Source organism: Convolutriloba macropyga, chromosome 15 (genome assembly GCF_964194025.1).
Source record: "Convolutriloba macropyga chromosome 15, txConMacr16.3, whole genome shotgun sequence".
Taxonomy (NCBI): Eukaryota; Metazoa; Xenacoelomorpha; order Acoela; family Convolutidae; genus Convolutriloba; species Convolutriloba macropyga.
Window position 1 is genome coordinate 19,765,162 of NC_134482.1, and position 144,179 is coordinate 19,909,340.

A 144,179-nucleotide genomic window follows, 5' to 3' on the forward strand; every position below is an offset into this window, starting at 1 on the left:
AAGAACAAAAACACAAACGTCAGCATTCAATTGAGAGACAAAAAACACATAGTCACGCAATATATTAAATCTTACGTTTTGTGTTGCGATAATTTATCGTTTTCCGATGATAAAAGATAATCCTAGCGAAAATCGTAAATGATAACATTTCTCAACCTTCCCATCTCTTCTTAACTAATTCTACAGCAGAACGCCACTCCTACCGAAACTAACAAAATTTAAGGAAGAAAGTTAGGATTCAAAAAATTTTTGCCTTAAAATTTTTTTCTCTCTGGCCTAATCGGAAAGTTTCATATCAACATAACCGTCGATAATGTGTTTCAAATACTCGTTTCTACAAAAAGAGGTTCAATGGTAATTTCGATGGTTCACTTCAATCACAACAAATGTGAATCACTTGGTGGGCACTAAGAAGCTCATAAAAAACGTCCCGAGCGTTCCAGATTATGATATGAAATAGTTTAACCGATTTTGTTCAGTTAACGAGACTTTTCTGTGAATTCATCCACTTTGACTCATTAATAGGTAGCAATGACCCAAAAAACCGAATGTCAGGGTTCAATTGAGAGAAAAAACACATAGTCCCCGCAATATATTCAATGTTACGTTTTGTGTTGCGATAACGATTTAACGTTTTCCAATGATAAAAGCTGCACCTGGCAAAAATCGTAAATGATCACATTTCTCAACCTTCCAATCCCTTCTCAACTCATTCTATACCAGAACGTTACTCCTAATGAAACTAACACACAGTTTAAGGAAGAAAAATAGGGTTCAAAAAGTTTTTGCCTCAAAGTTATTTTTCTCTCGGGCCTAATCGGAAAGTTTAATATCAACTTTATCGTCGATAATGTGAATGAAATACTCGTTTCCACAAAAAAGGTTCAATGGTAGTTTCAATGGTTCATTCCAATCACAACAAGTTTGAATCGCTTGGTAAGCACTAAAAGAGCTCATAAAAAACATTCCCGAACGTTCCAGCTTATTATAAGAAATAATTTACCGACTTTTTGTTCTGTAAATGAGACTTTTCTGTGAGTTTATTCACTTTGACTTTTTAATGGAAAGCAAAGAACAAAAACACAAACGTCAGCATTCAATTGAGAGACAAAAAACACATAGTCACGCAATATAGTAAATCTTAGGTTTCGTGTTGCGATAATTTATCGTTTTCCGATGATAAAAGATAATCCTAGCGAAAATCGTAAATGATAACATTTCTCAACCTTCCCATCTCTTCTTAACTCATTCTACAGCAGAACGCCACTCCTACCAAAGCTAGCAAAATTTAAGGAAGAAAATTAGGATTCTAAAAATTTTTGCCTTAAAATTTTTTTTCTCTCTGGCCTAATCGGAAAGTTTCATACAACTTTACCGTCGATAATGTGTTTGAAATACTCGTTTCCACAAAAAGGGTTTCAATGGTAATTTAAATGGTTCACTTCAATCACAAAACGTTTGAATCACTTGGTGGGCACTAAAAAGCTCATAAAAAACGTCCCGAGCGTTCCAGATTATGATATGAAATAATTTAACCGATTTTGTTCAGTAAACGAGACTTTTCTGTGAATTCATCCACTTTGACTCATTAATAGGTAGCAATGACCCAAAAAACCGAATGTCAGGGTTCAATTGAGAGAAAAAACACATAGTCCCCGCAATATATTCAATGTTACGTTTTGTGTTGCGATAACGATTTAACGTTTTCCAATGATAAAAGCTGCACCTGGCAAAAATCGTAAATGATCACATTTCTCAACCTTCCAATCCCTTCTCAACTCATTCTATACCAGAACGTTACTCCTAATGAAACTAACACACAGTTTAAGGAAGAAAAATAGGGTTCAAAAAGTTTTCGCCTCGAAGTTATTTTTCTCTCTGGCCTAATCGGAAAGTTTCATATCAACATAACCGTCGATAATGTGTTTCAAATACTCGTTTCCACAAAAAGAGGTTCAATGGTAATTTCGATGGTTCACTTCAATCACAACAAATGTGAATCACTTGGTGGGCACTAAGAAGCTCATAAAAAACGTCCCGAGCGTTCCAGATTATGATATGAAATAGTTTAACCGATTTTGTTCAGTTAACGAGACTTTTCTGTGAATTCATCCACTTTGACTCATTAATAGGTAGCAATGACCCAAAAAACCGAATGTCAGGGTTCAATTGAGAGAAAAAACACATAGTCCCCGCAATATATTCAATGTTACGTTTTGTGTTGCGATAACGATTTAACGTTTTCCAATGATAAAAGCTGCACCTGGCAAAAATCGTAAATGATCACATTTCTCAACCTTCCAATCCCTTCTCAACTCATTCTATACCAGAACGTTACTCCTAATGAAACTAACACACAGTTTAAGGAAGAAAAATAGGGTTCAAAAAGTTTTTGCCTCAAAGTTATTTTTCTCTCGGGCCTAATCGGAAAGTTTAATATCAACTTTATCGTCGATAATGTGAATGAAATACTCGTTTCCACAAAAAAGGTTCAATGGTAGTTTCAATGGTTCATTCCAATCACAACAAGTTTGAATCGCTTGGTAAGCACTAAAAGAGCTCATAAAAAACATTCCCGAACGTTCCAGCTTATTATAAGAAATAATTTACCGACTTTTTGTTCTGTAAATGAGACTTTTCTGTGAGTTTATTCACTTTGACTTTTTAATGGAAAGCAAAGAACAAAAACACAAACGTCAGCATTCAATTGAGAGACAAAAAACACATAGTCACGCAATATAGTAAATCTTAGGTTTCGTGTTGCGATAATTTATCGTTTTCCGATGATAAAAGATAATCCTAGCGAAAATCGTAAATGATAACATTTCTCAACCTTCCCATCTCTTCTTAACTCATTCTACAGCAGAACGCCACTCCTACCAAAGCTAGCAAAATTTAAGGAAGAAAATTAGGATTCTAAAAATTTTTGCCTTAAAATTTTTTTCTCTCTGGCCTAATCGGAAAGTTTCATACAACTTTACCGTCGATAATGTGTTTGAAATACTCGTTTCCACAAAAAGGGTTTCAATGGTAATTTAAATGGTTCACTTCAATCACAAAACGTTTGAATCACTTGGTGGGCACTAAAAAGCTCATAAAAAACGTCCCGAGCGTTCCAGATTATGATATGAAATAATTTAACCGATTTTGTTCAGTAAACGAGACTTTTCTGTGAATTCATCCACTTTGACTCATTAATAGGTAGCAATGACCCAAAAAACCAAATGTCAGGGTTCAATTGAGAGAAAAAACACATAGTCCCGCAATATATTAAATGTTACGTTTTGTGTTGCGATAATGATTTAACGTTTTCCAAAGATAAAAGCTGTACCTGGGGAAAATCGTAAATGATCACATTTCTCAATATTCCAATCCCTTATTAACTCATTCTTTTCGAGAACGTCATTCCTAATGAAACTACCACACAGTTTAAGGAAGAAAAATAGGGTTCAAAAAGTTTTCGCCTCGAAGTTATTTTTCTCTCGGGCCTAATCGGAAAATTTAATATCAACTTTACCGTCGATAATGTGATTGAAACACTCGTTTCCACAAAAACGGTTCAATGGTAATTTCAATAGTTTTTTTCAATCAAAACAAGTGTGAATCACTTGGTAAGCACTAAAAAAGCTCATAAAAAACATTCCCGAAGGTTCCACCTTATGATAAGAAATAATTTAACCGACTTTCTGTTCTGTAAACGAGACTTTTCTTTGAGTTTATTCATTTTAACCTTTCCATAAAAAGCAAGGAACAAAATCACAAACTTCAGTCTTCAATTGAGAGAGAAAAAAACTTATAGTCCCGCAATATATTCAATCTTACGTTTTGTGTTTCGATAATTTAACGTTTTCCAATGATAAAAGATAATCCTAGCGAAAATTGTAAATGATAACTTTTTTCAACCTTGCAATCCTTTCTTAACTCATTCTATAGCAGAACGCCACTCCTACCGAAATTAACACAATTTGAGGAAGAAAATTAGGTTTCAAAAAATTTTTGCTTTAAAATTTTTTTCTCTCTGGCCTAATCGGAAAATTTCATATCAACTTCACGGTCGATAATGTGTTTGAAAAACTCTTTTCCACAAAAAGAGGTTCAATGGTATTTTCAATGGTTCATTTCAATCACAACAGATGTGAATCACTTGGTAGGCTCTAAATAGGTCATAAAAAACGTCCCGAGCGTTCCAGATTATTATATGAAAAAAATTAACCGATTTTGTTCTGTAAACGAGAGTTTTCTGTGAGTTCATTCACTTTGACTCATTAATAGGTACGGTAGGCCCAAAAAAACCCAATATCAGGATTCAATTGAGAGAGAAGGAACACATAGTCCCCGCAATATAATCAATCTTACGTTTTGTGTTTTGATAATTTAACGTTTTCCAATGATAAAAGCTGTAACTTGCGAAAATCGTAAATGATCACATTTCTCAACCTTCCACATCCTTCTTATATACTTCTATAGCACGAAAGCACTCCTACTGAAGCTGACACACTGTTTAAGGGAGAGAATTAGGCTTCACAAAATTTTTGCCTAAAATTATTTTTCTCTCGGGCCTAATCGAAAAGTTTCATATCATCTTTACCGTCGAAAACTTGTTTGAAAAACCCGTTTCCAAAAAAAGAGGTTCAATGGTAATTTCAATGGTTCATTTCAATCAAAACAAGTGTGAATCACTTGGTAAGCACTAAAAAGTTTATAAAAACATTCCCGAACGTTCCAGCTTATGATAAGAAATAATTTAACCGATTTTTTGTTCTGTAAATGGGACTTTTCTGTGAATTAATCCACTTTGACTCATTAATAGGTAGCAATGACCCAAACAACCAAATGTCAGGGTTCAATTGAGAGAAAAAACACATAGCTTATGATAAACACAAGCTTATGATATGAAAAACTTTAACCGACATTTTGTTCTGTAAATGACACTGTTTTGTAAGTTCATTCTTTTTGACTTTTTAATAGGTAACAAAGAACAAAAAAGCAAACGTCAGTATTCATTTTAGAGAGAAAAAAAAACACATAGTCCCGCAATATAGTCAATCTTACGATTTATGTTGCGATAATTTAACGTTTTCCAATGATGAAAGATAATCCTGGCGAAAATCGTAATTGATAACTTTCTCAACCTTCCGATCCCTTCCTAACTCCTTTTATAGCAGAACGCCACTCCTACCAAAGCTAACACACAATATAAGAAAGAAAATTAGTTTTCAAAAAATTTTGCCTCAAAATTTTTTTCTCTCTGGCCTAATCGGAAAGTGTCATATCAACTTCACCGTCGGTAATGTGTTTGAAATACTCATTTCCACAATAAGAGGTTCAATGATAATTTCAAGGGTTCATTTCGAAATACTCGAATCACAACAAATGTGAATCACTTGGTAGGCACTGAAAAGGTCATAAAAACGTCCGGAGCGTTCCAGATTATTATTTGAAATAATTTAACCAATTTTGTTCTGTAAACGAGACTTTTCTGTGAGTTCAATCACTTTGACTCATAAAAAAGTAGCAATGACCCAAACAACCAAATGTCAGGGTTCAATTGGGAGAAAAAAACACATAGTCCCCGAAATATATTCAATGTTACGTTTTGTGTTGCGATAAATATTTAATGTTTTGCAATGATAAAAGCTGTACCTGGCGAAAATCGTAAATGATCAGATTTCTCAACCTTCCAATCCCTTCTTAACTCATTCTATACCAGAATGTCACTCCTCATGAAACTTACACACAGCTTAAGGAAGAAAAAGAGGGTTCAAAAAGTTTTTGCCTCAATTTTTTTTTCTCTCGGGCCTAATCGGAAAGTTTCATATCGTCTTTACCGTCGATAACTTGTTTGAAACACTCGTTTCCACAAAAAGAGATTCAATGGTAATTTCAACGGTTCATATCAGTCAAAACAAGTGTGAATCACTTGGTAAGCACTAAAAAGCTCATGAAAACATTCCCGAACGTTCCAGCTTATGATAAGAAATAATTTAACCGACTTTTTGTTCTGTAAATGAGACTTTGATGTGAGTTTATTCGCGTTGACTTTTTAATAGGTAGCAAAGAACAAAAAAACCAAACGTCAGTATTCAATTGAGAGAGAAAAAACACATAGTCGTGAAATATAGTCAATCTTACGTTTTGTGTTGCGATAATTTAAAGTTTTCCGATGATAAAAGATAATCCTGGCAAAAATAGTAATTGATAACATTTCTCAACCTTCCAATCCCTTCTTAACTCCCTTTATGGCAGAACGCCACTCCTACCGAAGCTAACACACAATTTAAGGAAGAAAATTAGGGTTCAAAAAAATTTTGCCTGGAAATTTTTTTCTCTCCGACCTAATCGGAAAGTTTCATATCATCTTTACCGTCGATAACATGTTTGAAATACTCGTTTCCACAAAAAGAGGTTCAATGGTAATTTCAATGGTTCATATCAATCAAAACAAGTGTAAATCACTTGGTAAGCACTAAAAAGCTCATAAAAACATTCCCGAACGTTCCAGCTTATGATAAGAAATAATTTAACCGACTTTTTGTTCTGTAAATGAGATTTTATGTGAGTTTATTCACTTTGACTTTTTAATAGGTAGCAAAGAACAAGAAAACCAAACGTTAGTATTCAATTGAGTGAGAAAAAACACATAGTCGCGCAATATAGTCAATCTTACATTTTGTGTTGCGATAATTTAACGTTTTCCAATGATAAAAGATAAAACTGGCAAAAATCGTAATTGATAACATTTCTCAACCTTCCAATCCCTTCTTAACTCCCTTTATACCAGAACGTCACTCCCAATGAAACTAACACACAGTTTAAGGAAGAAAAAAAGGGTTCAAAAAGTTTTTGCCTCAAAATTTTTTTTCTCGTGGGCCTAATCGGAAAGTTTCATATTATCTTTACCGTCGATAACATGTTTGAAATACTCGTTTCTACAAAAAAAGGTTCATTGATAATTTAAACGGTTCATATCAATCAAAAGAAGTGTGAATCACTTGGTTAGCACTAAAAAGCTCATGAAAACATTCCCGAACGTTCCAGCTTATGATAGGAAATAATTTAACCGACTTTTTGTTCTGTAAATGAGACTTTTATGTTAGTTTATTCTCTTTGACTTTTTAATAGGTAGCAAAGAACAAGTAAACCAAACGTCAGTATTCAACTGAGAGAGAAAAAACACATAGTCGCGCAATATAGTTAATCTTACGTTTTGTGTTGCGATAATTTAACGTTTTCCAATGATAAAAGATAATCCTGGCAAAAATCGTAATTGATAACATTTCTCAACCTTCCAATACCTTCTTAATTCCCTTTATAGCAGAACTCCACTCCTACCGAAACTAACACACAATTTAAGGAAGAAAATTAGGTTTCAAAAAATTTTTGCCTCGAAATTTTTTTCTCTCCCGCCTAATCAAAAAGTTTCATATCATTTTTACCGTCGATAAAATGTTTGAAATACTCGTTTCCACAAAGAGAGGTTCAATGGTAATCTCAATGTTTCATATCAATCAAAACAAGTGTGAATCACTTGGTAAGCACTAAAAAGCTCATAAAAACATTCCCGAACGTTCCAGCTTATGATATGAAAAACTTTAACCGACTTTTTGTTCTGTAAATGACACTTTTATGTGAGTTTATTCACTTTGACTTTTTAATGGAAAGCAAAGAACAAAAACACAAACGTCAGTATTCAATTGAGAGAGAATAAACACATAGTCCAGCAATATAGTCAATCTTACCTTTTGTGTTGCGATAATTTAACGTTTTCCAATGACAAAAGATAATCCTGGCAAAAATCGTAATTGATAACATTTCTCAACTTTCCGATCCCTTCTTTACTCCCTTTATAGCAGAACGCCACTCCTACCAAAGCTAACACACAATTTGAAGAAGAAAATTAGGGTTCAAAAAATTTTTGCCTCGAAATTTTTTTCTCTCTGGCCTAATCGGAAATTTTCATATCAACTTGGCCGTCGATAATGTGTTTGAAATACTCGTTTCCACAAAAAGAGGTTCAATGGTAATTTCAATGGTTCATTTCAATCAAAAAAAAGTGAATCACTTGGTAGGCACTAAAAAGTCATAAAAACGTCCCGAGCGTTCCAGATTATGATATGAAACATTTTAACCGATTTTGTTCTGTAAACGAGACTTTTCTGTGAGTTCATTCACTTTGACTCAATTAAGGTATCATTGACCCAATAGACGAAATGTCAGAGTTCAATTGAGAGACAAAAAAATTTGTCCCCGCAATATATTCAATGTTGTGTTTTGTGTTGCGACAATTATTTAACGTTCTCCAATGATAAAAGCTATACCTGGCGAAAATCTTAAATGATTACATTTCTCAATATTACAATCCCTTCCAAAATAATTATATGCAAGAACGTGACTCCTAATGAAACTAACACACAGTTTAAGGAAAAAATGAGGTTTCAAAATTTTTTGCCTCAAAATTATTTTCCTCTCGGGCCTAATCGGAAAGTTTCATATCATATTTATCGTCGATAATGTGATTGAAATACTCGTTTCCACAAAAACAGTCCAGTGGTAATTTCAATGGTTCTGTTCAATCACAACGAGTGTGAACAACTTGGTAGGCACTAAAAAAAGTTCATGAAAAACATTACCGAGCGTTCCAGATTATGATATGAAATAATTTAACCAATTTTTGCTCTGTAAACGAGACTTTTCTGTGAGTTCTTTCACTTTGACTCATTAATAGGTAGCAATGACCCAAAAAAACCAAATTTCAGGGTTCAATTGAGAAAAAAAACAAATAGTCCCCGCAATATATTCAATGTTACGTTTTGTGTTGCGATAATGATTTAACGTTTTCCAATGATAAAAGCTGTACCTGGCGAAAATCGTAAATGATCACATTTCTCAACCTTCCAATTCCTTCTTAACTCATTCTATACCAGAAGGTCACTCCTAATGAAACTAACACACAGTTTAAGGAAGAAAAAAATAGGGTTCAAAAAGTTTTTGCCTCAAAATTTTTTTTTTCTCGGGCCTAATCGGAAAGTTTCATATCAACTTTACCGTCGATAATGTGTTTGAAACACTCGTTTCCACAAAAAAGATTCAATGCTGTTTTCAGTGGTTTATTTTAATCACAACAAGTGAGTTCATTCACTTTGACACATGAAAAGGTTTTTCCGTGAGTTTTCTGTGAGTTCATTCACTTTGACACATGAAAAGGTAGCAAGGACCCAAATCACCAAATGTCAGGGTTTAATTGAGAGAGAAAAAACACATAGTCCCAGCATTATAGTCAATCTTACGTTTTGTGTTGCGATAATTTAACCTTTTCCAATGATAAAAGATGTACCTGGCGAAAATCGTAAATGATCACATTTCTCAATCTTCCAATCCCTTCTTGTATACTTCTATAGCAGAAAAGCACTCCTACTGAGGCTGACACACAGTTTAAGGAGAAAATTAGGTTTCAAAAAATTTTTGACTTAAATTATTTTTTTGGGGCCTAATCGGAAAGTTTCATATCATCCTTACCGTAGTAATGTGTATATGGTCGCCTCCGCAGGGTGGAGCCGACTCTATCAATTCTTAAAATTGCAATTTGTGCTTTTATTACACTTAGCTCATTTTCACTAATATTTTCTTTAATTTATAATTTCTTGTTATTTTACTCTAAAAAACAATAATAATAAAAAGAAATTATTGTATATTCTCTCTAAATATTTTAAAAATATAATTCACTGATAGAATCTAAATTTACCATTACTATCTCTAATGCCTTTATCATCAAATGGATCGATGGCTATCTTGTATTGTTCTTGAGTTTCTAAATGAAGCTTATTAATATCAATAGTATAATTAGTTACATACTTAGTTTTATCTTCATATATAGCATTAGTTTAATCTTCCAAAATAATTTGGTTTCTAATGGTAGCTTTAGTTATTCCTTTTAACTTCTTTTCTTCTTTTTTTAACTGTATTAAAACAATATGCTTTTGCATTAAGGAAACAAAATTCTATAATAGGATCATCAGGTATTTCACCTTTCATCTCACCTAACTCATTAATATGTAATATACCACTTATCTTATTCATTTCTTTTTTATATCACTATCTAAAGGAACAATAATATTTATAAATACACAATCAGTATCTGTATATTGATAACTACAATCTAACTCTTTCTCGAAGTTTTCATATGTGGCTTTATACATAAACAGTTTAGCTTTCTCTAATATAACAAAACCAATATAATTAAACTTATCTAACTTAACATTACTTCTAATTTTATGTACAGCCACTAGATCATCACCAAACTCCACGGCATATTTAAAACTAACATTCTTTACGACTTTAATATATCTATCTACATCATTAACTAACTCTACATCTTGTCTATTATATACATTCTTTGTTGCTTTTCCATAGAAGGCATTATTCATTAACTTAAAGAATACATCACCAAATTTATCTCCCTTAGCTTTTGCTTCTTTTCTTTTCTGAATATTAAACTCAATATAAGGCTTTAACCATTCACTTTTACTATACTCCAACTTTTGCTTTATTGTAATATTTTCCAATCTGAAACCATTACTTAAATACCAGTTTAACATCTCTCCATCTATTACATAGTCTTCCTTATCTGTTAATTTTATCATCAACTTCTAATAAGGTTTATATCCTTTATTTTTATTTTCACATTGATAGTCAGTAAATGGACTAATGTCACATTTTTTTCTTTTCAGGAAAGAATGGATATTTCTTTGTTTTCTGTTTCAAGTCATCATTATACTTTGTGTCAATGGTATAGATATATCCTGTGTTAGAGCGAGATCTTGTATATACTATATCTGCGAAGCCAGTTTCTGGATCATTACATAATTTGATTTCTCCAGTAGGTAAAGCTTTGCCATATCAGAAGCATACAATGAGTTGAAGTCTAAATACTTTAAATAATTCTCTTTCCCTGTATACTGAGGATCTATCTGTTTATTCATATATTTTACATGACATTCCCCTGATACTGAAGCTAACCCACCCTTAATACCATGCTGTATTGTATCATAAACATTAACTGTATTTTCTGTACTGTATAATATTTAAGTTCAACACTAGTATATTTCAATCCACATAACTATGTCAAACCAGGAGTAGAATATGAATAACAAGGATCTATTTCATATTATTCTAAGCGCTTATCTCTCAGCTTCTCAAATACATCTACCGATAATATTACATCAGTTTTAAGATATAACATCATGTAGTCTTCAATTGTCCCACATCCAGTATTATTCCAAAAATCTAATGCTTGCTTATATTCCTTATCTGAAATACTACTTTGTTTCAACTTAATTTTACACATTCTTTATCACTGAATGTTTTACTTATAGCATCCAAGCTAAGTGGATGGAAGAACCTAAATATATCTAATGCTTTTGCATGACCAACATGAATACAAATATAAGTCTCATCAGTTTTAGTTAGGACTTTTAGTCTAATCTTCTCTGCTAGCTTAGCTATAAATAGGTGGTTATCATAATTAGTAGAATTAAATGCATATATTGGTACAAAATTAATCTTAGCTTTAAGGCTACACTTATTGTGAGCGTATCCTCTAAATTTACCATTTAGGAGATCATGATCTCTAACAATGTCTCCATCCATATAATCTTTACAATAAAAACACATATTATTAAAAGGAGTAATACTATCTTCTTTCAATGGAATATTTATACAAATATCTCTTTAAATAATTCATTATAATAACTCATCCTACTTATAAACCATTCAACTACACCCCCTCCAGAGTAACTTTCAAACTCATCTTCTAAAATATCAGGATAGAAACTTTTTATTTAAAACCCACAAGCAATAGGCAAGTGTTTCCCATCTTTTATTATACTTTCAAAATCATAATACATAGCAATTGGTGCTCTGTTCTTATAATGGAACTTATCAAAACTTAGATAATCATTATTATTGAATGTTCTTCTTCCAGTATCATTACACACCTCTAAATGTTTATTTATTGCATTTTCAGTCATAAATGGCACACAACACCTAAAACATGGATAGATTTTATGATTAGATCATCTTAATAAGAATGATACTTCTTTACATAGTAGATAATGATTATCCCAATATAATATATTACACCCTTTAGGATCATTATGATTCCTTAATACATGATTAATAGTCTTATTTTTATTTGGATTAAACACAATAAATAATTTTTTATCTTTCTTCATTTCTTGTATTTTCTGTAAATCTTTATATCTATAAGGAGGTGGAATCTTTGGTAATTTTATTTCATTAATATATTCAGGTTTATTATAATCACTAACTATATTGGGATGGTCTTTAGCAGGATGTAGATAAGCAATTAAACGTCACAGTAAACATTTATTATCAGTATTACGTATATTAAGTATATATCTAGATGTGAATGATACCTTAGTATTAACTCCTCCAGTTGAATACAACCTATGTATATACATACTTCTTTTGATAATTCTTTGCGTACTCCATCCAGATTGATTCTTTTCTTGTTCCTGCATTCTAGTCTGCAGTTCACCATTAAACAAATCCAAGTCATAAGATCCATTATATTGTCTAGTCATTACCTTAAATGTGAATTCAATTTCTTCTATCTTATCATCTGTAGGTTTTGTATAACTTACTACATCAAAGGTGTTCAATTTAATATGGGGGTGTATGTTATGCGTTGCTTCCAATGCTTCCAAGAATCCAGGATCTTCATATTCACTACTGTATATTATTATCTGATTATGCTTCATGTTATGATCTAATCCTAACTCATTTTTTCTATCTCTCCACTTTTCATCAACAAATTTTTTCTCTTTAATGTTTTTATTATGTTGTTTTGATTCAATGTGTTTCTTTTTATTATCATATCTAATGTTACATATATCACAATAACCTGAACTGTCTTTAGTTATTTCATCAGTGAAATTGCTTCGCAGATCTTTATTTTTTCCCCCAACTTTATCTAGATGTGTCTTTCTTCTAAAGTGTTTATCCACACTATATTGACTTAGAGTAGTCTTTTATGTTACACAATCATACTTATCTCCATTATTTATTATTTTCGAATTATTTAGTTTTACATTATTTTTGTGTTTTTATGTTTCCACATGTTTACTATAAGCAGTAATATTATCTAGATACATTTCACAACTATCACAATACTTTATTCTTTCTAGTTGAGAATACTGCTTACCTATCTTTGGTTCTATATCTTCATTTATAATTTTTTACCCACTCTCATTAGCACTCTCAAAAATTTTATTTCTGTTATAGTCCCATTCTTTATATGTTTAAGTGACTGAATGTGTCTACCATAATTCTTTTGAGTTAAATCTTCGATACATTCTTCACATCTAATCTTACTTTTAAGAATAGATATATTCATCAGATAAATATGAATCTTTAGATGATTCTGAATCTGAATCTTTATCTTTATCTCGGTCTCTAGATGATTCTCGATCTCTAGATGATTCTCCATCTCTAGACGATTCTCCATCTCTAGATGATTCTCCATCTTCATCTTTTAAGTATTTAGCTTCTGCCTTTAGCAATGAATCACGCATATTATTTTCCCGATGTTGTTTTTTGCTTCCTGTTCATCATATGATTTCCTAATCTCTTCATTTAATTGATTAAAAATTCTGATTGTTTCTAAACCTTTTTCTGCTTCCCTCTTTTGTTCTTCTTTATCTATTGGTTTGTTTTTCACTTCTGTCTTGTTTTCATTTAACAACATTTGGATTGTCTTATCGGACGAACTTGATTGCACTTGAAGATTGAGTTTGCCCACCTCCAAATTGGACTCGCTCACAACATCCAGATTGGAGTTGTTCATTTGCGGAATAATTATTTCGGATTCTATCTTGACCAATCATTTTTATACACCAAATTGGGAAATAATATTAATTATATACCTTTTCGACACTATAAAAATGTATAGCACCGAATGTGATAAATGTAAGAATAAGGCTTTGTGTTTGAGTTGCCATGAGTGTCAAACTAAACCATACATATGTTTCGTATGTAGTGAAACTATAACATATAAAGAAAAACATAATCATATGCGTATTCATTTTAGTGACCCCGATCAATTTTTATTATGTAATTTATGCAAAGTAAATCAAAATATATCTAACTGTAGATATAAACAATTCACTTGTAGGGAATGTGTTTACCTTAGAGTATATAGATTTCGTCATACTAAAGAAAGATTCTTAGAACACGCAAAGAAGTATAATATTGAAGTTAAACCATAAAACTTAAATTTTATCTAAACAAATAGAGAAATGACTAAGCTAGATGAACTTATAAAATTAAACGAACTAGAAAAACTAAACAGAAGAAATAGATTAGAAGTTAAACTAAGGCAACAAGAATTTTATTGCGACGTAGAAGATTTAATTGATCCTTTAACTAAAACTTTAAATACAAAAGCGGAATCGATGCAAGCTCTTCAAAACAAAACTTTAGCCGCATTAGACAGTAATACTAATGCTTTAAAGAGTCTATGGCACCAACAACAAAACAGATTTCTTGATGAACGAGCTGCTCTCATAACACCCACACCCGATGCACCTGTATCATTAAAAGATGATAGAGGCAAACTTTTACTGTAGACAATGATATGATTGATATTTTGTTTGAAATGGGTAAACAAACATAAAACCAAATCCAATTAAAATCAGTTGATGCCAATTCATACAATTTCAAAATAAATGACATAGATGTATCTCTAGTACCAGATGGTATAAAAATGAAAGGTAAAGTCTATGATTTATCTAAGGGCTTTGGTACGTTTATTACTATTAAAGATGTAACCGAAAGTGATATAAAAGCTGACGAAATCAAAATAAAACAATTTCTAACGGCTATTGGTTATAAACAAAGACGAGATACTAAAAGTAAGAGATCAAAACTTATAAGAAGAATGTTTGCTAGTATCAATGAACACACTTCTCAGGTTATATCAATACCAACCTCCAGTGTAAAATATCAACGTGATACTAGTGATTGTGAACGAGGGGCTGTAGTAGAAGAAGAGGAAGAAACTGTTTATGAGAGTGATGAAGAAGTAAAAACTAGTGGTCTTAGCAAAATAGACCCGAGCAGTTCAGTAGAAAGACTAGAATTACTTTTACTAGAAACAAAATGATGAAATATTAAATATATCCAAACAGCTATTATCTATGAATATTATTAATCAAGAACAACTAGACAATTTTGTTTTTATTTATGGTAAATAAAAAATGGTGGAAAAACAACAAGGCACAATTAAAACTAAACAGCAACTCCTAGCTGAAGAAGTATTTAACCCTCAAATAACAAAGTTTAAAAGAGAAAGGAAAATACCATTATATAAAGATGAAACATGGTCAGCTGATTTGATAGACAAATCATCTCTAAGTAAATACAATAATAATTATAAGTTTATATTAACAGTTATAAATATATTTACAAAATATGCATGGGCTATTCCATTAAAGAATAAATCTGGTTTATCTATAACTAATGGCTTAAAAATATTATTAGGTGATGGTCCATGGGGTGGATCTGAAAGCCGAAAACCAGAAGAGTTATGGGTAGATAGAGGTAGTGAGTTTTACAATAAATTATGTAAATCCTTACTTAAGGAATATGAGACAGAACGATATTCTACATACAGCGATTTGAAGGCTGTGTTTATAGAGAGATTTAATAGAACTTCAATACACATAGTTAATAAACCAATGTTCATCAATGGGGATGGTAATTGGGTAAATATACTAGATGATGCCGTTGCAACATATAACAATAAAATTCACTCTACTATTAAAATGACACCTGTTGATGCTTCTAATAATCTTGAAAAAGTTAGATATATTATAGCTACTTCTACTAAGATTAAAACAAAGGGTAAATCTGGCTAGGTCCAACTTAAAGTTGGTGATTATGAAAGGAACGCCGACAAACTTAACATTTTCTCTAAAGGATACACTTCTAACTGCAAAAGAGAATTATTTAAAGTTAAGGAAGTTTTAAAAACACAAACATCAACATACAGAATAGAAGATATTAATGGTGAGATCATAGAAGGTAAATACTATGAACAGGAACTGTGGAAATCCCAGTTTAATTTTGAATCTACTAATAAGGTTTTAAAATCATTAGGTATGTTTCTTAATGTAAACAAATACAAAGATGACAAGAAATAGATTCAATCAGGCTAAACATCAATCTACAGCAACATCAACGAACAACTTAACACTAAGTAATGCTCATGGCTTATTCCCAGAAGATAATGATAATGTTGACAGTATTGTCAATAGTATTTTGCAATAACCTAATATCCTCTAATAATAAAATAGGTATTTTAAGTAAACACATAACTGAACTAAGAAAAGGTAAATTTGAAGAAGTTACAATTGACCAACTAAATGCAAACAATATTGGTTTGCCATCATCTACAACCAATGGAGATACTGTATGGATTGACGGTTTTTACAGTTGAACTAGTTTCTCCTAACTCATCTAATATATCCACATTGGCCAATAAGTTGACTGAAATTGAAACTAATATTGTTCATTTCGGCGAAAAAGTTTCCGCTGATACCATATATAAATACAATGAATAAAAAGTGGAGTTTGATAACAATAAGTTTAATCAGTCAATTACTAATATTCAATTGGGTTATGCATGTGTTGATAGATGGAGAGGTTTAAGAGAAAACCAAACATTAATGATGAAGATAGTTATAAAGTATATAATAGCTATAATACTAGAAATTAAGCTAGTAGACAACAAAGAACAAGCAAGATTAGAGATGCATTATGAAACAAGAAGATATAATGAAGGATATTGAGAGTTATTTTACTACTGAAAATGAGTCAACCATCAGCACCGAGTGAGAGATTATTGTATCCGGATCTATCATCTGTATCAGAAGGATTGGTAAATTAAAACAGTCAAGCCAATTATAAGTTTAATAACAACTTTAACATTATAAAAGATATTAGAAATTATTATGAAACTGAAAATAATCATTATAATAAGTTAAGTAGATATAAGAATTATACTAACATTGCTGAGATAACAGAAATAGTATTGTCTTCTATAGCAACAACTGCAACATCAACATCAGTTGCATTAACAGGTATTGGATTACTTTATTCTATACCAACAACTTTTGCTACAGCAACTGTTTGTGGTTCATTACCGAAAACAATTAATACTAATATAAGAAATAAAATTATAAAGTATTCACAAATGTATATTTTAAGTAAACAGTTTAGTGATAGGTTTAATAATTATATGCTAATCAATGAATGATAATAAATTAGATAATAATGAATATAATGAATTGGTTAATGTATATGAGGAATATAAGAAAAATAAGAAAAATAAATTGGGTAATTTTTAAAACTAAATTTAATAGTGTTTAGTTGTAATAATGTATTTAGTAATAATAATTTTAGTATTAATGTTCACCATTAGATATATATCTAGTCCTAGTCATTGTTGTAGTCATTGTCATAGACTTACACTTATAGTTATAGTCATAGTCATAGTCATAGAGTTACACTTATAGTCATGGCTAAAGTCACACCCATAGTCATTTGCGAATGGACTTCGTCCGTGGCATGCCAAGCAGTTCCTGTTAGACAAAGTTATTATTTAAAATCTAATATTATTAAACTATCTCTCTTTTTTGTACCTAAATATAACCCTCTACCTTTCTGTACAACTCTTATACCTTCACCAGTAGTTGCAAAATTAATTAAATCAGGTGTGGCTGCTAGAGCTGCTTTAGAGTTTCTAAAATATAAAAAATAATGGAAGTTAAAAAGTATAATCCCTTTTTGTTAAGCCTAAGACTAATCCCAAGCCTATGCCTAAGCCATTACCTATGCCCACAACTGAACTTGAAGCTAGAGGTCTAACTCTAGAGAATAAAAAGAAACTAGATACTTTTTATGCTAATGGTTTTGTTACGACTAGTAGGAAATAGTTTGATTCAGATAATGACTAGAGCTAACTGGCTATAAGTATAAGTATAAGTGTATTGATATTACTACTTGTAAGTACAAGTATATAACTATAAATATAGCTATACTATTATTATTACCTATAACAATAACTGTACTAGTAGATATAAATAAACAATAACTAAGAGACTATTTCAACCCTATTATTACCATCAATTTTAACACTAATAACTTTTCTAGTTAACACTATTGCATAATATATAACATCTGCAACTGCAACAATAAATTTAATATTAAGTTGTATTGGTTGCGGACCTATATGATCATTTTGATATCTAGTATCAAATACATATATTCTATAACTACTTTTGAAAGTTCTGTGATTTATATATGGTTTAATATTATGAGGTAAGCCATTTTAATCACTATTAAAATTAACAATCTCTTTAAGAGCCTCCTTATAATGATTAGTACCATAATTAATATTCATTCTATCTTCAGAATAAAATTCACTACCAATCTTACAATAACATTTGGTAACATTCATTATATCAAATGTACTTGCATCATGAGCTTGTTCATTAACATTATTATTTTCAAAACCAATTATTATGTATTGGGGTCTTTCCATACCACTTTCCATACCAAGATCACTTAAGAAGTGAGTAGCATTGGGTTAATTCTTATAAAATGTCTTTCTTTCATAATAACTAAAATCAATATTATTCTTTTCATTTAATCCTTTCTGTACGATAATTCTATTAGCGTTACTAGGATCAATACTAGGTATACACCATGATATATATGTCTATTTTCTATATTACATCATTGGCCACCCGGCCAGGATCAGCATTAACTCTAAATAGAGCTCCATCATTATTATTTCTCTTTAATAATAGTTTATATCCTAACCCATATATAATCTTTTCTAAATCATTCACAAACCCAGAAAGATCACTCATCTTAACCATCATATACATATGACCTCGTTCTGCAGCAGCATGATCACCTTTGGGTTGACTATCTCTATTACCCTGATTTCTAACAAATCCACTCTCATCTTCATCACCAGTTCTAGTTAATAACTTATACATCGATAGATTAGGATGACAATAATCTATATATTCAATTGTCCTACGACCACTTGTTTCAAGCCTAATTGAACTAAATAATGCCATCATACCATAATTAACTAACATGATGTTAGCATTATTAGCAAAGACACCACCAGCATTATCTGTTACAATAAACTCTATCTATAGATATGTATCGTGTATATTTAAATGGTTCTCTTCTCTATTGAGAATTATTTTATTATTAGTATTAACTGTATTCATTGTTGCCAGATTATTTGGTTTATATTTTGCAATCTTATTTTTGTGTATATCATTATTAAATTCATAAGTTTTCAAATCAAAGTCCATTTTTATAAGTCGAGAAATGACTGACAATTTAATCTTATCGGAACTAGAAAAGATACATAAGCTTTAACTAAAACTAAAGAAAAACACACATTTAACTTTAGATTGATAAAGCCAACAAAAGAGTTTAACTTTAGTTCACCTATACTTAATACAACAAAATTAGGTTTAATTAGATTATCTGTTCATAATTCGGTGTTTAAAGTGAATAGAAGGAATAATCAATTTTTGTATGAAGGTAACATCCGCAAAGCGGTATCACCCATTTTAGCTGTTACACCAGGTGCATATGAATTAAATGAAATAGCACAAGTAATAAAAGAAGAAACTAATGGTAATGTTATAATAGAACCCGATAAGAATACAATGAAATTTTTAATGGAAATGAAACAAGGTGCAATTAACGTTGATGTAGAAAACTCAGTAGCCTCATTGCTAGAATTTGGAAAAAAGTATATGAACAAGGTAAACATGCATCTCAAAAGATCATTGATATTATGGGTTTTAGTACTATAAACATTCATTGTAATTTTATATCTGGTGTTAAAGATAATGGCAATAGCACAGACATACTATATACTTTTACTCTAACGGAACCACCAGGCTATCTAATAAAAATTATACCGACTAATATACTATATCAAAATGTAACAAAGCATAGAATAGAATATATTGACTTTCAAATTAAAGATGAGCATTAAAGACCTATAGACTTTAAGGGGGTGTATTGAGTTTTACATTGCATCTAGTGTAACTAGCTGTTCGAAAACCCATCTGATTTAGTTATAGACTTAATCATTGTCTCAGTCCTAGCCTTAGACTTAGACTTAGTCATAGATTTATAATTTAGACTTATAATAAGTCATGTTCAAAGTCATCTGCGAAGCAGTTTCACTGATAGACTTAGACTTAAATTTGAATATAGACTTAAACTTATACTTATACTTAATTATATCAATCTCCAATCCCAATTAATTTTTAGTTTACCACAATCATATCTGTTTTTAGTTTTATCAATGACAATGTAATTATAAGGCCTGGACCACACCTCTTCACATATATTACTAAAATCATTATAACTAAGTTGAGATCCAGTAAAGTGATGATAATATATAGCGGTGATGGCTTTGCCCGTTTGGTCAAAGCAAATGATTAGATTACAGTTTTCTCTAACATTCTGTCTATCTGCTGAGAATATATTTTGCTTAAGATATATCATATCACATTTTTCATGTCTATCTCTACAAAAGTATTCATTAATAATTGGTTCCTTAGCTATAACATCATCAAATATCATGAGTTTCTTTATATCTTTCGTTAGTTTATCGGGGTGGGGTAATTCTTTTGTATCCTTAATAAATACGATATCTTTATACTCTAAATCATTATATTGATTACCAGTAGGACCAATGATATATAATCTATCAAATTGTACGCCAGGTATAAATAGATTCTTTAATAACACAGCCTTACCACACTCACCAGCACCTGTTATTATACATCTGAGGTTTTCTGGGAAGGGAGCATAGACCATTATATTACTATCAGTTAACCATGATTGTAGACTTCCATTAACATTGATAAATAAATTCCCTTTACTATTTACTGGAGCACCAAGCCTTGATGCCTCTGGGGAAGGGGCTCCTCCACATCCACATCCACACCGTGAACAAGACTTATCTCTTTGTTTGGTGGGGGAATCACGAGCCTTCGACCATACTATGTCATCTTCTTCTGATAAGGAGGATTCTTGTTTGTCATCTGCAAAGCAGGTTCCCTGATTGTCATTGTCATTACGATCAGCGAACGAGCTCTGCTCGTGGCAAGCCAAACAGGTTCCCTGATTGTCATGAAAATTAACGTCACCATCTGCGAACGAGCTCTGCTCGTGGCAAGCCAAGCAGGTTCCCTGATTGTCATTTACGTTAACATCACCAACTGCGAACGAACTCTGCTCGTGGCAAGCCAAGCAGGTTCCCTGATTACCTTCAACCTCAGCTTGAAATTTACAACCCAAACACTGACACTTTTTATATCCATCAGGACATTTACCTTGATTAACTAGAATATCCAAAGCACCCTTTATTGTAAATCTTCTATCAATGAGCCCCCACAATAAGATTCATTATATTCTTGTATTCTTTCATTAGAGCTCAGACCAACATATTCTTCTAAGAATAAGGGTGGAGTCTCAACACCAAAATTGTCAAAGTAATAAGCCTTACCAGCTCTCCTTATTATAACTAGAACCCAATCAGTTGGATTTAAATTGACAATAATGTTAAAGTCATTATCATTAATCACTTCTCGTTTCTCATCTCTCATTATTATTTCTAATGGGGTAGATTTATATCTTTACGTTAGATTTATAGGTCTAAGTCTAAGACTAAGTCTAAGTCTAATTATAAATCTAAGTCTAATTATAAGACTATATTCAACATACAAAAATGGAGAACGGTCCCTTAATTTTTATTCTGGTTCTAGTAGCATTTGTTTGTTTTATAATGTATTATGACTTGCCAAGTAAATATACAAAACTAGAAGGGAACTTTGGTGGGTTAACGAATAAAAGTTTAGTTAGATTTGAATTTGAAAAGTCATCATTACATACTATTGTTTATGGTGCCACTGGTACGGGAAAGACTAATTTTGTTAAACAATATTTAAAGTTATGGAGTCAGTGTTGACTTCCAACAAAAAGATTTAGAGACTTTATTTATGTTAATAAATATAAACTAAAATACTCAACCCTGATTGGTTGAAAATATGGAAATACCTTTCCTTTAAATAAAAGTTTATCTGTTTACCCCGTTGGTAACACAACACGCTAACCCTTTAGTCGGTACCAGTCATACCTGATATAATAATAAAGTATTTCTCTCTCTCTCTCTCTCTCTCTCTCTCTTCTTTGCTCTTGTTTTAGTATTGAGATATACGTTAGACTTTAGCATTGCGGCCGGTGCACTGTCTACTGAAGCGCAGATAGAAGAGTAACAGACTAGAGATCTAGAAATTTAGTTAGTCAGGTAAGCCTTAAGATTTGACTATATTCTTGAGACACCATAAGACAGACGTAGAGTAACCTCTCAAGGTAACCCTACCTCAGCACACGTCTTATCTGGTGCGACCAGTGCAGGACTATATTGGAGTAACAAATTTTCATCTTTTATTCTCCATAACGGAAAAATTAACAATTGAACAAAACAATCTCTAGATCTAACAAAACAATAGTAACAATGGCCAGTAGTTATCCACAACAAACAAATACTAACAATTTCTTAACACCGTTTACAATCTCTGATGATTTTCCGCTAGAAAACCGCGAGACAATACACAGAATAATAATAAATTTGAAGAATAACTTCTTCAAAGAATCAAAACATATACAACAAATCAGTATTCATAGAAACCAACTAGCACATTATCTACCAGTAATACTACTGGGTAGAGACCAACTTAACAAACATTATATATTCACATTAACAGATGAAACAAGAAACAAGAAAACGTTTTATAATTTTCAAAATGAAACAAAATTCTCAGATATGTTTGGAACATTCCTAAAAAGACATGAAGAAAAACAAGACAGATTAAAAATAACAGCAATACCAAATACATCATACGAATTACTTCGAAACACAATCGGATATTTGAACGAACAACAAAGACAAATACAGTCAGTAAACGATAGACTCAGAAATGATATATTAAATTATAATAATTGGTTAACAAAAATTATTGAACTAAAAACCGAATTAAAAACAGCTAGATTTCATATAATTCAAATCATCTCAGAACTTACATTCTTATTTTGGTTAGATAATTTTGAACACATTAACGAAAAACTAATAGAGTTTGGAGAAGCATTTCACGAAGAGATTGAAAATCTGAATGAAGAACTTAGACACATCTGGGACGGTGCGTACAATTCACCACACTTCGAAAGTACATTAAAAGTATGTTCAGACAGTATAAATTACATACAAGGACTAGAAGATTGTGTACAAATCACAGATCAAGGACAACTAGGTTCCTCATCGTTTAGCCTGTCAAAAACACTTACATCTACGTCAACACCAAAATACGTTCAAATAAACACAAGTATGCAAGCAAAACAAAAATCAACGATAAAACCAGACAAACCACTAACCTCAAAATTGTTTGGAAACCAACAAAATGTTGTAGACGAAATATATATTTTCGATTCAGAAGAAAAAAAAAATAAAAATTGGTAATTGGATACCACCAACGGTAAATCAGAGAGTTAGGAGGAAAACTCAACAAACGATGAACCAAGACTATATTAGAAACAATACATATATAAGCTCACTAAAACAATGATAATCACGATTTACACTGGGAACAACAAATGTACAACTATAATGATCTAAAAGACCAAATCACAGAAAAAGTAACAAATCATACAAATAAATTATTAGACAATATAGAAAACAAATTTAGACAAATAAACAAAAACATGGAAAGGAAACAAGATAAAGCATTACAATCAATGTTTAACAGATTTGAAAGAACGATAAACGACATTAATATACAATATAATGCACGAACAGAGAATAGAAATGTAGAAGACCACAATTTGAACAAAACATAAGTAGTGGTTCAGTACCAACGACAATAAGACCATTTGATGGCACAGATCCAGCATATACTCTCGAAGAATATCTAAACAGTATAGTGGCAGCAATGATATTTAGCAGTGGCATAGAACCAGTAAACAAACCAGGACACCACCAATGGATAGTAAAAAGAGCAGCCTTAACATTACAAACACTACAAGGTCCAGCTCAAAAATGGTATTCAACTCTTCCGAGCGAAACTAAATTGGATTGGAAAACATTTTGCAAAGAATTCTCAGATATGTTCGACTCAGAAAAATCAAAACAACAGGCAAAAATAGCATTACAACAATTACAAAAACATACAAACGAATCATTACGGTCACTTGCTCTGAGAATAGAAACACTTTTCAAAACAACATATTCACTATTTACAGAGGATTATAGAAATAGTGTAATGGAGAAAAACATTCATAAGATGTTTGGATAACGAACTAAAAACGGCAGCCTTGAAAAAACATGCAAACCATAAACAAACACCAAGAGAACCAGAAATGCCATTCAAAGCACTAGTTGACAAAATAGATCAAATGGACTTAACAAGAACAATAACGAACAATCATAAACGATTATATGAAATTAACCAAACTGCAAATAACATTAATGACGACTTAAAACAAATGAACATAGCTTGTAATAATATAAACGACCTGAATCAAAACGACTTGGAACAATTTGAAAGGAACGATCTGTAACGTTCTAAATGGAAAAAAAACACATACGAAAGAAAAAATTTTAAAGGAAGACCAAAATTCGCACTATTTTGTAGTAACTGTAGTTCACACAGTCACACAAAAGGCCGATGCTTTAAAAGAGCAAGACTAGAAAGCATACCAAGGCCAAACGAAAAACATTTTATGGTCACATGAGAAATAATCAAAATTTACCAAATAGAAGAATCGACTCTAACAATGTCAATGGAAGACAACTACCATCAACATCACCAGTGTATAACAGCTCAAGAAGCAAAACGCCATATAGACCACAGTCAAGAAATAACTACAATAATACGTCAAATTATCAAAGAAACAGTGATTCGAATAACAAATATAACAATAGAAATACAAGTTACAATAGAAACAATTTCAATAGAAGTAGAACAAACAGCTACAACAGAAACAATAATTATAATAGATATAACAATAGTAGATCAAGCTCAAGATACACAAATCGCAGTCAATCAAGATACCAATCACCGTATAATAGAAATAATAATAAAAGTAATAACAATTATAACAGACAAAGATTTGATAGCAGAGATTCAAATAGAACTGATAGATAAAGACAAAGATCAAATAGCAATAGCAGACATTATTCAAACAATAACAATAGAAATGATAGAAGAAATTCGTCACATCGAGAACAAAATAACAGACATCAATCAAAAGACGGAAGAACAGATGGAAACAAATATAACAAAAATAACAGTAAAGGCAGAATAAAAAATATAGAGACAGATAGACAAAACGAAGATCCACCTGGCATTGATGAATACGAATACACATCCGAATCATCAAATGAAGATCGAAAAATACTTGACAAATTTTACAACGTGAACGAAGACACGTGCAATACTATAGTGAATGCACTAGAAAGTAACCCAACATGGATACTACCAATGTATCCGTGTAACAAACTTGAACAAGACTTTACAAAGCAAAAACCAGTATTGGAAATTGATTTTCTACTGGACTCTGGAGCAACATTAATACTCTTAAACGAAGACACCTGGAATGAAATAAAATACAACAACTCTGATATACATCTCGAACGAGCAAACAAAACACTAACAGCAGCAAACAATACAACCATAGAAACATTTGGAACAATAACATTAAATCTAACACCAGATAGAATATCAAACAACAGAAATAAAATACAACACAACTTTAACATTCATTTTTATATTACTCAATGTAATCGCAACATACTTGGAACTCCATTCTTCAAGGAATATATAGAAACAATAAATGTAAATACAAACAAATTAACAATAAAAACTAACACAATTCTAGATAATGACATTACATTCTTCATGAACAGTACAAAAGGATACCCCTACTACTCTAGACTATATCCAATTTTTAACAAAGAATCAATCTATCTCGAAAAAGAACAACATAGATGCATAACATTTCCGATACCCATCTTCAGACAAATGGAAAAGCCAAACGGAAAAGCAATTTATAGTTCAAACTACTATTTCGAACCAATTAAAAAATATCACAATCTATCATTCACGGATATAAAAGATCTTACAACAGAAAAAGAACACTTCATGGACATATTCTTAGTCAATAAAAATCAACACAAATTAACAATTAATGTAGGCTTAATTGCTTTTATGTATCAAAACATTACGTTCAAAGAACAGAACGAAGAAATGTATCAGACTAATTCCATAGATATATTTACAGCATTATATCACCTAACATATGAAAATGAAAATGAAATCAACGAAACACTAAACATACAAGACAATGCAACAATCGAACAAGTAGCAACATTCGAAAGAAAACCAAATTTCAAATGCAAATTTAACATTAATAAATACACAGAATCAGAAAAAGAATTTATTCAAATGTTCGATTTTCATCATTCACACTTAACCCAAAACGAATTTGAAAAAGTAGTAACAATCATATTAGATTACAGACAAGTCTACGCAACGACAAAATTTGACGTTGGAAAAACAAAAGTGAAGCTGAATCTACCTATAAAGAAAGATGCAATTTTCAAGAAACAAAGACTAAGCAAAGTATCAATACACTTAAGAGAACGAATCCAGAAATTACTGGACGTACTAAAAAAGTGCGACATCATTGCTCCAGTGAACAAAGAACAACTATCTACAGGAAATACATTTACAAATCCAGTAATTACATTACGGAAAGGAGAATCATTGAAAATAGTACTAGATGCACGATACTTAAATAGCATGATTGATGAATCATAGTGTAATTGGCCAATCGAACCTGTTGACGTCGCACTTACACGCATAAATGGAACAATATTCACAACAGCTGATCTAAAAAGCGCATACAACCAAATACCACTAGACGAAGAATCAATGAGATACACTCACTTTACATTTGGCAATGAACAATATTGCTTTAAACGTTTATTTTACGGAACATCAATCGGACCCGCAGCATTTGCATAGATACTAACACGTTTTCTTTATCCACTAATTCGTAAAGGAACAGTAATTACATACGTCGACGATATGTTCATTCAAACAAACTCACACGAAAAAATGTACGAAACCCTCATTGAATATCATAAAGTACTCTTAAAAGAGAAACTCAAAGCAGCGCCTGATAAAACATACTTCATGTTGAAAAAAGTCAAATTTATTGGACATATAATTGAAGATAAAAAAGTGAAACCGCTGACATCAAGAATTGACGGTTTTCAGAAACTAGAATCCCCAAAAATTATGAAGGCATTACAAAGATACTTAGGAACAATTAACTTTCTCGCAAAATACGTATATGGCATGCAGCCAATATTACAACCATTCTACAATCTTTTACACAGAGAAACTGACTTCAAATGGACACAAGAACATAAAAAAATTTTTGAACAGATAAAAAAACAATAACCGTCAAGTTAGAACTAACGATGCCAGACACTACAAAACCATTTTACATCATAACAAGTGCATCGAATACATGCATTGGAGCAGCATTGCTACAACAGCACCCAACTGAAAAGAAAATGAAATTAGTGTCAGCAAATTCTAGATTGTTTACACCTATAGAAATGCGACTATCTACATTAATCAGAGAATGCTCTGCAATCATTTTCGCCTTAACAGAGTACGAATTCGTCTTAACAGGCTCAAATCACCCAGTAGTATTATTTACAGACCATAAACCCGTTATCTATCTATTTTCTCAAAAGAACAAACCAAACCATAGAGTTTATAGATTTCAATTAATAATAATGAGATTTCCAAACTTACACATAATTTGGACAGAAGGAAAAAACCTAGCCCTCCCTGACCTTCTCAGCAGAACAATAGACGAAGAACATTTTACTAAAACACGCGACATAACAGTAGAACTACCAGAAATTATAAAATTCTTCTTTGCGAAGACACCATTCGCAAATAACCTAGAATGCAAATATAGCATATGCAATAATACAAACGACGAAAATACACATAGAACACATTACCCCATACTAGCTAACATCCACAACAACTACTTCGAAATTAATATCGACAAAAACGAATATCACCCAATATCATACGAAAAGTATCACAAAGAGACAAAAACAAATCTGATGCCAAAATACAAACCGAAAATAAATATTGGCACTCTCCAACGGTAGAGAAAGATGATCTGGTTATTGTGAAAAATCCAAAAGGACCATACACAACCCATCATGGCGATGGTTATCTTAGATTGATAAATAACATAAAAATACAACAAAAACAAAACTATGAAAATGCAAAAATATCAGACATTTTCTATGACGAAAAAACAAAAGTAACAGAAAAACTAATCAAAGAAACTCAAATATTAGACCCTGTACTTCACAAAGTGAAGATGTGGAAAAAACATAACAGTAAACCACATTCAGTAACAATGGACATACGTGGAAATAAAGGACTATTCGCATACTTCAGGAAATACAAATCAATCATCATTGATAAAAATTCTGAGATAGTCAAAATTGTGATAATTATTCATAAAAAGTCAATACAACGAATCTGTCTACCACTAACATTATTATTATGCACATTTTCCGAGAACCATTGCATAGACCTAGTAGGTCATACGGGACTCGAAAAAACGAAACGAAACATAATGGAAAAATACTATTTTCCAAACCTTACAACTTGGATAAAAAACTAATTGCAGATTGTATACAATGTCAAACAAACAAAGTGTTTACGAACGCAAAATTGAAAAGTAAATAAGAACAACTAGCACCGACAAAAACTTACTTTAACGAAATGATAATGATAGATACAAAAGGACCAATTTACCCTATATCAGAAGGAAATAACTACATCTTTGTCATAGTTGACGCATTTTCATATTATGTTACTATAATGTGTGCACCAAAAAACAACGCACACTATGCGTTTACAGCCTTATTTGAACATTGGTTCTTGAAATTCGGACTACCCGAAGAAATCCGATCTGATAACGGATCTGAGTACATCAATACAGAATTAACACATTTATGCAATTACTTCGAAATAAAGTTTAAACCAAGCACAACATATGCACCTTGAACAAACGGATTAGTGGAAGGGACAAATAGAATAATTGGACAATTCATTAGACCATTACTAAATGAAAAGTACAATAATTGGTCACGAAAGGCAAAATTCTTTCCATACGCGTACAACACACAATATCAAACACGACTAGGCATGTCACCTTATGAAGTAGTTTTCAGTCAAAAACCGAGAAAACCAACGAAAATTAAACTCGGAACAACAACGGATGAAGTGGGTAATTGCAACTCATCGGATCAAAGTGCATGTAACACACAACCTACACATACACACTTGGAAAACCATTTCAGCCATCCTAAAATTGCAAAATTACAGAAAGGAACATTCGCAAAATGGTTCTTAGACAAGGAAAAACATTACAACGATACATATCAAAAAATAACAAAAATTCTACAAAACAGAAAGAAGTTAACCGATGAAATGAACATTCGATTTAGAACAGCAAAACCCCTTGAGAATAATACTTTTGTATTAGTTACTAATCAACAACAAATTGAGGGAGTATCGAAAAAACTATTACCCCTAAAAACAGGACCATACTTGATTATTGATAAACCAACCGAAACAACGTACATCATAAAAGACAACAATAAAAAACATATAACAATACACAGAAATAACATTGTACCATACTATCCAAAGAAAAACACATCAAATTAGAACTACAAAATTATCTTCTAACAAAAGAAATACCAACACTAACACAACCAAACACATCAACTTACATTCAAAAAGATATCCACAACCCGGATACAAAACAGACACATCAACATAACCTTCGGAAAAGGAAGGTCACATTACAATAGTGAAAATTAAAAATAGTAATAAATAATTATATAATATTAATAAATATATAATTCATTAAATATAATTATAATATTAATACTAATAATAGTCATTAAACGGACTACCCTACAAGCTATCATTTATACATTATGTTATATATATATATATATATATAATATATATATATATATATATATATATATATATATATATATATATAGTACTCTACAATCTGTACTATTTATGAATCGTATTTATGTCTAACTATTTCGATAAAGAGCACTACGTATTTCCCCAGCTCTGTAATAGATTAACATGTATCCAAATATACCCAGTATAACTTGCTACCTAAATACATCCAGTATTTCTACTTTAACACACTTCCCTAACCCGAACCTGTGTGTGTACCCTCGAAACAAACAAACCAGGTTATTAAAAAAAGAACATCTATATTAAAACAATAATAATAATAACACACAAGAAGTACAAAACACATCAATCAATCTGGAAAGTGTTAATAACAAATCCACCTAACTCAAACCCTAACCCCTAAAACATACCTTATAACAAACCTCGGAATATGACTTGTTCACCAGATCGATCAAACCAGATCTATTATAACTTTTCAAACTTATAACTTTTCAAACTTATAAATTTTCAAATTACCTAGGCACACACGTATTAACACCTTCAATGGTAACAAACGATAAATGAATAATTATAACAAAATGGTGAATGTTTTCTTCATCATCAACATCTTCTTTCTTCATCATCAAAATCTTCTTGAACACCTCAATTCACAATCTTTTTGAACACCTCAATTCACAATCTTTACTAACTGTCATTCATCATCTTCAATCCACCTCATGACACATCCATCTCCTGTACTACACGTGAACACTAGCCGTCGCCACATAAATCAAATAACAATTAAAACAATATAAGTCAAAATAACAAACACTATTATAACACAAACTGGTTATGATACTAGCCCCTGAACCAACCACTAAAGATTCTGCACGTTATTTTCATATAAACAAAATAGCAAAACACAATAAACCAAATAACAAACAGTATTTTGATGTTCACAGGCTTGGAACTGGAATAGACGTTTTTGAAGTTAATCGAAGTAAATACCATAAACAAATAAACCAAATAACAAAATTCAAAAAACAAATTAATTCAAAATAACAATATCCTCCACGATTGAGGACTCGCGGAATGGAATAGACATTTTGTAGATGTCAATATTAGTAACAAACAATTTAGTATAAAACAACAGATAATATAGGGAACATTAATAATAACACAAAACAGGTAAAACACCATTATTACTATTACTAAACAGGATAACACTAAAACGAATACGAAATAAAAATAATGAGTTCAACATAAACATACACTGAAAAGAACAACTTCCTCCTTTCATTTCCAACATATACACTGTGAAGAATAATTTCTTTTCAAATTGGAATAATTTCCTCTTTTTAAATGAGTAACCCGCATAATGATGAATAAGTGCAGATAACAGTACAGGTCAAAAGCAATAACAAATCTTTGCCAGAACTAACTAACACTGCTGGCAACGTTGTTAGTCTACTAGCAATTATTTAACATTAAGGCATAATTGTCAAACAACAACCAAATAGTGATATAACTATGAAGCAGTGCAACAATCCAGTAAGAATAGTAATTACTACAAGTAACAATCCAGTAGTTGTAATAAACCATTCGTTGTAAACTACTTGTACCAATCCGGACAGTAACAAACCATTGTACAATGACTCATTACCTGAAATATATACAAATACAATTCAGTTCAACTTTCATTATTCATCGGTCAAATGACCTTCGGCTAAAAAGACATTTCGGAGTGACATTTTAACAAATTATACGTCATAGCCTAAATCTACGTCATAAGCAAAAACCGACGTTAAAAAGACGGACGTCATAGTCCTCTTTAGTATACACATACCTCATTAATAAACGAACACATCATTAAAAGAGAAGAAAAGATCAAAACAATCATCTTCATTAGTAAGATGAAGAGACTTGAAGAACAAAGTACCGGGATAAACGGCTCCCAGGCAGACGCAATTAGTAACAAACTAAAAATGTCAACCCAATTATTATCGAGCATACCATCAATAAAAAACGTACTTGAAACAAATTACTACCTTTAGATAACTAATTGGTATCTTACCTACGAGAAAAAGATAACGTCAGTAACCAATCAAACATACCAATTACTTTCCAATATACCAATTACAAGAAAAACACCGTAACAAGAAAGTCGAAGAAAATCCACAAAAGACACTCATAAATCAAAGGATAACAATCCAAAATACTAATTACAACCAGAAAATTAGTAAAATTGGCAACTTCAAGAACCAAGAAAGAAAAACGGAAGATAAGTTAATGTCACCAACATTGTAGAGAGCACCGAATATTTAAGTAAAAATCACAACTCCGATTTTGTCTTGTACAAATTACAACGTCTCTCAAATCAGAAAAATTTCTTCTTTTCAGCTAAGCTGATAACGAAAGTTAGAATTAACCTAAATAATTTCTAACTAAAACACTGTTTCTAACTTAACACAAAATCTTAAAATTAAAATTCCACCTCAACAAAATCTCATCACCGACTCTCAATTGTACAGACAATTCTCGACCCAGTCAGAATTCATAGACAATTTTTTGCCCCATTCTCAACCAGAACAGAATTTCAACCATTTCTTCAAAATCTAATTTTCAGTAATTTCTGAAATCATTCAGAGTAATTTTGTATCAACTGCTTTTAAAATTCTATCACATCCTTATCAACTTTCTACAGAAAATGATTCAACAAACCAGGTAAACTGAATTATCTTCAATTCATTTCAGAAAGACTGATACATAATTATAGTCACCATCGTAATGAAACACCACCTATGTTGTCAGTCTCAGAATTTTTGAATTCATTCAATAAGAACCAACATGTCATAAAAATATCAGTCCAAATAGACGATTTTATTGAATTTGACTACCAATCTGGCAGTCATATACATTTTGATGACGATAGCGTTAAACTAACAAACTGTAAAGTATCAACTCAAAATTATCTCTTTATCATAGAAGGAACAACAAAAACTGGAAAAGAGATAAAACTCTTTTGGGGAGAAAAAACTTTGATTTACTCAAAAATACAGCACCGTGTACTGAAAGAATCACAGAATTTGAAACACTGAAACAACAAATTAACACTAGAGAGTGTGTCAAATTAAACCAGTTACACACAGTTTTCCTTGTAGTTTTAAAAAAGGAAGCTATACACCTCATTGACGACAGAACAAAAAAGTAACAACTGTAATGATACCACTCATTGTTATAGTCATATATCAATAAAGCTTTCACAAAATTTGATAGTGCGGCACCGTTAAGTGTCAGTTACAACAGTAAATATCTTTCACTTTCCAGTGGAGCATTGTATCCAATTTACACTAACAATCACACTAACATCCATGAACAAATTAAAAAAAAGTACTAATACAATAGTTTCAAAAATTGATTTGACAGAAGTATTAATAGCAACATATTTACTATTATCTAAAGTAATATTTTTCTTATTTATCTTTCTAGTACCGTGTATCGTAGTTATTTCGACGTACCTAGCTATAGTAACCATAACTGAAATCGTACGAAATCGTAGAGTTGTCTATGCAAGCCCACCAGTACAGTAAAAACACCTCATGAATGAAATAAATTCTGATATATTCCACATATGCAAATCCAATATAGATATTATAGAACTCGAAATAATTAAATTTATTAAAATCGCACTTATAATTTACTTTTTCATACGTATGTGTTTAAGTCTAATAGAATATTTTCTGTACCCATAAAAATTGATCCTATTCCTGATATTGAAGAATCCATTTACTACACCCTACACTCACAAAAATTCTACTTACAAATAGGATATCCAGAAAATTCTCAATTATACGGTAACGTCATAATATATCAATTAAATCTCAGACTAGATTACAACGGAAATTGGATATCGAACCTAGGAGCACAAACACATCCACCAGGACAAGAATTAACACCACTTATTATTTTAAACCATTCATTAAACTCCCACCCCACGGACCTGGCTCAGGAGCATAACATATAACCCGCAAAAATTGCATCATCAAGCAATAATCAAAGTAACAATCACCCAGAAAGACCACACCATAACGAAATCACAGACTTAACGAATATTCCAACTTCACCAGAAATTGATGATACTTTAAACCCAGATAACGAAAACCCGTATACTGTACGACGGGAACGACCGGAAAGAAGAGAACTTCTAACAGCACGACGTCGATCGTCATTATCATTTCCAACACAAGACTCAAAATTAGTCTCATATGGATCAATAGACATTGAATCTAATATAATAAGACCTCTAGAAACAGGACACTCAGAACCATCAAGTAGAACGGGAACACATACATTGCACAATTTTAGTATCAGTTCACCCAGTCCAGTGAAAACTCAAGTGTTAATACAGATCATACACCAACACCATCCGAACTAAGAGCAAATCCTTTCTGGCCCCCAACATTTTCACAGAGACAAGACTTCAATTTTGTTCAAGAACACTTCCGAGTACAACCATTACAGTCACCTAATAGTTCACTTTGGTCAGCAACATCACCACAATCCGCAAGTACAAGTACACCACCATTGAGAACAAATCAAACATCATCATCAAATACATCAGTAAGCTAACCAAGAGTCGAAATTCCAAACACCTTGCAACCTCCGAGAAAAACAGCATTACCCTCATCATCATTCAAACCCGACATTAGATTACCCTCAAGCCATCCAGGACGAATTCGATCTACCCCCATGCTTAATTGTGATCCCCCAACTCAAAGTAGAACAAATGAACATGCATATCTCTTCCCATTAGACCACGAAACTTGGAACCCACCTCCGCCGTTATACGGACCTACCAATCTTGGTGATACACTTACTAATTGGTCAAGAAATAGACTAATAAACACTTTAAACCTCACACATCGCCAACGCAACGCAGCACTTAACGTTTTAGCAACACCATCTCTCGAACTTAAATTTAACACAACGATAAAATATAACACTATCTCTAATCATCCATTTAACGCTACAACACCATCTATAGTCACGACCACAATCCCAGCACCTTTCATCTGCATTGAATTTATATACAAATTCGATAGATATACAAAACAAACTTTAGGGTTTGCAACATTTTACAATCCACACACCGGTCTATCATACACATGTCGATTCAACTGAAAGCTATCATTCTCATATTATTATTAATAATAATATACATATATATGAAAGTGGAAACAAAAATACAAATGGAACAAAGACTGAAAAATGAAGCTAGACAACGCATTAAAGACGTATAAACGAAAAAATGGAAATACAAATCAAACATTTTAAAAATAAAAACAAAACAAGAAATGACAAAGCCATTAATAATTACCATACATTTCATCAACAAAAATTTGATAACCTTCAGCACTATGTATATCATAAAAATCATACCAACACTTATCCAAAATACTTCAACAATACTAAAATAGAAGAATTAAATAACTTTAAACACAATTCAGACTACGAAGCAATGTGGGAAATAGCCATCGACAAATGGACACGAAACTGGAACTTCTATAGAGAACGATTAACAGATAGTATATTAAACAAATTTGACATGAACAATAAAAGACACAAAAGACAAACACAAATAGACTTTGTAGAATTAACCGGACAAAATATTAACGGCTCCGCAACAGGACCACAATATATATTCATAGAACTCTATGATTGTGATGCAGAAGAAATAACAAGTGTTAAATACTGCGAACTAAACAAAATTAGTACTTGTAAATTCAAACCATTAGATCTTGATATGACAAAAACAGAAGTACAATTATTATCAAAAGCACAAGCAGTAGAAATAAAAGCATACGCAGTTGCAGGAACAATTAAAGAACGCGTAGAATGGTGTTCACAACACACCGATTACATTAGAGCAAATAGACCAAGTTATTACGTTTCAGACGCACAAAGAACAAAAATATTAGACGCGGATGAAGTTCGAAACGAACTCGCTAGAATAAACCTTCTCAAGAACACAAGATATAAACCAACAAGATATATAGTATCTCATTCAACTATATCGCTAATCCACCACTTCAGAAAAAAATTGAAGCAATGCAAGGTCGAATACAATTCGATATGAATACACCTTTGGTGCCGCCATACGGACGGATAGTTTATGATTACACAAATCCAATGTGGATACCAAGCGCAATTAAAAATGCACAATCAAATTGCATGAAAGGACCACGAAAACAGAACAGAATAGATATACTAGACTGGACACTAGAAATACGTGAGATATCACTAATACTAAATCTAGACAACGAAGAAATATCATATATGGGAACAAAACTACCGTGCGATCTACGCAAAGGAGATTGCCTCCCAACACCATTAACAAAAGCAACAATAGTATGGGAACCACAAACACATTGTAAACTATTTGAACTAATTAGATTTGATGCATTCATGGTAAAGTACCAAGATAAATATTGGATAGAAACAAACGCTGGATGGACAACAGTCCAACAACCTGACATAACACAAAAAATAAAATTATACAAAACATACACCATCGCTACTAGATTCGAAGTATTTCCACTCGTCGAACGCGAGTGCGGTTCATTGCAACCATTACACAAAACAGAATATGATGATATATACATCATCTACGAATACGGATTCGATATGCATACTGGACAAAAAAAGTAACAAGAAAGAAAGATAAATTTGACGATGAAAAATTTATCAGAATAAAACCAGAACAAATAAAATCATAACGTACACGATATGAAGACGAAGATAACAAACAAAACTACAATGGTTTTGTAAACGAAAACACACATTTGAACATGAAAATGGACCTTTACATGAGTAACATTTACTCACGAATAAGCCTACAAGCTATAGAATTCTATTCACAAATTTGCGAACAAACTAGAAACCTTCGACAATTTCCATTAACACAAGTACAAAAGAACACTCCGCTATTAGGATATATCCTCACTGGAGACAGATCAATAGTTGTCAAACAAGAATGAGTAAATGTAATGAAAATGTACAAATGCGCGAAAAAATCATCACCCCTATATGTACCACAAACACGCAAATGTTATGATAAAACACCAATTCTATACAAAAACAGAGTACAATACGTACACCAACTAACACGACAAACGTACTTATGGGCGAAGAAAGTCCCGTGTTCACACAGTAACTTTGATCAATTGATATCAATAGACACTGAAGGAACAGCGAGATACAGAGTCACACCATACCCTGTAAAAGTCGAAACAGTACTGAATACTATTTCACCTGAAGAAATAGTACTAGACAACATGTTTAGTAAAGCAGGTTTGATATAAAGTGGTATATACAGTAGAGAACAATTAATTCAAGAACGAAAACGAGATCTACTACACGAATACATGCGAGACCGCGAAAAACCATTACAAAAAGCTACATCATCAAATGCGCAAAAATTGTTAGAACTTGAACAACTCGGATTACTACAAACATACAAAAATTATGAACAATCAATAAAATGGTTAAAAGATCTAAATATTAATGGATATAACTTCAAAATCGACCAACCCAGTGTCAACTGGAAAGAAATTTTTGACGGCGCATGGCTAAAATAACAAATATTATCAATTTTTGGTTGGTCATGGTACATCTTAGAAAAAATGGCAATCATATACGCCATGATTAGTATGATACTATTTTTAACAAATCTTATAATAAAATTCTATAATGCTTTTGCAATTCATAAAGCAATTTGCAAACAAGCTAGCATTACAAAAATACTTCTAACAAGAGTATTTGGAATCTTCTCACAGACATTAACACAACTAGTAGCACATATTCAAGAAGAATAAACTAGTCACGATAGTGATGAAAATTATTCACACTATACCAGACATAATAAACCAAGGAAGAACATTTTTCGCCGACACTCTTCAGATATAACACATATAACAGATCACAACGATAACGATAAACCATCACAAATTTATATTGATACTAATTACAAACACTATAATACAACTTTTCGCAGAACAGATAAGGGAGTACAGTTACGAACAATAGATTCACCACCGAGGAAATAAAAACCACCATTGCCAGAACCAAAGTACACACAAGAACCATCGAAAATTGAACCATTAGAAACAATAACTGAAAAAAACTACCCATACTACCACCACAACTCATCACCCCACCCCCCTGCATATCAAGGTTTAGGGAATAAAGTATCCTTTAATACACCCCAAACAACATGGCTTACTACACCACATATCGCACGCATCCCTAGTGCACCTAACATCCAACAACAATCATCAACATTCCATGGAAGTTCATATGAACCTCCTTTGGGTATTAGTAAAACAACACCATACGAAATCCCACAACCATCATCTACATCGACAAACCAACAAAACCTCATACCATCAGTAAAACAAATGGAAATACAAAACCCCCCACCAATAGATTTCAATCAGTTAAAACTAGCAGCTAATAAAATGCATAACCGCAGCCATAGTTTTGGACATCCTGAAAAATGATGACCAACCACATACGAATGAAATAACATATTTTGACACTCATTCGGCAGATACATTTGAAGCATAAACCTCTACTCAGCTATGAACAACTAACAAGCTTTATACTATTTCACAGACATTTTTACTTGCCAGATATTCCCCAACTTATCCTAATTTAAATTCCAATACACCCACCACCCATATTTCATGTATTTGAAATATAGTGTATTTCAAAAATAGTGTATTTTCCTATATTTATACATAACACATCTGATACATTCGAGAAATACATGTAAACTTCCTATTCCTTGCAATATAACATACATATATAAGTAACTCAATGGTACTAACCAATTCACCACAGAAACAAATTCCTGTACGAATATGAATGGACATTGTATTCATAAATCATAATGCCGACAAATGAATAATAACAATTGTATAACAGACAATAAAAAAGGTACCATTGATAACAAGTGTGTTTGTAACAATCTGAATGAACAACGTTTCATATATAAATCTGTAACAATCAATTGTAATTAATACAAAGTTAAGAATATGTAACAAATTGAATTACCTTTCAGCAAACAAGAAACGATATGGCACACAAAATGGACTATGAGCCCGAGACTCCATACCGAGCAGATTCGCCCTTCAGCTACGACGTTGAGGAAGGAGAACTCAGTTCAGGATCAGGACGTTCAAGTCCAGGAACAATACGCGATAACGCCTCTGATTGCAACATGCAGACAGACGATTGTTTCGATAACCCACAGGACCGGATAACAACTATGAGAGTCGAAGTGGAATGTGCCACTTCCGATCAACACACACAAACAGCATTGAACCAACGAACACCGAAAGAGATCGCACAGGTTATAAAGGAACAAGTTACTAGGAAAAAACGAACAAAAACAAACGTAATCAGGATTCCTTCTATAACAGAACAAATAATAACGTAACAGAACAAGGAACAAGTACTACCGTACATAGTAACCAGAATAACAGAACACGTAACGATGGCATAAATAACACGCCAAAAACAGTATACCAATCGCCACCTTTACCTAACTATCCACCACCAGTACGACCACCTCCACCTAACGATAACGAACACGAATTACCGCAATATCACGTTCAACAACGTTTATCACATAGATACCCATCACATATAAGACCGAACAATCTACGATTCCCGTACGCCGTAACGCCCCGAAGCAACAGTAGGAAATCATTTTTCCACCAATCCACTAACGAACAATCCCCAACAACAACAGTAGTGGAAACAATATGGTTTCAGAACAAAGATCCCCGAACACTAAATAACCCACATAACAGTAACTATAATCCATTATTAAGTTATCGTAATTGGTCTTAAATGCCATTCGATTCACGGGATTATAACTCTGTAATGGCACCGTTACACAACCTAAAAGATCAATAAATACCATCAAACAGCATATATACCATAAATGCATATATACCATAAATGGGACGCGATAAATACCATCAAACAGCATATCCAATTTTAAAACAGTTCTATAGTCTAACAGAACGCTTTTTATACGACTACGACTACGAATTTAAAAAACCTATAACATGTACATTTGATAACGTCGTAGCAAAGGCATCACAAGACCTTTCCGCATACAGCGTTTTTGACCACCAGATTTTTCAACTCAGCTTCAATTTCCTACATCCGACACCAAAGGATGTTCAGAACAATAATTAAAGAGTACATGAAACGAAGCTAGTACACAACTTAATATACTATACGTTTTTACGCGATCAGAACAAGAATACTACAAAGAGTTATATACATATAAACGATCAAATAACTCCACCCTATTTTCTTAACTACGGATACAGACTAAAATGGGAATACACAATTGGAACACTACGTAATTTCGATCCTGTAAAGAATTACTATATCTTCAAACCCAAGCAAGCGCCCGGACGACCGCTCATTTTACCCAAAGAAGCGTTAGAACCGTGTGAGGAATATCACACTTACCATTTGGAAGGCAGCGTAACAAAAAGAGCTGTCCTAAACCGGATACATTTTAACAATGAACGCAAGACCGCGGATATCGAGAAAGAAATACGAAACTCGGTAAAAGCATCAATAATAGAAGTGTCACTAGATGAAATAAATGATTTCGTGGCATATTTTTTTTCAAAGATGATCACTTCATCAAGGAATATCAACAATATAGGGATCGAACAAATCACCCTAAACAGACAGAGAAACTCTAACAAGGAATATTCTGTAACAACTTTTGATGTAGTAACAAGTTTCGTAATACTCAGAACAATATCATTGTAACATTATTATACACCTAACTATAGATGTTCCTCTGCATATTTCCCGTGCAATAAATATTTTATAAATGTTAGTAACAAAACCCTTTTTGCACACAATCTTTAAAAGTGATTGAACACCATTTATACTAGTATGACACTTAATGTGTAATAGAATCTAAAAAACACAATAATTTTTTTTCTTTATCACTTACCCCTATTCTTGGTTACTTGTGTACATGTATATATGCAAAGTTCTCCATAGTTAGATATATGCAATTTTGTAAATGAAAAGAAAACAAAAATAGAACAAGTTATTAGTAATAAGAGGAATGAGTAACGCAGTGTATAATAATACACTATAGTAATGTGTACTAACAAACATGCACAATTATAACATAGATTGCATGTTTGCTAAATAACAACATGAGTCATAACATGACAACCCTGTTAACATAATTATTAGTATCATCATGTAGTACATGTAGAATCTTTCATACAGAACATAACATACCATACAAAAAGTATATGACAGTAGTTACTAATACTTTACAGACAAATACAACAAAAGGTAGAACAGACGAAACATTGAAAATGTTCACAATTTGAAATTTTCACATTCAAAACAAAGCACATGATATTCTAACACATACTATGCAATCATATGCAATACATTAGTAACAACTAACAACTATGTTTGTAACAAATACTCAAATACTTTTCCTTCAAAAGGAAAAGAGGAATTATTTGGAAGATTGAAGACTGTATCGTATCCGGCGAACCTTTCACACAATGATGAAATAACTGTTAATGGGAATAAAGCAATGGGACATTTTTGCGCCTACCCATTATAAAGAAAATAAGCGAGATCTGTAACCTTCAACAAATTTACAGATACGACGAACGCGAAAAATAACATTGAACGATAGTTACCCCACACCAGTAGAAGTATGGAAAAACAATTCGTAGGAACTAACAGCATCAGATAACCCCTGATTTCGGGAGACATCAAAAGTAATAACACATGTTCATCTGCAATAACAAAATATAATATGGCCAAAAAAGTCACATGTCACTAACAATTTCCATGATTGTCAACAGAGACTTCGATTGACAAATAAACTCACTACCCCCGATTTCTTCGTCGAATTACATAATTACAATTTCAAAAAACTCTTCCAACCGGAGGGGAAACTACGTATTAACATAGAACAATTACAAATACATAAACATAGAGAAAAATAGTAAACACTTTAACAGCTAACAAAAATAAATCAGGTAAGTCAAGTAAGTCACCGGACACCAGGAGCACCACACACATCAACACTGGAGCTACCCAAAAAGATCTTCATCCACTGGAAGTGGTACTTGAATAGATACTTTTGTGGTTGTTGATGTTCATTCCTTGCTCTGTAGGCAACCTATGTCTGGGACTATACTCTTTGACGAAAACGATTATCAAACAACACATTCAAAAAGAAAGAAAAAATCCTTCAGAGAGAATAAAGAGAACCTGACTTGTAGTACAGAAGACTTTCAAAAAACTCTAAAACCCGGAAGGATGGAGTCAGTGTTGACATTCAACAAAAAGATTCAGAGACTTTATTTATGTTAATAAATATAAACTAAAATACTCAACCCTGATTGGTTGAAAACATGGAAATACCTTTCCTTTAAATGTTTATCTGTTTACCCGTTGGTAACACAACACGCTACCCCTTTAGTCGGTACCAGTCATACCTGATATATTAATAAAGTAAATTTCTCTCTCTCTCTCTCTACTCCGCTCTTGTTTTAGTATTGAGATATACGTTAGACTTTAGCATTGCGGCCGGTGCACTGTCTACTGAAGCTCAGATAGAAAAGTAACTGACTAGAGATCTAGAACTTTAGTTAGTCAGGTAAGCCTTAAGATTTGACTATATTCTCGAGACACCATAAGACAGAAGTAGAGTAACCTCTCAAGGTAACCCTACCTCAGCACACGTCTTAGTTATACTTAGATCAAGATCAGAATCAAAATCCAGATCAGAATCAAGATCAAAATCAAGATCAAAAATCTATGATGGGACAAGAGCAAGGGCAAAAGCAAATGGTAGAACATGGCCGGAGGTCCATCAGGGAACCTGCTTCGCAGATGGTGGAACATGACCTAAGGTCTATGGCAGAGCATGACCGGAGGTCCATAATCTCAATATGTAAAGATGAAAGGGATTGGATTGATCCTAAGACTGGAAAGCCATATGCCGGATTTGATATGGATGATATAAATATGATTACAATGGATATTATACTCAAATTCCAAAATAGCGTAATTTTTGTTGATGATATGGCTGATAAGTTTAATCAGGATATAGTTTATTATTTTACAGAAGGAAGAAATAAAAATATTCAAATGAATGTAATGTGTCATAAACCAGCTCAGATAGATATTATGGCTAGAATGGATTGTGACACTATTTATATAACAACTTATGATGGGGCCGATCTATTTAAGAATTTCAATACAACATATGAGTATAAGCATGACTTCCATGGTATAAATCAAGAGTTAAATATTAGTTTTTATGATTGTACAGATGGAACAGATGAAGCTCTTCGTTATGGTATGATTAAGTATAATAAGAAAGAGGAATTTTTATTATTGTTGATAGAAATAGAACTAAGATATATGACTCTAGAGTTGGTTTCCTAGGAAACCAACTCTAGAGTCATATATCTTAGTTCTATTTCTATCAACAATAATAAAATTTCCTCTTTCTTATTATACTTAATCATACCATAACCAAGAGCTTCATCTGTCCCATCTGTACAATTATAAAAACTAATATTTAACTCTTGATTTATACCATGGAAGTCATGCTTATACTCATATGTTGTATTGAAATTGTTAAATAGATCGGCCCCATTATAAGTTGTTATATAAATAGTGTCACAATTCATTCTAGCCATAATATCTATCTGAGCTGGTTTATGACACATTACATTCATTTGAATATTTTTATTTCTTCCTTCTGTGAAATAATAAACTATATCCTTATTAAACTTATCACCCATATCTTCAAGAAAAATTACGCTATTTTGGAATTTGAGTATAATATCCATTGTAATCATATTGTATCAAACCTGATACAACACTGAGGACTGCAGCACAAATGACAGCACGTGCAAGTCATGATAAATAGAACCGGTACATTATTTAGCTATGCTTGGGGTGAGGATGAGTTACCACCTTCATTTCAAGAGAATGGAGAAGCACCGGTGAAGCCGTTTCACGGATGGACGAAGTCCTATGAAAAAAATAGAGCTTCTACTTTGTGTTACCAATCACCAAGAAGAGTATATGGATCAGGTAAGCTGCTTGGGGAACCAAGGGCGGAGCCCCTTCGTAGATGAAAATAGTGAAGCTTTAAATGAAAAGGGTAGAGATGATTTTGAAAATCTATAAAAAAACTATCAAAACTTTAGAGACGAAGTTATAAATTTAATTGGAGATAAAACTGGGTTGGGTAATGAAAAGATTTTAGATAAAAGATATAAATATAATACTCTTAATGAGCTAGGTAGGGAAATTTTAGGTATGTTTACCTTCTAGATCAATCTAGAAGTTTAATTGAAATTATAGCTAGTTATAAATAATCGTAAATATAAATAATTTTAAATATAAATATAAGTATACGTATAAATATAAATATATTTATAATTATGAATATAAATAAATATACAGATTTATGATCAGTTATAAATAAAAAAAAATTGATTCCTTGTAAATAATGCATATGAAATGTTTAAATTGTAATTATAGATATGGAACCCCGCACGCTTTGCTTTTTCATTATAAAAAAGAACATAAAGATAAAGTTAGTAAGTGTGCATGTGGAAATCAAACAATAAGTGGCAATTTCGTGGATGAAATTTCTTCAAAGGTAAGGTGTACTGCTTCAAAATGTTCTAGCTCGAGCTCTAGTTCTATCTTTAGCTCTAGCTCCAGCTCTAATCCTAATTCTGATTCTAATCTGAGAAGCAGCTTCACTAATTATAATTCTAATTCTAATTCTGATTCTAATTCTAATTCTAATTCTGATTCTAATTCTAATCTGCGAAGCAGTTTCACTGATTCTAATCTGCAAAGCAATTGGGGTACCACGGGTGAAGCCCCTTTGGAGTGCCACGGACGGAGCCCGTTCACCAATAGTCATATAGAAACAAAATTTCATATGACAAATAAAATTTGTAGAAGATGTAGAGTTATAAAACAAATAACATGTTTTGATAAAAAGAAGTCAATATGTAAAGAATGTAATTCAACTAAAGTCAAGCCCTTCGATTATTAGCTCTAGGGGGTTAAGCAACCATATAAAAAATTCTCATAAAAATATAGATCTGGACAGGGGTATTCATCCTGATGAAGAAATAAAAGAAGAAACAGAGTATTATAAATGTTATCTAATATATTGTAAATTAAAAGCCAAAGGTATAGATATAGATAAATTATTAGAAGAGAAGATTATTAAATTATTTTTTAATCATTAGCTTTATCATTAGCATTATCATTAGCATTATCATTGGCCTTATCTCCAACCTTATCTAAAGCCTTATCTCAAGCCTTATCTCAAAGCCTTATCTAAAGCCTAATTTTCATTAAAATCATAAGCCGGAAATATAATTATAATAAAAATTTTGAAAAAATTAAGATATAAACGCATGCCCACATAATTACGCATTATTCTGAGTAGGAAAATATTCGCAGTCGTGCGCGTGCGCATGGTGCGCGGAAGTATGCGGGTTTCGCTTATTTTTGGCTAATTTTTTATTTTTAAATTATGCTTATAGCTATAGATCCATTTGATGATAAAGGCATTAGAGATAGTACTGGTAAATTTAGATTCTATCAGTGAATTAGATCTTTATAATATTTAGAGAGAATATATACTAATTTAATTTTAATATTATTGTTTTTTAGAGTAAAATAACAAGAAATATTAAACTAAAGAAAATATTAGTAAAAATGAGATAAATGCAATAAAAGCAAAAATTGCAATTTTAAGCATGGATAGGGTCGGCTCCACCGTGCGGAAGCGACCATATACACATTACCTATCGTCGATAATTTGTTTGAAATACTCGTTTCCACAAAAGAGATTCAAAGATAATTTCAATGGTTCAAAAAGGTCATAAAAACATTCCCGAGCGTTCCAGATTATGATATGAAATAATTTAACCGACTTTTGTTCTGTAAACGAGATTTTGTGTGAGTTCATTCACTTTGACTCATTAATAGATAGCAAGGACCCAAGAAATCAAATTTCAGGGTTCAATTGAGATAGAAAAAACACATAGTCCCCGCATTATAGTCAATCTTTTCTTACGTTTTGTGTTGCGATAATTTAACGTTTTCCAATGATAAAAGCTGTACAGGCGAAAGCCGTAAATGATTTCATTTCTCAACCTTCCAATTCCTTCTTATATACTTCTATAGCAGAAAAGCCCTCCTACTGAAGCTGAAACACAGTTTAAGGAAGGAAAATAGGGTTCAAAAATTTTTTGTCTTAAAATTATTTTTCTCTCGGGCCTAATCGGAAAATTTCTTATCAAATTTACCGTCGATAATGTGTTCGAAATTCTCGTTTCCACAAGAGAGGTTCAATGGTAGTTTCAATGGTTCATTTCCATCACAACAAGTGTGAATCACTTGGTAAGCACTAAAAAAAGTCATAAAACACTCCCGAGCGTTGCACATTTCGATATGAAATAATTTAACCGACTTTTGTTCTGTAAACGAGATTTTTCTGCAAATTCATTCATTTTGACTCATTAAAAGGTAGCAAGAACCGAAACACCAAATGTCAGGGTTCAATTGAGAGAAAAAAAACACACAGTCCCCGCATTATAGTCAATCTTACGTTTTGTGTTGCGACAATTCAACGTTTTCCAATGATAAAAGCTGTACATGGTAAAAATCGTAAATGATTACATTTCTCAACCTTCCAATCCGTTCTTATGTTATTCTATAGCAGAACGGCACTCCTACTGAAGCTAACACACAGTTTAACTCAGAAAAATAGGGTCCAAAATTTTTTTGCCTTATATTATTTTTCTCTCGTGCCTAATCGGAAAGTTTCATATCAACATTACCGTCGATAAAATGTTTGAAATACTCGTTTCCACAAAACAGGTTCAATGGTATTTTCAATGGTTCATTTCAACCAAAACAAATGCGAATCACTTGGTAAGCACAAAAAAGCTCATAAAAAACATTCCCGAACGTTCCAGCTTATGATAAGAAATAATTTAACCGACTTTTTTTTCTGTAAATGAGACTTTTATGTGAGTTTATTCACTTTGATTTTTTAATAGGCAGCAAAGAACAAATACAAAAAATCAAACCTCAGTATTCAATTGAGGGAGAAAAACACATAGTCCCGCAATATAGTCAATCTTACGTTTTGTGTTGCGATAATTTAACGTTTTCCAATGATAAAAGGTGTACCTGGCGAAAACCGTAAATGATCACATTTCTCAACCTTCCAATCCCTTCTTATATGCTTCTATTGCAGAAAAGCACTCCTACTGAATTTGACACACAATTTAAGGAAGAAAAATAGGCTTCAGAAAGTTTTTGCCTTAAAATTATTTTTCTCTCGGGCCTAATCGGAAGTTTTCATGTCAACTTTACCGTCGATAATGTGTTTGAAATACTCGTTTCAACAAAAGAGGTTCAATGGTATTTCAATTATTCATTTCAATCACTACAAGTGTGAATCACTTGTTAAGCACTAAAAGAGGTCATGAAAAACTTTTCCGAGCGTTCCAGCTTATTATATGAAAAGTTTAAACCGAATTTTTGATCTGTAAATGAGCGTTTTCTGTGAGTTTATTGACTTCGAACCCTTAAAAGGTAGCATAGACCCAAATAACCAAATGTCAGTATTCCTTTGAGAGAGAAAAAAAATCACATTGTCCCCGCAATATAGTCAATCATTGGTTTTGTGTTGCGAAAATTTAACCTTTTCCAATGATAAAAGCTGTACCTGGCAAAAAATCGTAAATGATTACATTTCTCAACCTTCCAGTCCCTTCTTATGTCATTCTATAGCAGAACGGCACTCCAATTGAAGCTAACACACAGTTTAACAAAGAAAAATGGGTTCCAAAAATTTTTTGCCTTTTATCATTTTTCTCGGGACTAATCGGAAAGTTTCATATCAACATTACCGTCGATAAAATGTTTCAGATACTCGGTTCCACAAAACAGGTTCAATGGGACTTTCAAAGGTTCATTTCAATTACAACAAGTGTGAATCATTTAATCATTTGGTAAGCACTAAAAAAGGTCTTAAAAAACGTCCCGAGCGTTCCAGCTTATGATACGAAATAATTTAACCGACTTTTTGTTCTGTAATTGAGACTTTTCTGTGAGTTCGTTCACTTTGAATCACTAAAAGGTAGCAGGTACCAAGAGACCAAAAGTTAGTGTTCAAATGAGAGAGAAAAATTCATAGTCCCGCAATATAGTCAATCTTACGTTTTGTGTTGCGATAATGATTTAACGTTTTCCAATGATAAAAGCTGCACCTGGCGAAAATCGTAAATGATCACATTTCTCATTTTTCCAATCCCTTCTTAACTCATTTCATACCAGAACGTTACTCCTAGTGAAACTAACACACAGTTTAAGGAATAAAAATAGGGTTCAAAAAGTTTTTGCCTCAAGGTTATTTTTCTCTCGGGCCTAATCGGAAAGTATCATTTCAACTTTACGGTCGAGAATGTGTTTGAAATACTCGTTTCCACAAAAAATGTTCAATGGTATTTTCAATGGTTCATTTTAATCACAACAAGTGTGAAACACTTGGTAAGCACTAAAAAAGATCATAAAAAACATTTCTGAGCGTTCCAGCTTATGATACGAAATAATTTAACCGACTTTTTGTTCTGTAAATGAGACTTTTCTGTGAGTTCATTAACTTTGAATCATTAATAGGTAGCAGGTACCCAAAAAACCAAAAATTAGTATTCAATTGAGAGAAAAAAACACATAGTCCCGCAATATAGTCAATCTTACGTTTTGTGTTGCGATAATTTAACGTTTTCCAATGACAAAAGATGTACCTGGCAAAAATTGTAAATGATCACATTTCTCATCCTTCCGATCCCTTCTTAACGCATTCTATAGCAGAATGGCACTCCTACCGAAGCTAACACACAGTTTATTGAAGAAAAAATGGGCCGAAAAGTTTTGCGTAAATATTATTTTTCACTCCGGCCGAATCGGAAAGTTTCATATCAACTTTACGGTCGATAATGTGTTTGAAATACTTGTTTCCACTAAAGAGGTTCAATGGTAATTTCCATGGTTCGAGTCAATCACAACAAGTGTGAATCACTTCGTAAGCACAAAAATGATCATAAAAATATTCACGAGCGTTCCAGCTTATGAAATGGAATAATTCAAAAGCTCTTTTTGTTCCCTATGAGAGTTTTCTGTGAACTTATTCACTTTGAATCTTTAATAGTTAGCAAGGATCCAAATACTCAAGTTTCAGTGTTGCGATAATTTAACGTTTTCTTATGATAAAAGATGTACACCGCGAAAATCGTAATGATCACATTTCTCAATCTTCCAATCCCTTCTGTAGCATAACGGCGCTCGTACTGAAGCTAACACACAGTTTAGGGAAGAAAATGTGTTCCAAAAATTTTTGCCTCGAAATTATTTTTCTCTTGTGCCTAATCGGAAAGTTTCATATGAACTTTACCGTCGGTGACGTGTTTGAAATACGTGTTTCCACAGAAAAGATTCAATGTTCGTTTCAATGGTTCATTTCAACCACCAATAGTGTTAATCACTTGTTAAGCACTAATAAAGGTCACAAAGAAGCTTCAAGAGCTGTTGCTGTTGCTCAAGAATCTCGGCGGAACCGATATATCACAGCCCTGTTCTCCAGTTTTACGCCGGCCTGGTTATTCAAAGGGTTCGATTGACTAACAATCTCATCGAAAAAATTACTCGCTCGGACGTATTAAAGGACTCTAACTTGAGTTTCGTTGATTGAAGTTAAGAAAATCCTTTGTGATAATCTACTTTCAATCTCGTGCTAAGTTTATAAGGCTTCAGCCAGTGTTAGTAATGTCGCTAACTTCTCGTTAAGTGAACTCAACTAACATAACACATGAAAGATCTTAAGATCTATCAAAACTTAACATTAAAGACTAAAGTTGTTAAAGAAACAAACTTGAGTGTAATCTGAGAGCCAACTGCTCTTGGTAACAATACAAAGGATTCAAAATACAATACAGATTGACTTCACTATCTATCTCAATATCACTATCATTATCAATATCAACATGAACATCAACATCAACATCAATATCAATATGAACATGAATATCAATATCAAAATCAATATCAAAATCAATATCAACATCAATGTCAATATCCAAATCAATATCAATATCAACATTAAAATTAATATCGATATCAATATCTATGTCAAAATCAATATCAATATCAATATCAATATCAAAATCAACAACAATATCATCAGAAATATCAATATCAATATTACCATCAACATCAATATCAATAGCAATATCAATATCAATATCAATATCAATATCAGTAACAAAATCAAAATCAATATCAATATCAATATCAATAACAATATCAATATCAATATCAATATCAATATCAATATCAATATCAATATCAATATCAATATCAATATCGATATCAATATGAATACCAATATCAACATCAACATCAATATCGATATCAAAAACAGTATCAAACTCAATATCAATATCAATGTCAATATCAATATCAATATCAATATCAATATGAATATCAATATCAACATCAATACCAACATCAAAATCAATATCAAGAACAAAATCAATATCAATATCAATATCAATATCGATATCAATATGAATATCAATATCAACATCAATACCAACATCAACATCAATATCAAGAACAAATTCAATATCAATATCAATATCAATATCGATATCAATATGAATACCAATATCAACATCAATATAAATATCAAAATCAACAACAAAATCAATATCAAAATCAAAATATTTATCAATAACAATACCAATATCACTATCAAAATCAATATCAATATCAATATCATTAAAAAATATCAACAATAACATCAATATTAAAATCAATATCAACATCAACATCAACATCAATATCAATAACAATATCAATATCAATATCGATATCAATTTGAATACAAATATCAACATCAATATCAATATCGATATCAATAACAGTATCAAAATCAATATCATTATCAATGTCAAAATCAACAACAATATCTATATCAATATCAATATGTTTATCAATAACAATACCAATATCACTATCAAAATCAATATCAATATCAATATCGATATCAATATGAATACCAATATCAACATCAATATCAATATCAAAATCAAAATATTTATCAATAACAATACCAATATCACTATCAAAATCAATATCAATATCAATATCATTAACAATATCAATAATAACATCAATATTAAAATCAATATCAACATCAACATCAATAACAATATCAATATCAATATCAATATCGATATCAATATGAATACCAATATCAACATAAATATCAATATCGATATCAATAGCAGTATCAAAATCAATATCAATATCAATTTCAATATCAATATCAATATCCATATCAATATAAATATGAACATCAAAATCACCATCAATACCAACATCAACATCAATTTCAAGAAAAAAATCAATATCAATATCAATATCGATATCAGTATGAATACCAATGTCAACATCAATATCAATATCGATATCAATAACAGTATCAAAATCAATATCAATATCAATGTCAATATCAATATCAATATCCATATCAATATAAATATGAACATCAAAATCAACATCAATACCAACATCAACATCAATTTCAAGAACAAAATCAATATCAATATCAATATCGATATCAATATAAAAACCAATATCAACATCAATATCAATATCGATATCGATAACAGTATCAAAATCAATATCAACAACAATATCAATAACAATATCAATATCTTTATCAATAACAATACCAATATCACTATCAAAATCAATATCAATATCAATATCAATATCATTAATAGTATCAATATCAACATCAATATTCAAATCAATATCAACATCATTATCAATATCAGTAACAATATCAATATCAATATCGATATCAATATGAATACCAATATCAACATCAATGTCAATATCGATATCAATATCAAGAACAAAATCAATATCAATATCAATATCGATATCAATATGAATACCAATATCAACATCAATATCAATATCGATATCAATAACAGTATCAAAATCAATATCAATATCAATGTCAATATCAATATCAATATCCATATCAATATAAATATGAACATCAAAATCAACATCAATACCAACATCAATATCAATTTCAAGAACAAAATCAATATCAATATCAATATCGATATCAATATAAATACCAATATGAACATCAATATCAATATCGATATCGATAACAGTATCAAAATCAATATCAACAACAATATCAATATCAATATCAATATCTTTATCAATGTCAATACTAATATCACTATCAAAATCAATATCAATCTGAATACCAATATCAACATCAATATCGATATCGATATCAATATCAAGAACAAAATCAATATCAATATCAATATCAATATCGATATCAATATGAATACCAATATCAACATCAATATCAATATCGATATCAACATCATTATCAATATCAGTAACAATATCAATATCAATATCGATATCAATATGAATACCAATATCAACATCAATATCGATATCGATATCAATATCAAGAACAAAATCAATATCAATATCAATATCAATATCGATATCAATATGAATACCAATATCAACATCAATTTCATTATCGATAGCGATAACAGTATCAAAATCAATATCAATATCAATGTCAATATCATTATCAATATCAATATCAATATGAATATCAATATCAACATCAATACCAACATCAACATCAATATCAAGAACAAAATCAATGTCAATATCAATATCGATATCAATATGAATACCAATATCAACACCAATATCAATATCGATATCGATAACAGTATCAAAATCAATATCAATGTCAATGTCAATATCAAAATCAATATCAATATCAATATCAATATCAATATCAATATCAATATCAATATCAATATCAAAATCAAAATAAATATCAATTTCAATATCGATATCAACATCATTATCAATATCAGTAACAATATCAATATCAATATCGATATCAATACGAATACCAATATCAACATCAATATCAATATCGATATCGATAACAGTATCAAAATCAATATCAATGTCAATGTCAATATCAAAATCAATATCAATATCAACATCAATATCAATATCAATATCAATATCGATATCAAAATCAAAATAAATATCAATATCAATATCGATATCAACATCATTATCAATATCAGTAACAATATCAATATCAATATCGATATCAATATGAATACCAATATCAACATCAATATCGATATCGATATCAATATCAAGAACAAAATCAATATCAATATCAATATCGATATCAATATGAATACCAATATCAACATCAATATCAATACCGATATCAATAATAGTATCAAAACAATATCAATATCAATGTCAATATCAATATCAATATCAATATCGATGTCAATATCAATATCAATATCACTATCCTTCTCAAAATCAATATCAATATCAATATCAATACCAACATCAATATCAATATCAACATCAATATCAATATCAATATCAATCTCAAAATCAATATCAATTTCAAAACCAATATCATTATCAATATCAGCATCAATATCAATATCGATATCAATAATAGTATCAAAACGATATCAACATCAATGTCAATATCAATATCAAATTCAAAATCGATTTCAATATCAATATCAATATCACTATCCTTCTCAGTAGCAGTATCAATATCAATATCAATATCAAAATCAATATCAATATCAACATCAATATCAATAACAATATCAATATCAATATCAAAATCAATATCAATATCAATATCAATATCAATAACAATATCAATATCAATATCAAAATCAATATCAATTTCAATATCAATATCATTATCAATTTCAATATCAATATCAATATCAATATCAATATCAATACCAACATCAATATCAATATCAACATCAATATCAATATCGATATCGATAACAGTATCAAAATCAATATCAATGTCAATGTCAATATCAAAATCAATATCAATATCAACATCAATATCAATATCAATATCAATATCGATATCAAAATCAAAATAAATATCAATATCAATATCGATATCAACATCATTATCAATATCAGTAACAATATCAATATCAATATCACTATCCTTCTCAAAAGCAGTATCAATATCAATATCAATATCAATATCAATATCAAGAACAAAATCAATATCAATATCAATATCGATATCAATATGAATACCAATATCAACATCAATATCAATACCGATATCAATAATAGTATCAAAACAATATCAATATCAATGTCAATATCAATATCAATATCAATATCGATGTCAATATCAATATCAATATCACTATCCTTCTCAAAATCAATATCAATATCAACATCAATACCAACATCAATATCAATATCAACATCAATATCAATATCAATATCAATCTCAAAATCAATATCAATTTCAAAACCAATATCATTATCAATATCAGCATCAATATCAATATCGATATCAATAATAGTATCAAAACGATATCAACATCAATGTCAATATCAATATCAAATTCAAAATCGATTTCAATATCAATATCAATATCACTATCCTTCTCAGTAGCAGTATCAATATCAATATCAATATCAAAATCAATATCAATATCAACATCAATATCAATAACAATATCAATATCAATATCAAAATCAATATCAATATCAATATCAATATCAATAACAATATCAATATCAATATCAAAATCAATATCAATTTCAATATCAATATCATTATCAATATCAATATCAATATCAATATCAATATCAATATCAATACCAACATCAATATCAATATCAACATCAATATCAATATCAATCTCAAAATCAATATCAATATCGATATCGATAACAGTATCAAAATCAATATCAATGTCAATGTCAATATCAAAATCAATATCAATATCAACATCAATATCAATATCAATATCAATATCGATATCAAAATCAAAATAAATATCAATATCAATATCGATATCAACATCATTATCAATATCAGTAACAATATCAATATCAATATCGATATCAATATGAATACCAATATCAACATCAATATCGATATCGATATCAATATCAAGAACAAAATCAATATCAATATCAATATCGATATCAATATGAATACCAATATCAACATCAATATCAATACCGATATCAATAATAGTATCAAAACAATATCAATATCAATGTCAATATCAATATCAATATCAATATCGATGTCAATATCAATATCAATATCACTATCCTTCTCAAAATCAATATCAATATCAATATCAATACCAACATCAATATCAATATCAACATCAATATCAATATCAATATCAATCTCAAAATCAATATCAATTTCAAAACCAATATCATTATCAATATCAGCATCAATATCAATATCGATATCAATAATAGTATCAAAACGATATCAACATCAATGTCAATATCAATATCAAATTCAAAATCGATTTCAATATCAATATCAATATCACTATCCTTCTCAGTAGCAGTATCAATATCAATATCAATATCAAAATCAATATCAATATCAACATCAATATCAATAACAATATCAATATCAATATCAAAATCAATATCAATATCAATATCAATATCAATAACAATATCAATATCAATATCAAAATCAATATCAATTTCAATATCAATATCATTATCAATTTCAATATCAATATCAATATCAATATCAATATCAATACCAACATCAATATCAATATCAACATCAATATCAATATCAATCTCAAAATCAATATCAATATCGATATCGATAACAGTATCAAAATCAATATCAATGTCAATGTCAATATCAAAATCAATATCAATATCAACATCAATATCAATATCAATATCAATATCGATATCAAAATCAAAATAAATATCAATATCAATATCGATATCAACATCATTATCAATATCAGTAACAATATCAATATCAATATCGATATCAATATGAATACCAATATCAACATCAATATCGATATCGATATCAATATCAAGAACAAAATCAATATCAATATCAATATCGATATCAATATGAATACCAATATCAACATCAATATCAATACCGATATCAATAATAGTATCAAAACAATATCAATATCAATGTCAATATCAATATCAATATCAATATCGATGTCAATATCAATATCAATATCACTATCCTTCTCAAAATCAATATCAATATCAATATCAATACCAACATCAATATCAATATCAACATCAATATCAATATCAATATCAATCTCAAAATCAAAATCAATTTCAAAACCAATATCATTATCAATATCAGCATCAATATCAATATCGATATCAATAATAGTATCAAAACGATATCAACATCAATGTCAATATCAATATCAAATTCAAAATCGATTTCAATATCAATATCAATATCACTATCCTTCTCAGTAGCAGTATCAATATCAATATCAATATCAAAATCAATATCAATATCAACATCAATATCAATAACAATATCAATGTCAATATCAAAATCAATATCAATATCAATATCAATATCAATAACAATATCAATATCAATATCAAAATCAATATCAATTTCAATATCAATATCATTATCAATTTCAATATCAATATCAATATCAATATCAATATCAATACCAACATCAATATCAATATCAACATCAATATCAATATCAATCTCAAAATCAATATCAATTTCAAAACCAATATCATTATCAATATCAGCATCAATATCAAAATCGATATCAATAATAGTATCAAAACGATATCAACATCAATGTCAATATCAATATCAAATTCAAAATCGATTTCAATATCAATATCAATATCACTATCCTTCTCAGTAGCAGTATCAATATCAATATCAATATCAAAATCAATATCAATATCAACATCAATATCAATAACAATATCAATATCAATATCAATATCAAAATCAATATCAATATCAACATCAATATCAATAACAATATCAATATCAATATCAATATCAAAATCAATATCAATTTCAATATCAATATCATTATCAATTTCAATATCAATATCAATATCAATATCAATATCAACATCAATATCAATATCGATATCAATAATAGTAGCAAAACAATATCAATTTTAATGTCAATATCAATATCAATCACAATATCAATATCGATGTCAATGTGAATACCAATATCAACATCAATATCAATATCGATATCGATAACAGTATCAAAATCAATATCAATATCAATTTCAATATCATTATCAATATCAATATCAATATGAATATCAATATCAACATCAATACCAACATCAACATCAATATCAAGAACAAAATCAATATCAATATCAATATCGATATCAATATGAATACCAATATCAACATCAATATCAATATCGATATCGATAACAGTATCAAAATCAATATCAATGTCAATGTCAATATCAAAATCAATATCAATATCAATATCAATATCAATATCAATATCAAAATCAATATCAAAATCAATATCAATTTCAATATCAATACCAATATCAACATCAATATCAATACCGATATCAATAATAGTATCAAAACAATATCAATATCAATGTCAATATCAAAATCAATATCAATATCGATGTCAATATCAATATCAATATCACTATCCTTCTCAAAATCAATATCAATATCAATATCAATACCAACATCAATATCGATATCAACATCAATATCAATATCACTATCAATCTCAAAATCAATATCAATTTCAAAACCAATATCATTATCAATATCAGCATCAATATCAATATCGATATCAATAATAGTATCAAAACGATATCAACATCAATGTCAATATCAATATCAAATTCAAAATCGATTTCAATATCAATATCAATATCACTTTCCTTCTCAGTAGCAGTATCAATATCAATATCAATATCAATATCAAAATCAATATCAATATCAACATCAATATCAATAACAATATCAATATCATTATCAATATCAAAATCAATATCAATTTCAATATCAATATCATTATCAATATCAATATCAATATCAATATCAAAATCAATATCAATTTCAACATCAATATCAATATCAATATCAATATCAATATCAACATCAATATCAATATCGATATCAATAATAGTATCAAAACAATATCAATTTTAGTGTCAATATCAATATCAATCACAATATCAATATCGATGTCAATATCAATATCAATATCACTATCCTTCTCAAAAGCAGTATCAATATCAATATCAATATCAATATCAATATCAATATCAAAATCAATATCAATATCTACATCAATATCGATATCAATATCAATATCAAAATCAATATCAATTTCAATATCAATATCATTATCAAAATCAATATCAATTTCAACATCAATATCAATATCGATATCAATAATAGTATCAAAACAATATCAAAATCAATGCCAATATCAATATCAATATCAATATTGATTTCAATATCAATATCAATATCACTATCCTTCTCAATATCAGTATCAAAATCAATATCAATATCAATATCAATATCAATATCAATATCAACATCAATATCATTATGGACATGAATATCAATATCAAAATCAGTATCAATATCATTATCAATATCAAAATCAATATCAACATTAATGTCAATATCAAAATCAATATCAATATCAGCATTAAAATCATTATCGATATCAATATCTATGTCAATATCAATATCAAATTCAAAATCGATTTCAATATCAATATCAATATTACTATCCTTCTCAGTAGCAGTATCAATATCAATATCAATATCAAAATCAATATCAATATCAACATCAATATCAATAACAATATCAATATCAATATCAAAATCAATATCAATATCAATATCAATATCAATAACAATATCAATATCAATATCAAAATCAATATCAATTTCAATATCAATATCATTATCAATTTCAATATCAATATCAATATCAATATCAATATCAATACCAACATCAATATCAATATCAACATCAATATCAATATCAATCTCAAAATCAATATCAATTTCAAAACCAATATCATTATCAATATCAGCATCAATATCAAAATCGATATCAATAATAGTATCAAAACGATATCAACAGCAATGTCAATATCAATATCAAATTCAAAATCGATTTCAATATCAATATCAATATCACTTTCCTTCTCAGTAGCAGTATCAATATCAATATCAATATCAATATCAAAATCAATATCAATATCAACATCAATATCAATAACAATATCAATATCATTATCAATATCAAAATCAATATCAATTTCAATATCAATATCATTATCAATATCAATATCAATATCAATATCAAAATCAATATCAATTTCAACATCAATATCAATATCAATATCAATATCAATATCAACATCAATATCAATATCGATATCAATAATAGTATCAAAACAATATCAATTTTAGTGTCAATATCAATATCAATCACAATATCAATATCGATGTCAATATCAATATCAATATCAATATCAATATCAAAATCAATATCAATATCTACATCAATATCGATATCAATATCAATATCAAAATCAATATCAATTTCAATATCAATATCATTATCAAAATCAATATCAATTTCAACATCAATATCAATATCGATATCAATAATAGTATCAAAACAATATCAAAATCAATGCCAATATCAATATCAATATCAATATCGATTTCAATATCAATATCAATATCACTATCCTTCTCAATATCAGTATCAAAATCAATATCAATATCAATATCAATATCAATATCAATATCAACATCAATATCATTATGGACATGAATATCAATATCAAAATCAGTATCAATATCATTATCAATATCAAAATCAATATCAACATTAATGTCAATATCAAAATCAATATCAATATCAGCATTAAAATCATTATCGATATCAATATCTATGTCAATATCAAAATCAATATCAATATCAATATCAAGATCAATATCATTATAAATATCAATCTCAATATCAGTATCAATATCAATATCAATATCAAAATCAATAACAATATCAATATCAATATTGGAGGCAATATTGGTTGACATCCAAAACTGAGAAAAGACTTTGTTTATGAAAATAAATAAAATGCTAAAAATTCGATTCTGATTGGTTAAAAAAGAATAAATACTTTTCTTTAAATGTTTAACTATTCCCCTTTCACTGTTTTAGTTGGTTCGTATCAGAGTCAGACCTGGTATAATAATAAAGTATATTTCTCTCTCTCTACTCCGCTCCTGTTTAGTATTGAGATATATGTTCCACTTTAGCATTGGGGCCCGTGGATCGTCTACTGAAGCTCAGTTAGAAGAGTAACAGACTAGAGACATAGAACTTTAGTTAGTCAGGTAAGCCTTAAGATACTATATTCCTGAGACACCATAAGACCTCAGAAGAGTAACCTCGCGAGCCAGCCTCGAGACACGTTTTATCCGGTGCGACCAGGGGATCGCATTCAGAGCAGAATCACCAAAAACCAGGAATTTCTACTTTTTTATCCTCACACCGACAATATCAATAATAACCAGATAGACTAAGTTTTTACATACCAGTAAACAAATGGCTAGCAGCTATTTACCACAAATTAACTAAGTCATTCACTATTTTCATTCGCAATCGATGATGACATCAATATCAATATCAATATAAATATCAAAATCATTATCTATTTCAAAATCAATATCATTATCAATATCAACATCAATATCAATATCGATATCAATAATAGTATCAAAACGATATCAAAATCAATGTGAATATCAATATTAAAATCAAAATTGATTTCAATATCAATATCAATATAACTATCCTTCTCAGTAGCAGTATCAATATCAAAATCAATATCAATATCAAAATCAATATCAATATCAACATCAATCTCAATATCAATGTCAATATCAATATCAAAATCAATACCAATTTCAATATCAATATCATTATCATATCAATATCAATATCAATATCAAAATCAATATCAATTTCAATATCAATATCAATATCAATATCAATATCAATATCAATATCGATATCAATAATAGTATCAAAACAATATCAATTTCAATGTCAATATCAATATCAATCACAATATCAATATCGATGTCAATATCAATATCAATATCACTATTCTTCTCAAAAGCAGTATCATTATCAATATGAATATCAATATCAATATCAAAATCAACATCAATATCTACATCAATATCGATATCAATATCCATATCAAAATCAATATCAATTTCAATATCAATATCATTATCAAAATCAATATCAATTTCAACATCAATATCAATATCGATATCAATAATAGTATCAAGACAATATCAAAATCAATGCCAATATCAATATCAATATCAATATCGATTTCAATACCAATATCAATATCACTATCCTTCTCAATATCAGTATCAATATCAATATCAATATCAATATCAGGATCAATATCATCATGGACATGAATATCAAAATCAAAATCAGTATCAATATCATTATCAATATCAAAATCAATATCAACATCAATGTCAATATCAAAATCAACATCAATATCAGCATTAAAATCAATATCGATATCAATATCTATGTCAGTATCAAAATCAATATCAATATCAATATCAAGATCAATATCATTATATATATCAATCTCAATATCAGTATCAATATCAAAATAAATATCAAAATCAATAACAATATCAATATCAATATTGGAGACAATATTGGTTGACATCCAAAACAGAGAAAAGACTTTGTTTATGAAAATAAATAAAATGCTAAAAACTCGATTCTGATTGGTTAAAAAAGAATAAATACTTTTCCTTAAATGTTTAACTATTCCCCTTTCACATTTTTAGTTGTTTCCTATCAGAGTCAGACCTGGTATATTAATAAAGTATATTTCTCTCTCTCTCTACTCCGCTCCTGTTTAGTATTGAGATATATGTTCGACTTTGGCATTGGGGCCCGTGGATCGTCTACTGAAGCTCAGTTAGAAGAGTAACAGACTAGAGACATAGAACTTTAGTTAGTCAGGTAAGCCTTAAGATACTATATTCTTGAGACACCATAAGACCTCAGAAGAGTAACCTCGCAAGCCAACCTCGAGACACGTTTTATCCGCTGCGACCAGTGGATCGCATTCAGAGCAGAATCACCAAAAACCAGGATTTTCTACTTTTTTATCCTCACACCGACAATATTAATAATAACCAGATAGACCTAATTTTTACATACCGGTAAACAAATGGCTACCAGCCATTTACCACAAATTCACTAAGTCATTCACCATTACCATTCGCAATCGATGATGATTGTCCGGATGAAAACCATGAAATTATTCACAGAATAATTGTAAACTTGAAGAATAACCTCTTCAAATAAACAAACCATACAATACCGATTAACATTTAAAGAAACCATTTGTGACATTACCTACCGGTAATATTACTTGATAGAGATCTAAATAGCCAAAACTGTACATTCACTCTCAGAGACGAATCAGGAAATAGAAAATAACTTTACAATTTCCATAATGAAACAACATTAGAAAATATGTTCAAAATATTCGTAAAAAGACAGGAAGACTCACAAGACAGAAATAAAATAACAGCCATACCGAGCACAAAGTACGAATTAGTAAAAAAAATAACCCGCGGAACACCTATCAATAAAAAATTTATCCGGAAAAGCAAAACAAACATCAGTGAATGATGAATTACGTAACGATATTACACAATTTAACAATTGGTTGAAAAAAATCATTTAACTGAAAACAGAATTCAAAACCAAAATAAAATATATAGTTAAGATTGTATCTGACTTTACATTCCTTTTCTGGCTAGATAACAAAGCATATATAAACGAAAAAAGAATAGAATTCGGACAAACATGTAATGAGGAAATAAAAGGTTTAAAACAAAAGTTATAAAAACTCTGGAACGCTGAATATTTTCACCAGATTTTGAAAGCGTCTACACCACCAAAAGATGTTCAAACGAATACAAGTTTACATATAAAACAAAAATCAACAATAAAACCCGATAAACAATTGACATCAACCTTAATCGGATTCCAAAACAATGCAATGGATGAGGGAACATATTTTCCGATGCCGAAGACAATGTGTTACAATTTAATAGATGGTTACCACCATCAGTAAATCAGCGAACAAGAAGAAGGGACCAAGACCAAACAAAAAATTATTACAATAATCAACAAACACGTAGTAACATATTAACTAATAAACAGAGAACAAGGCAAATTAAATCAGTTTTATCATTCCAACTATGAGCCAAACGCCCAAGAGTATAGCGACTTAAGAGATGAAATAACAACAAAAGTAAAACATCAGACAAACAAATTAATAGATTACCTAGAATATAAATTTGCACAAATGAATAAAAATATAGAACGAAAACAAGAAGAAAGTTTCGGATTGATGTTCGATCGACTCAACAAAACACTAGAAGAAATTAGTTGACAAAATAATGTTAGAACAGAAATCAGAGATACTGAAACAAACAGTATACAAAACCACAGACATCCAGATACCCAAACAATTACAAGTACTAAAATGACAACAGAAGAAAGAGAAACTACGGTCACAGAACCGCCTCTATCATTCTATAAACAACTGACATCAATGAGTAAAAATGAAGAACCACAACTAGAACAAAGCCTTAGCAGTGGATCAGTACCAACAAAAATAGGACCACTTGACGGTACAGACCCAACGAACACCGTCGAAGAGTACTTAAACAGTATTGTCGCAGCATTGATTTTTAGTAGCGGCATAGAACCCAATCAAACCAGGACATCATCAATGGAAAGTCAAAAGAGCAGCTTTGATCTTATATACACTACAAGGACCAGCTCAAAAATGGTACGCTACCTTACTCAATGAAACTAATTTGCAGTGAAACGAAAAAGAACAAGCAAAAATAGTATTACAGCAATTGCAAAAGCTTACAAATGATGAGTCACTACGGTCATTAGTACTACGCATTGAAACACTAGTAAAAACAGCATATTCACTATATGCTGCAGATTATAGAAACAGCGTAATGAACAAACATTCATTCGATTATTAGATAACAAAAAAACAAGCAATTCATAAAATAACACCAAGAGAACCCGAAATGCCATTCAAGACATCAGTTGATAAAATTGATCAAATGGACTTAACAAGAACAATAACATATAACCGTAAAAGACTGCACGAAGTCAATGAAAGCACAACAAATATTAATGAAGAATTACAACAAATGAATGGAACATGTAATAACATCAATAACCTTAATCAAAATGATTTAGAACAATTCGAAGGTACATTTTGTAATGTACAAAACAACATTAATAATACATACGACAGAAAAAATTTCAAAGGAAGACCAAAATTTGCATTATTTTGCAGCTATTGCAGTTCCCATGGAGACACCAAGGGAAGATGCTTCAAAAAACCAAGAAAAAAAGCATAAACAGACAGAAAGAAAAACCATTCTACGGACATACGAGAAATAACCAAAATTTACCGAATAGACAAATTGTCTCAAACAACGTAAATGGTCAACAATTACCTTCTACGTCACCAGTCTATAACCATTCAAGAAGCAGAACACCAAATAGATCACAGTCAAGAAACGGAAACAGCACGGAACTAGATCCAACAGCAGAGATAACCAAAACTATCAAGGATCTAGAAATTACCATGAAAGTAACAACGATAGAAGCATAAGGTACAATAGAAATAATTATAACGGAAGCAGAAATAAAAGTTATAACAGAAATAATAATTATGATAAATATAGTAGTAGATCTATCTCCCTATATACAAATCGAAGCAACTCAAGACAAAATTCACCATATAATATAAATAATTATAACAATAACAATAATGATAACAACAGAAAAAGGCAATATAGCAGAGATTCAACCGGAAAAAACAAATATAGACAATGCTCAATTAGCAATAATAATAGATACCAATCGAAAAATTACAGCAGAGACAGTAGAACAAATTCATCACACCGAGAGCAAAACAATAGATATCATTTAAGAGACAGAAACAATTATAGAACCAACTACCATAAGAAAAATAGAAAAAACAATGTAGACCAACAGACAAAAAAACGATGACCCACCGGGAATCGATGAATACGAAAATACATCAGAATCTTCAAACGAAGATCAAGAAACATTGGATAAACTCTACAATGCAAACGAAGATACATGTAATACAAAAATAAATACATTAGAAAGCAACCCAAAGTGGATAATACCGATGTATCAGTGTTCTGAATTAGAACAAGATTTCACTAAACAAAAACCAATATTGGAGATTGATTTCCTCCTAGATTCAGGAGCAACATTAGAATTATTGAACGAGGATACATGGTATGAAATAAAATACAACAATGCAGGAATATACCTCGAAAAAGCTAACAAAATTCTTACAGCAGCAAACAATACAAAAAAAGAAACAATTGAAACAGTAACACTCAATCTAACCCCGGAAAGAGTAACAAAGTAACAAACGGTAGAAATAAACCTCAGCAAACCCTTAGTATTTACTTCTATGTAACACAATGTAACCATAATATTCTTGGAACACCATTCTTCAACGAATATATAGAAATGATAAATGTAAATACAAACAAATTAACGATAAACACAAACACTATACTCGACAACGATATTACTTTCTCTATGAGTAGCGTAAAAAGCTACTCATATTATTCTCGAATCTACCCAATTTACAACAAAAAACCAAATTATCAGGAAAGTAATCAACATAAACGTTTAACATTTCCAATACCTATTTTCCAAACAAAAAACCAATTTACGGAACACTTCATTACTTTGAACCATTAAATAAATACCAAAACATAGCATTTACAGACGTCAAACATATGTCACTGGAAAAAGAACACTTTGTAAATATATTTCTAATAAATAAAAATCGACACAAAATCACCATAAACAAAGGATTAATTGGTTTCATTTACCAAAATATAACATTTACAAACACAAATGAAGAAATGTATCAAACCAACTCAATATACCTATTCTCAGCATTATACCATTTAACAAATGAAAACGAAACTGATATAAAAGAAATTTTGAATATAAAGGAAAATGAAACAATTGAACAAGTTGCAAATTTGAAAGAAAACCTAAATTCAAATGCAAATTTAATATTAACAAGTACACAGAAACAGAGAAAGAATTCATTCAAATGTTTGATTTCCAACAATTCTATCTAACACAAGAACATTTTGAAAAAGTACTAACAATTCTACCCATGTACAAGCAAGTCTACGCAACAACAAAGTTCGATATAGGAAAAACAAAATTTCAATTAAACCTACCAATGATAAAAGACGCTTTGTTGCAAAGTACCAATACACTTAAGAGAAAGAATTCAGAAACTACCAGATCTCTTGAAGAAGTATGACATCATTGCACCAGTAAACAGAGAACAACTGTCAACGGGAAATACGTTCACAAACCCCGTTATCGTACTACGAAAAGGCCAATCTTTGAAAATTGTTCTAGACGCTAGATACCTCAATAGCATGATAGAAGAATCAATACGCATCAAAATGTAATTGGCCCAAAGAACCAGTTGACGCAGCACTAACCGGAATAAACGGAACAATATTTACAACAGCAGATTTATTTAATGCGTATAACCAAATACCACTAAACGAACAATCAATGAAATACACTCATTTTACAATAGGCAATGAAAAATATTGTTTCAAACGACTATTCTATGGAATATCGATAGGCCCGGCAGCCATTGCATCGATACTCACCTATTTCCTTTACGTTTTAATTTGGAGAAGAACCGTGATAACCTACGTAGATGATATCTTCATACAGACAAATACATACGAGGACAAGTATAACACATTAGAAGAACATCATAAAATTTGACTGAAATAAAACCCTAAAGCAGCAACTGACAAAACATTTTTCATGCTGACAAAAGTTAAATTCCTTGGACACATTATAGAAGATAAGAAAGTAAAACCACTTACTTCAAGAATTGATGCTTATCAAAAACTAGAACCACCAACAAGTATGAAAGCATTAAAACGCTACCTCGGAACGATTAACTTTCTTGCAAGATATGTTTACGGCATGGAGCCATTACTACAACCATTATACAACTATTTACATAAGGAAAGCAAATTCAAATGGACAACTGAACATCAAAAAAAAATTGATGAAATGAAAAGAACTATAACTAATAAACTAGAAATAAAAATGCCTGATACAACCAAACCATTCTACATATTAACAGATGCTTCGAATACAGGTATCGGAGCAGCGTTATTACAACAACATCCAACTTAAAAGAAAATGAAATTTATCTCAGCCAACTCGAGATTATTTACACCGATAGAAATGCGACTCTCAAATTTAATTAGAGAATGTTGAGCAATAATATTTGCTCTGAGTGAGTATCAGTTTTTACTCACAGGCTCAAGCCACCCGATTGTATTTTTTACAGACCATAAACCAATTATCTACCTATTTACTCTGAAAAACAATCCAAACCATAGAGTATACACATTCCAATTAATCTTGATGAAATTCCCAAGTTTACAAATTATTTGGACGGAAGGAAAAAACCTAGTTGTACCTCATCTTTTGAGCAGAACAATTGATGAAGAACACTTCACCAAATTACGGGACATAACAGTAGAAATCCCCGAAAATATAAAGTTTTTCTTTGCAAAAACACCTTTTACTAACAACCTCGAATGCAAATAAAGTATTTGTAATAACACAAAATGACGAAAATCTAGACAAAACACACTACCCAGTATTATCCATTATTCATAACAACTACTTTGAAATAAATATCGAGAAAACTGAATATCATCCAATTTCTTTTTAAAGATACAATACTGAAACAAAATTTAACTTAATACCTAAATAAAAACCGAAAATAAAAAATTGGCAATTACCGATAGTAGAAAAATATGATCTCATAATTGAGAAAAATCAAAAAGGACCATACGTAAAACACCATGATGATGATTACCTTAGACTAAATAATAATATCAAAGCACAACAAAAAAGCAATTATGAAAACGTAAACATCATAGATGTTTTCTATGATGAAAAAACGAAGATAACAGAAGATCTAATAAAAGAAACACAATTTTCAGATCCAGTCCTTCACAAAATAAAACAATAAACCACATTCAGTAACAATGGACATTAGAGGGAGCAAAGGATTATTTGCCTACTTCCGAAAATTCAAGTCAATTGTAATTGATGAGAAAACAGGAATAATCAAAATCATCATTAACATACACAAAAAATTCATTATTAGAGTTTGCTTACCACTGCAATTATTGCTTAGTGCATTCTACGAAAACCATTCTATCGATCTCGTAGGTCATACAGGACTCGAAAAAACAAAGCGAAACATAATGGAAAAATACTATTTTCCAAATATTAACACCTGGATCAAAATATTAATAGCTGACTGCATTCAATGCCAAAAGAATAAAGTATTTGCGAACACAAAAACAGAAAGCAAACACAAAATTTAGCAACCCATTTAGATCATTTAACATATTTCAACGAAATGATAATGATTGATACAAAGGGATCTACAAACCCAACATCCAAAGGAAATAAATACATATTTGTCATAGTTGACGCATTTTCACATTACGTAACGATTATGTGTGCACCAAAGAACAAGACATATTTTGCCTTCACCGCATTATTTGAACATTGGTTCATGAAGTTCGGAACACCCGAAGAAAGCCGATCGGACAACGGACCAGAATATATTAACACCAAACTAACAAATTTTTGCAACTATTTTGAAATCAAATTTAAACCAAGCACGACCTATGTACCATGGACAAGTGGATTAGTGGAAGGAAAAAACAGAATAATTGGACATTTTATCAGAACATTATAAAACGAAAAATTTATCAATTGGTCAAGAAAAGCAAATTTCTTTCCATATGCATATAATACGCAATATCAAACGCGATTAGGTATGTCACCATACGAAGTTGTTTTTAACCAAAAACCACGGAAACCAACAAAGTTAAAATTGGAACAACTACAGATGAGATTGGAGACTGCAGACCAACAGATAGGTGTGTATGCAAAACATAGCCAACACATACTCATTTAGAGAAACAATTTAACAACCCAAAAATCGCAAGATTGCAAAAAGGAACATTTGCTAAATGGTTTCTTGACGAAAAGAAACACTACAATGAAACATATCACACGATAACAAAAATCCTTCAATACCAAAAAAAGTTAACGGCTGAAATGAATCTCAGATTCAGAACAGACAAACCGCTAGGGAAAAATACATTTTGTATTATTATCAAATCAACAACAGATTGACGGTGTCTCAAAGAAACTATTACCAACAAAAACCAGACCTTATATAATAATAATAGATAAACCCACAGAGAAAACATACATACTCAGGGGTAATAATAAAGAACATATAACAATACATTGAAATCACAGTGTACCATATTATCCGAAAGAAAAACATTTAAAGCTAGAATTACAAAATTATCCCCTTATTGAAGAGATCACGACACTGAAGCAGCCGAAAACATCTGATAAACAAAGATCAGAAATACAACCACCAGAAAACAACAATAATAAAACCGGTAACAACCATAGCTACAATCTCCGAAAACGGAAGATAAAGCTAATTTAATCAAACTTGCAAAAAAATAGATTAATTTTTAACTTCTTTTCTATGAATATTATAAGGTAAAATATATTAATCAACCTACCAAGATTGAAATAAAGTTATAAATGATTTTGATAATACATCGTTTCATAATTAATAATCTCTTTAGTTATAACTAGTCAAAAAGCTTCATCGGATTATAATATTCTATACATAGTTCTGGTATGATAATATTTCACATATTATCCCATTTTCAGATATCATTGCACAACATTTTCATACATTACTTATTTGTACAACCGGTATTCTACAACTTTTTCATATCTAACTATTAAAGCAATCTGCTACATTAGAATGTAGATATTAAACAGCTAATCCCAGTATTCTACTACTACATTATTTCACATAGTTGCACATTATCGAATGCACAACCCAGTATTCTCCTACCCCAGACAACACATTATTTTACATACCAATATACCCTAACTCGAACCCAACAGTACACCCTCCGTAAACCGTTGAAACAGAATGAAAAAAAAACAAACGTTTTAAATAAAACAAACAACAATAGTATAAATTATCGAAATAAATAAAGCAAAGTAAAAACACAGCAAACTAAAAAGTGATAAACATAGAAACCTAACCACTAACCTCGAAAAAAAGATTTTACCAGTAATAACTAGCCGTATTCAATAAAGACCTCCATTCATAGCTAGCATCTACGAATATAATACCGAACTAACTATTAACACCTTATAGTACAACAATATAGATATTCACATCAATAAGCAAAACACCAATGTTTAAAATAATTTCTTTCTACGCTTTCATCTCCTTATTCTATCATTCATCTTCTCCTTTCTCTGCCTTCCATCTCTCTTTCTACATACATCTGACCTTCTTTTCACCAACATCATCTAACACCATCCACTGTCACCAGCTTCTTCACCAGCTTCTCCAGCAGCTTCTTCACTAACACCAGCTTCTCCACACTCATACACAGTCACCCGCCTTCTCACCGCACTTTCACTCACAACATCACCCGCCTTCTCACATGTCATAATCCACCATCATCATACTCTTGACAATAAACAGATATTCAAATAACAAACGGAATCAAATAACAAAGAATGATGAGGGTCGTTATAGAATAACAACAAACCTCGTTGTTATTGATAGTAGCCCTTGAAACCTCCACTAATGATGAAAAAAGGTCTCATGTAAAGAAATAAACAAATAATAAACAAACAAATATACAAGGCCCAAACGGGTATTCAAACGGGTATTCGTTCTAATGAACGAGATCTTCAGAAGATTAAAACTGGAATAGATACCTGTTGAATAGTGATAATAAAAAACAGTAAACAATATATTAACAAAATAACAAGAATAATCAAAGTAACGAAAGTACACAACTAAACAACACGATAACAGTTTTAAAAACAATCGGCAGTTATACACATCGGCATGTATACAGCAGAAGTAAAACAACAGTATGCAACTTCTTGTATTATCCATGTACGAACCGAACAGGTACGAATATTCAACAGGGACACTATCTCCTATATCATCTTGTATTGACAAACTGTATATAAAGTAATAACAAATTACAACCTGTATGAGTAATAAATGTAGACCGGCAAATATAACTAAAACACAGATAACAAGGAAATTAACAAGGAAGTACTACTGGTAATTGATTCACATCCAAACACATAATTGCATACGCGAAAAAAATACAGATCGGAATACAGAACGAGAATACGCGAACACGAATAAAGAACACGTGCAAATGAAGAGCAGTCAACACGTGCATACCGACACGTACAAATAGTCACTGTACATATCATCAATGTACTCCATTTATCGAATCCACGTAAAGACAACTAACGTTAAAGACAAGCATGATCATACGATGACTATCTAAAACACAGGAAGAATAATTACAATTAAACATCTAAATGGGTCTTAATTTACAATAACCACATATGCACAGATATCCATTTATATTCATTGTCAAGGTTCACACAGAAAAATAATTCACAGATTCTCATTTAGACTAATAAACTTACACTATACTAACCAGCCCACATTTCTCTATTCATCCACATTCATCAATCATCTATTTATACACTCATCTTTTCACATCTAATCATCTATTCACACAGATCATACACAACCGTGTTCAAATACCATCGTGTTTATAAGAAACCGATCGCGTTTATACAATAACATGTACTACCTCAATGCTTACATTACGCCATCATAGCATACATTCCATCAATGCCTACATTACACCATCATTGCAGTGGTGCATACACTTAATTAGTGTACTGCCACAGTTCCAGAACTGAACCTCGGCCAAACACCTGTTGACCTAAATACAAATTTGGCCAAATAACCTTCAGCCATATGAACATACATAGCCTCAATAAAGCGTCACAACATACGTCACAACTTATATACGTCAGAAAGCGGACTTTAAAAAAAACGGATGTCTCCACCCTCATTAGTAAAACTCATTAATACGAACATAGTAAAAAGAATTAGTAAATGCAAGTACAAAGGACATCATTAGTAGATATAAGAGACTTGACATTCCTTTGATATTATCATAATCCTATCCTAATTATCAAGTTCAATACCACAACCAAGATGGTAATCACCACGATAGATCTAACAGAATCAATTAAAAATTGAAGTTACCACTTCTATTGCAAAAACCCATTTGAAAATACCAAAACTACCATTACTGCCAAATAACATATACACGAAAGAACTTGGTGACAAGAGATGTTGGCGTCACCAAAACCAACTACCAGTTAAAACATATAAAAAGTAACATTCGAAAGAATAACTTGAAAAAAAATGCTTCAAAAGGCAACTGGCACCTTCTTAGCACTAATTATTACCAACGTTATACCAAGAATGAAAAGAAGTACGTCATCATACCAATAATGATACCTAGGTGTACCGAACGAGTAAACCAATTACACAGAACATAAAACCAATTACCACCAAGAAAGATACGAACTTCTAGAGAATCCAATACTTGAAAAGATAAAAAGACCAATAATGATCCCAGAAATTAGTAAAAATTGGCACAATCAATCAGATGAAAAGAAAAACGGAAGGTATCGAAGAATACCACAAATCCTCGAATATTGAAGACAATTAAAATTTAACTAGAAATTACAATTCTGAATTTGTCGCTCACAGTTCAACTACCTGAAACATCTGAAAAAAATTCTAAATATTCTGGCTTTGTTCAGCATAACTAAAACATAAAATCTTGTTCATTTCTAAATCTAACAGAAGATATAATTTCATCACATGTATCAGTTCTAAACTTTGAAAACAATGCTCAGTGTTGTGTTCAGATCTCATCAACTTAATTTTTAAATCACATAGTATGCAAAATTATCGAATATAATTTCAATTTCTAAATGGTCGAATCTGATCTCGATTTCTCATACAATTTTAATCTGATAACATCAGATTTCGATAGGAACTGATAATCTCAGACCTGTTTTGTAATACAACATTCACACCAGTCTATTGCTCATAAAAGATTTGTTGGTAGAATTTCTACATTTTTCAACACACAACAGTGTAATTTTTTCAATCTGACAACAAATCGATTCAACACACAGTTACCAGCAACATCAGGTAAACTGAGTTATTTCAATTTTCTTTACAATTTGCTAAATCATCACTATAGCCAACACTGCTATGAACCGCTACCTATGCTATCTGTTAACTAAAATATGAAATCACTAAGAACCAATTTGTTTTGAAAATAATCGTACAAACTGAGAATTTTCAAAACCAAAAGTACCCAGATACCTGTCATATACATTTTGACGACGATAGTCTAACAGTAACGAATTGTAAAATCTCAGCAAAAGAATAATTATTCATAATTGAAGGAACATCCTAAGACATGTGTTGAGTAGGCATCCACTGAGATCTTATGGTATCTCAAGAATATTGTTTAATTTTAAGGCATACCTGACTAACTAAAGTTCTGTATCCCCAGTCTGTTACTCTTCTATCTGAGCTTCAGTAGACAGTGCACGGGCCCCAATGCTAAAGTCTAGCGTATATATCAATACAAAACAAGAGCGGAGTAGAGATATAGATATATATACTCTATTATTATATCAGGTCTGACTCTGATCGGAACCAACTAAGTGAGTGAAAGGGAAAACAGATAAACATTTAAGGAAAAGTATTTCCTCTTTTTAACTAATCAGGAACGAGTATTTCAGTCTTTATTTATTTTCATAAACAAAGTCTTCTCTTCTTTGTTGGATGTCAATCAACATTGACTCCATCTTTCCGGGTTTTGAGTTTTTCAAGTACTACAGTCAGTCAATTTCTCTTTGATCTCTCTGAAGTATTTTTTTTTTCATTTTGGAATGTGTTGCTGCGTTTTGCCGGTTTGTCAGTAGGTCAATTTCCAGATAAAGGTTGCCCACAAAGCAAGGATTGAACATCAACAACCACAAAAGTATCTATTCCATTCGCACTTCCTGTGGCGAAAGATCCTTTTGGGTTAGTCCGGGTGTTGATGTCGAATTCGCTCCTGATGTCCCGTGACCTACCTGATTTACTTGAATACTTTTTGTTTGCTTATATGAGCTGTTAGATGTTCTTTGTTACGTAGATTACCTTCCGGTTGGAAAGTTCTTGTTATTTGTTTTTGTTTACAAAGAATTCGCTGGAAGATTGAGGGTAGTTGGGTGACATCAGCGAAAAAGTTTGGTGACATCAACGAACGGTTTGGTGACATGGGATTTTTTTGCCATGTTAAATTTGGTTATTGAAGATGAACATGTATTATTGCTTTTGATGTCTCTCTGAGTCATGAGCTACTCTGATGAACTTAATCATTACGACTGTTATTTCATATTTCTACAGGTTTTATCTTTGTTAGTTGTTTCGGTTTTTTTATGATATGCGTTTTGCGTATCTTTAAATTTCGTCAAGGTTTCTTTAACTCGCTTATAGCTTAATAATGGGTATGTGCAAAAATGTCCAATTGCCTTATTCCCATTTACGGTTATTTCATACTTTTACAAATTTAGTAAAGGTATCTGTCTGCGCCCTATATTATTTAAATGTTCGCCGAAAACGACATACTGGTTTACAATCTTCCAAATATTTCTCTCAGGAAAAAGAATTTGTAAGTTGTCACTATAAAGGATTGTTTCTGTTATACCTGCTACACATAGTTGTTAAACTTATAAATATATTTATATAATTGTTACGTCTCCAGTTATGCACTAATGTTTTTAGGTTTGACTCATATTAGCTCTCTGTTATAAACTGGTTGTTATAAACAGTTATTAGCAGTTTATGAAAAGGTTGTAAACAGGTTATGAGAATACAAAAAACTTTCCAATTGATTATACTCAGATTGTTAGATGACGCTGTACTTGTTAATTTAAATTTCAATTATGAATTTGAAATTTTCGAATGTTAGCGTTTTGGCTAATGTACCGAGTAGAGGAATTTATGTATATGTTTTAAATAGATTATGTTGCAAAGTAGATTTTAAACACGGTTGTGTTTCTTTTTTTCTGTAGTTTGAAGCTATGATTTGTAAAATCAGATTTGAGTTTCGATATAGTTGTCATGTCATGACTCAATTCGTTTGCCTACGTTATATGCAGACGATAATGTTTTGTTCTTCGTATATAGTACATGTTATCCTAGTTATACATGTTACACATGTTAGACACTTTATGTGTGCAGTGTACAATTGTACTATTCCATACTGTTTTATGTATAATTATAACACTATTTGTTCGTATCTGTTTCCATTGTTCATACACAAAATGATCTGGTACTTTTTGTATTTTTCTTATTCTTATGTACAAAATTGCGTATATCTAACTATGGAGAGTCGTTGCATTTATACATGCACATTTATTTTTTAAGGGTAATCTAAGAAATGTAGAAAAGAATAAAAAATGTATCGCTGGTGAAAATTTATTCTATTTTGTTGATTAAGCATCAAGTGATAATGCCAATGGTTATTTAGGAGGTGATCGGTATTTATCAATAGGGTTGATAGAAGGTTAAACCCGGGAAAAATTAGCAACAGGGGAATTGATATTCATGCTGAGATGTTACTTGTACATGCAGAGTGTGTATTATAGAGTTTGGTACAAATGAATACAATCCGTAAGGGGAATGTTCATATATGCATAGAGGATAATTCATGGTTAGATAAAAATGGTATCTTACCAAGTTTGTTACTAGTTCATATATTAAACTGCGTGTTACAGTTTATCCGTTTGTTGTGGATGGTTAGTACTATCCCTGTGTTGTGTATATTCCATGACGAAAAGTTCATCTTTAGATAACAGGTCTGCTTATAAATTGGTAATGTCGCTGATATCTATTTCTGTAATTGAAGCTTTGATCGCTTTGCGTATTTCATTTTCGAAATCTGCTGTTTTACGTCCGTTATGGAATTTTATTCTGTTAAGGAGAGCTCGATTTGCTACACTTCCTTCCAAATGATACGCATGGTACTCTTCACAAGGTTCAAGTGATTCAAGAGGTACTATTAGTGGTCTTTCAGGTGCTTCTTTTGGTTGAAATATGTAATAATTTTTGATCGGATCGAAATTTCTGAGTGTTCCAGTTGTATATTCCCACTTAATTTTATATCCATAGTTTAAAAAATATGGAGAAGTCAATTGGTCATTTATATGTATGTAGCTTTTGTCTGTATAATTTGCTCCATCTCTGAAAAAAATTGTAATAGATGAGGTTATGGATTAGTTTTGTTTCATGAACACGATATTTATTATTCTGTACATCTTTTGGAGTTGGGTGTAAGAAATTAAAGCTAAGTTCAAAAAGTTCGTGATCAAGCACACTATACGCTGATAGGTCCTATGACGCTTTGACCACTAAATGGTCGAACGTGCATAATACCGCTACTTTAAATTCGTAATCGTAATCGTAAAGAAAACGTTCTGTCAAGCTTTAAAACTGTTTGAGAATTGGGTAACTAGCTTGATGCATTTTATCCCGTCCCATGTTTTTAGTGCTTCTCTTTACTGTGTTAGTATTTCCAGACGGTAGGGATGGAAAATATTCAAAAATACGGTCTTTCAAATTGTGTAAAGGTGCCATAACAAAGTTATAACTCTTTGCCTCAAATTTCATTTCTGCCCAGCTTCGGTATGATAATAGTGGGTTATAATTACTACTATGTGGATTGTTCAAGTTTGTACGGTTCATATCGTGGAACCATATTGTTTCCATAACTGTAGATGTAGGCGTTTGTTCATTGGTCGATTGGTGAAAAACGATTTTTTGTTACTACTTCGGGGTACTACCGCATATGGAAAGCAAAGATTATTTGTTTTATAATGATTTGAATTTCTTTCAAACCAACGTTGTTGAACACGTTGTTGCTGTCGATGATTATTAGTAGTATAGTGGTGGTGGTCCAATTGGTGGTGGATAGTTTGGCATCGGTGGTGATGCATATGTTTCACTAGGTTTTGAGGTATTTTTCAACGTTCTGTTAACTATGTGTACTAGTATTTTGTTCTGTTACAGTGTTATTTTTCCTAGTTCGGAAAAACTCAAGGTTTTTTCTTACATCCGTGGCCTTTGGTCTGACAGTCTTCTCTAAGATTATACGGGCTATTTCTTGTGGTGTTGGCTGGTTTAATGCTGTTTGCGTTTGTTGACCGGCTGTAGAATTGTTAACTTCCACTCTCATGGAGGTGATTGTTTCGTTATATTCATATGCTTGCGCACTGCATTCCGATGTGCGTTGTCCCGAATCGTTCCAGGGCTGGAACGTCCGGAGCCGGAGCTGAGTTCCCCCTCCTCTACCTCGTAGCTTAGAGGAGTGTTCGCTTCATATTCCATATTAGATGCCATTAGCTAAAATATGCAGTGTATATTACATTGTCTATTGATCAAAATTGAAAAGTATTGTTAACTATAAAGGTATCGTATGTAGACTGTTATATCAATGAAATATTATGACAATGATTATGTATGTGAATTATGGTATGAATATTGGGTTGATATGAAATATGTTATTTTTTACAGTTAGGTTCAACCAGTTATTCAATGTTATTTGTATGTTGTAGATGGTTTATAGTTATGTAGTTGTTAGTTATACATGAGTTACATGTAGACTTAGCATTGCTACGATCATTTTGTAGAGTTTGTTGAATATTTACTACTGGTGAAACTTACGGTGTTTGTTGAATATTTACTACTGGTGTTAAATGCTGAGTTTGTAGAATACTGACTCCTGAATACTGTATGCTAAATACCTTTGTAGATTGAGTGCCGGTGTTGGTTACGTTATGTGAGTGCAGTTGTTGATCACATTATTATAACATTTGGTGAATATGTAGTTGGGTGTGTTAGTAGTTAGGTCAGTTGAATGTTTGAAAGAATATATTAAATAATGTTAGATGTTACCGGTATGTATTTTTATTTTCATATTTCGTAAGTGTCTGTGGAATGTGTATTGCAATACGTTACTTCATTTGTATGTTTGGTCCTGGTTATTTATTTTATCTAAGCTGTGGCTGCGGGTATGCATTTTATTTGCTGTTAGTTTTAATTGTTTAAAATCGATAGGTGCTGGATATTGTCTTTCCATTAATTTTACTGTAGGTATTAGTGGTTTTGTATTCGTCGATGTTTTCGTAGGTTGTGGTATTTCGTATGGTGTAGATTGTTTTATTAATGGTTTTGGTGCTTGATATGACTGTATTCTATCATTAAATGATGTTGTATGTTGTTGCAATTGGGGTGCACTAGGTAATGGTGGTTGAGTCCCTAGGCATTGGTATGCAGGTGGTGGAGTGAAGAGTTGTGGCGGTAAAGGATGTATTGTGTCACTCAGTTTAGTGTTTTCCGATACTGTTTCTATTGGTTCTACCTTAAATGGTTCTTGTTTGTACTTCCTTTCTGGTGAAGGTGGCTTTTGTTTCTTTGGGGATGATTCCATGGTTCGTAATTGTACTCCTTTTTCTTTTCTTCCAATAGTTGTATTATAGTGTTTATAATTTGTGTCTACATAGACTTCTATTGGTTCATTGTTGTCATTTTGATCTGTTATATGTGATGAATCTGTAGAGTGTCTACGAAACTTTTGTCTAAGTTGTCTCGTTTTGTAATTGTTATTTCCATGATATGTATTGTTATCGTCACTGTAGTGATTTTCATCTTCTTGTATTTGAGCTACTAGTTGTTTTAGTGTCTGCGAAAAGATTCCAAATTTTTCTGTGATTAAAATTTTTGTGATGCTTGCTTGTTTTCCAATTGCTTTTTGAATAGCAAAGGCGTTGTAGAATTTTATTATAAGGTTTGCTATAAAAAAAATCATACTTAGCATGGCGTATATTATTGCCATTTTTTCTAATATGTACCATGGCCAACCAAAGATTGATAGTACTTGGTCTTTTAACCATCTCTTCGTCGAAGATCTCTTTCCAGTTAACACTGGGTTGGTCTATTTGGAAGTTATATCCATTAATTTTGAGATCTTTTAGTCATTTAAGTGACTTTTCATAGTTTTTGTAAGTTTCTAGTAGTCCTAATTGTTCGAGTTCTAGGAGTTTTTGTGCGTTTGCTGAGGTTTCCTCTTGTAGTGGTTTTCCTCGATCTTGCATATATTCATGCAATAGATCTCGTTGTCGTTCTTGGACAAGTTGCTCTTTACTATAGATTCCGCTTTCAATTACGCTTGCTTTGCTGAACATGTTATCTAGTTCAATTTCTTCAGGTGATATGATGTTCAATTTTGTTTCTACTTTTGCTGGATATGGTGTTACTCTATATCTAGCTGTTCCTTCAGTGTCTATGGAAATTAATTGGTCGAAATTGCTGTGTGAGCATGGTACTTTCTTTGCCCATAAATATGATTGTCTTGTTAGTTGGTGTACGTATTTTACTCTGTTTTTATATAGTATTGGTATTTTGTCAAAACTTTCTGGAGTCTGTGGTACGTATAGCGGTGATGACTTTTTCGAGCGTTTGTACATTTTCATTACATTTACTCCTTCTTGTTTAACAAATTTCGATCTATCACCTGTTAGGATGTATGCTAAGAGTAGTGTGTTTTTCTGAACTTGTGTTAATGTTAATTGTCGGAGGTTTCTTGTCTCTTCACAAATTTTTGAATAAAATTTTATTGCTTGTAAACTTATTCTGGAGTATATGTTACTCATATAGAGGTCCAATTTAATGTTCATGTGGGTGTTTTCGTTTACAAAACCTTAAAAATAAGTGTTTATTTTCTTCGTCTTCGTATCGTGTATGGTCTGAGGTTATTGATTTTGGTTTAATTTTTATAAAGTTTTCTTCTTCAAATTTGTCTTTCTTTCTTATTATTTTCTTTCCTGTGTGCATATTGAATCCGTAGTCCTATAGTATATAGATATCGTCGCTTTCAGTTTTATGGATTGGGCGAAGTGATCCGCATGCGCGTTCAACTAATGGGTTTACTTCGAATCTTGTAGCTATTTTAGAATTGGTGTCTTTCATTTTCATCTTTTGTGATGAATCGTGTGTTTGGACTGATGTCCCTTCTGCATTTGTTTCAATCCAGTATCTTTCTTGGTATTTGACCATAAATGCGTCAAATCTCATAAGTACAAATAATTGACAATTTGTTTGTTGTTCCCGAACAATTGTTGCTTTTGTGAAAGGTGTCGGTTGACACTCTCCTTTTTGGAGATCGCATGGTAGTTTTATTCCCATAAGTGATATCTCTTCTGTGTCCAAGTTCAATATCATTGACACTTCCTTTATTTCTAGTGTCCAATCGAGTATATCTATTCGGTTTTGTTTTCTTGGTCCTTTTAGGCAAATTGACTGAGGATTTTGAACTGCATTTGGTATTCACATGGGGTTACTATAGTCACAGATTACTCTTTCATAGGAGGAACCATTGGTGTATGTATATCACATTGGATTCTTCCTTGACTTTTTTCTAATTTTTTCTGTAATTTTGGATTGGCTATACAATTAAATGTAATGTTATAGTTTGTTGGTTTGAAATTTGTATTTTTTAGGAAGTTTATTCTAGCGAGTTCGTTTCGAACTTTATCTGCATCTAAGATTTTTGTTCTGCGTGCATCCGAATAATAATAACTTGGTCTGTTAGCTCGAATGTATTCGGTGTGTTGTGAATACCATTCTACGCGTTCTTTTATTGTTCCAGAAACTGCGTATGCTTTCATTTCTACTGCTCGTGCCTTTGATAATAATTGTACTTCAGCTGTATTCATTTTTGAATCCAGTGGTTTGAATGTACATGTACTAAATTTGTTCAATTCATAATTTTTAACGTTACTAATTTCTTCTACGTCGCAGTCGTAATGTTCAATAAAGATATCTTGTGGTCCAGTTGGGGAACCATTTACATTCTGTCCTGTTAACTCTATTCATCCTACGTTTGCTTGCCGTTGTTGACGTTTATGATCCAGGTTGAATTTGGATAGTATATTGTCTGTTAATTGTTCTCTGTAGAAATTCCAATTACGTGTCCATTTGCCTATCGCTATTTCCCACATTTCCTCGTAGTCTGTGCTGTTTTTCAATTCTTCTAGTTTTTTTATTTTTGTGTCGTGTGTAAATTACTCTGGGTAGATTTTGAAGTTCGTGTGATTGTGGTTGTGAAGTGTATGTTTTGTAAGGTTATTGAGTTTTCCTATGTAGTTATTCAAGGTTTTGTTTTTGTTTTGAAAGTTTTTTATACGTTCTGTCTTTCGTTCATTTATACAGTATTTTATACGCTGCTTAACACGTTGGTGTAACCTGTGTTCTAATTCAATTTTTGTTTCTATTTTCATGTAAATGTATAATATTATTAATAATAATAATTTTATTGCTTTTAGTTGAAGCGACATGTATATGATAGACCTGTGTGTGGATTATAAAACGTTGCGAATCCTAGCGTCTGCTTGGTGTATCCATCAAATTTATATATGAATTCAGTGCAAATAAATGGTGCTGGGGTTGTTGTTGTTATTATAGATGGTGTAGTTGCGTGAAATGGGTGGTTAAAAATTGTGTCGTATTTTATTGTTGTGTTAAGCTTTAGTTCTAAACTTGGAGTTGCTAAGACCTCAAGTGCTGTGTTACGCTGTCTTGCTGTAAAGTTTATGTGTTTACTAGTCAATTCCTCGACCAATTTGTAAGTGTATCTCCGAGGTTTGTAGGTCCGTATCATGGTGGAGGTGGATTCCATGTTTTATTATCTAGTGCAAATAGATATGTGTGTTCGGTGATCCTACTCCGTGTAGGTGGTTTTGGGTTATATATAGGTGTTGATCTTTTTCTACCAGGATGACTTCAGAGTAGTTTTATTTCTGGTATGAATAATGATGGTGATAAAGCAGTATTCCTTGGTGGTTGTAAGGAATTTGAAAAGTTTAAATGGCTTTGTGGTATATTACCAGATGCTTCTGATAATGAAGTATTATTTGTTCGCTGCGGTGTTGTTGTGCTACTGTTCGCAGCAGAATTTGGTGAGGTAGCTGACCAGAGTGAACTATTTGGTGAATGTAGGGGTTGTACTCGGAAATGTTCTTGAACAAAATCAAAATCTTGTCTTTGTTGAAAGGTAGGCGGTAAAAACGGGTTTCCGCGTAATTCTGAAGATGTTGGTGTTGGAATTGTACTAATTTATTAATTCTCTCCTCTGAGCGTTACCTCGCCGTACTGTGTACGGATTCTCGTTTCCTGGACTTATATTATCAGCAATTTCCGGTGATGTTGGTATATTTGTTATATCTGTAACTTCGTTATGATGAGGTCTTTCTTGGTTGTTACTATTATTATTATTATTATTTGATGACAAAATCTTTGCAAATTATGATTATGCTCCTGAAACAGGTCTGTGTGGCGGAAGTTGTATATATTGTGGTGCTAGTATTATTAATGGTATTAGTTCTTGTTGTGGTTGTTATGTCTGTGCTCCTAGATTAGGTATCCAAATTTCGGGTTCTCTAATCTAAGATTCAATTGATGTATAATAACGTTCCCGTATAGTGGTAAATTTTCAGGAAATCCGATTTTTAAATAGAATTTTTGGGAGTGCAGTGTATAATATAATGATTCTTCGATTCTTCTAATTCTGGATTTGGATCAGTTTTTATGGATTTATGAAATATTCTATCAAACCTACACATAAATAGGTAGTGCTATCTTGACGAATTTAAAAATTTCTAGTTAAATAATATCTGTATTAGTTTTGCAGATGTGATGTATATTCGAATGTAGTTCGTTCATTAGTTGTTTTTATTGTACTGGTGGACTTGCATATAAAACTCTACGGTTTCTGATAACTTCGTTTATTGTTACTATTGCTAGGTATGTTCAGATTACAACTATACACGGTACTAAAAAGATAGTTAAATAGAAAATAATCTTTGATAGTATTAAGTATCTTGCTATTAATGCGCCTGAGATATGAATTTTTGAAATTGTTTTTATTGTTCACTTTGTTTTCTAACGTTTGTTTGTGTTTTTACTATTGTCTATTAATGACACTGTGTTTGTGCTTGTTTGCAATAACTATGGAGTTAAATGAATGTGTTCGGTCTGAAATGTAGTGTGTTTAGTTTGAAATGTGTGTGATAGTTATGTTCATATGTAATTGGATATGGAGTTTAATGCTTCACTGGAAAGTGACAGTTATTTACGGATGTAACTGACACTTAACGGTGCCGCACTAGCAAATTCTTGGGTTTTATTTGTACACAACGATAACAATTATTGGTATCATTTAAGTTTCTAATTTCTATTCTTTCAATTTATCGTCTAGTAATCCTATTGCTTCTTTTCTACAAACTACCAGAAAAACTGGTTTAATTTGTTTATGTTATTACATCTGTCATTGTCTATTTGCTCAATGTCTCAATGTTGTCTCAATGTTTGAAATTCAGTGATTTTTTCAGTGCAAGGTTCTGAATATTTTAGTAATTCAAAATGTTTTTCTCCCCAAAAGAGTTTTATTTCTTGTCCCGTTTCAGTTTTTCCCTCTATTATGAATAAAAAATTTGTCGGTGATACCTTACAATTAGTTATTTCTATACTATCGTTGTCAAAATGTAAGCGACATCCAAATTGATAGTTCTGGTCAATAAATTCGTCTTTTTGATCTATTATCTTTATACAAAGTTGGTTTTTGTTTAATGATTGCATAAACTCTGCAACTGAAAGCATAGGTGGGGATTCATTACAATGATGACTATAATGGTGAATTAGTTGTTTTGAAATAAAATTAAAGTAATTCAGATTACCTGATGTTATTGAAACGTTTTGTGTAGAGTGAGTGTTTGATAACAGATACAAAGATGTGATATCTTTACGAAATAGGTTTTTAGACAGAACAAAATGGAATGTGTTATCAGTTTTTCAATCTGTATCAGATTAAAATTGAAATGTTGGATGGATTGAAGTGAAAGTTGGGTTTAATTCAGTAGACTTGGGTTATTCAGGTGTCGAGTTTTAGAAATAAGACTGAAATTTCACAAGTAGGAAGGAGGCTGTAGAAAAATTACAGAAAGTTTAGAGACTCAATTTACCAAGTTTTGTTGTTTTGTATTTTAGCTTAGCTGAGTTTTTTCCAAATTTTTCAGTTTTAGCTTGGTTGGTGATCTGTACGAGGAAAAAAATCGGAGTTTTAATTTTGCCGTTGTTGTGTGTCCTTCTCTACAATTCGCCTGACATTTTAGATACCTTCCGTTTGTCTGGCTAGGTCCTTGATGTTGCCAATTTTACTATTTTCTGAATCTCATTAGTTTTTGGGTTTCTTAGTTTTTTAGTTTTTTAGCTTTTTAAGTGTCAGATTCTTTTGAAGTCCCTTTCTTTCTGTTGGTATAATTATTTTGTTCTTCTGTAATTGGTATGCTTGATGGTAAGATGACGTACTTCTGTCATCCTTGGTATGACTATGGTAGTAATCATTGACAATAATTAGTGTTATGTTGGTGCCTGTCTTCTGGTTAACATTTAGTTTCAAGTATTTCGTTAATTAATAGTTGGTCAAGTGGCGCCAACTTCTCTTGTTACCAAGTTTCTTGGTGTAAATGTTAATTGGTTACCAAGTTATTTGGTGTAAATGTTAACTGATATTATGGTAGTTGTGTCGGCTTCAAATTGATTTTTACAATCGAAGTGGTAACTTCAACTGTGAATTGATCTTGTTAGATCTACAATGGTAATCACCATCTCGGTTATGGCATCGATCATGTTAATTAAGATAAGATTATGTTAAAAGCTACTTATGGTCTTATCAATTGTGTTATGAAGAGGGATGCCAAGTCTTTGTTCTAATCTCTTTCATCTACTAATGAAGGAATGATTAGATTGTCAATTGTCAACTTCCCTGTTTCGTCTAATGTCAATTCCTTCTCCCTTTGTTAATGGGGTCCATGTTACCTTGTTACTTTTGTTCATTAGTTTGTTTTTAATAATGAGGGCACTAATGAGTTTTTTGTTCACTAATGAAGGCTATGACGCTGTTGTTTTATGACGTCCGTATTCTTAACGTCCGTTTTTAACGTCCGTATCTATGACGTATACAGATTATGACGTATACTCTTACAGTTCGGATAAATGTGTTCATATAGCCAAAGGCCGTTTGGCCGATAACCGAAAAAGTGTTCGGCCGAAATTTAGTCTCTGAACTGGAATGATTTATCAATGTATTTAACACATTTAAAAAGCATTAATGAACGATGTATCGATGAAGTACATTCTGTGTTCAAGTACATAATTGGTATGTGAGCTGTTAACGGAATGTAAACTGTTAAGTATGTTGAACTGTTGAATTGTACAACAGTGAACTGTTTAAGTATGAATAGATCATGAATCATTGAAGTAATTCGAATCGTTGGATTATGAACGGAATGTTTGGCATGGAATTAGGTTATATTGAATTGTATATAGTTTATAATTCTGTTTAAACTATGTAGTTATTCTATTCTTGTGTTTTAGATACGAATCGTAGATGTGCATGATGTTTGTTGATGTATACAATACAGGCGATGGGTTATTACACGGATGGGTTATTACATGGAGTGAAGGTGTGTGAAGGAGTGAAAGTGTGTATTACACGGATGAGTTATGACATGGATTGTTACATGGATGTAGATGGATGTGGATTGTTACATATTCGAGTTACAGATATTACACTTCTATGTTTGTTATAATTCTTTATTCGTTCTATTTCAAATTTAAAGGAAGTTATCCATAGAGAGGAAGTTATCCATAGAAAGGTATCTATGTTTGGAATAAAGGAAAAAAAGGAAGTTATTCCATTGTTATAAATGAAATTAATCTACAGTTTGTTATAGTTCGTGACTCATAGCGTTAGTTAGTTTCCGTTTTGTGATTCGGCGTTTATAACTATTTGTGTATTATAACCGTTTTATTACCGTTTATTGTAGAGTTTACTCTGTTATCAATAGAGTTTACTTTATTATGTTGTAACTTAGTTGTTTCTGACTTATTTGTTTGTTTCTATTGTTGTTTATTTATACTTGTTTATTGTTTTTTAACTTAAACATCTACAGAACGTCAATTCCTTTCCTTGAATCCTCTGAACATTATATAAAGGATATTGTTGTTTTAATCTTTGTTTATCGATTAAATACCCGTTTGGGCCTTTGTTTACTGCTTTATTGTTCTTTTGATTACTTTGTTTATATGAGACCCTTTTTCCAATCCTTAGTGGAGGTCCCAAGGGCTACTATCAATACTGATGTGTGTTATCGATTCTCAATTGTGCTTTGTTTATTTGTGTATTTTGAAATTGGTGACAGAAGTGAATGTTGAAAGTGAATGATGGTGTTATCGATGACATTGTTGGCATGGATGGCAGTGATGTCCGTGTTAGAGTTTATTCAGTGATGGCAGTTATGGATTGTTAGTCAGATCGATGGTGAGATGTATGTGAAGGGGAAATACTTGTTTTGAAGAGTTTTCAATTCTTTTCTACTCTTTTATTGGTGTTTTGCTTATTTATTTCGTTCTACTAATAGGTGTTAATATGATTAGGTATGTGGTATTCTCTTAGTGTATTTTAATCATATTTATTGGGGTAGTATTACAGAAGGCGGTTAGTATTAATAAAGGCTGTCAATACTACAGGAGTTTGTTAATAAATGTCTATTTTTTGGCACTACGTTGAAATTCATTTTAAGAGATACTAGTTGGGTTTGTGTTTAACACTTTTTGGTTTAGTTATAGTTTTTGTTTAATTGTTTTATATTACTGTTTAGTACATCTGTCTAATGTAATAAATTTGGGTTTTCATTTTGTTTTAATGGTTGGAGGATTTGCACAGAATGGTTCGGGTTAGGGGGTGCTCTGTGCTTGGTTATTGGAATGATAACATACTGGATATAGAGTATAGAAGAAGTAAATGACAATAGTATATTACTGAATTTACTAATGAAAGTAGTAGAATACTGAATGTGCCAAAGATATTCATTGGGTGTACATTTGAAGATAACTTCTACAGAAGGATATAATGGGTCGCTGATAATAACACACATCGTATAATAACACTTTATGTTACACATTAAATAACACTTGTAGACCCGAGCTAGGGTTGAGAATAACATTCACCAGGATGTTTATAATTAGTGTAATAAATAATATTTTCAGAATAATAATGTTTCATAGTAGTATAGTATTATAACATTATGGCTGTTTTTCATTTAATGGTTTTATTTATTTATTATATTTTAACTTGATATAAAGATAATACTATTGTTATTTATAGTTTTATTAATGTTATCTTCCTTTTACGAAGATTATATTTATGAGTTTTTTTCTTTTTCAGGCTGGTGTATTTCTGATTTTCGTTCATTTGGTAAGTTTGGTTGTTTGAGTGTTGGAACTTCGTTCGCGAGGAGATAAATTTGGAGTTCTAACTTTATATGTTTTTCTTTAGGATAGTATGGTACAATGTGATTTCTGTGTATCGTTATATGCTCTTTATTGTTATCTTTTAATAGGTATGTTGTTTCTGTAGGTTTATCTATAATGAGGTACGGTCCTGTTTTCAGTGGTTACAACTTCTTTTAGACTCCATCAACTTGTTGTTGTTTTGTTACTAATACAAAGGTATTTTTCTCAATTGGTTCTGCTGTTCTGAATCTAAGATTCATTTCATCTGTTAACTTTTTTTTTCTGTTTTGTAGAATTTTTGTTATTGTTTTTATATGTTTTATTGTAATGTTGCTCTTTATCCAGAAACCATTTTGCAAATGTCCCTTTCTGTAGTTTTGTATTACATGCACTTGTTTCTGTTGGTTTGGAGTTTCCCATCTCATCTGTTGTTGTTCCAAGTTTTATCTTTGTTGTTTTTCGTGGTTTTTGGTTAAAGACGACTTCGTGTGGTGACATACCTAATCGTGTTTGATATTGGGTATTGTATGCATTGGGGAAAAATTTTGCTTTTCTTGACCACTTATTGTAATTTTCATTTAATAATGTTCCAATGAATTGTCCAATTGTTCTATTTGTTCCTTCTACTAAATCCTTTGTCCAAGGTGCATAGGTTGTACTTGGTTTGAATTTGATTTCAAAATAGTTACATAAGTGGGTTAATTCTGTGTTAATATATTCCGATCCGTTATCTGATCTGATTTTTTCGGGTAATCCGAACTTCATGAACCATTGTTCAAATAATGCTGTGAATGCTTAATATGCGTTATTCCTTGGTGCACACATTATCGTTACGTTGTGTGAAAATGCATCAACTATTACAAATATGTAGTTATTTCCCTCAGATGTCGGGTTGATTGGTCCTTTTGTATCGATCATTATCATTTCGTTGAAGTGTGTTTTTGTTGTTGCTAATTGTTCATGATTGCTTTTCGTTTTGGTATTCGCAAACACTTTGTTTGTTTGGCAATGTATACAATCGGCTATTAATTTTTTTCCATGTGTTGAGATTTGGAAAATAATATATGTCCATTATATTTCGTTTTGTTTCCTCAAGGCCTGTATGACCTACGAGGTCGATGCAGTGATTTTCATGAAATGCATTTAGTAATAGTGTTAATGGTAGGCAAATTATTTGTATTGACTTCTTATGTATATTTATGATTGTTTTTATTATTCCAGATTTCTCATCAATTATGATTGAATTGAAATTTCGAAAGTAGTTTCCTCGAATATCCATTGTTACTGAATGTGGTTTATTGTTATGTTTTTTCCACATTTTTACTTTATGAAGAACTGGGTCTAATATTTGTGTTTCTTCAATTAAGTTTTCTGTTATCTTTGTTTTTTCGTCGTAGAAAATATCTGATATTTTCACATTTTCGTAATGTGGTTTTTGTGTTCTGATATTATTTATCAATCCAAGGTAATCATCGTCATGGTGTGCTGTATACGGTCCTTTTCGATTTTTCTCAATGATGAGGTCTTCTTTTTCTACAATTGGTGATTGCCAATTTTTAACTTTCGGTTTATATTTTGGTATCAAATTGGTTTTCGATTCTGTTTTGTACTTCTCAAATGAGATTGGGTGATATTCGTTTTTGTCGATGTTTATTTCAAAATAGTTGTTATTTATGTTGGCTAATGCTGGATAGTGTGTTTTTTTTAAGTTTTCGTCATTTGTTTTGTTACATATACTGTATTTGCATTCTAGGTTATTTGCAAATGGTGTTTTTGCAAAAAAGAGTTTTATATTTTCTGGTATTTCCACGGTTATATAACGTGATTTGATAAAATTTTCTTCATTAATTGTCCTGCTCAAAAGGTCAGGGAGGGCTAGGTTCTTTCCTTCTGTCCAAATAATATGTAAATATGTAAATCTCATTAGTATTAATCGAAATCTGTATACTCTGTGGTTTGGTTTGTTCTTCTGGGTAAATAGATAAATGATTGTTTTTTGGTCTGTGAATGGTACAATTGGATGGTTGGAGCCAGTTAGCAAAATTTCGTATTCTGTTAGAGCGAAAATTAATGCTGAACACTCTCGAATTAGTGTTGAGAGTTGCATTTCTATCGGTGTAAATAGTCTTGAGTTTGCTGATAATAATCTCATTTTCTTTTCAGTTGGGTGTTGTTGTAACAGTGCTGCTCCGATGCCTGTATTTGAAGCATCTAATATTAATTAAAATTTTTTCGTGGTATCTGGCATTGTTAACTCTAAATTATGTGTTATTGTTCTTTTCAATTTTTTGAAGATTGCTTGATTTGATGTTCTTTTGTCCATTTGAAATCATTTTCCTTGTGTAAAAGGTTATCTAGTGGTTGTAGTATTGGTTGCATGCCAAAGACGTATTTTGCAAGAAAATTTATTGTTCCAAGGTATCATTGGAGTGATTTCATACTTGTCGGTGGTTCCAGTTTTTGGAAAGCATCAATTCTGGAATTTAGTGGTTTTACTTTTTTGTTTTCTATTATATGTCCAAGAAATTTGACTTTTTTCAAAATAAATCATGTTGTATCAGGTGCTGCTTTGAGGTTTTTTCAATAGTTTTTTATGGTATTCTTTCAACGTTTCATACATTTGTTCGTACAAATTTGTTTGGATAAAAATGTCATCTACGTAGGTTATTACTGTTCCTTTTCTAATTAAAGGATAGAGGAAATGTGTTAAGATTGAAGCAACTGCTGCTGGTCCTATTTATATTCCATTAATAGTCGTTTCACGCAGTTTTGTTCATTGCCAATTGTGAAGTGAGTGTATCTCAACGATTGTTCATCTAATGGTATCTGGTTATATGCGCTGTTGAGATCTGCTGTTGTGAATATTGTTCCGTATATTCTTGTTAGGGCTACACCAACAGGTTCTATGGGCCAGTTGCATTTTGACTCATCGATCATGCTATTGAGGTATCTAGCATCTAGTACTATTTTAAAGGATTACTATTTTCGTAAAATTATTGCAGGATTTGTGAATGTGTTTCCTGTGGATAATTCTTCTTTTTTTACAGGTGCAATGATATTGTACTTTTTTAGTACGTCTAGTAGTTTTTGGATTCATTCTCTAAGGTGTATTGGTACTTTACTGATTCTTTGTTTTTTGATAACTGCATCTTTTTTCATAGGTAAGTTCAACTTTACTTTCGTTTTTCCAACATCAAATTTTGTCGTTGCGTAAACTTGTTTGTAGGTTAAAATAATTGTAATTACTTCCTCGAATTCTTCTTGTGTTAAATGTGAGTGTTGGAAGTCAAACATTTGAATAAATTCTTTTTCTGTTTCCGTATATTTGTTAAAATTGAATTTACATTTGATTTTATGTTTTCTTTCAAAAGTTGCAGCTTGTTCAATTGTTTCATTTTCTTGATTACTCAATATTTCATTAATATCATTTTCGTTTCCGTATGTTAATTGATACAATGCTGAAAATAAGTCTATTGAATTTGTTTGGTACATTTCTTCGTTATATTTTCTGAATTTTATGTTTTGATACATGAAAGTGATTAATCCAATTTTGATAGTTATTTCATGTTGGTTTTTATTAATTATGAATATGCCGATGAAGTGTTCCTTTTCTAATGACAGATCTACTATATCCGTGAATGATAAGTTTTGGTATTTATTTATTGGTTCAAAATAGTGGATTGATCCGTAAATTGTTTTTCCACTTGATTTTTCCATTCGTTGGAATATAGGTATTGGAAAAATTATACACTTTCAAAATATATAGGTTCTTTGTTGAAGATTGGGAATAAACGAGACTAGTAGGGGTAGCCTTTTGTAGTGTTCATGAATAAGGTAATGTTTTTATCTATAATTGTGTGAGTATTTATAGTTAGTTTGTTTGTATTTACATTTATAGTTTCTATGTATTCTCTGAAGAACGGAGTCCCAAGAACATTATGGTTGCATTTTGTTACATAGAAATATATATTAAAGTTTTTTGTGAGGTTTACTTCTGCAGTTTGATGTTCTTTCTGCTGTTAAATTTAGTGTTACTGTTCCGAAAGTTTCTATGGTCGCATTATTTGCTGCTGTAAGTGTTTCATTTGCTCTTTCTAGGTGTATTTCTGGATTGTTGTATTTTATTTCATTCCATGAATCTTTGTTTTATAGGTTTAGTGTTGCTCCTGAATCTAAGAGGAAATCAATCTCTAATATTGGTTTTGGTTTTGTAAAATCTTGTTCTAGTTTATTACACTGATACATCGGTAATATCCAAATGGTGTTACTTTCTAATGTGTTTATTACAATATTACATGTATCTTCGTGTGCGTTGTAGAAATTATCTAATATTTCTTGGTCTTCAATGGATGATTCTGATGTGTATTCGTATTCATCGATTCCTGCGGGGTCATCGATTTGCGTTTGTGCCTCTATATTGTTTATTCTGTTTTTGTTATGATTGCTGTAGTTATTCCCGTCTTTACTTCGATCTCTTCTATTATCTCTATACCTTCTTCTATTATCTCTGTTATTATTGTTAGTGTATTGTCTATTGTTACTATTTGATGGTTGTCTATATCTATCACTTCCGTTTGAATCTTTATTATATTGTCTTTGTCTGTAGTAATTATTGTTATTATAATTATAATAATTATTATTATTGTTGTTATTGTTATTTCTGTTGTATGGTAAATTTTGTCTCGAGTGACTACGGTTTGTGTATCGAGAGTTTGATCTGCTATTGTCGTATCTATTATAGTTATTATTTCTATTATAACTGTTGTTTCTGTTTCTATTGTAATTGTTTCTATTATAACTTGTGCTTCTATCATTGTTACTTCTATTATGATTTCGAGATCCTTGGTAATTTCTGTTGTTTCTACTATTTGTCTCATTGTAATATCCGTTTCTTGATTGTGATCTATATTGTGTTCTGCTTCGTGAACTGTTATAGACTGGTGATGTTGATGGTAATTGTCGTTCATTGACGTTGTTTGAGTCAATTTTTCTGTTTGGGAGATTTTGGTTATTTCTCATATGTCCATTGAATGATCTTTCTTTTGGTCTTGCTATGCTTTCTCGTGGTCTCTTAAAGATTTCTTCTATGTGGTCTCTTAAAGAATCGGCCTTTAGCATGTCCATTTGAGCTGCAATAGCTGCAAAAGAGTGCAAATTTTGGTCTTCCTTTAAAGTTTTTTCTATCGTATGTGTTATTAATTCCATTTCGCACGTTAAAATTTGTTCCCTCAAATTGTTCTGAGTCCTTTTGGTTAAGTTCATTAATATTATTACATGCTGTGGTCATTTGTGTTAGGTCTTCATGAATGTTTGTTGTTCTTTGATTGACTTCATAAAGTCCTTTATGGTTATTTGTTATCGTTCTCGATAAGTCCATTTGATCTATCTTATCAACTAATGTTTTAAATGGCATTTCTGGTTCTCTTGGTGTTTGTTTATGGTTTGCATGTTTTTTCAAAGTTGCTGTTTTTAATTCGTTATCCAAACATCTAATGAATGTTTGGTTTATTACGCTATTTCTATAGTCTTCAGTATAGAGTAAGTATGCTGTTTTTACTAGTATTTCAATTCGCAATGCTAATGATCGTATTGATTCATTCGTGTGTTTTGTTGTGGTTGTAATACTATTTTTGCTTGTTGTTTTGATTTTTCTGAATAAAACATGTCTGAAAATTCTTTGCAGAATGTTTCCCAGTCCAGTTTGGTTTCACTTGGTAGAAAGGAATACCACTTTTGAGCAGGTCCTTTTTAGTGTGTGTAATATCAAAGCTGCTCTTTCTACTTTTCATTGATGATGTCCTGGTTTATTTACTGATTCTTTTCCACTACTTAACATCATTGCTGCCACTATACTATTTAGGTATTCCTCAACAGTGTATGCTGGGTCTGTACCGTCGAATGGTCTTAATGTTGTTGGTACTGGACCACTACTTATGTTTTGTTCTATTTGTGATTCTTCAGTTATGCTCATCGATGTTAATTGTTTATAGAATGGTAAAGGGGTTCTGTGACTGTTGTTTCTCTTTCTTCTGTTGTGATTGAAGTTGTTCTACGTGTTTGAGTTTCTGGCTGTCTATTATTTTGTATACTATTGATCTCTGAATTTCTTATTTCTGTTCTTAAATTATTTTGTCTGTTAATGTCGTCTAGTGTTCTGTTGAGTCTGTTAAACATTGTTTCAAGTGCTTCTTCTTGTTTTTTTTTCGATGTTAAACATTGTTCCAAATGCTTCTTCTTGTTTTCGTTTGATGTTTTCCTTTATTCGTCTAAATTTATTTTCTAGATTATCTATTAATTTGTTTGTATGATTTGTTACTTTTTCTGTTATTTCGTCTTTTAATTCTCTATAATTATGGGTGTGGTGTTCCCAGCACATATCTTGACGTTCACGGTTATCATTCAAAGAACCAATGTAAAAAGTTATTTCAATTGTAGTGATTTTGTGCCTGAATTTGGTCTTTTTCTCTTATTCTTTGGTTTACTGATGGCGGTAGCCAGTTTCCTAGTTTAAGTTCTTTGTCTTCAGTATCAGAAATGTATATTTCATCCTCAGGTGCGTTAATTTGATATCCGAATAAATTTGATATTAAAGGTTTGTCTGGTTTTATTGTTGAATTTTGTTTCGATTGTAAACTTGTATTCATCTTAACTTCTTTTGGTGCTGACGTTGATGTCAAGCTTTTTGATAGATTGAATGACGTTGATCCAGCTTGTCCTTGGTCAGTAATCATTACATTACTGTCTAATCCTTCTATGTAATTCAAACTGTCTGAGCTGATTTTCAATATGTTCTCAGATTGTGGTGAATAGTATGCAGGATTCCAGAGGATTTTTTTATTCATCATTTAGATTTTCTATTTCTTCTTTAAATGCTTCTCCAAATTCAATTCTCCTGTCGGTAATGTGCTCAATGTTGTCTAACCAGAATAGGAATGTAAATTCTGATATCATTCTAATTATATCTAATGTTGCTGTTTTAAATTCTGATATTAGTTCTATAATTTTTGTCAAAACCAATTAATGTAATTTGTTATGTCATTTCGTAATTTGTCATTTACTGACGTTATTCGTTTCGTTTTTCCCGTCAAGTAGTCTGCTGTATTTCGTAATAATTCATGTGTTGTAGTTGGCATAGCTGTTCTTTTTGTTCTGTCTTGAGAGTCTTCATGTCTCTTCAAGAATGTTCTGAACATATCAGATAATTTTGTTTCATTCTGGAAATTATAGAATGATCCTCTATTTCCTTTTTCGTCTGTTAAGGTAAATGTGTAATATTTGTGATGTTGATCTCTATTTAGTAATAAAACTGGTATGTAGTGTGCTAGATGATTTCTATGAATTTTATTTGTTGTATATATTTTGTTTCTTTGAAGAGGTTATTTTTCAAATTTGTTATTATTTTATAAATAATCTCGAGGATTTCTTGTGGACAATCGCTAGCAATTGTAAATGGTATTAGAAAATGTTTGGTAGCCATTTGTGATTGATGGCTGGTTGATAGCCATTAAATATATTGATAGCCATATTGATAGCCATTAAATATTTCTGGTTATTGATAATAATTCCGTTATGGAGATATAAAGGATTTATGGTTCGATTTTGTTTCTTTTCGGAACGCGATCACTGGTTGCACCAGATAAGACGTGTCTTGAGTAGAGTTACCTTGCGGGGTTACTCCACTGCGGGGTTACTCCACTGAGAACCAACTAAGTGAGTGAAAGGGAAAACAGATAACCAAGTAAGGAAAGGTATTTCTTCTTTTGAACCAATCAGGAACGAGTATTTCAGTCTTTATTTATATTCATAAATAAAATCTGCTCTTCTCTGTTGGATGTCAATCAACATTGACTCCAAACCTAATCTGGACAAGAAGTAAAACTTTTTCGGGGAGAACAACCTTTTGAATTGTTAGAAAACACAGAACCATGTGAAGTAACAATAACAGAATTCGAAAGATTAAAAAACAAAAAATAGATGGTGAAAAGGGTATTAATCTAAACGATATACACACAGTTTTTATCGTAGTCGCTAAGAAAAGAGGCAATAGAACTATCGGAAGATTAAATGGTTCCAGTTATAATAATAATAGTCTACAAATACAGAGAACAAATCCACCAAGCTTTCAGACTTTTTTGACAAGAAAAGTATGATAAGTGCAGCACAGTTGAGTGTCAGTTACACAGGTATATAACTGTCACTCTTCAGTGGAGCATTTTAAATATCAACTTTCAGTAAAGAAGTGTTTATCTAACAGTCTTTTTGACTGTGTTCATTTAACTATATTCATTTTCACTATTCAACGCTAATATTCATAACACTAAATCAACACACACACACAAACCGCGTTGATAACACCGCCATATCGACTAACTCCCACTAAGAAAGTTAATATTGAAAAGAAACAAACAACCTCCAGTTTCAAAGATTGATATTTCCGGTATATTATTTGCAACATACATAATACTATCTGATATTATCCTTTATCTCACCATATTCCTCGTACCTTGTATTGTAGTAATTTCAACGTACCTAGCAATAGTAACAATAGGAGAAGTACTTCGACATTGTAGAGTAATCTACGCAAGCCCACCAGTACAAAAAAACTGATGAACGAAACACACCCAAAAATATGTCATATTTGCAAAAATAATATATATATAAACGAATTGGAAATCTTCAAATTTGTGAAAATACCACTTATAAATTATTTCTTCCTACGTATGTGTCTATATCTATTTGAATATTTCATCAATCCATAAACACATTACTAACTATGCACAATTGATCCAAATCCAGATATAGAAGAAACTCTGTGTTACATATTAATTCTCAAAAATTTTACTTAAAAATCGGCTTTCCCGAAAACACACCGTTCTACGGCAACGTAATAGTATTCCAATTATACCTGAGACCAACAAACAACGAAATTTGGCTTTCGAACAAAGGTGCACAAACACAAGAACCCGCACAAGCATTGACATCGTTAATAACAATAGCACCACCATTCGTACAACTTCCAACACACGGGCCTAGTTCAGGAGCTTAAATATAAATCACAAATATAAATCAGAAAAATTGCGTCCTGAAATAATAATTCCAACCAGGAACGGCCACACCACAACGAAGTAACAGATTTGACGAATATACCAACATCACCAGAAGTTGATGATAGTATAAACCAAGGTAACGAAAACCCTTACACAGTACGGCGAGATAACACCCAAAGGAGAGAATAAATAAGAGCACGACGGAGATCGTCTCTCTCCTTTCCAACACAAAACTCAACATTAGTTTCATACGGATCAACCGATATAGAATCAAACGAGATAAGACCAATAGAAGCAGGACATTCCGAACCTCCAAGCAGAACCGGAACACCAACATTACAACACTTTAGTATTAGCTCATCAAGTGACATATCGTTAAAAAATACCATACCTACACCAACCTCCTCTGAATTGAGAGGAATTCCATGTTTACCGCCAACATTCCAACAACGACAAGATTTTCATTTTGTACAAGAATATTTTAGAGTACAACCAATACTATCACCAAATAGTTCTCTTTTGTCAGCAACATCACCAAATTGAACTTTAGGAAGTAACGTTACGTGCTCAAAGAACAAACATTTCATCAGGAGAAACCTCGAGTAACACGTCAAGAAATCAAATAGACGTATCGAATTCCCTAACACCACCAAGAAATACCCTACTATCTCCGACATCATTTATCCCAGAAATGAGATTACCATCCGATCATTCAGGAAGAATTCGAACAACACCAGTATACAATCCTAATCCATCAACTAGAATTAGAATCTCAGAACATACATATATAATCGCATTAGACCATAGAACGTGGAATCCTCCACCATCATTACACGGACCTACTAATCTAGGAGACACACTAACGAATTGGTCAAGAAGTCGCTTAGTAAACACATTAATTTTAACATCAAGACAACCCAATACAGCACTCAACGTTCCCGCTACACCAAGCTTAGAACTAAAATTCAACGCAACAATAAAATACGATACCATTCCTAACCATCCTTTTCAAGCAACAAAACCATCCATACTTAAAACAACAACACCAGCACCATTTGTTTGTACTGAATTTATATAAAAATTTGACAGATACACTAAACAAACACTAGGATTTGCATCATTTTATAATCCTCACACAAGATTATCATAAACATGTCGTTTCATCTAAAACCTATTATTTTAATCCTTACATTACTAATAATGTATATTAATTTAAAAATGGAAACGAAACCAAAACTGTAAGATAGATTAAACCAGAATGTTAAACAACGTAGGAAGAAGAAAAAATCACACTTTGAGCACAAATTGAAAAATCACACTTTGAGCACAAATCACACTTCCAATTACCAACGATCAATAATCCATTATGAAACAAGAATAAAAATGAGTTGAAGAATTCACAAACTGAACAGACTATGAAACAATGTGGGACATAGGCATAGATAAATGGACACGTAATTGGAATATCTATAGAGAAAAATTAACCGACAGCATTCTCTCGAAATTCAACATAAACCAGAAAAGACAAAAACGAAAAAAATCTAGAGTTAATAGAATTCACAAGTCAAAACGCAAACGGTTCAGCAACAGGACCACAAAATATTTTCATAGAACAATACGACTGTGAAGTTGACCAAATTAGCAACGTCAAATATTATGAAATGAACAAAACCAGCACATGTAAATTTAAACCACTAGACCTGGAAATGACAAAAACTAAAGTACAATTATTATCTAAAGCTAGAGCAGTTGAAATAGAAGCTTACGCTGTAACAGGAACAATAAAAGAAAGATTTGAATGGTGTTCACAACACACCTACTACATTAGAGCTAATAGACCCAGCTATTACTATTCAGATGCAAGACAGACAAAAATACTAGACGCAGACGAAGCTCGAAACCAACTAGCTAGAATAAACCTTTTAAAGAATACAAGATACAATCCAACAAATTTTAATGTTTCCTTCAACTACTTAGATAACCCACAATTACAGAAAAGACTGGAAGAAAATCATGGAAAAAATCAATCTAACATAAACACTCCTATGTTACCACCATATGGAAGAATGGTGTATGACTACACTAATCCCATGTGGATACCTAACGCAGCCATCAACCCACAATCACATTGTCCCAAAGGACGTAAAAAACAAAATAGAGTAGACATCCTTGATTGGACTCTAGAGATTAAAGAATTATCATTGCTATTAATTTTACAAACAGAAGAAATATCGTTACTAGGTACAATATTACCATGCGATATTCATAAAGGGGAATGTCAACCGACCGCCATCCACTAAAGCAACAATTGTTTGGGAACCACAAACACATTGTCAACTATTTGAACTCATTAGACTTGACGTTTTTATGGTAAAATATCAAGACCGCTATTGGAGTGAAACAAATGCAGAATGGACTGCCAGAATGGTCCAGGAACACAATAGAACAAAAAAGACCATAATGAATGGCACCAAATCACAAATAGCAACTAGATTCAAAATATTCCCAACAATTGCACGTGAATGTGTCGCACCTAGACCCATTCACAAAACAGAATATAACGATATTTACATCCTATACGAATACGGATTCCATATGAACACCGGAAAAGAAATAACAAAACACAAAAGATAAATTTGAAAACAAAAAGTTTATAAAAAAACCGAAATAAAAAACATCAACCCAAACACGATATGAGGATGAAGAAAATAAACATTTCTATTATGGTTTTGTAAACGAACAAACTGAAATGAGCATGAAATTGGAACTATTTATGAGTAACATATACTCTCGAATAAGTTTACAAGCTATAGAATTTTACTCCAAAATCTGCGAACAAACACGCAATATCAGACAATTAACTTTAACAAGAGTACAGAAAAACACACCACTATTAGAATATATCTTAACGGGAGATTGATCGATATTTGTTAAACAAGAAGGAGTCAACGTCATGAAAATGTACAAATACGAAAAAAAAGGCCTCACCACTATACGTACCGCAAAACAGAGAATGCTATGACAAAATAGCAATATTATATAAAAAACAGAGTACATTACGTACATCAAATAACCAGACAAACCTACCTTTGGGCAAAGAAAGTACCTTCTTCACATAGCAACTTTGAACAACTAATTTCTATTGACACTGAAGGAATAGCTAGATACAGAGTAACACCATACTCGGTAAGAGTTGAAACAAAATTAAATACCACATCACCAGAAAAAATAGAACTTGAAAACATGTTTAGCAAAGCTAGTGTAATCGAAAGTGGCATATATTAGAGAACAACTAATCCAAGAACGACAAAGAGATTTACTACACGAGTATATGAGAGACAGAGAAAAACCTTACAAGCAGCAACCTCAGCTAACGCTCAAAAACTATTAGAACTCGAACAATAAGGACTCTTAGAAACCGACAAGAGTTATGAAAAGTCACTCAAGTGGCTAAAAGACCTCAACATTATTGAGTAAAATTTCCAAACTCATCTACCAAATGTAAACTAGAAATAAATCTTCGACGGAGAATGACTAAAATATCAAATAATAACCATTTTGGACTGGCCATGGTATATTCTAGAAAAAATGGGCATAATCTACGTAATGCTAAGCATGATTTTTTTATTATGAACCTCATCATAAAATTTTATAACGCATTTGCTATACATAAAGCAACTGGAAAACAAGCAATTATAACAAAGATATTACCAACAGGAATATTTGGAGTATTTTTAAAAAACAGAAAGACAACTAGTAGCTCAAATACAAGAAGATGAAAATTACTACAGTGATAGTAACAATACACATAATGGTAATCAACACTATAGAATGAGAAGAATAACAAACAAATTTTGTAGACAATCGACAGATCTATCACATATAATGGATCACATGGATAACAGTGAACCAAGAGACGTCTATGTCGACACGAATTATAAACATAAAACTACCATCAGAAGAACAGAGAATGGTCTCCAACCGAGAACTATGGATTCACCGAAAAAACAAAAAACCACCTTTACCCGAAAGAAAATACATTCTTGAAACGTTTTGAGTGCAACCACTTACAAAAATATCAGAGAATGAAAAAATAGATGAAAAAACAAAAACACCATTAGTTCACAATATCACACCACCACCAGCATACCAATCTAAAGCTAGAGCAGTTGAAATAGAAGCTTACGCTGTAACAGGAACAATAAAAGAAAGAGTTGATTGGTGTTCACACTACACCGACTACATTAGAGCTAATAGACCCAGCTATTACTATTCAGATGCAAGACAAACAAAAATACTAGACGCAGACGAAGCTCGAAACCAACTAGCTAGAATAAACCTTTTAAAGAATACAAGATACAATCCAACAAATTTTAATGTTTCCTTCAACTACTTAGATAACCCACAATTACAGAAAAGACTGGAAGAAAATCAAGGAAAAATTCAATTTAACATAAACACTCCTATGTTACCACCATATGGAAGAATGGTGTATGACTACACTAATCCCATGTGGATACCTAACACAGCCATCAACCCACAATCACATTGTCCCAAAGGACGTAAAAAACAAAATAGAGTAGACATCCTTGATTGGACTCTAGAGATTAAGAATTATCATTGCTATTAATTTTACAAACAGAAGAAATATCGTTACTAGGTACAATATTTCCATTCGATATTCATAAAGGGGAATGTCAACCGAAACCGTTCACTAAAGCAACAATTGTTTGGGAACCACAAACACATTGTCAACTATTTGAACTCATTAGGCTTGACGTTTTTATGGTAAAAAATCAAGAACGCTAATGGAGTGAAACAAATGCCGAATGGACTACCAGAATGGTCCAGGAACACAATAGAACAAAAAAGACCATAATGAATGGCACCAAATCACAAATAGCAACTAGATTCAAAATATTCCCAACAATTGCACGTGAATGTGTCGCACCTAGACCCATTCACAAAACAGAATATAACGATATTTACATCCTATACGAATACGGATTCCATATGAACACCGGAAAAGAAATAACAAAACACAAAAGATAAATTTGAAAACAAAAAGTTTATAAAAAAACCGAAATAAAAAACATAAACCCAAAAACGATATGAGGACGAAGAAAATAAACATTTCTATTATGGTTTTGTAAACGAACCGAAATAAAAAACATCAACCCAAAAACGCTATGAGGATGAAGAAAATAAAATTTCTATTACGGTTTTGTAAACGAACAAACAGAAATAAACATGAAATGGGAACTATTTATGAGTAACATATACTCTCGAATAAGTTTACAAGCAATAGAATTTTACTCCAAAATCTGCGAACAAACACGCAATATCAGACAATTAACTTTAACAAAAGTACAGAAAAACACACCACTATTAGAATATATCTTAACAGGAGATTGATCGATATTTGTTAAACAAGAAGGAGTCAACGTCATGAAAAGGTACAAATACGAAAAAAGTCATCACCACTATACGTACCGCAAAACAGAGAATGCTATGACAAAACGCAATATTATATAAAAAACAGAGTACATTACGTACATCAAATAACCAGACAAACCCACCTTTGGGCAAAGAAAGTACCTTCTTCACATAGCAACTTTGAACAACTAATTTCTATTGACACTGAAGGAATAGCTAGATACTGAGTAACACCATACTCGGTAAGAGTTGAAACAAAATTAAATACCATATCACCAGAAAAAATAGAACTTGAAAACATGTTTAGCAAAGCTAGTGTAATCGAAAGTGGCATATATTAGAGAACAACTAATCCAAGAACGACAAAGAGATTTACTACACGAGTATATGAGAGACAGAGAAAAACCTTACAAGCAGCAACCTCAGCTAACGCTCAAAAACTATTAGAACTCGAACAATAAGGACTCTTAGAAACCGACAAGAGTTATGAAAAGTCACTCAAGTGGCTAAAAGACCTCAACATTAATGAGTAAAATTTCCAAACTCATCTACCAAATGTAAACTAGAAATAAATCTTCGACGGAGAATGACTAAAATATCAAATAATAACCATTTTGGACTGGCCATGGTATATTCTAGAAAAAATGGGCATAATCTACGTAATGCTAAGCATGATTTTTTTATTATGAACCTCATCATAAAATTTTATAACGCATTTGCTATACATAAAGCAACTGGAAAACAAGCAATTATAACAAAGATATTACCAACAGGAATATTTGGAGTATTTTTAAAAAACAGAAAGACAACTAGTAGCTCAAATACAAGAAGATGAAAATTACTACAGTGATAGTAACAATACACATAATGGTAATCAACACTATAGAATGAGAAGAATAACAAACAAATTTTGTAGACAATCGACAGATCTATCACATATAATGGATCACATGGATAACAGTGAACCAAGAGACGTCTATGTCGACACGAATTATAAACATTATAAAACTACCATCAGAAGAACAGAGAATGGTCTCCAACCGAGAACTATGGATTCACCGAAAAAACAAAAAACCACCTTTACCCGAAAGAAAATACATTCTTGAAACGTTTTGAGTGGAACCACTTACAAAAATATCAGAGAACGAAAAAATAGATGAAAAAACAAAACACCATTATTTCACAATATCACACCACCACCAGCATACCAATGCTTGGGAACACAACCGTTGCCTAGCGCATCACTACTACACCCACAGACATCCCAATATCATGACAAAATACAACCATATGAAATACCACAACCGTGTACAAATAATCCAAAACCTTTGATACCTACAGTGAAATTTATGGGAATACAAAACCCACCACCTATCGACTTTGAACAATTAAAATTACCGCAAATAAAATGCATAATCGCAGCCTAGATGTAATAAGTAACGAAGATCAACCACATACAAATGAAGTTACATATTGCGATACACATCCAAGAGACGCTTACGAAGTGTAATATATAGATAACTGATAGTAACAACTAACATTCAACAAAAGGAATAAGCCATCCACAGTGTAATCCATTTCACCACAAATGCTATTCTACAATGGCATCGTAAAATCTTATCACACCACCAACCACAACTATATACCATCTATTTGGTATACATATTATATGCCATTTACCCATATAACCAAATGTATCATTCATTTCAACTCTGAATCATTTATATATATATATATATATATATATATATATATATATATATATATATATATATATATATATATATATATATATATATATAAATATATATATATATATATATATATATATATATACTTCATGTTTACCATTCAGTATTTCGACAACTCTAACCATTAACCATTTAAAGCACTCTTAAGTCTAAAAAATACCATATATTAAACTATTTTATTAATAACCATTTATCAAACACCATTTCTTGAACTGTCTTTTAAACTAAAGCTTTGTAGAATAAGTTCCGTTATATTCCACTATTTGATACAACCACTCGATCAGTAACGATTTAGTAGCTATTCAGTATCCACTGCTCAAGATGTATAACTTACATGTGTAACCAAGATGTATAACCAATATGCATGACCAATATGTATAAATAACCAAAATATACCACCCCTCTATCCTACTCATATTATAACCATGTGTCATGAATAACCATATATGATATGTTATGAATAACGTGAATATATACATCCATGAATAATAGTTGCACCACCTGATAGTCACACCATCTGATAGTCAAACCTTTACATCCATGTCTTTCATTACATGAATAACTATGTATAACACGCTAGAATACATCATGTATCCCAAGCCATGTCTTTCTAACCATGTAAGAACTATAATAACACATAAAACATATGTGATATAACTCACGTATACATCGTGATTTACACCACCTGCATAACCGGTTTACAGTGATCTTTATCCCAAACATTACCACCTTGTCAAACGTAACTGTTTAGGTTTATTCAAAACAATCCAGAGTAAATCGTGTAATTTTAGTACGTACCGAGGGATTCGGTTGTATAACATATCATATCACAATTCAGTTCTAAGTTCTAGAGTTATTCAGGTGAATGCAACCGTCGGACGGTACCTGTAAGTACCTGTTAAATAAGTTCAACAAAAAGCTAGTTCAGTTCGCAAGTGAGAGTGTAATACAGTGCAAAGTTTGTCGTAACATAAAATGGCTAACGCAGTTAACGATATAAATTTAGTTTTGACAACACGTATAGGTTTAATGGAAGTGCGAGTTTTCATAGAGATCCCTAGCGATCGGTGACTCACTCCCCACATACACGCGACGTCAAAAAATTCAACAGAGTTAAAATTCATCGGGGTTATAAAAGTCACTCGCGTGGAGGCTTGAGATCGGGCTTTTTGCAGGTGAGGTTGAAATGGCAGCATGCTCTTCATCCGTGTTCCCCGGAGGGATATCCGCTGTCATCTCTTCTTGTATGATAGCGGGGGTTCCGTCATTGTCGTGGATGATTTGGTTGCCCGTATTGTGTGCGCTCTCAGACGAGTCCAGATACACAATTTCGACCTGTTTGATCGGTGGTTGGACGGGGAAGTCTTCAGTCGAACTGTCGTCTAAAGTTGTCACGTCCTCATGATTCGGTTGTTTCCAAATATTGTTTACTATTTTATCCATCCTTGGTGTTGATTTCATTATTGCTTTTGGCGGTGAATAGGAGCATGAAGGTTCGCTTCGTTCTGGGATGTCATGTTCTGGCTCGTTATCATCGTTCATGAAACCATTTGGGTTGGAGGATGTTACGGTTTCAAATGGCGGGGTCCCTGGGGAGTCTGACTCGATGTTCATTATTTTCAACATGGGCGAAAATTTTCATTTGTTTTTGTTGATGCTCGTGTAGCTCTTGTTATCCGAGGAACTTGAGTATCGCAGTTTTTGCTGTTCAGTCTTATTTTCCTTCGTCTGCTGTAGTGCGGCCGCTTTTGATTTTTGGTCGAAGACAGATGCAGTGGATGGCTTGGTTTAACGAGCTTAACGAGCTTTTGCGTCTTTTAACCATTAGGGTCTTTTGGGGATCTTTGGTAATTTTGGCCTCACCTGTTGTTGTTGAGGTTTTTGCGCGTGTCTCGTGGGTTGTCGCGTGGCTTGTTTTCGCGTTGTGCGTAGTCTTTTCTGAGCCTCTTGGTTCTTCCGTGCCATTGCCACAACTTCAGCGTGTCCCAGTGGGTGGTTGCGTGTTGATTACATTTTTGGGCTGCGGTACTGCGGCCATTTGGAGAGGGGCAGACCTTGCTTGCTTGGTCCTCGCTTCCTGTTGCCTTGCTTGTTCGGCTTTTTCTTCTAAACAGAACTTTCTTAATTTTTCTTGGTTTCGCTTGTATTCGCCGACTGTTTTACATGCTACCATATGTATTAGGCGGGGTTTTGGTTCTGGTTCGCGAGGTATAGTTTCGGTTACACTGGCTAAGTTGTTCTTTCTAATCACTGTATTTTTTCGATTATCAGTATCTAGCGTTATTGTGTGGGGGGAGTAGTTCGTAATCGTACCGTCTTGACTTATATTTCATTGTAATTTCAGTGTTCCCCTGGGCTCGGGTGCTTTTCGCGCTATTGATTTACGTGCGATGTCTTTTCTATTATATACTACGGTGGATGTTTTATCACCAAATGTTATTTCAAGCCTGTCAGGTATGATCTTACCAGCAACGCGCGTGTGGCTAAGCAGCGGCGCGTTCTCTGAGTCATCGGTGTTGCTTGCGTGGGTTGTCGGCTGTGACTGGGCCTTGTATTGTATGTTGAGTTCAGGCTCAGAGTCGTTATCCCAGTTCACATGATTTCCCTGGGGATTGCTGGGTGCCGGAGCGTCGCTTGATCTGAAGCATATTTGTTTATTTGTTTGTAGGATAGATTTTTGCTTGACGGTTTGGTTATTATATTGGACAGTTCTGTATTTGGGGTCTACTGAAATGGTTTAATTTTGGTTGTTGTGTTTGGAATAAGTCTTATCGATTCTATTATCTTAGCTACTATTGTTGCTAGATCAGGTGAGGACCATAAAGGGCCATGTTCCATTACGGCGATTCTCCGTTCAATTGTTTGAATTAACCTCTCTACTATACCAGTTGCTCTGTGATCTCCCGCGAGAGCTAGGATTAGTTTGATGTTTTTGTTTTTACAGAATATTTGGAATTCTCTAGCTTTAAATGCTTGCGCTTGATCACAACTTGAGTGACCCGGGGATTCCGTGAAAACAACAAAAATCCTCTAGGTAATTTAATTCTGTTTGTGTGTCACAATCTTTTAATACTTGTGCGTGGGGGTATCTAGTTAAACGATCAACCGAGACTAGTATATAACAGTTTTGTTTGTGCTTTCTAAATGGTATTGGTCCCGTGAAATCTATTTGTACTTCTTCGTTTTGTTCTGTTAATTTAGGTAGGATCCCTAGGGATTATTTTGGTTTGATTGGTTTTAAATTTTTACCTTTTTTGATACAATCTCAGAACGATTGGGTTTTGCAGTGAAATCCCTGTGGATTCGTGGGAACCACACTATTTCTGCCAACCGCAACATTCCTGTTTGGCCGGGGTGCGTTTGATGCAATGAGTTAACGACTAGTTGTTTCAGAGCCGCAGGAACCATAAGTCGGTTATCATATAGTACACATCCGGTTGGTGTGACTGCCAAATCCCTTTTCAGTGAAAAAAATAAGGGCTGACTCGTTTCAGGGTTTCCCAAACTCTGTCTTTGATAAGTTTAATAGTTGGGGCCATTCGTTTGTCTTTTTGGGTGGCTTCTGCCAGAAATTCGTCGCCAAAAAATTGACACAAATTTTTGCGGTATTGGGGCATGTCGACCGCGGTACTTAGAGGGTAGATTGGATCCGTTGGATTTGGCGTAAGGGCTGATCTGCCTAGATCTTTGTTAATTTCATCGTCAGTTTGGGTGGCGATTGTGTTCTGATTAGGATTCATTTTCTTGCTCAATTTGTTTGGGGCGCTTTTACGTTTTGTGATGTTTTGTTCGAAGGTGTTATGTTTTGGGCGGCTTCATGATGTGACTTGATTGGTATTATTTCCCTGGGGAAAATTTGCTGAATTTGTAAATGAGATGGAATTGATTGAGTTGATGAAATTATAATTTGGGGGTAATCCCTGGGGTTTTAATTTTGATGTATTTTGATGTAAATTTTTGTTTGTAAATATGTGTTTTGAGTTGGAGTGATTTAATTTTGATTCAACGGAAGAAGAAGGAGAGCGCGACTGTAAGATGTTTGGACTAAGGCAAAAAGCGCTATCGTAATTGTACGCGTGTGTACTATTATTCGCTGTTAAGTAGTCTGTCTGGTATTTGTCTAAAATTGTTCGCGTACCCGAAACGTAGTTAATCGAATTTTGTGTTAAAATGAGTTTAAAATCAATTATTAAGTTGATTATGTATTGTGTATCATCCGTTGATGTTGGTGGTGGCTTTTGTTTCCGGTGACGGCTAAGATAATCAGCGAAATCCATATTTTCCCCGGGATGTGTTCCAGATTAAAATTGAATGGTAGTAATCTAACTACCCATCTAGTTTATCTACCTTGGTATGTTTTATTCCCGCGGTTCTCATTGAGGGCTGTTAGTAGGGCCCGATGGTCAGTTTGTATCGTGAATTCCGTTCCGTACAAAAAATGTTTGAAGCGCTCTATCGACCATACTAAGGCTAGAAGTTCTAATTCGTTGGTGCTGTATCTGGACTCATGGTTGTTTAAAAATCTGCTTGCGAATGCTATTGTGCGCCATTCGTTGTTATGTTTTTTTCTATACTGGCACCTAGCCCTTTCAAGCTTGCGTCGCATTTAACTCTTGTTTGTTTTGTTGTATCAAAGTGTTTGTTTTCGATTATTTGGTGTATTTTATTTTTGATGTTTTTAAATTCCGAGGTTCTTTCCAATCTAGTTTGTTGTCTTTTGCCTTTGGATTTTCCTTTAGTAATGGCCGAAGTGGTTCGGAATGAAATTTGTTAGATGGTGGACGCTCCCTGGGAACGACCATAGTTGTTTTAGTGTTTTTGGGTTATCTAGTTTTGTGATTGCTTCTGTTTTTGTGATACATGGGGTAATTCCGCTTTAGGTTATTGTGAATCCTAGCCATTCAATGTTTTTTTTGCGAAATCACATTTTTGTAGATTGATTGCTAGGCCTTCGTTGTCTACTGTTTTTAGTATTTTATCTAGTTCCTGTTCGTGTTCTGGGATTGTTCCCTTGGTGATGACTAAAATGTCATCGAGAAAAGCGAACTTGGAGGAGATTCCTTCCAATGTTTTGTCAATTATTTTTTGGGAGGTAGCCGGCATGTCGGTTAAACCATAAAAACCGATAAGGAATCTGTATGTTTCTGTTGCTCTTCCCCCTAATATACTAAAATTCGAGTGTTTTGCTATGGGGTTGTCTAGTGGTATTTGGCTATACGAATACTTGAGCTCTTTTTTTGAGAACCAGAATGTCCCTGGGGAATTTTTCCTCTGGGTAATGTATAGTGCAACCGCATCAACAAGGTGATCAATACTCTGCATTTGGTATTTGTTTTTGGAATTGAGCGCTATTTTGACTGATTTGTCTTTTTTGACTCTGATTACCACTGGGCTAACAATTAGTTCGTCGGGCATTTTTCAAGTTTTGTAATTTGTTTGTCTTTTATCAGTTTATTGAGTTCCAGTTTAACTTTTTCGAGAAAGAGGAGGGGTACTCTGCGTCCATTTTGTTGGTTCGGGGCATGGTTTTGTTTGAATATCGACTTGGCTATATGGTTTTTTGATTTTCCTAGTTTCGTACATAAGTGGGGGGTATTTCTTGTATATCCATTTTTTTATCGGTTTTTTTTCGGTTGCAATAGAATTTATAGAATTGATTTTGTTACCTGGGGATTGGTTTTTTGTATTGAAATTCCTGGTTTTGCAATATGTCTCTCCCCATCAGATTGTTTATTTTCAGGCCTACCACGGGGATTCTGCAGTTCTGTGCTGTGCACGATCTGGATTGAAGTGTGAGGTTCAATTCTCCCTCAATCTTTAAGTTGTTTTTATTGAAACATCGGTATTTTGTTTGACTTTTGTATGGTTGGAGTTTCCTTGCTGGGTTTTGCTTCATGATTTTGTTTGCTTGGTCCCGGGTGATGAAACTCCTTGGGGATCCAGTGTCAGCTAGCCATTGTATTTTGAGGTTTCTTTGTTGTTGTTGTTTCCACCCGTATTTTTTTGGCTGGGTTAGAATTATATTAAAATTTTTTACTTCTTTGAAAGAGGATGGAGCTATGTGGTTCACATCGGCCCAGTCCCCTGAAAGTTCTTTTATGTATAGGGCAGACTCTGGGTCGACAGATTGGATTTCGTTTTGGTCGTCTTGCTCTTCTTGTTCTTCTAAGAGATTCTCCTGAATTTGCCGTACTCTGAGTTGGCTTCCTTGTCCCAGGGGACGTTGGTATGGTCCTCTTGGATTTGTTTTTCGGATTGGAAGCGGTGGCATTTTTGACCTACACATTTTGGCGAAGTGGCCAGCTTTCTTGCAAATGCTGCAGACAGCTTCTTTGGGGGCACATTGATTCTTGTGGCCTGAGAAAAATATTCCTCCGCATCTCCAGCATCGTTCTTTTCCTTTATTTGTTTGTTGACTTGGTTGTTATTGGAGCCGTGGTGCGGGTCGTGTGTTGTTATTTGATATTACGTTCACTTACGGTTTCCAATTTGGTGCCGAGGAACGTAAAATTTCCCTTTGGTTTTCTCGGCCTCTCTCTCTCTCTCTCTCTCTCTGGATAATGCAAAGTTTAGGACCTGTGCTGGGGTGCGGACTTCGGATAACAACTCCATCTGTGTTGTTGTGTTCTTCATCTTAGCGATGAAGAAGTCTTCAAGGAGCCAGTTCTCTCAATCTACTATAGAATGTCTCCAGGTTTTCGCTTGCGTTTTGTTGCACCGTGATCAATTGGAATCTATCAAACGTTAGATTATGTGGACGTGTGAACGTCAAGCCTACCTCGTACACTAGTTCGTTTGTGGAGCAATGATCGATCATGGTATGCGGATTTCTTCGGTGGAAGATTCGGGTTGCTTCTGTCCCGAGAGAAAGATAGACTGAACTTTTAACATTTAAGTCCGCCTCGTCCCATGTGTGCCTGTCCACCATCGGTCCTCTGTTGCGAAAGTGTTTACACTCATTCTCCCAGTAATCTTTTCGTCGTTTGTTTCGTATTTCTCTTTTCCTTTCCTCTTCTTCGTTTGCGTTCTCAACTCTTTCTTCGAAGGTTGGGATTGTGGGGTGGAAGGGGTCGTTTGGGGTTGGTTTGGGTCTTAAAAGCTGGTCGACGTGCATGTTTTTTTTGCCATGACCACCATTTTAATTGTGGAGAACCAGATCTGCCACTCATTGTTGGGTTTGCTCCATTTTCCCAATAGAGGGGTACACCGATTGGTGACTTCATTGACTGCGCCAAGTTGAGGCTTATTCAAAGCGTTCCAGAGTAAACCGTAAGTTTTTAGTAAGTACCGAGGGATTCGGATGTATAACATATCATATTACAATTCAATTCTAAATTCTAGAGTTATTCATGTGAAAGCAACACTCAGTCGGTACCTGTAAATACCATACCTGTAAATAACTGTTAAATAAGTTCAACAAAGAGTTAGTTCAGTTCGCCAGTGAGAGTGTAATACAGTGCAAATTTAGTCGTAACATAAAATGGCTGACGCAGTTAAAGATATAAATTTAGTTTAACAACACGTATAAGTTTAATGGAAGTGCGAGTTTTGATAGGGATCTCGGGGGATCGGTGACTCCCTCACCACAGTAACAACATCTTGTAGACTCTGGAGATTCATATAAACATTTTTTACGAGATATACATAGATTATACATAAATACATAAATCGTAACATCTAATAAAGTTATAACTAATGCAAATGTTAAATGTTTTAACACCTCATATGCCTTAGCAATGGCATCTAAAAAGGAATACGAAGCCGACTCACCTCTCAGTTATGATGTCGAGGAGGGCGAGTTGGACTCCGGACGTTCCAGTCCTGGGACAATCCGTGAAAATGCATCCGAATGCATCACGCAGACGGATGACAATAACAAAACAATGACAACCATGAGAGTGGAAGTTGACAATTCCACACCTGAACAACAGAAAAAGTCAACTCAAAAACAACCAACACCACTGGAAATTGCACGCATTATTGCAGAGCGTACCGTAAGACCAAAAACTTCAAACGTTATTAAAAATTTGGAATCATTAAGAACAAGGAAAAATGATCAATCTAACCAAACAGAACCTGAAATACAGAAAAGAATCATACCTAGCTATCACAATGGTAGACCTATAAAGACTCAGTCGAACCACAGTTTAAAATATGCATCACCACCGATGCCTATTCACCCATCCCCGGTTAGACCACCACCACTGACTGAAGACTTCACTGATAACCATCATAGAATGCAACAACGTGTACAACAACAATGGTTTGAAAGGAATTCGGCACACATAAGACCGAACAATCTCCGATTTCCGTACGATATAACACCCCGCAGCAATAACAGGAAGTCATTCTTCCACCAGTCAGTGAACGAACAGTCACCAACAAAAACTGTTAGCGACACGATCTGGTTCACAGAATTAGATCCACGTACTTTAACTAATCCACACATTCATGTGTATAATCCACTATTTTCATACAGAAATTGGGCCTACATGCCATTCGAATCCAAGATGCACAACTTTATAATAGCTCCATTACATAACCTGAAAGATAGAGTTTCTGAGTACTTTCCCCTTCCATCTGAAAACACCAATACAGTAAAACGAAGCACCAAGAACGTGAGAAGAGACAAACTACATCAGGCCTCTTACCCAATAATGAAAAAATTTTACAGCTTGACCGAGCGATTCTTGTATGACTATGATTACAAACTCAAAATACCTATAGTTTGTACATTTGATCATCTTATGGCAAAAGCGTTGCAGAACCTCTCAGCTTATAGTCTTTTCGAACACGAGATATTCCGATTAAGCTTTAACTTCTGACATCCGACGCCCAAAGATGTCCATAACAATAATTACAGAGTACACGAAACGAAAACAATACAAAATCTTATTTACTACACTTTCTTTTGCGACAAAGCCAATCAGGGCTACATACATATTAATGACCAGTTAACATCACCGTATTTTCTTAATTACGGGTACAAACTCAAATATGATTTCAAGACAGGAACGTTGCGAAACCTCGACCCAATTGAAAATTATTACATATTTCAACTGAAATATGCACCAGAACGACCATTAATAGTATCACTCGAATTACTTGAACCGTTTGAAGAGTACCACACATTTCGCTTAGGAGGAAGTGTTACCAACCGACAACCGGTCTTGAAAAAGAATTACGTAAAACGGTCAAAGCATCATTGATCTCAGATATCAGTATCGACAACTCGATAGACATGATAGCTGATCTATTATCGAAGGACGAAACTTTTATAAACGAGTATAACCACTACAAAAATTGCTCTAAACATCCAGCTCAGACCGAGATACTATAACGGACAATAACTAACTATGCTTTTTATAACTACATACTATCCATTTATACTCCCTTCAATTAATGTTCAGCATTTGGTGTACTTTAGTATACAGATATTAATCAAGCTATCCATTTGTGCTAGTCATCAGCTCACTTCAATATTAAATGCTACCAATTGTAATAGCTACTATATCATCGCCAGCTACTAAATCATGCATCCAGTAGTTAATATAATTGTATATGATATTTAGTTCATCTCTTTGTTAGATGTGTTCTTAAATCCTTTAAGAACTCATGGCTAATGAAACTTAAGTTCTTTTAAAACTACAACTCTACAAATTTACCCTCTAATTGTACAGGTACATATGACAAAGTTATTCATAGTTAGATACATGCAACTACAACATGTAATCTTGTAAGTTGTAATTTTGTAAATAAAAGTTGTAAAATAAAAAAGTACCTGATAGTCTTTAGTTCAAACAAATGGAATAAACTCAAAAGGGAACAATAAATACATCAACAGTAACTGTCATCGCGAACGATCGCAAACGGAAACAACTCATAACTATGCTATCTACAGGGTACAACAGTGTAAAAATACACTAAGACAAAGTAAAACAGTTCAAACATACACTATACTGTGTATATCATGTACAATAACTATAACATGTAAGGCAAAATTTGCACATAACGTATGCACGTGATAATGTATGATACCATGACAATTTTTCCCAAATTAAAACAGGATATAACGACCATATCAATACTATTCAAAGATCATGACACATAACCGTGTTTTCAGACTACTTCGCAACACAATCGATTTAAAATATATATAAAAAGTACCGTGCCATATAGGTATGTGAGAATGAAAATACAACCAATTCGAAATTCTCTATTTCGAATTCTCTTGTTATAACAAATATTTTTGTTATTTTTAACAAATTGGTAAAACAAATTGTTAAAACATCGTTCTAACACATCGTTATAACATTTCACTGTTAACAAACCGTTTCTAGCAATTCTATGATGAATGAACTACATGAAATAATATTACATGAACCTAGATACCCATTCAATTCATGCGTGTACAATAACACCACCAACTAGCATATTCAAAGCACTTATGTAAATATTGATGATTCAGAAGATTCATCTTCAGATCAATCTTTTACAGTAACAACTAACAAATTCAGCCAACGTGAATAACGTCCGGCAAAAAATGATTTTGAAGATAGTAGAACAGAATGTCGTGTTAAGCGCAACTTTAAAAATTGAACGCGTTGAACGGATCTTTTAGAAAATTTACAGAACTCTCTAAAGAAATTCTACGACTCGTTGCCATCAGAACAACTAACACAATTTTCATGTAAAAAGTATGACATAACCGTTAATGAGAAACAGGCAATTGGGAAACACATGCCTGTCCATGCCTGACTCCAGTTTAACAAACATTCAATTAATACATGTTCAGCTTTTATAACAAAATTTACTTACCCTCAATTATTCCATCGAATAACATAATAATTACCAATTTGATAAAACCACCTCAATTTTATTTTTTTCTTTCCAACCGGAAGAGATACTACGTAAACAGAACAAAAAACCTAAGAACAATTAACACCTAACATATACCAGTCAAGTAAGTCAAGTAAGTAAAGGGACATCAGGGGCGCCTTCGACATCAACACCAGGACTAACCCGAAAGGATCTTTGGCCACTGGAAGTGGTAATGGAATAGATACTTTTTTGGTTGTTGATGTTCAATCGTTGCTTTGTGGGCAACCTGTGTCTAGGAATTGACCTACTGACAAAGCAACAAGCGCAAAAAAAGAACAGAAAACACTTCAGAGAGAATAAAGAGAAATTTACTGACCGTATGTCTTATAAACCTTTCAAAAACTCAACAACCCAGAAAGATGGAGTCAATATTGGCTGATATCGAAAACTGAGAAAAAAAATTTGTTTATGAAAATAAATAAAGTGCTAAAAACTCGATTCTGACTGGTTAAAAAAGAATAAATACTTTTCCTTAAATGTTTAACTATTCCCCTTTCACTCTTTTAGTTGGTTCCTATCAGAGTCAGACCTGGTATAATAATAATAAACTATATCTCTCTCTCTCTCTACTCCGCTCTTGTTTAGTATTGAGATATATGTTATACTTTAGCATTGGGGCCCGTGCATCGTCTACTGAAGCTCAGATAGAAGAGTAACAGACTAGAGATATAGAACTTTAGTTAGTCAGGTAAGCCTTAAGATTATACTATATTCTTGATCAACCATTAGACCTAAGTAGAGTAACCTCGCAAGGTAACCCTATTTTGTGACACGTCTTAATATCAATATCTTTATCAATATCAATATCAATATCACTATCAAAATCAAAATCAATATCAATATCATTTATAATATCAATATCAATATCAATATTGACAACAATATCAACATCAACAACAATATCAAGAACAAAATCAATGTCAGTATCAATATCAATATCAATATCAACATCAATATCAACATCAACATCAATATCAAGAACAAAATCAATGTCAGTATCAATATCAATATCAATATCAACATCAATATCAATATCAAAATCAATATCAATATCAACGTCAATATTAACATCAACATCGATATCAATATCAATATGAATATCAATATCAACATCAATACCAACTTCAACAACAATATCAATAACAATATCTATATCAATATCAATATCAATATCAATATCAATATCAACATCAATATCAATATCAAAATCAATGCCAATGTCAATACCAATATCAGTATCAATATCAATATCAATATCAATATCAATATCATTAGCAATATCAATATTAATATCAATATCAATATCAATATCAATATCAGTATCAATATCAATATCAATATCAATATCAATATCAATATCAATATCAATAGCAATATCAATATCAATATCAATATCAATATCAATATCAATATCAATATCAATATCAATATCAATATCATTATCAATATCAATATTAATATCAATATCAATATCAATATCAGTATCAATATCAATATCAATATCAATATTGTGATACAGGAGTATCCACTGTGTAGGAGTTAGAAACCAAGCTTTAAACTATCTACGTATAAACACTTTATGCATATGTTATTTAAATACTGTCTTTGTAAATAAGTACCAATTGGTGTTAGTTGCTCTTTTGCAGCAATCTGTCTGTTATACGGAAAAAGTGTTAATAACACATTGAGAGAGTGCAGACGAGAAAAGATAGCGTTATGATACGGTCGCATGGTGGCCAATTAAATGTTACTGCACAATCTGGTTTTCCATTAGAAAATAGCAAAACTCATATGAGTCAAAAAATGGATACATCAATTGTACCGTCAACATCATCCTCTAACACAAATACAGATAACCAACTGGTTTGGTCATCCCCTTTTCGAAACAGTTTAAATCCTCAAATTACACGACAGATCGCATATTCAGAATGCCTTCTTGACATGGCGCAGTCAGCTAAAACTCCATTAGGAATAAACCCGTTTTGGGAATCCGGAGCAACACCCCCAATAGAATGGAGACAATGGTTCTCCACACTAAAAACGGCGATAATGGCACGCGACAGGATCGAAGTAGACAAGTTACTCAAACTGAAACCACATTCCACAGACTTGTTTTACCCCACACTACCAACATACGAAGAGGAATTTGAAGGAGAGACAGAAGACGAAGCAAGAAATAGAGAGCAGACAAACGAAAGAAGGAGAATAGATTTCGAGAACGAATGCAAAGTAATAGAACGTAAAGGAGCACTAGTAGACAGAATACCGTGGGACGAAGCGGATACAAAAGTTAAAAGCCTGATCTACTTATCACTTGGAGCCGAAGCAAGAAGAAATTATCACCAGAAAAACCCACACACACACAAATAGAAAAATGCACCACACACGAACTCGTACACGAACTCAATATCACATTCACGATTCCACGAAACACCACATTTGACAGATTCAAAATCGTCATATCTATGCAACAATCACACGAATCACTAGAGACATTTTACAGTAGAATAAGAGAAGCAGGTGCCCTCTGCAAATTCAAAGACTTGGAGGAAGACTTGGTAAAGGAACTCTTCATATCAAATATGACGAACACATCAATTCAAATGGACCTTTTATCAGAAGTGAGAACGCCAGAGCAAGTACTTAACTTCGCCATCAACAGAGAGAGGGGACAAGCAAACCAACAGGAGATATTGAGAGCACACACAAACAATAACAGTTGGTCACAAGTATCGTATATCAAAAACAAGCCAAGAACATCTTTCCCACAACGCACAATACAACCACCAATACTACCTACACCACCAACTGGAAAAATAGAACCGTGTTATAAATGCGGACAAGCATTTATAAAAATCATCTAAACATGTGCAAAGCCCAAAACTTCACTTGCAAAATATGTAAAAAGATTGGCCACTTCACATCGATATGCAAAGCACCAATGCTTGAAAGAAGAAGCACCCGTTTAGACAAGACTACAGAAAAACATACAACAACAAAGCACCCCACAAACAAGAAGAGTTCGACATGTGAAAGAACAAGAAAAGTGCGTCGAAGAAGAGGAAACAGAAGAGGAAACAGTAGTTGCAGAAGCCGCACTCTACATAAAAGAATTAGTGGAAGATTGGTCATCAGTGAACACAATAATACCAGTGGTACTGAGGAAAATAAACAACATATTGTTTAACAAAGAAGCAGGAGGTGAATGTTGGGTCAAGACTAAATGCAACAACATAGTAATGGATTGGTTAACAGACACAGGCTCACCTCGTTCATCTATGGAGCTTGCAAAACCAAAAGACATCACAAACAAAAACAAAGCAAGCAGAATAACAACATTTGACGAGAAATCAAGATATAAATGTTTCAACAATCAGGACATAAAGATATCAGGGGTACTGCACATCACGCTCAAGTCAGGAGCATGGATGGCAAAAAACTGTAACATCCTACTGTTTAAGCATCTACCGCAACCTGTGATGGGCAGAGATATTCTACAACAACTAGGAATCTATCTAACAGCAACAAAACCAACTGGTAAGACCATTGGCTTAATATCGGATGCATCAACAGAACAAAACATAATAAAATGGATATTCAAAAAATACCCACACCTATGTACGCGCCTAGGACGCTCAAACAACCATATGGCAAAGTCAACTTCCAAAAAAAATTTACCCCAACACAACACAAAGGTAGACGAGTCCAACTACACTTATTAGAACGGGTAGAACAAGAATTAGAAAAATTAATCGAGGACAAACAAATAATGAGACTTGAGAAATGCTCAGACGAACACTTCATAAGCCCTGTAGTAATTACAGTCAAAAAAGACAAAAGCGTCAAAATTGCACTTGACTCAAAAGAACTAAACGACGCAATCCACAAAAATAAATAACAGATGCACAGCATCGACCACCTCATAGACGCAGTAGAAGTTTCCTAATGAACAACATAGGAAATAAAACATACCAAAGCCGATTATCGAGATGGGTAAGCAGACTACTACCATTTATTTTCATAATAGAACATATACCGGGGAAAAACATGGGGTTTGCTGACTACCTGAGCAGACACTGGAGTCAATGTTGACTTCCAACAAAAGACTTATATAAAATAAAGACTGAAATACTCAACCCTGATTGGTTGAAAAAGCGGAAATACCTTTCCTTAAATGTTTATCTGTTTTCCCTTCAGAACCGTTTAGTCAAGCAGGTTCTTCATCATATAAATTATCAAGAAATCTAACATCAACATCAACACCAAAAGATGTTCAAATAAATACAGATTTACAATCAAAACAAAAATCAACAATAAAACCAAATAAACAGTTAACATAAGATTTATTTGGAAATCAACAGAATATAGCAGACGAAATAGATATATCTGATACTGAAGATAGAGATGCAAGAATCGGAGACTTGCTACCACCATCAGTAAATCAAAGAGTTACACGAAAATATCAGAACCAAACACAATATAATTATAACAGAAATAGCACATGTAATAGTTCATTGAACGATAATCGTGAACAACAACATGAACTATTCTGGGAACAACAAATGTACAGTTATCAAGATCTCAAAGAAGAAATAACAGAAAAAGTAATAAACCATACGAACAAACTTATTGATAATATAGAAATTAAATTTAGAAAAATTAACGAGAACATAGAAAGAAAACAAGAAGAAGCAATCGAAATGGTATTCAACAAACTTGAAAGGACATTAGATAACATTAATAGACAAAACAATCTAAGATCAGAAAACGGAAACTCAAAAAATGACAGAAACTCAAATACTAATAACATACAAAATAATAATACTCGAAACAATAGACAACAAGAAAATCGTACTAGATCAAATTCAATCACAACAGAAGAAAGAGAAACAACAGTAACAGAACCCCCCTTACCATTTTATAAACAATTAAAATCAATGAGTATACACGAAGAGCCACAAATAGAACAAAACATTAGTAGTGGTTCAGTACCAACAACAATACGACCATTTGACGGTACAGATCCAGCATATACTGTTGAAGAATATTTAAACAGTATAGTTGCAGCAATGATATTTAGTAGCGGCATAGAACCAATAAATAAACCAGGACACCACCAATGGAAAGTGAAAAGAGCAGCTTTAATATTACATACACTACAAGGATCAGCTCAAAAGTGGTATTCCACTCTTCCAAGAGAAACCAAATTGGATTGGGAAACATTTTGTAAAGAATTCTCAGACATGTTCGACTCAGAGAAATCAAAACAACAAGCAAAAATAGTGTTAAAACAACTACAAAAACACACAAATGAATCATTACGATCACTCGCACTAAGAATAGAAACACTTGTAAAAACAGCATACTCATTATATACAGAAGATTATAGAAATAGAGTAATGAATCAAACATTCATTAGATATTTGGATAACGAATTAAAAACATGCCTTGAAAAAACATGCAAATCATAAACAAACGCCAAGAGAACCAGAAATTCCATTCAAAACACTAGTTGACAAAATAGATCAAATGGATTTAACAAGAACAATAACAAATAACCACAAAAGACTATATGAAGTTAACCAAACTACAACTAATATTAGTGAAGATCTCAAACAAATGAACGCAGCTTGTAACAACATAAATTAACTTAACCAAAATGATTTAGAACAATTTGAAGGAACAATCTGTAACGTCCTAAACGGGATTAATAACACATATGATAGAAAAATGTTTAAAGGAAGACCAAAGTTTGCACTTTTTCGCAGCTATTGCAGCTCAATTATTGAGAAATAATCAAAATCTACCAAACAGAAGAATTGACTCGAATAACATCAACGGACGACAATTACCATCAACATCACCAGTATTCCACAGTTCCAGAAGCAGAATACCATACAGATCACAATCAAGAAATAATTCTAACAATAACTCATATAGTAGAGATAATCGATACTATCAAGGGCATCGTAATTCGAATAATAACTACAACAATAGAAGCGGAAGTTATAATAGAAACAATTATAACAGAAGTAGAACTAACAGTTACAACAGAATCAATAATAATAACAAATACAACAATAGCAGATCGAGTTCAAGATACACAAACCGCAGTCAATCAAGACAACATTCACCATACAACAGAAATAATAATAATAGTTACAGTAACAATAATAGACAAAGACATTATAGTAAAGATTCAAACAAAAGTGACAGATACAGACAACGATCAGGCAGTAACAATAAACATTATTCTAATAATAATAATAATAATAATAATAATAATAATAATAATAATAAAAAAATAATAATAATAATAATAATAATAATAATATTAATAATAATAATAATAATATAATAATAATAATAATCATAATAATAATAATAATAATAATAATAATAATAATGATAAAAATAATAATAATAATAATAATAATAATAATAAAATAATAATAATAATAATAATAATAATAATAATAATAATATTAATAATAATAAAAATAATAATAATAATAATATAATAATAATAATAATAATAATAATAATAATAATAATAATAATAATGATAATAATAATAATAATAATAATATTAATAATAATAATAATAATGATAATATAATAATAATAATAAAAATAATAATAATAATAATAATAATAATAATAATAATAATAATAATAATAATAATAATAATAATAGTAATAATAATAATAATAATAATAATAATAATAATAATAATAATAGGGATGACAGAAGACGGAAAGAGAAGGACTCAACGCAAAGAGACGGAAATAAATACAACAATAACAATAAAAACAGAATAAATAACATAGATACAGATAGACAAAACGATGACCCACCTGGAAATGACGATTACGAATACACATCCAAATCATCAAATGAAGACCAAGAGATATTAGATAAATTCTATAATGCTAACGAGGACACGTGTAACACAGTAATAAATATACTAGAAAGTAACCCAACATGGATACTACCGATGTACCAGTGCAACAAAATTGAACAAGACTTTACAAAACGAAGACCTTTACTAGAAATTAATTTTCTATTAGATTCTGGAGCAACATTAAACCTTTTGAACGAAGATACTTGGAACGAAATAAAATATAACAATCCAGATACTCGCCTGGAGCAAGCTAACAAAACACTAACAGCAGCAAATAATACAACTATAAGAACATTCGGAACAGTAACACTAAGCTTAACACCTGACAAAACATCAAACAGCAGAAATAAACATAAACATAACTTTAATAATAATAATAATAATAATAATAATAATAATAATATTAATAATAATAATAATAATAATAATAATAATAATAATAATAATAATAATAATAATAATAATAACAATAATAATAATAATAATAATAATAATAATAATAATAATAATAATAATAATAATAATAATAATAATAGGGATGACAGAAGACACTTAACGCAAAGAGAAAAAAATGATAGATATCATTCAAAAGAGCGAAGAACAGATGGAAATAAATACAACAATAACAATAAAAACTGAATAAATAACATAGATACAGATAGACAAAACGATGACTCACCTGGAATTGACGATTACGAATACACATCCGAATCATCAAATGAAGACCAAGAAATATTAGATAAATTCTATAATGCTAACGAGCAAAGACTTTACAAAACAAAGACCTATACTAGAAATTGATTTTCTATTAGATTCTGGAGCAACATTAAACCTTTTGAACGAAGATACTTGGAACGAAATAAAATATAACAATCCAGATATTCGCCTGGAGCAAGCTAACAAAACACTAACAGCAGCAAATAATACAACTATAGAAACATTTGGAACAGTAACACTAAACCTAACACCTGACAAAACATCAAACAGCAGAAATAAACCTAAACATAACTTTAGTATACATTTTTCGTAACACAATGCAATCATAATATACTTGGAACTCCATTCTTCAAAGAATACATAGAAACAATTAATGTAAATACGAACAAACTAATAGTAAATACGAACACAATTATGGATAACGACATTACCTTCTTCATGAACAGTACAAAGGGATATCTTTATTACTCTCGATTATACCCAATTTTTAACAAAGAGCCATTATACTTGGAACGCGACCAACACAAATGCATAACTTTTCCTATATCAATATTTAAACAGATGGAAAAATCAAATGGAAAAACAATATACAAATCAATGCACTATTTTGAACCGATAAACAAATACCAAAAATTGTCATATACAGACATAAAAGATTTATCGATAGAAAAAGAACACTTTATAGACATATTCCTAATAAATAAAAAACCAACTTAAAGTGACAATTAATGTAGGTTAAATTGGTTTTATGTATCAAAACATTACTTTCAAACAACATAAAGAAGAACTGTACCACACGAATTCGATAGACTTATTTTCAGCATTATATCATCTAACATATGAAAATGAAAATGACATTAATGAAATACTAAATATACAAGAAAATGAGACAATTGAACAAGTAGCAACATTTGAAAGAAAACCTAATTTTAATTGTAAATTTGATATTAACAAATACACAACATCAAAAAAAGACTTCATTCAAATGTTTGATTTTCAACATTTACACTTAACACAGGAAGAATTCGAAAAAATAGTAACAATCATATTAGAATACAAACAAGTGTACGCAACAACAAAATTCGACGTTGGAAAAACAAAAGTAAAATTGAATCTACCTATGAAAAAAGGTGCAATTTTCAAAAAACAAAGAATAAGCAAAGTACCTATAATCCTCAGAGAAAGAATCTAAAAATTGCTAGATGTTTTGAAGAAATACGACATAATTGCACCTGTTAACAAAGAACAATTATCTATAGGGAACACATTCACAAACCCAGTAATTATTCTACGAAAAGGAGAATCATTAAAAAATAGTTTTAGACGCACCATACCTAAACAGCATGATTGACGAATCTAAATGCAACTGGCCGATTGAACCAGTTAATGTAGACCTAACACGGATAAATGGAACAATATTCAACAGCTGATCTCAATAGTGCATATAATCAAATACTTTTAGACAAACAATCAATGAGATACACTCATTTTACAATTGGAAACAAACAATATTGTTTCAAACGCCTATTTTACAAAATCTCAATTGGACCAGCAGCGTTTGCATCCATATTAACACACTTTCTCTATCCCTTAATCAGAAAAGGGACGTTAATTACATATGTCGACGACATTTTCATTCAAACCAATTCATACCCACAAATGTAGGAAACATTAATAGAATATCATAAGATATTATTAAACGAAAACTTAAAGCAGCACCTGATAAAACATACTTCATGTTAAAAAAAGTAAAATTTCTCGGACAAATCATTGAAGACAAAAAAGTAAAACCACTAACATCAAGATTCGACGATTTCCAAAAACTGGAACCACCAACAAGCATGAAAGCATTACAAAGATACCTCGGAACAATAAATTTCCTTGCGAAATACGTTTATGGTATGCAACCAATAATACAACCATTATATAATCTCTTACACAAAGAGAACGAGTTCAATTGGACAAAAGAACGTCAACAGATTTTTGAACAAATGAAAAGAACAATAACACACAAATTGGAACTAACAATGCCAGATAAAACAAAACCATTCTTTATCATCACAGATGCATCAAACACAGGCATCGGGGCAGCATTATTACAACAACATCCAACTGAAAGAAAGATGAAATTAGTATCAGCAAATTCCAGACTATTTACGCCTATTGAAATGCGATTGTCAACATTAATCAGAGAATGCTCAGCAATAATTTTCGCTCTAACGGAGTATGAATTTTTGCTTAGCGGTTCAAACCACCCAATTATATTATTCACAGATCATAAACCAATAATTTATCTTTTTACTCAAAAGAACAAACCAAATCATAGAGTTTATAAATTCCAACTAATATTAAAGAAATTCCCAAGTTTACACATAATTTGGACAGAGGGAAAAAATCTAGCCCTCCCTGACCATTTTATAATAATCACTGCATCGACCTAGTAGGTCACACAGGCCTTGAAAAAATAAAAAGAAACAAAATGGACAAATTTTATTTTCCAAATCTTACAATTTGGATCAAAATACTGATAGCAGATTGCATACAATGCCAAACAAACAAAGTATTTGCAAACACAAAAACAAAAAGTAAGCAAGAACAACTTGCACCCACCGAGATATAACAGTAGAAATACCAGAAAACATAAAATTTTTTCTCGCAAAAACACCTTTTACAAACAACCTCGAATGCAGATACAGCATATGTAACAATACCAATGACGAAACTACAGAAAAAACACATTACCCAGTATTAGCTAACATACACAATAACTACTTCGAAATAAATATTGATAAAAATGAATATCACCCAATGTCATACAAGAAGTACCATACAGAAACAAAAACAAATCTGATCCCAGAATATAAACCCAAAACAAAAAATTGGCAATCACCGATTGTAGAAAAAGATTATCTAATCATTGAGAAAAATCAAAAAGGACCATACACAATACACCATGATGATGATTATCTTAGATTAATAAATAACATAAAGCACAACAAAAGACAAATTACGAAATTGTAAAAATCTCAGACATTTTTTACGACGAAAAAACAAAAAAACAGAAAACTTAATCAAAGAAACACAAATCTTAGATCCTGTACTTCACAAAGTGAAAATGTGGAAAAAACATAACAATAAACCAAACTCAGTAACAATGGAGATACGTGGAAACAAAGGATTATTTGCATACTTCCGCAAATTCAAATTTATAATTGATGAAAACTCAGGTATTATAAAAATCGTTATCAATATCCACAAAAGATCAATATAAAGAATCTGCCTACCATTAACTCTATTAATATGCACATTTTATAATAATCACTGCATCTACCTAGTAGGTCACACAGGCCTTGAAAAAATAAAAAGAAACATAATGGACAAATATTATTTTCCAAATCTTACAATTTGGATCAAAATACTGATAGCAGATTGCATACAATGCCAAACAAACAAAGTATTTGCAAACACAAAAATAAAAAGTAAGCAAGAACAACTTGCACCCACAAAAACATATTTCAACGAAATGATGATGATTGACACAAAAGGACCTATTCACCCAACATTCGAAAGAAACAATTATATCTTTGTCATAGTTGAAGCATTTTCACACTACGTAACGATAATGTGTGCACCGAAAAATAATGCACACTATGCATTCACAGCATTATTTGAACATTTGTTCATGAAATTCGGACTACCCGAAGAATCAACTACAGATGAAACGGGAAATTGTAATCCAACAGAGAAAAGTGCATGTAACACACAACCAGCACAAACTCTTCTGGAAAAACAATTTAGCTATACAAAAATTGCAAAATTACAAAAAGGAACATTTGCTAAATGGTTCTTAGATAAAGAAAGACATTATAACGACACATATCAATCCATAAAAAAGATCCTACAGAACGGGAAAAAACTAAAAGGTGGAAGGAATCTCAGATTCAGAACGGCAAAACCACTCGAGAAGAACACTTTTGTATTAGTGACAAATCAACAACAAGTTGAGGGAGTATCGAAAAAACTGTTACCACTGAAAACAGGACCATACCTAATTATAGATAAACCTACAGAAACAATATACATATTAAAGGATAACAATAAAGAACAGATTACAATCCACAGAAATCACATTGTACCATATTACCCAAAAGAAAAGCATATCAAATTAGAACTACAAAACTACTTACTCACAAATGAGATTTCAACATTAAGACAACCCAATGTAGCAACTGGAACAACTGGAACTAAACCAAGCCTAAAACAATCAGATAAAGAACATACACACCAGTACAATCTTCGCAAAAGGAAGACAACACTATTAAAATAATCAAACAGCAACCAAAATAATACCAATAATAATATTACTAATAATAACACTATTTTATTGTATCTAATTCACGAATGTTAACAATCTTCGATTATTTTACATACTGTACTATTCAGTATTGTCCTATTCAATATTTTACATATATTGCACTGTTCAGTATTTGTATTATGTCTATAGTAATACTTTAGTATTATATTCTGGAACTCTATTTCCTATTATAACATTCTCTATTCTACGACATCTCCTATTCTATTTCGTATCTATTACACATCCTACTAATTTAATACTGTAAACTAAGTATTCAGTATTGAACACATTCAGTATTCTACTACTAGGAAAACATTCAATATTTCTCCTGCAAAGAAATAGAACACTCTCCTAACCCGGACCTTGTGCGCATACCACCAGAACAGTGAAAACGCAGAATGAAAAAACACATCTATATTAACAAATGAAACATCAATACTATGAATATGACTGAAAGTAAAATGTAAAAAAACTAAAAGTTGTTAACATTCACCTATCCTCTAACCCATATAAGCAAATATCCAACAATTGAATACAAAATTATGAATATACAAAAATGTCACTAGACATTATCATACATCAATGTTCAATAAATACCCTTGAAAACAGACAAAATATGATACATACCACCTTAAGTTTTAACACCTTCTAGTAGGACAAGTTATAAAAACAACATAAATATAAAGGGATTGTACTGTTTGAACATATAACCACAAACTTCAACACTTTTGTAACCAAGTAATCACCGTCCATTGTCACCACTGTTCATCGACAAACACCACCTCTGAACTGACACACATCCAGCAACAATCACCCATTGTCATTGATAAAAAAAAAGTCAAATAACAAATACTCAAAATCACAAATAAAATATCCCAACAGGATATACTAATAAAAATGAGTATTGATAGTAGCCCTTGAACCAATCACCAATGAATAGAAAAGGTAATTTCATATAAAAATAAAAAACACAATATGACCAAAACACAAACGGTTTTTGATGTCACAGGCTTGGAACTGGAATAGACGTTTCGAGTTTGTTGACGATTTAACAATAAAAGATATCAAATAAAAATAAAATCAAAATACCAAACAAGTTCAAATAACAATGTCCGCTATAACACGATAGAGGACTCGCGGAATGGAATAGACTTTTTGTAGATGCCAATATTATGGAACATTGAACATAAAATTAAAGTATAACATTTATAATAATTATACATTTATAATATTAACATCAAAAGGACAAGTAATCACAACAAGTAATAAAAAGGACAAGGGATAATAACAATTATAGCAGGAATAACAACAAATAATAACAATGTAACAAATGACAAACAGATCAAAAATAATAAGGACAAAAATTAATATGGAACACACTGAATCGTAACAAGACGGAAGCTAAAAATAACACAGCACATATAAAAATAAACGGTTACAAATATAATAACTTCCTCTCTTTCAATAACTTCCTCTTTTCAGTAACTTTTTTCTCATGAACACAATAGCTATAAAACACGAGTAACAATGCGTATAACAATGTGTGTAACAATCCGATAAGCGTAACAATCTAATACGCGTAACATTCCAATAAGTGTTACAGTTCAGTAATGGGTAACAATCCAATAACAATCCGTGTAACAATCTAGGGTACTCATACACACGATATTTTAGACAATTAAATGTCCACAACGGCTCAGTATCTGAAACACATGAAATCCAGTTCACATTGACATTATCAGACATCACATTGATCAATCATCGGTCAAACGACCGTTGGCTCACAAATCGGCCAAGCGACCTTCGGCTAAATAAACATAAACCTGAATATACACGTAACATTTACCCGTGACATTTTCGTAACACGTCATACACCTCCATACGAACCCCTGCATACGTCATAACCCTTATTAAAAAAACACGGACGTCAGTAAATAGGACGTCAGTGAACAGATACCTCATTATTATTGCAACTAGTTTGCTCATTAGCATTATCATTAGCGAAAATAAGAACAAAGTTCAAAAGTAACAAGGACCATTAAAGGGAAGAAACAAACAATTCAATACTTCCATCAATAAAATGAAGGGAAGTGTGAACACTTTACAGGGACTTACCGTTCATTTGCAGACGCAATTAGCAACAACAAGAAAATGCCAAACCAATTAACATATTCAACACCATAAACGAAATGGTGATTACCATGTTAGATCTGACAAAGATCATTTCGCAGTTGAAGTAAACATTTCATCTGCAAAGCACTTCAATCAATATAACCAAATACGCTCGACATGACGTCAATACCAAACAACTAATTAACAGTTACAGTTTGCAAGCCAACCATCCACTTGACATTTGCACCATTTGCACCAAATACCAATTTGGTAAATCAACTTGGTAACTCATTAACGATACACACCAAAGGCGTCACCATCCACTTCAACCAACTACATCAATTATACCATTGATTAAAAACCTACTTGAAGCTAAATGTTAACAGGTAACAAAACCACCATCTAGTAACTAAATAATACCTCTAACATACCATGACATAAGTACGTCACACTACCATCAAACATACCAATTACATACCAACAAACCAATTACAAAGGAAAAAACAATCATAACAACAAAGCTGACGTAACTTCAGAAAGAATCTTATATTTCGAAAACTCGGAATCCAAAAGTCTAATTAGACCCAGTAAATTAGTAAAATTGGCAACTTCAAGAACCAAGAAAAGAAAACGGAAGGTATGAAAATGCCAAGGTTATTATAGAGGCAACAAGCAGTTGAGTTAAAAATCACAACTCCGATTTTGTCTTGTACAAATCACAACCTCAGCTACATTTTAAAAATCTGAAAATTTCAGTAAAACTGATATATAACAACAAAAGTTCAAATCTTCAGCCAGAAAAAATTTCCAACTTCTACTCAAAAAACTTCATTCTATTCTTGAATTCATAGTCTCAACTACAAACATTAAGTCCATTTCATTTCATTCCTCAAAGCATATTTTCATTTCATTCCATTTCGTTTCTAAAACCATAATCTCATTCCATAGTTCTAATATTCTCAAATCTCATACTCCCTCGATTTGAGAAACATCGAAATATTCACTGAGAAATTAAAACTAACAGAATAAAAGTATTCTTTCTTCAACTGTTTTATCACCAAAAATTTCAGCCACAAATGATCCATCAGTACCAGGTAACCTGAATTATTTTAATTTCATTTCTGATAGACTAGTTCATCATTACAGTAAACATGGCAATGAACAACCACCTATGATCTCTGTGTCAGAGTTTATGAAATCATTGAATAGAAACCAACTTTGCATAAAAATAGTTGTTCAAATAGACGATTATATTGAACTTGGATACCCCCCTAATTGTCATATACATTTCGATGACGACAGTATCAAAAGTAACAAGGACCCCATTTAAGGGAAGAAACAAACAATTCAATACTTCCATCAATAAAATGAAGGGAAGTGTGAACACTTTACAGGGACTTACCGTTCATTTGCAGACGCAATAAGCAACAACAAGAAAATGCCAAACCAATTAAAATATTCAACACCATAAATGAAATGGTGATTACCATGTTAGATCTGACAAAGATCATTTCGCAGTTGAAGTAAACACTTCATCTGCAAACCACTTCAATCAATATAACCAAACACGCTCGACATGACGTCGATACCAAACAACTAATTAACAGTTACAGTTTGCAAACCAACCATCCACTTGTCATTTGCACCATTTGCACCAAATACAAATTTGGTAACTCAACTTGGTTACTCATTATTGATATACACCAAAGGCGTCACCATCCACTTCAACCAACTACATCAATTATACCATTGATTAGAAACCTACTTGAAGCTTAATGTTAACAAGTAACAAAACCACCATCTAGTAACTAATTACTACCTCTAACATACCATGACATAAGTACGTCAAACTACCATCAAACATACCAACTATATACCAACAAACCAATTACAAAGGAAAAAACAATCATAACAACAAAGCTTAAGTAACTTCAGAAAGAATCTTATAATTCGAAAACTCGGAATCCAAAAGTCTAATTAGACCCAGTAAATTAGTAAAATTGGCAACTTCAAGAACCAAGAAAAAAAAACGGAAGGTATGAAAATGCCAAGAATATTATAGAGGCAACAATCAGTTAAGTTAAAAATCACAACTCCGAATTTGTCTCGTACAAATCACAACCTCAGCTACATTTGAAAAATCTGAAAATTTCAGTAAAACTGATATATAACAACAAAAGTTCAAATCTTCAGCCGGAAAAAATTTCCAACTTCTACTCAAAAAACATCATTCTATTCTTGAATTCATAGTCTTAACTACAAACATTAAGTCCATTTCATTTCATTTCTCAAAGCATATTTTCATTTCATTCCATTTCTTTTCTAAAACCATAATCTCATTCCATAGTTCTAATATTCTCAAATCTCATACTCCCTCGATTTGAGAAACATCGAAATATTCACTGAGAAATTAAAACTAACAGAATATAAATATTCTTTCTTCAACTGTTTTATCACCAAAAATTTCAGCCACAAATGATCCATCAGTACCAGGTAACCTGAATTATTTTAATTTCATTTCTGATAGACTAATTCATCATTACAGTAAACATGGTAATGAACAACCACCTATGATCTCTGTGTCAGAGTTTATGAAATCATTGAATAGAAACCAATTTTGCATAAAAATAGTTGTTCAAATAGACGATTATATTGAACTTGAATACCCCCCTAATTGTCATATACAGTTCGATGACGACAGTATTAAAATAACACATGTAGAATTTCACCTAAAAACTATCTTCTCATAATAGAAGGAGAAACAGAAACCGGACAAGAAGTAAAACTCTTTTGGGGAGAAAAACATTTTGAAATACTAAAGAACACGGCACCGTGTACTGAAACTATTACCGAATTCGAAAAACTAAAACAACAAATTAACACAGACAAGTGTGTCAATATAATCAAATTACAGACACTTTTCCTAGAGTTTTGCAAAAAGGACGCTGTAACATTGTCAGACGACAAGTTGAAAAACTAAATGAGTAATGATACCTATCATCGTTATCGTTATATATCAATAACATAAAATACAGATACTTTTCGAACTACAGTTTTTCATAGTGCGACACGGTCAAGTGTCAGTTACACTAGTAAATAACTGTCACTCTTCAGTGAAGCATTATATCTCATTTCCACCGGACAAAGTTTAATACCATAATATTCAACATTCATATACAAATAAGCACAAAAATAAACAAAAACAAAAATACAGTTTCAACAATTCATTTCCCTAACGCACTAATAGCAACGTATTTAATATTGTCTAAAATAATATTTTTCTTAACTATCTTTCTTGTACCTTGTATAGTAGTTATTTCAACGTACCTAGCTTCAGTGACCATATACGAAGTTATTCGAAGCCGTAGAGTCATCTACGCCAGTTCACCAGTCCAGCAACCAAACAAATGCATGAAGTACATTCCGATATATTCCATATATGCAAGTCTAATATAGATATAATAGACCTGGAAATTTTTAAATTTATAAAAATTGCACTAATAATTTATTTCTTCATACGCATGTGCTTAATGTTAATAGAAAATTTTATAACTCCATAAAAATTGATCCTTTACCAGATATAGGAGAGTCAATCTACTACACACTACACTCACAAAAATTTTATCTACAAATAGGATTTCCTGAAAATTCACCATTATACGGCATTATCAAAATTTACCAATTACAACTCAGACTTGAAAAAAACGAAATTTGGGTATCAAATCTAGAAGCACAAACAGAACAACCAGAACAAAAGTTAACAACACTAATACTTCTATCACCACCCTTTGTCCAAGTCCCACCACACGGACCTGGCTCAGAAACTAAAAAAATAATCAACAAAAATTGAGTCGTCTAACAATAATCAAAGAAACAATAATCATCAAGAAAGACCACATCTTAACGAAGTTACAGATTTAACAAATATACCAACTTCACCAGAAATTGATGATAACCCCGGAAACGAAAATCCATATACCGTTCGGCGAGACCGCCCGGAAAGAAGAGAACTATTAAGAGCGCGACGTCGATCATCGTTATCATTTCCAACACAAGATTCAACACTCGTTTCATATGGTTCAACAGATATAGAATTTAACATAAAAAGACCTATAGAAGCAGGAAACTCAGAACCACCAAGTAGAACAGGAACACCGACATTACACAATTTTAGTTTAAGTTCCCCAAGCGATCATTCTGGTAATAGTACCATCCAAACACCCACACAATCTGAATTAAGAGCAAACCCATTTTTACCACCTACATTCCAACAAAGACGAGACTTCAATTTTGTTCAAGAACATTTTCGAGCACAGCCATTATACTCACCTAATAGTTCGCTTTGGTCAGCAACATCACCACACAAGTAGTAACACAACAGCACAAAGATCAAATCAAACATCGTCATCGAATACTTCTGTAAGCGTACCACACGTTGAACTAACAAACTCCCTACAGCCACCAAGAAATACAGCTTTATCCCCATCATCCTTTATACCAGAAATAAGATTACCATCAAGCCATCCTGGTAGAACAAGATCAACACCATTACTTAACCCAAATCCTCCTACTAAAAGTAGGACTAATGAACATACATATCTTTTCGCACTAGATCACAACACTTGTAATCCATCTCCACCATTATACGGACCCACTAATCTTGGTGATTCACTTACTAATTGGTCAAGAAGTAGACTAACAAACACTTTAAATCTCACACATCGCCAACGTAACGCAGCACTTAACGTTTTAGCAACACCAACTCTCGAACTTAAATTTAACAGAACAATTAAATACGACACTGTCTTTAATCACCCGTTCCACGCCGCCAACTACACAATCAATAGTAACAACCACACTTCCAGCACCGTTCATCTGCATTGACTTTATATACAAATTTGACAGATATACAAAATAAACATTAGGATTTGCAACATTTTACAATCCACACACCGGTCTATCATACACATGTCGATTCAACTAAAAGCTATTATTCTCATATTATTATTAATAATAATATACATATATATGAAAGTGGAAACAAAAATATAAATGGAACAAAGACTAAAAAATGATGCTAGACAACGCATTAAAGACTGTATAAATGAAAAAATGGAAATACAAATAAAAGGTTTTCAGAATAAAACCAAAACACGAAATGAAAATAGTTTCAAGACATTTTCATCGAACACTATGATTGTGATGCAGAAGAAATAACTAAAGTTAAATATTACGAATTAAACAAAATAAGCACATGTAAATTCAAACCACTAGATTTAGATATGACAAAGACTGAAGTAAAACTATTATCGAAAGCACAAGCGGTAGAAAAAAAGCATACGCTGTTGCAGGAACAATTAAAGAACGCGTAGAATGGTGTTCACAACACACCAACTATATAAGAGCTAATAGACCAGGTTATTACGTCTCAGATGCTCAAAGAACGAAAATACTAGACGCAGATGAAGTTCGTTACGAGAATAAACCTCCTTAAAAACACAAGATACAAACCAACAAGATACAACTTTTCATTCAATCGCATTGCTAACCCACCACTTTAGAAAAAGATCGAAGATATGCAAGATAGAATACAATTCGACCTTAGTACGCCCATGGTACCACCATACGGACGTATAGTTTACGATTATACAAATCCAATGTGGATACCAGTTGCAATTAATAATGCACAATCCAATTGCATGAAAGGACCAAGAAAACAAAACAGGATAGACATACTGGACTGGACATTAGAGATACGAGAAATATCACTAATACTAAATTTAGACACTGAAGAAATTTCCTATATGGGCACAAAATTACGATGCGACCTCCACAAAGGAGAATGTCTACCAAGACCTTTCACAAAAGCGACAATAGTTTGGGAACCCCAAACACATTGTCAATTATTTGAATTAATTAGATTTGACGCACTTATGGTAAAATACCAAGATAGATGTTGGATAGAAACAAACGCAGAATGGACAACAGTCCAACAACCTGATATAACACAAAAAGCAAAATTCAATAAGACAGATAACATAGCTACAAGATTTGAAGTATACCCACTCGTAGAACGTGAGTGCGGATCACTACAACCCATACACAAAACAAAATACGATGATATTTACATAATTTATGAATACGGATTCAATATGCATTCATGAGAAAAAGTAACAAATAAGAAAGACAAATTCGACGATGAAAAATTTTTGAAAATTAAACCTAAACAAATAATATCAGAAAAAACACGATATGAAGATGAAGATAATAAACATTATTACTATGGTTTTGTAAACGAAAACACACATTCAAACATGAAAATGGACCTCTACATGAGTAACATATTTTCAAGAATCAGCTTACAAGCAATAGAATCTTATTCACAAATTTGCGAACAAACTAGAAATATCCGACAACTAACATTAACAGAAGTACAAAAGAACACACCACTCTTAGGATACATCCTCACTGGAGATAGATCAATCTTTGTAAAACAAGAAGGAGTCAACGTCATGAAAATGTATAAATGCGCGAAAAAATCATCACCTTTATATGTGCCACAAAACCAAGAATGTTATGACAAAATACCAATACTGTATAAGAATAGAGTACAATACGTACATCAACTTACAAGACAAACATACATATGGGCAAAGAAAGTCCCATGTTCACACAGCAACTTTGACCAACTAATCTCAATAGACACGGAAGGAACAGCAAGATATAGAGTAACACCTTACCCTGTAAAAGTAGAAACAATATTAAATACTATATCACCTGAGGAAATCGTACTAGCCAACATGTTTAGTAAAGCAAGTTTAATAGAAAGTGGTATATACAGTAAAGAACAACTAATCCAAGAGCGAAAACGAGATTTATTACACGAATACATGAGAAATCGTGAAAAACCACTACAGGAAGCAACATCAGCAAATGCACAAAAATTACTAGAACTTGAACAATTAGGTCTATTACAAACTTATAAAAACTACGAACAATCACTAAAATGGTTAAGAGACCTGAACATAAATGAATACAACTTCCAGATCAACCCAGTGTTAACTGGAAAAAAATTTTTGACGGAGCATGGCTTAAAGAACAGATACTAACAATCTTTGGTTGGCCATGGTACGTCTTAGAAAAAATGGCAATAATCTACGCAATGATAAGCATGATACTATTTATTACAAACTTAATTATAAAATTCTACAACGCTTTTGCAATACATAAAGCGATTGGCAAACAAGCCAGCATAACTAAAACACTTCTTACGGGAATATTTGGAATCTTTTCTCAAACACTAACACAGCTAGTAGCTCAAATACAAGAAGACGAGGAAAATAGCCACGACAGCGATGAAAGTTATACACACTACGGAAATCACAAACCAAGAAATAAGCATGCATTTCACAGACACTCCAAAGACATGGCATATACAACAAATTTTAATGATAATGATAAACCTGCAGAAATTTATGTAGATACAAACTACAAACATTATAACACCACAATTCGTAGAACAAATAAAGGATTACAGTTAAGAAGATATCAATATTGATATTAATGTTGATTTTGATATTGAATTTGATATTGACATTGATGTTAATATTGATTTTGCTATTGATATTCATGTCGATATTGGTGTTGATGTTGATTTTGATATTGATATCGATATTTATAATGATATTGTTATTGATATTGATATTGATATTGATATTGATATTGATATTGATATTGATATTGATATCGATATTGATATTGATCTTGATATTGATATTGATATTGATATTGATATTGATATTGATACTGATAATGATATTGATATTGGTATTGATGTTGATATTGATAATGATATTGTAATTGATATTGAGATTTATATTGAAATTGATATTGATTTTGATATTGATAATGATATTGATATCGTTATTGATAATGATATTGATATTGATATTGATATTGATATTGATATTGATATTGATATTGATATTGATATTGATATTGATATTGATATTGATATTGATATTGATATTGATATTGATATTCATATTGATATTGATATTGATATTGATATTGATATTGATATTGATATTGATATTGATGTTGATATTGATATTGATATTGATATTGATATTGATACTGATATTGATATTCATGTTGATATTGATATTGATATTGATATTAATATTGATATTGATATTGATATTGATATTGATATTGATATTGATATTGATATTGATATTGATATTGATATTGATACTGATAATGATATTCATATTGGTATTGATGTTGATATTGATGTTGATATTGATATTGATGTTGATATTGTTATTTATGTTGATATTGATAATGATATTGATTTTGATATTGAAATTGATATTGACACTGATTTTGATGTTGATATTGATAATGATATTGACATTGATATTGATATTGATTTTGATATTGATATTGATAATGATATTGACATTGATATTGATATTGATTTTGATACTGTTACTGATATTGATATTGATATTGATGGTGATATTGGTATCCATATTGATATTTAACTTGATATTGATATTGATTTTGTTATTGATATTGATCTTGATGTTGGTATTGATTTTGATAATGATATTCATATTGATTTTGATATTGATATTGATATGGTTATTGATATTGATGCCGATGTTGATATTGATGTTAATATTGATATTGATATTGTTAATGATATTGATATTGAGATTGATTTTGATATTGAAATTGATATTGATACTGATTTTGATATTGATATTGATAATGATATTGACATTGATATTCATATTGATTTTGATACTGTTACTGATATTGATATTGATATCGATGGTGATATTGGTATCCATATTGATATTTAACTTGATATTGATATTGATTTTGTTATCGATATTGATCTTGATGTTGGTATTGATTTTGATACTGATATTCATATTGATTTTGATATTGATATTGATATGGTTATTGATATTGATGCCGATGTTGATATTGATGTTAATATTGATATTGATATTGTTAATGATATTGATATTGATATTGATATTGATATTGATATTGATATTGATATTCATATTGATATTGATATTGATATTGATGTTGATATTGATATTGATATTGATATTGATAATGATATTGAAATTGATATTGATTTTGATATTGATATTGATATTGATATTGATATTGATATTGATATTGATATTGATATTGATATTGATATTGATGTTGATATTGATATTGATATTGATATTGATATTGATATTGGTATTGAAACTGATATTGATTTTGATATTGATATTGATATTGATATTGATGTTGATATTGTTATTTATGTTGATATTGATGATGATATTGATTTTGATATTGATACTGATATTGAGATTGATTTTGTTATTGAAATTGATATTGATAGTGATTTTGATATTGATATTGATAATGATATTGATATTGATATTGATATTGATTTTGATACTGTTACTGATATCGATATTGATATTGATGGTGATATTGGTATTCATATTGATATATATCTTGATATTGATATTGATTTTGTTATTGATATTGATCTTGATGTTGGTATTGATTTTGATATTGATATTCACATTGATTTTGTTATTGATATTGATATGGTTAATGATATTGATGCCGATGTTGATATTGATGTTAATATTGATATTGATATTGATATTGTTAATGATATTGATATTGATATTGATTTTGATAGTGATATTGATATTGATATTGATAAAGATATTGATAATGATATTGATACTGATATTGATATTGATAGTGATATTGATAGTGCTATTGATATTGATGTTGATACTGATACTGATATTGAGATGGATAGTGATATTGATGATGACATTGATATTGATATTGATATTGATATTGATATTGACCTTGATATTGATATTGATATTGCTATCGATAATGATATTGATAATGTTATTGATATTGACACAGATATTGATATCGATATTGATTTTAAAGTTGATATTGATGTTGATTTTGATATTGACCTTGATATTGATATTGATATTGATTTTGATATTGATATTGATATTGATACTGATTTCGATATTGATTTTCATATCCATGTTGATATTGATGTTGATATTGATATTGATATTGATACTGATACTGATATTGAGATGGATAGTGATATTGATAATGACATTGATATTGATATTGATATTGATATTGACCTTGATATTGATATTGATATTGCTATCGATAATGATATTGATATTGTTATTGATATTGATGTTAATGTTGATATTGATGTTGATATTGATATTCATATTGACATTGATATTGATATTGTTACTGATATTGATATTTATATTTAAATTGTTATAAATATTGATGTTGATGTTGATATCGATATTAATATTGATATTGATATTAATTTTGATATTGATGTTGATTATGATATTGATATTTATATTGATATTGATATTGATATTGATATTGATATTGATAATTATATTGATATTGATATTGATATTGATAGTGATATTGATATTGACAATGATATTGATACTGATATGGTTATTGATAGGGACTTTGATAGGGATATTGGTATTGATATTTATAATGATATTGATATTGATATTGATATTGATATTGATATTGATAATGATTTTGATATTGACATAGATATTGATATCGATATTGATATTAAAGTTGATATTGATATTGATTTTGTTATTGACATTGAAGTTGATATTGATTTTGATATTGATTTTCATAATGATATTGATATTGATGTTGAGATTAACATTCATATTGAGATATTGATAATGATCTTGATATTAATATTGATATTGATATTGATAATGATATTGATATTGATATTGATATTGATATTGATATTGATATTGCTATTGATATTTATGTTGATATATAATGATATTGATCTTGATATTGATATTGATATTGCTCTTGATTTTTACATAGATATTGATATCGATATTGATTTTAATGTTGATGTTAATATTGATTTTGATATTGACATTGAGGTTGATATTGATTTTGATATTGATATTGATACTGATTTCGAAATTGATTTTCATATCCATATTGATATTGATATTGACCTTGATATTGATATTGATATTGATATTAATATTGATTTTGATAATGACATTGATATTGATATTCATATCGATATTGATATTGATATTGTTATTGATATTGATGTTGATGTTGATATTGATGTTGATATTCATATTCATATTGATATTGATATTGATATTGTTATTGATTTTGATATTTATATTTATATTGTTATAGATAATGATGTTGATGTTGATATTGATATTAATATTGATATTGACATTTTTATTGCTATTGATGTTGATTTTGATATTGATACTGATATTGATATTGATATTGATGATGATAATGATGTTGATATTGAAATTGATATTGATATTGATATTGATATTGATATTGATATTGATATTGATATTGATATTGATAATGATAATGATATTGATATTGATATTGATAGTGATAGTGATATTGATATTTGATATTGACAATGATATTGATATTGATATTGATATTGTTATTGATAGGGGTTTTGATAGGGATATTAATAAGGATATTTATAATGATATTGATATTGATAATGATTTTGATATTGACATAGATATTGATATCGATATTGATATTAGAATTGATATTGATATTGATTTTGATATTGATTTTCATGTTGATATTGATATTGATGTTGATATTGATACTGATATTGATATTGATATTGATATTGATATTGATATTGATATTGATATTGATATTGACCTTGATATTGATATTGATATTGATATTAATATTGATTTTGATAATGACATTGATATTGATATTCATATCGATATTGATATTGATATTGTTATTGATATTGATGTTGATGTTGATATTGATGTTGATATTCATATTCATATTGATATTGATATTGATATTGTTATTGATTTTGATATTTATATTTATATTGTTATAGATAATGATGTTGATGTTGATATTGATATTAATATTGATATTGACATTTTTATTGCTATTGATGTTGATTTTGATATTGATACTGATATTGATATTGATATTGATGATGATAATGATGTTGATATTGAAATTGATATTGATATTGATATTGATATTGATATTGATATTGATATTGATATTGATATTGATATTGATATTGATAATGATAATGATATTGATATTGATATTGATATTGATATTGATATTGATAATGATTTTGATATTGACATAGATATTGATATCGATATTGATATTAAAGTTGATATTGGTATTGATTTTTGTTATTGACATTGATGTTGATATTGATTTTGATATTGATTTTCATAATGATATTGATATTGATGTTGAGATTAACATTCATATTGAGATATTGATAATGATCTTGATATTAATATTGATATTGATATTGATAATGATATTGATATTGATATTGATATTGATATTGCTATTGATATTTATGTTGATATATAATGATATTGATCTTGATATTGATATTGATATTGCTCTTGATTTTTACATAGATATTGATATCGATATTGATTTTAATGTTGATATTAATATTGATTTTGATATTGACATTGAGGTTGATATTGATTTTGATATTGATATTGATACTGATTTCGAAATTGATTTTCATATCCATATTGATATTGATATTGACCTTGATATTGATATTGATATTGATATTAATATTGATTTTGATAATGACATTGATATTGATATTCATATCGATATTGATATTGATATTGTTATTGATATTGATGTTGATGTTGATATTGATGTTGATATTCATATTCATATTGATATTGATATTGATATTGTTATTGATTTTGATATTTATATTTATATTGTTATAGATAATGATGTTGATGTTGATATTGATATTAATATTGATATTGACATTTTTATTGCTATTGATGTTGATTTTGATATTGATACTGATATTGATATTGATATTGATGATGATAATGATGTTGATATTGAAATTGATATTGATATTGATATTGATATTGATATTGATATTGATATTGATATTGATATTGATAATGATAATGATATTGATATTGATATTGATAGTGATAGTGATATTGATATTTGATATTGACAATGATATTGATATTGATATTGATATTGTTATTGATAGGGATTTTGATAGGGATATTAATAAGGATATTTATAATGATATTGATATTGATAATGATTTTGATATTGACATAGATATTGATATCGATATTGCTATTAGAATTGATATTGATATTGATTTTGATATTGACATTGATGTTGATATTGATTTTGATATTGATTTTCATGTTGATATTGATATTGATGTTGATATTGATACTGATATTGATATTGATATTGATATTGATATTGATATTGATATTGATATTGATATTGATATTGATATTGATATTAATATTGATATTGATATTGATATTGATATTGATATTGATATAGATATTATTATTAAAATTGTTGTTGAAGTTGATATTGATGTTGATATTGGTATTCATATTGATGTTGATATTGATATTGATATTGATATTGATATTGATATTGATATTGATATTGATATTGATATTGATAATGATATTGATATTGATATTGATATTGATATTGATATTGATATTGATATTGATATTGATATTGGTATTGATATTGATATTCATATTGATATTGATACTGATATTGATATTGATATTGATATAGATATTATTATTAAAATTGTTGTTGAAGTTGATATTGATGTTGATATTGGTATTCATATTGATATTAATATTGATATTGATATTGATATTGATATTGATATTGATATTGATATTGATATTGATATTGATATTGATATTGATATTGATATTGATATTGACATTGATAGTGATATTGATTTTGATATTGATATTGATATTGATATTGATATTGATATTGATATTGATATTGATATTGATACTGATATTGATATTGATATTGATATTGATATTGATTTTGATATTGATATTGATATTGATATTGATATTGATATTGATATTGATATTGATATTGATATTGATATTCATATTGTTACTGATATTGATGTTGATGTTGATATTGACGTTTATATTGATATTGATAATAATTTTGATATTGATATTGATTTTGATAATGATATTGATATTGATATTGATAATGATTTTGATATTTATTTTGATATTGATATTGATTTTGATATTGATATTGATATTGATATTGATATTGATATTGATATTGATATTGATATTGATATTGATATTGATATTGTTATTGATATTGATATTGATATTGATATTGATATTGATATTGATATTGATATTGATATTGTTATTGATATTGATATTGATATTGATATTGACATCGATATTGATATTGATATTGATTTTGATACTGTTGTTGATATTGATATTGATATAGATATTGTTATTGATATTGTTGTTGAAGTTGATATTGATTTTGATATTGATTTTCATATTGATATTGATACTGATATTGATATTGATAATGATATTGATATTGATATTGATATTGATATTGATATTGATATTGATATATATATTAGTATTAAAATTGTTGTTGAAGTTGATATTGATGTTGATATTGGTATTCATATTGATATTGATATTGATATTGATATTGATATTGATATTGATATTGATATTGATATTGATATTGATACTGATATTGATATTGATATTGATATTGATATTGATATTGATATTGATATAGATATTATTATTAAAATTGTTGTTGAAAATGATATTGATGTTCATATTGATATTGATATTGTTATTGATATTGATATTGATATTGATATTGATATTCATATTCATATTGTTATTGATATTGATGTTGATGTTGATATTGACGTTTATATTGATATTGAT